This window comes from Dryobates pubescens, chromosome 3 (genome assembly GCF_014839835.1).
Source record: "Dryobates pubescens isolate bDryPub1 chromosome 3, bDryPub1.pri, whole genome shotgun sequence".
Lineage (NCBI taxonomy): Eukaryota > Metazoa > Chordata > Aves > Piciformes > Picidae > Dryobates > Dryobates pubescens.
This window is the reverse complement of record NC_071614.1, coordinates 19,578,201-19,719,411: the sequence shown is the minus strand read 5'-3', so window position 1 is coordinate 19,719,411 and position 141,211 is coordinate 19,578,201. Positions and strand designations below refer to the sequence as shown.

General features: G+C 50.6%; 4 protein-coding genes across 5 annotated transcripts; 2 read left to right on the top strand and 2 right to left on the bottom strand.

The window, feature by feature from the left end:
- Positions 1-2,657: 2,657 nt before the first annotated feature.
- Positions 2,658-4,336, top strand: LOC104303053 (gallinacin-1-like). The gene is made up of 3 exons (XM_009903628.2): positions 2,658-2,732; positions 3,098-3,224; positions 4,324-4,336. Exons 1-3 carry the CDS (start codon positions 2,675-2,677, stop codon positions 4,334-4,336), a joined length of 198 nt encoding a protein of 65 aa, XP_009901930.2. The 5' UTR covers positions 2,658-2,674.
- A 44,577-nt stretch (positions 4,337-48,913) lies between these two features.
- TRAM2 (translocation associated membrane protein 2) lies at positions 48,914-73,861 on the top strand. 2 transcript variants are annotated; one of them, XM_054179725.1, is made up of 11 exons: positions 48,914-49,137; positions 58,879-58,942; positions 63,435-63,544; positions 63,775-63,891; positions 67,405-67,463; positions 68,523-68,607; positions 68,745-68,815; positions 69,709-69,813; positions 69,936-70,094; positions 71,195-71,297; positions 72,073-73,861. In XM_054179725.1, exons 1-11 carry the CDS (start codon positions 49,018-49,020, stop codon positions 72,094-72,096), a joined length of 1,017 nt encoding a protein of 338 aa, XP_054035700.1. In that variant the 5' UTR covers positions 48,914-49,017; the 3' UTR covers positions 72,097-73,861. The 2 variants fall into 2 exon arrangements, with proteins under 2 accessions (XP_054035700.1, XP_009901933.2); XM_009903631.2 differs by having other exon boundaries at positions 71,128-71,297.
- An 8,518-nt stretch (positions 73,862-82,379) lies between these two features.
- EFHC1 (EF-hand domain containing 1) lies at positions 82,380-105,869 on the bottom strand. The gene is given in 12 exon segments (XM_009903625.2): positions 82,380-82,421; positions 82,423-82,488; positions 85,274-85,490; positions 86,281-86,428; positions 88,119-88,332; positions 90,943-91,083; positions 92,516-92,736; positions 93,595-93,787; positions 95,125-95,274; positions 98,660-98,947; positions 100,239-100,460; positions 105,786-105,869. Coding segments are annotated over 12 exon segments (1,965 nt in total). The 5' UTR covers positions 105,849-105,869.
- An 8,582-nt stretch (positions 105,870-114,451) lies between these two features.
- PAQR8 (progestin and adipoQ receptor family member 8) lies at positions 114,452-117,100 on the bottom strand. The gene has a single exon (XM_009903626.2). It carries the CDS (start codon positions 117,049-117,051, stop codon positions 115,993-115,995), a length of 1,059 nt encoding a protein of 352 aa, XP_009901928.2. The 5' UTR covers positions 117,052-117,100; the 3' UTR covers positions 114,452-115,992.
- Between the last annotated feature and the right edge of the window lie 24,111 nt (positions 117,101-141,211).

Genomic DNA, 141,211 nt, shown 5'->3' with positions numbered 1-141,211 from the left:
CTTTGGAGGTAACTCATGCTGGAGGTTACAGGGTCAGGTTTGTATCGCTCAATCTTTGTTGTCACTGGCCAGCATGGTCTCAGGAATTCCATAAATACCAGCCCAAAGAGCCAGTGCCTTGCCTTGCAATGGTCCAAACTCTGGGGGAAGTCAGAAGCCTTGCTTGGAATCTGAGCTGTGCTTCAGTTTCCCCAGACACACTGCAAGACCCCTACTGTAAGGGCTGTAAAGCCCAGGAGCAGGCAGACATGTCCATGGGCAGACAGATGTGTCTTGCCAGGCTGAGAGACGAAGCCCAGGAGGAGCTGAGAGTCCCTGGGACAGTTTTGCTTTATTGGAGGAAGCAAGAAGCACTGCTGCAAAGGTTGCAGCTGAAGAAGCTCTCCAAAGAGGCAAAGCTCCAAAGCCGACAAGCCCTGTAAGCCCTGGCAGCCAGCTCTGTGCTACAAAGCTTTCAGTTACAAAGCCTTTGGAGGTGAATAGAGGAATGGAATGGAATGGAATGGAATGGAATGGAATGGAATGGAATGGAATGGAATGGAATGGAATGGAATGGAATGGAATGGGATGGGATGGGATGGGATGGGATGGAATGGAATGGAATGGAATGGAATGGAATGGAATGGAATGGAATAGAATAGAATAGAATAGAATAGAATAGAATAGAATAGAATAGAATAGAATAGAATAGAATAGAATTAACTTGATTGCAAAAGACCTTTGTGATCATCAAGTCCAACCTATCACCCAACACCATCTCATCAACTACTCCATGGCACCAGGTGTCCCATCCTGCCTCTCCTTAACACTTCCAGTGTTGGTGACTCCACCACCTCCCTGGGCAGCACATTCCAATGGCCAATCTCTCTTTCTCTGAAGAACTTCGTCCTAACATACAACCTTTATCTCCCCTGGCACAGCCTGAGACTGTGTCCTCTTGTTCTGGTGCTGGTTCCTTGGGAGAAGAGACCAACCCCCACCTGGCTACAACCTCCCTTCAGGGAGCTGGAGAGAGCAAGAAGGTCTCCCCTGAGCCTCCTCTTCTTGAGGAGAAACAACCCCAGCACCCTGAGCCTCTCCTCACAGGGCTCTGCTCCAAACCCCTCCCCAGCTTTGTTGCCCTTCTCTGGACACCTTCCAGCAACTCAACATCTTTCCTAAACTGAGGATCCCTGAGCTGGACACAGGACTCAAGGTGTAGCCTAACCAGTGCTGAGTACAGGGCAGAATGACCTCCCTGCTCCTGCTGGCCACACTATTCCTGATGCAGGCCAGGATGCCATTGGCCTTCTTGGCCACCTGGGCACACTGGTTGGTCATGTTCAACACATCACACTCAAGGTGATTATGAGAGAGGAAGAGACAAAGAAGGACTCCCTTTTTTGCCTCTGACTGGGCTGGGGCTGTTGCCTGCCCCAGGCAGCTGCTTTCTCCATCCCAAAGCTGTTTCAGCCATCCAGCACTGCTCCTGGCCCTGCTGTGCAGCTGGGTGTCACAAGAGCTGTTGCATGAGGATGATAACGGTGCAGATTGCAACAGCCCCCAGGACCCTCCTCAGCCTCTCCTGTTGCCTCAGAGAGGAGCAAGATGCAAGTCCTCCAGCTCCATGCAGATGGAGCACTTTCTCATTGGCCAAGGAGCTATAGGGCTGGTGGGAGTAAGTGCATGTCCCACCCACAGGAAACCTTGTAAAACCAGGGGGCTTTGGGCAAAGGGACCCTCAGGCTTCTGGCTGCAGCTGATTCCTGCCTGGATTGCTACAGCCTGCTGCTGCCTTGCTGCACTCTGAGCCAAGGCTGGGAAAGTGCAGAAGTAAGTTCTCTTGCCTTCTAATCTGAATGTCACTGGGTGGTGTTCTGAGCAAAAGAGCAGTAAGTAGAGAGGAATCCTCCAGTCTGGGTTGTAAGGAAACTATCTGGATGAGCTGAGAAGAAGGCAAAGATTCTTCTGAGTCAGCAAGACTTAGTCAGGCTGGAGAGCTGGGCAGGGGGAACTTCATGAAGTTCAACAAGGGCAAGGGTAGAGTCTTGCACCTGGGAAAGAACAACCCCAGGGAAGAGCACAGGTTGAGGTCTGACCTGTTGGAGAGCAGTGAAGGGGAGAAGGCCCTAGGGGAACATGAGGGAAAAGTTTTGCATTGTGAGGATGATGGAACAGTGGAACAGGCTGCCCAGGGTGGGATTGTGGAGTCTCTCTCTCTGGAGATACTCAAGACCTGTCTGGATGCATTCCTGTGTGGTCTGGCACAGGCGATCCTGCACTAGCAGGAGGTTGGACTGGATCATTAGGTCTCCAGAGAAACCTAATAGCTGCCTTCCAGTGCTTGAAGAAGGCTTACAAGAAGGATGGAAAGAGGCTGTTTACAAGGGCCTGAGGTGATAGGACAAGGGGCAATGGCTTCACACTAGAGCAGAGCAGATTTAGATTGGCTGTTAGGAACAAGTTCTTCACCCTAAGGGTAGTGGACCCCTGGAACAGGTTGCACAGGGAGGTTGCTGGGGCCCCGTTCCTGGAGATAGTGAAGGTGAGGCTTTACAGGGCTCTGGGCAACCTGATTTAGTTGAGGATGTCCTTGTGCTTGGTTTTGGCTCATCACCAATGCCCAGCTTTGTCCATGTCCTTTCTTGATTGTCTTGATGTGATCTCTCTGCAGCCCTTGGGACAGGCACCAGCCATGAGGATCCTGTACCTGCTCTTCCCCCTCCTGCTTCTGTTGGTGCAGGGTGCTGCAGGTAAGAGAAGAGGGCGGAAGGGATGAAGTGTGAACCCATAAGTGGGGTTTCCCTTCCCTTAGGAAGTGAGGAGATTTTTCAGGCTATGTAATATTTGTGAGGAACTGGCTGGGATGGCTCTGGGCAGTTGAGCAGCCACCATGGCATGTCCTGGACCTCACACTGATCTTTGCCCCCAGGAGCAGGCACTGCCACAGGCAATCAGACTTTTGACTGTGGAACTAAGGATGCTGGATTTAATGATGAGTCCATGGTGGAGGCTGAGATCCAGGAGCAGCACCAGCCCCTCTAGAACCACTCACATTTTGCATAGTTATTTCATGCTCACTGGTTTGGTGTTTTTGATGACCTCCTTCTCTGTGCAGGTTCCTTGCGGGGTCCGAAGAATGAGCGACAATGTAAGCGAGCAAACGGCTTCTGTGCGCTTCTGAGTTGCCCTTCTGGCTCCACCATCACTGGGAAATGTTCAACGCTTTACTTTTGTTGCAAAATGTAAGTTTGGGAAGTAGAGACGTCACTGTGCTGGCAGAAGGAATTGCTGCTGTGTTGAAAACTCCCCACTAGCTAATGGCTCACATCTATACACGCCTGAAGGCAGAGGCCAGAAGATGCTTGGACCTGCTCTGAGTGGGGCTGAAGAAGCCCAAGGTCAGGCAGTGCCTCCTCATTCTCCTTCAGTCCCATAAGGCTCCTTCAGGCTTTGCAGAGGGCTCTTCTAAGCTAGGCTGTTTCAGTGAACAATATAGAACCATAGAAGGTTCACAGAATCACAGGATCACACAATGTCAGGGGTTGGAATGGACCCAAAAAGATCATTGAGTCCAATCCCTTGACAGAACAGGACCATACAATCTAGCTCAGATCACACAGGAACACATCCAAATGGGTCTTGAAAGTCACCAGAGAAGGAGACTCCACATCCCCTCTGGGCAGCCTGCTCCAGTGCTCTGTGACACTTAGAGTAATGAAGTTCCCCCTGGTGTTGAGATGGAACCTCCTGTGCTGTAGCTTCCACCCATTGCTCCTTATCCTATCACAGGGAGCAAGTGAGCAGAGCCTGTCCCCTGCCTCCTGACCCCCAGCCCTCTGATATTCATAAACATTGATTAAATCCCCTCTCAGTTTTCTCTTTTCCAGACTAAAAAGCCCCAGGTCCCTCAGCCTCTCCTCAACAGGCAGTGCTCCAGTCCCCTAACCATCCTCATAGGCCTCTGCTGGACTGTCTCCAGCAGATCCAGAGGAGCACCTCTTGAGCTGGGGAGCCCAAAACTGAATGCACTCCTCAGGATGAGGTCTCACCAGGGCAGAGCAGAGGGGGAGGAGAACCTCCTTCCATCTGCTGGCCACACTCTGCTTCATACACTCTTCAGGATGTGATCCTCTTCTTGATGTATCTGGACAGATTTGGGGTCAGGGATGCCAACACTGAGACAACCTGAGTCCTAGCTGTCTGCATTCAGGGCAGGATCACCTCCAAGGAGCCAGACACTCTTGCACCATAGATTTGCTTGGGATAGCAGCAGGAGGAGAGTGAAGGGAAGGGCTTGGGAAGTTACAACAGGTGACATGTTTCTCTGCTTTCTTCACACAGCACTTGGGGTTGAGAGATTCAGCTATGTGAGCAGAACATCCCTTTTGCTTCTGGCTCCTGCAAGCTTCTCCTGATGTCCTCTACCATCCCTGCCTCTGCCATGGCCAGGTGGTGTGCCAGCTGGAGTAGAAGCTCTGCTGCTGCTGGGTGCTCCTGGGCTGGGGACATCCCATGCTGGGCCTGGTGTGGCTGGGGCAGAAGCTGCTCTTCCTGGCTTGAATAAAGACAAGCAGTTTGGCATTACTGCACGGGGGATGTGTGGCCATTTCTTTGGGACAGAGGATGTGTTGTTCTTGTGGCTCTGCAGGTGGGAGTCAGCTGGTGCTAGGAGAAGTGCTTGGGGATGCTGGGGGGTCACCTCTGTGGCTGACCTTGGGGATGCTCTTTCCCCCTGGCAGTGTGATGAGCACACCAAGCCTAACAGTCCCTGTAGGGCAAGGCTGTTTGCTGAGGGTGGGATGGAGCTTCTTTGGGGCTGCTTCCTCCTGCTTCTGTGGGTGGTGAGTGTCCCTTGTCCTCAGCAGCCGTGGCCTGTCCCCATGTGGTGGTGTGTCCCTTGTCAGCTCACCCCAGAGCATATTGCTGTGCCCACATCAGCCAGGATCTTTCCTCACACCATCAGCCCTTGTCTGCTTCCCAGGCCCTGTACCCAGAGCAGCAGTTTCCCAATGACTTCTCAGAACCTTTTTCTTCACATTCATTTTTATACCATTTAACTTCACATTTATTCATCATGAGCACCCTTTATCTCAGCAGAGTGAAGCTGTTTCACTGTCCCATGGCCCCTTTACTGTTCAATATCTTTATTGATGATCTGGATGAGAGGATCGAGTCAGTCATCAGTAAATTTGCAGATGACACCAAGTTGGGAGCAGAGGTTGATCAATTAGAGCAGAGGGACCTTGACAGGCTGGACAGATGGGCAGAATCCAATGGCATGAGATTGAACACATCCAAGTGCCAGGTGTGTACTTTGGCCACAACAACCCCATGCAGAGCTACAGGCTGGGGTCAGAGTGGCTGGAGAGCAGCCAGGCAGAAAGGGACCTGGGGGTACTGTTTGACAGCCAGCTAAGCATGAGCCAGCAGTGTGCCCAGGTGGCCAAGAAGGCCAATGGCATCCTGGCCTGCATCAAGAATAGTGTGGCCAGCAGGAGCAGGGAGGTCATACTGCCCTGTACTCTGCACTGGTTAGGCCACACCTTGAGTCCTGTGTCCAGTTCTGGGCCCTTTAATTTAAGAAGGTCGTTGAGACTTGAATGTGCCCAGAGAAGGGCAACAAAGTTGGGGAGGGGTTTGGAGCACAGCCCTGTGAGGAGAAGCTGAGGGAGCTGGGATTGCTTAGCCTGGAGAAGAGGAGGCTCAGGGGAGACCTTATTGCTGTCTGCAACTCCCTGAAGGGAGGTTGTAGCCAGGAGGAGGTTGGTCTCTTCTCCCAGGCAACCAGCACGAGAACAAGAGGACGCAGTCTCAAGCTGTGCCAGGGGAGGTATAGGCTGGAGGCGAGGAGAAAGTTCTTCACAGAGAGTTGTGGGCCATTGTAATGTGCTGCCCAGGGAGGTGGTGGAGTCACCATCACTGGAACTGTTCAAGAGGGGACTGGACATGGCACTTGGTGCCATGGTTCAGTAGTCATGAGGTGTTGGGTGATAGGTTGGACTTGATGATCTTTGAGGTTTTTTCCAACCTGATCTATTCCATTCCATTCCATTCCATTCCATTCCATTCCATTCCATTCCTCTATTCACCTCCAAAGTCTTTGTAACTGAAAGCTTTGTAGCACAGAGCTGGCTGCCAGGGCTTACAGGGCTTGTCGGCTTTGGAGCTTTGCCTCTTTGGAGAGCTTCTTCAGCTGCAACCTTTGCAGCAGTGCTTCTTGCTTCCTCCAATAAAGCAAAACTGTCCCAGGGACTCTCAGCTCCTCCTGGGCTTCATCTCTCAGCCTGGCAAGACACATCTGTCTGCCCATGGACATGTCTGCCTGCTCCTGGGCTTTACAGCCCTTACAGCAGGGGTCTTGCAGTGTGTCTGGGGAAACTGAAGCACAGCTCAGATTCCAAGCAAGGCTTCTGACTTCCCCCAGAGTTTGGACCATTGCAAGGCAAGGCACTGGCTCTTTGGGCTGGTATTTATGGATTTCCTGAGACCATGCTGGCCAGTGACAACAAAGATTGAGAGATACAAACCTGACCCTGTAACCTCCAGCATGAGTTACCTCCAAAGGTGGCCAAAGGCACACCCCCCTGGCCCACTTGGACCCCAGGCCATGTTCAGACAAGCCTGAGCAACCAGGGCACTTTCCTGAAAAGCAGTCCTGCTGGCTCCTGCCCCACTCTCTGCTTCAGAGCATTTTTGAGGCTTTTTGTGCCTTCAGGACACTGAGTGGGCAACTGTGCATGCCCACCCGAGGGACACAGCACCCCGCGGGGACAGGCTGCGGCTGCTGAGGACAAGGGACACTCACCACCCACAGAAGCAGGAGGAAGCAGCCCCAAAGAAGCTCCATGCCACCCTCAGCAAACAGCCTTGCCCTACAGGGACTGTCAGGCTTGGTGTCCTCATCACACTGCCAGGGGGAAAGAGCATCCCCAGGGTCAGCCACAGAGGTGACCCCCAGCATCCCCAAGCACTTCTCCTAGCACCAGCTGACTCCCACCTGCAGAGCCACAAGAACAACACATCCTCTGTCCCAAAGAAATGGCCACACATCCCCCGTGCAGTAATGCCAAACTGCTTGTCTTTATTCAAGCCAGGAAGAGCAGCTTCTGCCCCAGCCACACCAGGCCCAGCATGGGATGTCCCCAGCCCAGGAGCACCCAGCAGCAGCAGAGCTTCTACTCCAGCTGGCACACCACCTGGCCATGGCAGAGGCAAGGACGGTAGAGGACATCAGGAGAAGGTTGCAGGAGCCAGAAGCAAAAGGGATGTCCTGCTCACATGGTTCAAGCTCTCAACCCCAAATGCTGTGTGAAGAAAGCACAGAAACATGTCACCTTCTATGATTCTATGTTGTTCACTGAAACAACCTACCTTGGAAGAGCCCTCTGCAAATCCTGAAGCAGCCTTATGGGACTGAAGGAGAGTGAGGAGGCACTGCCTGGAACAGTGAGGAGGCACTGCCTTGGGCTTCTTCAGCCCCACTCAGAGCAGGTCCAAGCATCTTCTGGCCTCTGCCTTCAGGCGTGTATAGATGTGAGCCATTGGCTAGTGGGGAGTTTTCAACACAGCAGCAATTCCTTCTGCCAGCATACTGACATTTCTGCTTCCCAAACTTACCTTTTGCAACAAACAAAGAGTGCTGAACATTCCCCTTTGATGACATAGGGGAAAGAGCACTTCAGATAGCCACAGTAGCCTTTGGCTCGGAGACATTCCTTCTTATTTCTGGGAGACCGCAAGGAACCTGCACAGAGAAGGAGGTCATCAAAAACACCAAACCAGTGAGCATGAAAGAACTATGCAAAATGTGAGTGGTTCTAGAGGGGTTAGTGCTGCCCCTGGACCTCAGCCTCCATGGACCATCAGTCATGGACTCATCATTAAATCCAGCATCCTTAGTTCCACAGTCAAAAGTCTGATTGCCTGTGGCAGTGCCTGCTCCTGGGGGCAAAGATCAGTGTGAGGTCCAGGACATGCCATGGTGGCTGCTCAACTGCCCAGAGCCATCCCAGCCAGTTCCTCACAAATATTACATAGCCTCTTCTCTTACCTGCAGCACCCTGCACCAACAGAAGCAGGAGGGGGAAGAGCAGGTACAGGATCCTCATGGCTGGTGCCTGCAGAGAGATCACATCAAGACAATCAAGAAAGGACATGGACCAAGCTGGGCATTGGTGATGAGCCAAAACCAAGCACAAGGACATCCTCAACTAAATCAGGTTGCCCAGAGCCCTGTAAAGCCTCACCTTCACTATCTCCAGGAACGGGGCCCCAGCAACCTCCCTGTGCAACCTGTTCCAGGGTTCCACTACCCTTAGGGTGAAGAACTTGTTCCTAACAGCCAATCTAAATCTGCTCCTCTCTAGTGTGAAGCCATTGCCCCTTGTCCTATCACCTCAGGCCCTTGTAAACAGTCTCTCTCCATCCTTCTTGTAAGCCTCCTTCAAGTCTTGTTGACTCAGAAGACTCTTTGCCTTCTTCTCAGCTCATCCAGATAGTTTCCTTACAACCCAGACTGGAGGATTCCTCTCTACTTACTGCTCTTTTGCTCAGAACACCACCCAGTGACATTCAGATTAGAAGGCAAGAGAACTTACTTCTGCACTTTCCCAGCCTTGGCTCAGAGTGCAGCAAGGCAGCAGCAGGCTGTAGCAATCCAGGCAGGAATCAGCTGCAGCCAGAAGCCTGAGGGTCCCTTTGCCCAAAGCCCCCTGGTTTTACAAGGTTTCCTGTGGGTGGGACATGCACTTACTCCCACCAGCCCTATAGCTCCTTGGCCAATGAGAAAGTGCTCCATCTGCATGGAGCTGGAGGACTTGCATCTTGCTCCTCTCTGAGGCAACAGGAGAGGCTGAGGAGGGTCCTGGGGGCTGTTGCAATCTGCACCGTTATCATCCTCATGCAACAGCTCTTGTGACACCCAGCTGCACAGCAGGGCCAGGAGCAGTGCTGGATGGCTGAAACAGCTTTGGGATGGAGAAAGCAGCTGCCTGGGGCAGGCAACAGCCCCAGCCCAGTCAGAGGCAAAAAAGGGAGTCCTTCTTTGTCTCTTCCTCTCTCATAATCAGCCTGCGTGTGATGTGTTGAACATGACCAACCAGTGTGCCCAGGTGGCCAAGAAGGCCAATGGCATGCTGGCCTGCATCAGGAATAGTGTGGCCAGCAGGAGCAGGGAGGTCATTCTGCCCTGTACTCAGCACTGGCTAGGCCACACCTTGAGTCCTGTGTCCAGCTCTGGGATCCTCAGTTTAGGAAAGATGTTGAGTTGCTGGAAGGTGCCCAGAGAAGGGCAACAAAGCTGGGGAGGGGTTTGGAGCAGAGCCCTGTGAGGAGAGGCTGAGGGAGCTGGGGTTGCTTAGCCTGGAGCAGAGGAGGCTCAGGGGAGACCTTCTTGCTCTCTCCAACTTCCTTAAGGGAGATTGTAGCCAGGTAGGGGTTGTTCTCTTCTCCCAGGCAGCCAGCACCAGAACAAGAGAATTATAGAATCATAGAATCAACCGGGTTGGAGAAGACCTCAGAGATCATCAAGTCCAACCTATTCCCTTATATCTAACACCCCATGACAACTAAACCATGACTCCAAGTGCCACATCCAATTCTTTTTTAACACCTTCAGGGACAGGGACTTCACCACCTCCCTGGGCAGCACATTCCAGTGGCCAATTGCTCTTTCTGTGAAGAACTTTCTCCTCATCTCTAGCCTAAACCTCCCCTGGCACAACTTGAGACTGTGTCCTCTTGTTCTGGTGCTGGTTGCCTGGGAGAAGAGACCAACCCCCACGCAGCTACAACCTCCCTTCAGGGAGTTGCAGACAGCAAGAAGGTCTCCCCTGAGCCTCCTCTTCTGCAGGCTCAGCAACCCCAGCTCCCTCAGCCTCTCCTCATAGGGCTTGTGCTCCAGACCCCTCCCCAACATCATTGTCCCATCAGTGTTAAGCCTCTCACTCCAAGAAGGACAAGGAGGTGCTGAGGCACGTGTAAAGAAAAGGAATGAAGACGGTGAAGTGTGTGGGTCACAAGCCTTCTGAGGAGTGCCTGAGGGAACTGGAGTTATTTAGCCTTAAGAACAGGAGCCTGAAGGGAAACCTTTCTGCTCTTTGCAACTCCCTGAAAGGAGGTTGAAGGCAGGAGGAACTTGTTCTCTTCTCCCCACTGAAAATGTTGAGTTGTGGCAGGGAATGTTTTGGTTGGACATTAGGAAAATTGTCTTCACCAGGAGGGATGTTAAGCCCTGGAACAGGCTGCCCAGGGAAGTGATGGAGTCACCATACTTGGAGGAATATAAAAGACATGTAGGTGTGGTGCAGAGGGACATGGTTTAGTGGTGGACTCGGCATTGTTTGCTTAGTGGTTGGACCTGATGATCTGGAAGGTTTCTTGAAACCTAAGTAATTCTGTGGTTCTCTGACTCTCTATTTGTCTGAGTCAGAAGCACTGGGCACAGCAGCCCTGCTGGGGAGGAGGTGGTGGGAGGAAGGCAGATCTAGGTGTCGGTCCAGATGGCCTTTCAAGGTCCCTTCCAACCCAAAACATTCTCTGGTTACTCTGCTGCCCAATGTGGGAGCTGCTGCTGGTGGTACAGCAAGCCAGCTTTCTCCAGCACCTCCCACCAGCACTGCTGCCAGCCCAGCTGCCATCTGCAGTGCACAGGAAACCAGGACAAGCCTCCTGCTCCCCAGGACCAAGCAGAGCAGTTTCAACACACCCACAGCATGAACACCCTGGCCTAGCAGGGGCTGCCACCCTCAGTGTCCCTGTGAGCTGCCAGGCAAGATCATCCCCAGACACAGGCATGGTGGTGACCTCCAGCATCTCCAGACACCACTTCTGCCACAAAGCCATCACTCCCTTCCCCCAGGAGCAAACTGGCATGGCACACCCTCCAGCACAAGAGAACAGCCACACATCCCACATGCTGCAATGCCAAACTGCTTGTCTTTATTCAAGTTGGGAAAAGGAGCCCCTGCCCCAACCACACCAGGCCCATGATGGGGTGCCCCCAGCCCATGAGAACCTGGGTACCCAGCAGGAGCAGAGCTTCCACTCCTGGGGCTGGCAGAGGCAGGCAGGGGAGAGGAGATCAGGAGTTTTCCAGGAGCCAGAAGCGAGGGGATGTCCTGCTCACAGAGCTCAGGGTCTCAACCCCAGTTACTGTTTGAAGAAAGCACAAAAACATGGCACCTGCTGCAACACCCATAGTCCTTCCCACCCTCCTCCACCTCCCCACCTGTCACAAGGAAATCTGAGAACCTGGGTCAGTGGAGGTGGTTATGTCCTTATTGCAAAGTCTGGCTTTGTGTTGTCTTAGTCTTGGCATCCCTGACTCCAAATCTGTCCACAGGCAGCAAGAGCAGGATTGTGACCTCAGTGCTGGCCAAGGACAGTGAATGAATCACTCTCTGCTAGCTTGGGAGAGCCCTCTGCCAAGCCTGAATAAGCCTTATGGGACTCAAGGAGTGTGAAAAGGTGCTGTCTGACCTTGGGCTCCTTCAGACCCACAACAGGCAGGTCCAAACCCGCAAGGACTTCCTGCTTCCTTCTCAGGACTCTCCCACAAAGCAGCAGTGCAGGAGCTCATTCACCAGGTGTTAGCTGGAGACAAAGTTCTAACAGCTATTTCTGTGGGCAAAGGAGGAAACCCTTCCCTGAGCCAGGGATGCAGCTCTTACCTTCTGCAGCACTTGCGAAATATGGAACATCTTCCAATGGTTACTGCAGAGCTGGGACACCTCCTGAAAGCACAGAATCCTCCTCTCTGAGTGCACCCAAGAGAGCTTCCTGCTCCTACAAGCAGTGATGCAGGCAAAATAGTGTGGTCACTTCGTGGGACACAGGAAACCCCCGTGGTGGGTGTCCCACCTCACCCCATCTCCCTGCTTCCCTTCTTACCTGCAGCACCCTGAAACAAGAGGATGAGGAAGGGGAAGAGCAGGTACAGGATCTTCATGGCTGATGCCTTCCCAGGTCTGCACAAGGCTGAAAAGGGGGACACTAAGACTGTGAGGACGTGGAGGACACCGGGTGGTGCAGAAGCCTGGGCACTGTGTTGTGCCAAACTGCAGAGGGGCTGGCTACAACCCATGCTGGTGATGCTCCCTCTACCTTCTCTGCCTTTCCCTTAAGAACAATTCTTACATCTTAGGGAAATGCTTGCACCTGAGGATGCCATGCTAGATGAAGAGCTAGCCAGTGCTCTCCATCTCCTCAGCCAGTCCAAAAAGGAATGCCCAACACATCATCTCTGCTTCCCTAGCTTCGGGAAAGTCCTCTCAGCTCAGCCTAGGACTGCCCAGCCTCAACTCAAGACCACTCCCAGGCTTCCCAGCAAAGGGAATGGTCTGGAGTAGTAACCCAAGGAGGAGCAAGAGGGCAAGGAAGTTACTTGGTGGCCAGAAGTGGAAACTAAAATCCACCTCATGAGTTCACTGGAGGGCTGAAAGGATGGAGAAAATCTCTGCACTGCTGCGGGAGAAGGATCTCCATCCTTTGGTGAAGAAAGTTCCCATTCCCACAGAAGAATAAAACAGCAGAGCAGAGCAGAGCAGAATAGAATAGAATAGAATAGAATAGAATAGACCAGATCAGAAGAGATCACCTCAGAACCCTCCTTCAGCATCAAGACACAATTCCAGTGTCTCCTGGAAACCTTAGTTCCATCTTCCACATGTTCTGTGCTCTTAGACTCATAGGCAAGCTGATTCTCTTTCCCAGGAATTTCTGGTGTCCTAGCCATATCCATTTGTGTTTTGCCATTTAGATGGGACTTGAACAGAGAACCTGAATGGGCAGCTTTCCAGAAAGAGATATTGCAGTTTACCTACCTGATGAAGGTCTTGGTGTATAGGCAGCCACACCCCCAGCAGGAGCAGTTTGTGTTCAGATGCCCTTGGGTCCAAGGAGCACTGTTTTACCCAAAACACCCTGGTTTTATACCATTGCTAGTGGGTGGGCCAAGCCCATATTCCTCCTGACAGCCAATCAGAAAGAGCCCCATCTTCATGGGTGGGTGGGGAGGGTTTGTATCTTATTCCTCTCTGAGGCCAGGGAAAGGCTGAGGTACCTCCTGGGGGGGTGTTGAATTCTTCACCATTATCCTTATGTTTTACTGTGGGCACCCAGGCTGCTGTGGCTCGATGTGAGCTCGTGCTGGTTTGGCCCACCAGCATCAACAAAACTTAACATTAACTTTTAAAGGCATAGACTAAAACTGCCACAGAGCTGCCTGGGACAGACAAAGCAGGCTGCTTGGTGTGGACACCACTGGCAACCAGTCCTATCAAAGGATAAAAGCACCAATATAGGCTGGGCAGGGACTGGCTTGAGAGCAGCCCTGAAGATAAGGACTTGGGGGTGCTGGGGGATGAGAAGCTCAACAGGAGCCAGCAGTGTGCACTTGAGCCCAGAAATCCAATCACATCCTGGGCTGCAGCAAGAGAAGCTGCAAGGTCAAGAGAGGTGATTCTCCCCCTCTATTCCACTCTGGTGGGACCCCACCTGGAGTACTGCATCCAGTTCTGGAGCCTCTATTAAAGGAAGGATCTGGAGGTGCTGGAACATGTCCAGAGAAGGGTCATGAGGATGATCAGAGGGCTGGAGCACCTCTCCTATGAGGACAGACTGAGAGAACTGGGGCTATTCAGTCTGGAGAAGAAAAGGCTCCCAGGAGATCTAATTGTGGCCTTCCAGTATCTGAAGGGGGCTACAAGAAAGCTGGGGAGGGACTTTTTAGGGTGTCAGGGAGTGATAGGACAAGGGGGAATGGAACAAAACTAGAAATGGGTAGATACAGATTGGATGTCAGGAAGAAGGTCTTCCCCATGAGGGTGGTGAGAGACTGGCACAGGTTGCCCAGGGAGGTGGTGGAAGCCTCCTGCCTGGAGGTTTTTGCAGCCAGGCTGGATGTGGCTGTGAGCAACCTGCTGTAGTGTGAGGTGTCCCTGCCCATGGCAGGGGGATTGGAACTGGCTGATCCTTGAGGTCCCTTCCAACCCTAACAATTCTATGATTTGTCTCTTCCTTTCTTCTCAGTTTACTCAGCATGTGTCTCTTGTGTGGCATACAGGATTATGCACAATATTTGACTTTCTTCTTTTAATATCCTTGCCAAGGGGATTTGCATTTGACGTGCAAAGAAGAGACAAGTGCAAGGCCAGCTTCCTGGTGGCTGCTCAGATACAGAGACAATAAGCAGAGGAAAATTGATTAGATGAGATCACAGCTCACTTAATTCTGTCTTATTTTACTACATGAGAAGAAACTTCTTTCCTGTAGGGGTGATAGAATCCTGTATCAGGCTGCCCAGAGAGGTTGTAGAGTCTCCTTCTCTAGAGACTTTGAAAACCTGCCTGGATGTGTTTCATTGTGGCCTGCCCTAAGTGATCCAGGTTTGGCAGGGGGTTGGACTAGATGATCTCTAGAGGTCCATTCCAACCCATAATGCTTATGATTCTCTGATACTGCTCCTTAAATATTCATTCCTGGTACAAAACACACAAATGTGGTTCAGTAGAAGAAAGTCTTAGGCACAGCTTTGCAAGTTAAGCAAGCAAGCCTTCAAAGCAACCAGCACCAGAACAAGAGGACACAGTCTCAAACTGCACCAGGGGAAGTTTAGGCTGGAGGTAAGGAGAAAATTCTTCACAGAGAGAGTTATTTGCCATTGGAATGTGCTGCCCAGGGAGGTGGTGGAGTCACCATCACTGGGGGTGTTCCAAAAGGGATTGGATGTGGCACTTGGTGCCATGGTTTAGTAGCCATGACATGTTGGGTGACAGGTTGGACTTGATGATCTTTGAGGTCTTTTCCAACCTTATTGATTCTATGATTCTATGATTTTAAGCTGAAGTAATAGGTATGGGAGAAAGTACCAAGAGCTCTGCTCCAGTGCCCAAAAAGTCTAAAGCTGTGGGAGTTGGATCCTGGAGGGATTGAAGAGTCTTGAGGTTGGATACATCAAATACCAAGGGCCTGGTGTCATCTGTTAAAGAGATGCATGAGGGCCATCTCCCCCAGCTAAGGATTGTGTGTCCTTGTTGGTATCTTTGCAGGTGTAAGGGTCTTGTTAGAGTATCCTTACTCCTGGAAGTTTGGTACCAGGCTCAGGACTGGTTCAGGGACAGCCAAGGGCTTCTGATTTTGGTGTGGAGAGGACTTGTAGCCCACACTGCAATGAGTCCATGGATGGGGCAAACCCCTACACAGAGAAGTCACTTTGAGATGAAGACCCTGTGTTGGATCTTCACCAGAGATGCAGTTTGGCCCTCTTGATGCAGACCTGGTCCTTCACCCATGGTTGATGTCTCAGTCTGGCCTTTTCTCATGCCTCACGGAGGTGTCAAGGCCCCAGGCTGAGACTGGTCCCAGTGTCCCCATCCTGTCCTGTGTCCTGTCTGGGGGCAGTGGGTTGTGCCCTGTCCTGCCAGCCCCCATGGATCACCTTGAGCTGAGCATCATCAGTCTGTCCCAAGGCTTGTCCATATTGCTGACCCACAGCTTGGCCCTGGCCTCCTAACTGAGTCCCCTAGCCCAGCCCCAGGTCTTCAACTCCCTGCTGACAGTGCAACCTCCAACTGCTGCGTGGCCCTCTGTCACAGCCATCAGTCCCTGTTTCCTCAGGAGCTGGATGATTTCCACCACCCCCTCCAGTGACCTATGGACCCCACAATGCATGCCCTGGTGCCATGTACCCAGGTCCCACAGCTGGGGTTGGACCCATGGCCATCAGAATGGCATGTCCTGTGAGGTAGCCCCGCAGGACTCCTCACCTGCTTTAGGACTCAGTGGACAACCAGCAGGCACCCACTGAAGAGGTTCATAACAGCCTCCCCTCCCTGCCCCTGGATGTAGGTTGTGGGGATGCCCTGGCTGAAAGGACAGGCTGGTGTTGGGGTCCCTGTGGGTCCCACCTCACACCGAAGGGCTGCTGCTGTGGCTCAAGGCCAAGTGGAGATAGTTGAGGGTGGGGGTTGTGTACATTTGTGGGTTCATGCCTATCAGGAGTTCACTTTGTCTTCACTGCACTCCCTTCCACATGGAGAAGGGACATACACCTGTACACCGCTCCCTGGGGACAAACACACATCTCAGCAGCGGGAAAGCAAACCAACAACTTATATTTGGGACACTGGGGTAAGGGATTCCCATGGGATCACGATCCAGATGTCCAGGGCTGCCATCACTCCCGACAGTGCTTGCTGCCTCCACACAACATTGCCCTGACTTCACCGTAAGGACGTGGGCTGGTCTCAGACAGCTGCTCAGAGACTGGTAGTGGGGCCCAGGAGCACGTCAGGGATACCATCGGCTGCAGAAGGAAAGGTCTGTCAGTGCCTGACCCAGCAAAGGCAGCAGTGGGGGCTCAGGAATGTCCCCCATGCCTTTGGCTTGCGTATTCTCTGCTCTTTCTCCAACAGCCTGACCGGTAACCCCAGCAGGCAGCAAGCTCAGCCCTGAACCTACCTCCGACAGCAGAAGTCTTGCTCAGAGCAGAGGCCAATGCGGCCGATCCCGGGCGGGCAGGACTTGTGAGAGCAGAAGCCGCCCCGGCGCTCACAGTGCTGGGGCAATCCTGGAGCAAGGGACAGCCCTGCAGAGCACAGGAAGGGAGACCTTCAGTGTGGCCCTGCCAAGACGCTGAGCACAGCCTCTGGTCCCTGAGGGGCCAGCGTTAGCCCACCCCTGCCTGTCCCCTGCCACACATGCTCGAGTGTGCATGGGTCTGCACAGAAACCGAGGTGGTGTTTATGGCACATGGATGGGAGACGCTACCATTCCTCAGCAGCCTCTTGGAGAGGCTCTCCAACATGTCTTCTGGCTCCCTCCTGGCACAAGGGAGGGTGGAAGCAGGATCTGCCTGCTTCCCTTCTGCCTGGGTGCTTTGCCCACTGCTGCTGACTCAGAAAGGCAAGGACTAGGAGGTACAGAGAATGTAGTAAATCCTCATCCGTGGAGCACAAGAGCTTTGTTACCAAGGTCCTACCTCTCATGCTATCTGCAGAACCCGCAACAGGAACCTTTCCCTAAAGGGGGGGGGGGGGGAAGAGGGACCCCAAGGAGGATGCCACAAAACCCGGGAAAATCCTCCCTACAAAACACGGACAGAGGACAAATCCTCCCCGACCACATTTCTTACCTGCTGCTCCCTGAAGCATCAGGAGGAGAGCGCAGAGGAGAGGCAGGATCCGCATGGCTGGGACTCGCCAGCAGCTCTGGGGACAAGAGAAAGGAAGCAGAGATGGGTGGGAAGGTCCTTGCCTGCCGGACAGCACCTGCAGAGGACAGGACTGAGGAGCGGGGGAGGAGCTGTGAGCGCTCCGCAGCGCAGAGGACCTGCTCGGCAGCCCAGGGCTGGGAGCTTCCCGCAGCCTCAGCCCCCGCAGCAGCAGCAGCAGCAGCAGCTCGGTAGCAGCCAGCTGGTCCCTCCACGCGGCAATGTGTCTCTCGGGATGACTCACACCGCAAAACGCGCAGCACAAAAGCTACTTTCCCAGCTTCTTCCCCTGCCAGAGGAGAAAACAAAGAGAAAAAAGAAGACTCTCTTTCCTCTTCTGACACCTCTGAGACGGATTCCGAAGGCGTCCAGCCTGGCTCTTGTGTCAGCCTGCCTTGCGTAAGGGCCGTTCAGAGCTGCGGTTTGCTGGACACCTCTTGGGACACATCCCTTTTCCTTAGCCTCTGGCAAGCAATCTGCTTTTACAACACAAAGGAGCTCTGTGTTCCTCCCCCAAGCCGCCCCGAGCGCAGCGTGCTGGCTTTGCTTCGCTTCGCTGGGAAGGTGGCCACATGGGATGACAGCTCCATCCAACTGGCAGCTCCTAACTTGTGTGAAGGGTTTGCAGGGTGTAACCCTTTACTGGATCTCAACATATTGAGGGTGCCATCACCGTATACTTTGTCAGCCTTGTTGCATCATGCAAATGCCCCTGGACTCAGCAGTGGTTAGGCAACACCTTGAGTCCAGTTCTGGGATCCTCAGTTTAGGAAAGATGTTGAGTTGCTGGAAGGTGTCCAGAGAAGGGCAACAAAGCTGGGGAGGGGTTTGGAGCACAGCCCTGTGAGGAGAGACTGAGGGAGCTGGGGATTGCTTAGCCTGGAGAAGAGGAGGCTCAGGGGAGACCCTCTTGCTGTCTCCAACTACCCGAAGGGAGGTTGCAGCCAGGTGGGGATTGGTCTCTTCTCCCAGGCAACCACTAACAGAACAAGAGGACACAGTCTCAAGCTGCACCAGGGAAGGTTTAGGCTGGATATTAGAAAGAAGTTCGTTATGGAGAGAGAGATTGGCCACTGGAATGTGCTGCCCAGGGAGGTGGTGGAGTCACCATCACTGGAGGTTTTAGGAGGAGACTGGATGAGGCACTTGGTGCCATGGTTTAGTTGATGAGATGGTGTTGGGTGCTAGGTTGGACTTGATGATCTTTGAGGTAATTTCCAACCTCATTTCTTCTATTCTATTCTATTCTATTCTATTCTATTCTATTCTATTCTATTCTATTCTATTCTATTCTATTCTATTCTATTCTATTCTATTCTATTCTACTCTACTCTACTCTACTCTACTCTACTCTACTCTACTCTATTCTACCATAATGTATTCATGTGTGGATGTATAGTAAAAACATACTCCTGCAGATGAGTGGTTACATGAACATACCTTTGATCCTAATGCTTCACAGAATCACAGCATACATCCAGTTGGAACATCCACTGGAACAGGCTGCCCAGGGGGGTTGTGGAGTCTCCCTCTCTGGAGATATTCAAAACTCCTGTGTGATCTGGTGTAGGTGATCCTGGTCTGGCAGGGGGTTTGGACTGGATGATCTTTTGAGGTCCCTTCCAGCCTCTGAAACTCTGTGATTCTGTGATCCAGTTGGAAGAGACCTCCAGGATCACCCAGTCCAACCCTCGACCCAGCACTGAAGGGTCAACACCGAACCCTGTCCCTAAGCACCAGGTCCACACACTGCTTGAACACCCCAAGGAAAGGTGACTCCACCACTGCCCTGGGCAGACCATTCCAATGTTTGAGAACCCTTTCAGTGAAAAGTCTTTCCTTATATCCAGCCTGAGCCTCTCCTAATGCAGTTTGTAACCATTTCCTCCGGTCTTGTCACTCACCACCAAGGAGAAGAGGCTGGACCCCTTCCCAATCCAACCTCCCTTCAGATAGCTGTAGAGAGAGATGAGGTCTCCCCACAGCCCCCTCTTCTCCAGACTGAACAACCCTAGCTCCCTCAGAAGCTCCTTGTAGGCCATATGCTCCAGGCCCTTCACCATCTTTGTTGCCCTTCTCTGGACATGCTCCAGCACCTCAGTGTCCTTCTTGAACTGAAAGGCCTGGAGTTTAACCCAGTATTTGAGATGCAGCTTCACCAGTGCCAAGTGCAGGGCCACAATCACTTCCCCACTCCTGCTGGCCACAATTCCTAATACAGGCCAGGATGCTGTTGACTTTCTTGGCCACCTGAGCACTCTGCTGGCTCGTGTTCAGATGGTTGCTGGTCCTTTTCTGCTGAGCAGCTCTCCAGCCACTTTTCCCCATGCCTGTAGCCCATCATGGTGGTGTTGTGACCCAAGTACAGGACTCACCATTTGGCTTTGTCAAGCCTCATACAACTGAACTTGGCCCATTGATCCAGCCTGGCCAGATCCCTGTGCAGAGCCTTCCTACAATCACAGAATGCTATAGGTTGGAAGGAACCTCCAGAGACCATCAATGCCAACTGCCCTGCAAGGGGGCTTCCTAACTTTCAAGCAGTCCAGTACTCCCACCCAATTTGGGGTCATCTACAAACTGACTGAGGGTACACTCAATCCCCTCATCCAGATCCCTGACAAAGATATTAAACAAGACTGGTGCCAGTGCTGAGCCCTGGGGAACACCACTAGTGACTGGACACCAACTGGACTCATGGATGGCCTGGCCAGTCAGCCAGTTTTTAATCCAGCAAAGCATCCACCCATCCAAATGCTTTACTAACATCCAGCTTACTGCCCACAGACACTGCATCATCTCCAGGGCTGAACCCTCTCTGCGAAAGCCCTCAATCCTTGAGCAAAGCATCTTGTGCCACTCCAGTTTGTGAAAGAAACCCTCACCCACTGGGAATTGTGCAAAGCTCCTTAGGACATAAACTGTAAATTGCTGGTTTGGCTCCAACTGGCAACTTCCTCAGGTCTCCATGCAGGGGAGTCCTCCAGAGGTGACTGTTGGCCCAGTTTCCTGCCCTTCACAAGGCTGTGGTTTCGATGGTGGCAAAGTCATCCACAGGAACATCCTCCCTGAAAGCAGACCAGGTGCTCTGCAACAAGTGGGGAGCTCAGGGCAAGCTCTTTGTCTGTAGGCACTTGGCTCGGTTGCCTCCCTCAAAAAGTCAACCATTCCTGCTCTTACCTTTGCTGAACATCAGTGAGTGCAGGCCATGGGAGGGCTGAGCTTAGTTCCCATTATATTTCAGGGTGATCTTTCAGCTGGTTGTGACCAGCAGCACAGAGTCTGTTTGGAAGCCTGTAGCTGGGGGGTTCCCCAAGGGCTCCCCAGGGGTTAGGACTGGGTCCTGTCTTGTTCAACATGTTCATCAGCCACCTGGATGGAAGGACAGAGTGTACCCTCAGCAAGTCTGCTGAGGATTCAGTCCTGGAGGACTGGCTGACACACCAGAAGGCTGTGCTGCCAATCAGTGAGACCTGGACAGGCTGGAGAAGTGGGTGGAGAGGAACCTACAGAAGTTCCCCAAGGGCCAGTGTAGAGTTCTGCACCTAAGGAAGATAACCCCATGCACCAGTACAGGTTAGGGTTCAACCTGCTGGACAGCAGCTCTGCAGAGGAGGACATGGGAGTGCTGCTGGGAAAGTTCACCATGAGCCAGCAATGTGTCCTCATGGTCAAGAAGGCAAAAGGTCTCTTGGGGCAGACTGTGGCCAATAGGTTGAAGGAGGTTCTCCCACTCCTCTAGTCTGTCCTAGTGAGGTCACATCTGGAGTATTGTGCCCAGTTCTGGGCTTCCCACTTCAAGAAAGACAAAGAGCTACTGGAGAGAGTTCAACAGAAGGCTACAAAGATGATGAGAGGACTGGATCATCTCTCTTGTGAGGAAAGGCTGAGCAACCTGGGACTGTTTAGGCTAGAGAAGACTGACATGGGATCTTCTCAAAGCCTATTGATATCTAAAGGGTGAGTATCAAGAGGATGGGGCCAGACTCTTTTCAGTGGTGCCCAGGGACAGAAAAAGGGGCAACAGGCACAAACTGCAACACAAGAGGTTCCATTCTTTCCCATGAGAGTGACAGAGTCCTTAGACAGGCTGTTCCTTCTCTGGAGAGATTCAAGCCCTACCTGGATGCAATCCTGTCCAACCAGCTGTAGGTGAACCTACTTTAGCAGGTGGGTTGGACTAGATGATCTCCAGAGGTCCCTTCCAACCTGTACCATTCTGTGATTCTGAGATTGATTCTATATTCCCTTTATCACCTAAGCAGCACCCTCTATATTCCCTTTATCACCTAAGCAGCTAGCTCAGGTTATATTCCCTTTATCACCTAAGCAGCTAGCTCAGCCTAGCTGTATTTGCTATTAAATTCCCTCTGCCTGTAGGAAAGGCTGGCTACACCCAGACTGATGTTTCAGGAAGGTTCTCTGGGTTGCTCTGAACCCCAGGGTTGTTTTGACAGAGCGTTCACTGACCTGGGTTTAGTCTTTGGCAATAGCTGGGCAGGACTTAGGAGACAGTGTGAGCACAGAACAGCTGGGAACAGGCTGGGGTTGCCCTACTTCAGAGGCTGAGCTTGGCTGTACATGGATGAGCTCTGCCCTTCCAGGTAGTGTCAAGGCAGATAACTATTCACTGGCAGCAGTGACCAAGTGCTAGTCTGAAGATCCACAAAGATGCTCCTGGCCATGCAAGAGCAGAGACAGGAGCTCACTGAGCAACCTCTATTAGGGTTCAGGGTGGGACAGAACAAACCCCTCACAAGAGATGTCACTGAAGTAGCAGGATTGAAGTAGCCTTTTGTATATGGTCTCTGGTTCTCTCAAGGAGGTCTAACTCTGATCTCCTGACTTGCTGCTGCCCCTCATATGAATTTGGCAGGCTTACTCCAAATTTACACCAGGGACAATAACCAAAGGTAAAATCAGGCTTCAGATGAAGTCACCTGCCTCCTTTTGTTCTGTTCAGTGTGTCCTTCTTAGTTCCTATAATGAAGCAGAATGCTGTTCCCACATCTGAAAGCTCTGGAGCAGGAGGTGAGAGCCCAGTTTTCATCATAGAATCATAGAATGGTTTGGGTTGGGAGGGGCCTCTAAGGGTCATCTAGTCCAACCCCCCCCTGCAGTGAGCAGGGACACCCTCAACTAGATCAGGTTGCCCAGTGCCCCTTCAAACCTCAGCTTGAACATCTCCAGGGATGGAGCCTCAATCACGTGGGCAGCCTGTTCCAGTGCTCAGCCATCCTCATTGTAAAGAACTTTCTCCTAACATCCAATCTAAATTTGTACTTCTCTAATTTAAAACCGTTGCTAGGAATGGAGAAGGCTTTAGTGCTCCCTATGGAAATGCTGACTGACCACAGCTTTGGTCACGGCAGAGGATTCTTAGCAGGCATGGGTGGAGAACATGCCAGCAGTCCCAGAGAGGAAGATACTTGGGTAAGCCACACAGATCATGGAGGGTTTAACCTGATGTCAGGCTTCAAATTTTGAAATGAGAAGAACAGTTGCAGAGAAAGGAGTGACACCACCACAAACAGTAGCCACACAGCCTCCCCAGCTCTTGCTTTTATTGAAAGAAGAATGAAGAATCCCTGATGACCAGCAGTGCCCTGGTTCCTCGAATCCGATGGTGTAGAAAGCCATCATCCCCAGATCCCTGGAAGTCCTCTGCAGTTAGCCTCCCTACAGCCTACACAAAGGAAAGAACATTGCATGGCTTTCAGGCTTACACACATGGGGGAAATCTTGCCACACAGGACTTCCACTGAGAATCAGAGAATCATAGAATTGCCAGGGTTGGAAGGGACCTCAAGGATCAGCCAGTTCCACCCCCCCTGCCATGGGCAGGGACACCTCACACTACAGCAGGTTGCTCACAGCCACATCCAGCCTGGCTGCAAAAACCTCCAGGGATGAGGCTTCCACCACCTCCCTGGGCAACCTGTGCCAGTGTCTCACCACCCTCATGGGGAAGAACTTCTTACTCACATCCAATCTGAATCTACCCATTTCTAGTTTTGTTCCATTCCCCCCAGTCCTATCACTCCCTGACAGCCTAAAAAGTCCCTCCCCAGCTTTCTTGTAGCCCCCTTCAGATGCTGGAAGGCCACAATTAGGTCTCCTGGGAGCCTTTTCTTCTCCAGACTGAACAGCCCCAACTCCCACAGTCTGTCCTCATAGGAGAGGTGCTCCAGCCCTCTGATCTGGAAAGCCACCTTTGATAAAATGCTGAACTTACCACCTGCAGCAAGAATGCCCTGCACGACAAACCCCCAGGTAAGTGTTGCCACGAGGGCATCTTCCAGGGAAGCAGAAAGTCCCACGATAGCCACACCTCATGATAGCTCTGTGAGGTTTTGGAAAGTCTGTGACATAAAAACATAAAGCAAGAGGTAGCTATTTCTCTCAAAGTTGTGCATTTTGCTAAGCTCCTGTGATCTGACACCCTGTCAAAGCCAGGAGAGTCCTAATGCAACCCTCAGAGGAGGTCTGTGGGCAGAACAAGCAAGCAAAGGCTTGAACCCTTCTTCAGTTGTAAGAATTGTGTCTTCAAGGACTCCATTTGGAATGGAATGGAATGGAATGGAATGGAATGGAATGGAATGGAATAGAATAGAATAGAATAGAATAGAATAGAATAGAATAGAATAGAATAGAATAGGAGTAGAATAGAATAGACCAGGTTGGAAGAGACCTTCAAGATCATTGTGTCCAACCCATCATCCAACACCACCTATTCAACTAAACCAAGCAGCCTATCAAGTCTCCTCCTCAACACCTCCAATGATGGTTTTCATGATGGCAGTAGATTCTTTGCTGCAGGCAGCTTAGCCACATCCCAAAAGGGTCAGGAGACCTTTTCAAGACACCAAGATCTCCTTCCATACAGCTTCTCATCTTGATTTATGACTTACCTGCAGCTGTGTGAAATGCCACCAAGAGGAGAGCAAAGAGAAAGGGAAGGATTTTCATGGTGAAGGGTGGACTGGGAGCTCTGGTCACTGCAGAGGAAAGAGAGCAAGGCATTAAATAAGAGGAATCGTCCCTCCACAATCACAGGAGGCTGAGAAGTGACATACAGACATGTCCTTCAAGATCAAGCATTACTCAGAAGAGAGATTCCACACTTTGTTTATAAGAACACTCACAGTCCTAAGGGGGTCCCTGGAGCTTCCTTAAGGATCCTGGCACATTTGCCATGCAGAAAAGCACCCTTTTAGCTCCTCTTTTAATCAATGTGTTCATGAACCAGGTATTTATGCCAGATTCCTTGACACTTTGTAAAACATTGCAATGAATTCAATTTGCCTTATGGAAGCTAAAGCTGTTCATTGGGGGGGGGGGGGGAAGCAAGGAGAAAAGACACTTTATGCTATACTGATACAAAACAACCCCCTGATTCAAGCTTGATTTCAGCCTAATGCCTCAAGCTTTTGTAACAAAAAAAGCAAAGCATAAAACCTCCCTTTACAGTGCAGTTAAAGTGCAGTTTCTCCCTCTTCTGGCTCAGTGACTGTTGCTTCTCCTTCATTTCAAGAATTACATGATTTCCAGGATAAAATTCTGCATTTCCTCTCAGCTCCCTTCCTGCAGCAGGCAGAAACTCTTCTCTGATATTGCTATTTGAAAGCTCTTAGAGCTGACTTTCCACAGACTGGGATCAGAGCACAGTTAAGGATAGAACAGTGAAATGCAGCTAAACATAGACTCATAGAGTCAACAAGATTGATTCAAAGATCATCAAGTCCAACCTGTCACCCAAGACCTCATGGCTACTAGACCATGGAGAATATAAAGCCTCCAGCCCACTGAAGAAGCACAGAAGTTTGTAAGAGAGGCTGAACAAAGAGAAAATGTCAGTTGTTACCAGGCAGGACGAGGCTCTAGGTTGGAAAAGTCCTTGGATCAGTGCCAGTCACCCAGATGCATTAACACGAAGAAGCAGAGCTCAGCATATGCTGTTTCTGGAGGGTGGTGAAGGATGCTTGATCTTCACAGCCTCCTGCTTGCCACTTAGGCAATCCCATCAGTCTTGTGGAGCATTGAGGAGGTCCAATGAATCCTCTCTGTTGCCACTCTTCTATGAGGAACCAAGGCATCCCTTGCAAACATTGCACAAACTACATGCAAACTGCTCTGGGCCACCTCTGTTTGTGCAACATGTTTGGCCACAGCAGCTTGCTCAGGGCTCCTGTGCACTGAGGCTTAGTGGCATTTACTCTCCAGCACAATAAAAACAGAGAGAGAGGCTGCCATGCTCCTGGGTTATCATTTTGTACATCTCATTTAGAAGCTGATGCTGTATGAACACTGGAACAGGCTGCCCAGGGCAGCTGTGGAGTCTTCCTCCCTGGAGATATTTAAGACTTGCCTGGATGTGTTCCTGTGTGATCTGCTCTAGGTGATCCTGCTCTGGCAGCAGGGGTTGGACTGGGAGATCTCTTGAGGTTCCTTCCAGCCCCTAACATTCTGTGAACATTCAGTGATGATGGCATCCCTCAGGGGAGTGGTACAAAGTGAGGTCTGCCCAGCTGTATGAGGTTCAGTAAGGCTGAGTTCTGCACTTGGGTGAAAACAACCCCATGCAATGCTCCAGGCTTGGGGAAGAGTGGCTGGGAAGCTGGCCACGGGAAAAGGACCTGGAGGTGCTGGTTGACAGCTGGATGAACATAAGCCAGTAGTATGCTCAGGTGGCCAAGAAAGCCAACAGCATCCTGGCCTGGATCTGGAATAGTGTGGCCAGCAGGAGTAGGGCAGTGATCATCCCCCTGCACTTGTTACTACTGAGGCTGCACCTTGAATACTGGATTCAGTTCTGGGCCTCTCACTATAAGAAGGACTTCGAGGTGCTGCAGCATGTCTAAAAAAGAGCTAATGAAGAGTCTAGAGAACAAGTCTTCTGAGGAACAGCTGAGGGAACTGCTGTTGTTTAGCCTGGAGGAAAGGATGCTGGGGGGAGACGTTCTTGTTCTCTACTGCTCCCTGCAAAAGAGGTTGTAGAGAAGTGGGTCTCAGTCCCCCAAGTAACAGGTGTAAATGGCCTCAAGTTCAACATGGGAGGTTTAGCTTGAATGTTAGGAAATATTTCTTCCTGAAAGAGTTGTCAAGTCCTGGAACAGGCTGCCCAGGGCAGTGTTGGATTCGTTATCCCCAGAGGGATTTAAAAGACATGCAGACGGAGTGCTTAGGGACAAGGGTAAGCAGTTTTGCTTGGAAGAGACCTTTAAGATCATAGAATCATAGAATCAATAAGGTTGGAAGAGACCTCAAAGATCATCAAGTCCAGCCTGTCACCACAGACCTCATGACTACTAAACCATGGCACCAAGTGCCACGTCCAATCCCCTCTTGAACACCTCCAGGGATGGTGACTCCACCACCTCCCTGGGCAGCACATTCCAACAGCTAATAACTCTCTCTGGGAAGAACTTTCTCCTCACCTCCAGCCTAAACCTCCCCCTGGCACAACTTGAGACTGTGTCCTCTTGTTTTGGTGCTGGTTGCCTGGGAGAAGAGAGCAACCCCCTCCTGGCTACAACCTCCCTTCAGGTAGCTGTAGACAGCAAGAAGGTCAAGACCACCATCAAGTCCAACCATTAACCCCACACTAGCAGGTCACCACTAAAGCATCAAGTAGGCCAGACCATGGGCTCTTCCAAGGGCTGCACTCTTTGGCTCACAGCTCATAATGGAGTGTAAAAATGATTTACAAATTCAGGTTGCAAGGGCATCTTTGCTTTCCATTTTAAGCTCCTTTCCTGCTTGCAGCTGACCTGCCTCATCTTACAGCGATTGCCATTCTCTTCTGCCAGCTGTTTGCTCACCACTGAGCTCTGCCCTTAGAGAGCTTCCCTTGACTTGCCATACACACCCTGCAGGCAATCTTCTTAGATCTCTCTGTTTTCTTTCCCACTCAAAGCAAATATTTAACTGAGGTTTCCAGCAGAGACTTTTTAATGGCTTCCATGCTGCCTGCAGCCTTGTTGCTCCTCTGGAGGGCTCCTTTTGGTGCCTTTCTTTCCTCATTTTTGCCATTTGTTTATATATAGATTAAATAGTGCCCTGGTTTGAGCCAGAACAGAACTGATTCTGCTCAGTGATTTTACTTCTCAGCTGAGCCTCCTCTGAGTGATGGCACTTGCTGAAGCTGAGGGCATGTTTGCACAGGCAGTGGCTGCTGCTAGCAGTGCTGATGCTCCATGTTTAGAGTTACTGCCAAGGACTGGGGTGCAGAAACGCTCTGGATTATACTTACACCTGTGGAGACCAAGGTCAGTGCTAAAGCTTGTGTCCCATGTTGGGACACAGTAAGGATGAGAAGGCACCAGGGGAAAGGAGGGACAGGGCAGGTGACTCTAAAGTGACCAACAAGGGATTCCATGCTATATTCAGTTCAAAGCTGAGGGATCACAAGGGTTAAGCTCTGTTCTTCAATGGCCACCATCTGAGGAGGACTATGTCCATTCTTCCTTCAGTCCCAGTCTGTGCATTCCTGAATCCAGTACCCAAATCCAGCTCCTGAATCCAGTTCCTATCTGACTGAGCCCAGGCTGGATCCAGGGTGGGTGCCAGTTGTTCTAAGAATCACCCTTTTAACAGCAACAAAAACTTGATGCCTGAAACCTCTTGACATCATCCACAATGACTCTTCACATCTGCTCTCAAGCAGGGCAGTGAACTGCAGATGTGGTCACAGAATCACAGAACATTAGAGGTTGGAAGGGACCTCCAGAGATCATCAAGTTCAACCCCCCCTGCCAAAGCAGGATCACCCAGGGTAGTTCAAACAGGAATGCATCCAGGTGGATTTTGAAAGCCTCCAGAGAAGGAGACTCCACAACCTCTCTGGGCAGCCTGCTCCAGTGCTCTGTGACCCTTACAGGAAAGAAGTTCCCCCTTGTGTTGAGGTGGAACCTCCTGTGCTGCAGCTTCCATCCATTGCTCCTTGTCCCATCACAGGGAGCAAGTGAGCAGAGCCTGTCCCCTGCCTCCTGACCCCCAGCCGTCAGATATTTATCAGCATTGATTAAATCCCCTCTATGTCTTCTGTCACCTTCACTGCAAAGAAGTTTCTCCTTGTGTTGAGATGAAATCTTCTGTGTTCAAGCTTGAACCTGTTGTTCCTTGTCTTATTAGTGCACACCACCAAAAAGAGGTTGGCCCCCTCCTCTTCACACCCACCACTCAGATATTTACCCACCCTTCAGATATTTAATCCACTATCTGGATCCATCAGGGAGGGACTGTTGCTTAAACTCTTCCCTAAGTTGTTGTGGAACATTTGCAGCTAAGGTGTGGAGCAAAACATGGCTTGAAATAAATGCACAGAGGTGACTCAACATGTGAGGGCCAGCTGGGTCCATGTGATCCCATCTATAGGCAAGCCAAGACTTCTTTGCCTTCACTGCCTACTCCCCTACCCACAGGGGCAGGTGGTTTTCATGCTCCTGATTGTTCCTATCCACTGGCTGAATAAAGCACAGAACTACAGAATACTTCTGTTTGGAAAAGAACTTTAAGATCATCAATTCCAACCATTAACCCAACACCGCCAAGTTCATCTCTAAACCACATCCCTGAGTACCACAGCTGCAGGTCTTTTAAATCCCTTTCGGGGATGGTGACTCCACCACTTCCCTGGGCAGCCTGTTCCAGGGCTTGACAACCCTTTCCAAGAAGACATCTTTCCAAATGTCCAACCTAAGCCTCCCCTGGTGCAATCTGGGGTCATTTCCTCTTGTCTTATTGCCTGTTACTTAGGGAAGCAGACTGACTCCCACCTTGCCAGAACCTCCTTTCAGGTAGTTGTGGAGAGAGAGGAGGTAGAATGGAATGGAAAGGAATGGAAAGGAATGGAATGGAATGGAATGGAATGGAATAGAATAGAATAGAATAGAATAGAATAGAATAGAATAGAATAGAATAGAATTAACCAGGTTGGAAAAGACCTTTGAGATCATCGAGTCCAACCTATCACCCAACACCATCTAATCAACTAAACCATGGCACCAAGCACCCCATCCAGTCTCTTCCAAACACCTCCAGTGATGGTGACTCCACCACCTCCCTGGGCAACACATTCCAATGGCCAGTCTCTCTTTCTTCCTAACATCCAGCCTAAACCTCCCCTGGCACAGCTTGAGACTGTGTCCTCTTGTTCTGGTGCTGGTTGCCTGGGAGAAGAGACTAATCCCCATCTGGCTACTACCTCCCTTCAGGCAGTTATAGAGAGCAATAAGGTATCCCCTCATCCTCTTTTTCTCCAGGCTAAACAACTCCAGTTCCCTCAGCCTCTCCTCAGAAAATTTGTACTCTGGCCCCTTTATGGGTTATTGAGCTCCTCAATTAAGTTGAGCTTCAACAAAGGGCTGGAGCTCTTCTCCTATGAGGACAGACTGAGGGAGTTGGGGCTGTTCTGTCTGGAGAAGAGAAGGCTCCCAGGAGACCTAATTGTGGCCTTCCAGTATCTGAAGGGGGCTACAAGAAAGCTGGGGAAGGATTTTTTAGGCTGTCAGGGAGTGATAGGACTGGAGGGGATGGAGCAGAACTAGAAATGGGTAGATTCAGATTGGATGTTAGGAAGAAGTTCTTCCCCATGAGGGTAGTGAGACACTGGCACAGGTTGCCCAGGGAGGTGGTGGAAGCCTCATCCCTGGGGGGTTTTGCAGCCAGGCTGGGTGTGGATCTGTGCAACCTGATCTAATGTGAGGAGTCCCTGCCCATGGCAGGGGGATTGGAACTGGCTGATCCTCGAGGTGCCTTCCAACCCTGACAATTCTATGATTCTAGGATTCACAGAGTACAGTGAAGGTCTCCAAATCATGAAGGTCTGTGCAGCTCAGAAAAGCCCAACTCTTCCATTATCCATCTTGCACCCAGAGTGAATCTTCCTGAGCTCTGTGAAGGAATTTTTTTCCATGTCTGCCTCATGGCTGTTCTTCTTTCAGGGTGTAGAGGCCAGCAATCATGCTCCACATCAAAGGAACAGTTGTCTCCAGCTGTTGCTCACAGCTAAGAATGATTTTGCATGCTATTTTCTTAATGCCTGCATTTGTTTTCAAAGGAGGTAAAGGATCTAGGATGCCAAAGTACAGCTCCCAAGATCTTCCTCCTCCTCCTGGCCCTGGGTGCCCAGGAGGCAGTGACCTTGCTGACACTTCCTCATTCTGTGCCCCCAGTTTCTTCATCAGTGCAATGTGAGCAGCAGCTCTTGCAGAGCTTGCAAAGCTCTTGGTTTCCTAACTCCAACACTTATGCAACCACTGAGGAGTCTCATTTATTATTCCTGAAAGACATCCCTGTGACAGAGTCCCTGCAACCTTCTGGCACACCACCAAATAATCTGCTTATTGCTGTGATCATTTCTTATCCCTGAACTAAAAGAGTGAATCCTTAGACCTCAGGAGGAGGTTCTTTACAATCAGAGTGGTTCTGGGCCCCTCAGGTTAGAAAAGATGTTGAGTTGCTGGAAGGTGTCCAGAGAAAGGCAACAAAGCTGGGGTGGGGTTTGGAGCAGAGCCCTGTGAGGAGAGGCTGAGGGAGCTGGGGTTGCTTAGCCTGGAGAAGAGGAGGCTCAGGGGAGACCTTATTGCTGTCTACAACTACCTGAAGGGAGGCTGTAGACAGGCAGGGGTTGGTCTCTTCTCCCAGGCAACCACGAACAGAACAAGAGGACACAGGCTCAAGCTGCACCAGGGGAGGTTTAGGCTGGATGTTAGGAAGAAGTTCCTCACAGAAAGAGAGACTGGCCATTGGAATGTGCTGCCCAGGGAGGTGGTGGAGTCACCATCACTGGAGGTGTTTAGGAAGAGACTGGATGGGGTGCTTGGTGCCATGGTTTAATTGATCAGATGGTGTTGGGTGATAGGTTGGACTTGATGATCTCAAAGGTCTTTTCCAACCTGGTTAATTCTATTCTATTCTATTCTATTCTATTCTATTCTATTCTATTCTATTCTATTCTATTCTAGTCTAGTCTATTCTATTCTATTCTATTTCTATTCTATTTCTATTTCTATTCTACTCTACTCCACTCTATACTATTCTAAAATACTGGAACAGGCTGTCCAGGGATGTGGTTGAGGCACAGTTCTTGGAGACATGCAAGACCAGACTTGATGTGGCCCTGGGCAGCCCAATCTAGTTGGAGGTGCCCATGCTGAGTGCAGGGAGGTTGGACAAGATGACCTTTGAGGGTCCCTTCCAATCCAATGCAATCTGTGAATCCCAGGTGGAAGTCACTATAGCAGGCTCCCTCCCACAGGAGGTGCAAGCCTCAGTTCACAGGTACTAAGGGCTTTCAAACTGCAGATGGAAGGAGTGACTGAGGTCCAAATAGCACCTTTGGGCCTCCAGAGCTTGACTACTATTAATGATTCTTTCTCTGGCAATGGCAATGTGCTGTGTGATAATGTCAGCTGCAGTGCATTTGCAGGGCTAGATGTGCTTGGAGAAGATGCTACACCAAAAGCAGCACAGTTGGAGTGGGTCCAGAGGAGGTGACAAAAACAGAGGGCTGGAACACCTCTGATGTGACAACAGAATGAGACAGTTGGAGTGGTTCAGCCTGCAGAAGAAAAGGCTCTGAGTAGGCTTTACTGCAGTCTTTTGGTACCTAAAGGAGGCCTATAAGAAATCTGGGGACAGACTTTTTAGCAGGACCTGTTACGACAGGACAAGGGGCAACGATGTTAAGCTGAATGAGGGGAGGCTCAGAACAGATAGAGAGAAGAAATTCTTTATGCTGAGGGTGGTGAAACACTGGCACAGGTTGCCCAGAGAGGTGGTAGATGCCCCATCCCTGGAAACATCCCAGGCCTGGCTGGACTGAGCTATGAGCACCCTGTTCTAGTTGAAGATGCCCCTGCTCCCTGCAGGAGGCTTGGAGTAGATGACATTTTAATATCCCTTCCAACTCCACCCATTCCATGATCTTTCCATTCTCTGGCTGTGGTATTATGTCTGGTGATTGGTGATATTGGCAAGTGTAGAAGCAGCTGAGATCTTTAAAGGTCTCTTCCAACCCCAAACATTCTGTGGTTCAATGTCTGATGAGATTTTTGTAAGCCATCTTCCCAGGCTGAACAAATCTGAGCTCTCTGGTGGTGGAGACCTCCTCTTGATTTGCATTTGGGTAGGGCCTAGAAAACCTTTCTCATGTTTTGGAGCTGCCTGTTGATGAGATGGGACTGGAGAGAAGATCCACAAGATCTGGGACCTAGAGCTCTGAAACTGGAGGGACCAAAATGTTCCTCACCAATAAATTGTGTAAGGCACTTGGTGATGCTGCTCAGGTTTTATTAGATATTCACACAAACTCCTTTTGCAAGTGACAGCTTCTTTGGACACAGTGAATACAAGTTAGAGGAGAGCTGAAGAGCACAGGTTGCTTCAGCACTGGAAGGCTGAGATATTTTGCAGAGCTTGCAAGACAGCAGCAGAGCATCCATGCAGACTTCAATTTCCAGCCCTTGCTGTAACATGGTAGATATCAAATGGGAGTTGACCAGACCTCCCTTGCAGAGCAGGGTCTGAATCAGCCAGAATTCCTCTGAGGAGATGATGAAGCCACAACAGCATCTTCTGAAGATACAGGATGAGAAAGGTGAGAAAGGAAAGACCTTCTCTTAAGGTGATGATAAGGGGACAGGAAAATATATAGTCTTATGGAAGAAAAGGGCTCCTACAAGGGAGAAGATGGGACAGTTATAGTTCACCTTCATCCATCTGTTCAGGAATGACAGACATCCTGAAGAGAGGAGATAGGAAAGTTAACAGATAGTAACCAAATTGGCAGGAGCAAGGCAGTGCCCCAGGGCAGAGAAGAAGTCTGGCCAGAGGAGGTGGGACTCACCATGCAAGACTTGACTGGTAGGGATGAAGGCATAGAGACAAATCACAGGCAGGGATAAGGTGAGAGAGATGTGAGATGAGAAAGCAGTGGTGTCACTTCGGTGTGTGTTGGATGGAAAAGGTAATGCAAAAGTCCAAGAGCTGGAGAAGGTGCCAAGGGGCTGCACTGTAAGCTCTGAGCTTTGCCTAGCACCAGCCCTCCACACCTCATCCATCCCTAGGTTTGGCCAAGGTGAAGCATCAGGGCCATAACAGAGAGACCCTTCCCAACTGAATTTCTTCAGTGGTTGGCACTCAGCCTGGTGCCCTCATTTTGGAACACCAGGGTGTAACCAAGGCCATCAGGGCTCCATGAGTGCCTCCCACAGGAGAATATATGGGATGGGTGAGGTCTGCCACTGGAATGTGCTGCCCAGGGAGGTGGTGGAGTCACCATCACTGGAGGTGTTTAGGAAGAGACTGGATGGGGTGCTTGGTGCCATGGTTTAGTTGCTGAGATGGTGTTGGGTGATAGGTTGGACTCAATTATCTCAAAGGTCTCTTCCAACCTGGTTAATTCTATTCTATTCTATTCTATTCTATTCTATTCTATTCTATTCTATTCTATTCTATTCTATTCTATTCTATTCTATTCCATTCCATTCCATTCCATTCCATTCCATTCCACTCCATTCCACTCCATTCCACTCCATTCTATTCTATCTTACATGGCACAGCACTCTCCCCCAGCATGAAGAGGAAATCTGCCCAATTCCCACCACAAAACACCCTTGGCAGGGAGAGGAGAGGAGCTGCCCCATTTCAAGCTGCCACTTCAAGCCTGCCTTGATGACTGTGGTCCAGTGGCTGGGAAGGTGCATGAGTGAAGAGCAGACACATGGCTGCGTGCAAAGCATCCGCGAGCTCTGAGGAAAGACAGCACCAAAACCACCACATACCCATGTAAAGAAGGAAAATACCCTATTGCTGCCACTCTCATTAATGTCAGTGATGCTGCCAGCCCCTACAGAGAATGTGGAGGGTCACCACAAGGGCCTGCAGCACTTTGCCAGTCCGTTGTAGCAGGTACCGGTGGCTCTCTTAAACAAGGGACACAGTATGAACGCACACTCGCCCCTGGTCTTCCGGCACACCACAGTGTCTGCCTCTGGAATGGAGAAGGACTTGTGAGCACCTTGCATGCATGGAGAAAGCCTGCACCCCAGTTAGCAACAGCTCGACCTGCCAGCTAGCACAGTGATGAGTAGAATAGAATAGAATAGAATAGAATAGAATAGAATAGAATAGAATAGAACAGAATAGAATAGAATAGAATTAACCAGGTTGGAAAAGACCTTTGAGATCATTGAGTCCAACCTATCACTCAACAGCATCTCATCAGCTAAATCATGGTGCCAAGCACCCCATCCAGTCTCTTCCTAAACACCTCCAGGGATGGTGACTCCACCACCTCCCTGGGCAGCACATTCCAATGGCCAATCTCTCTTTCTATGAAGAACTTCTTCCTAATATCCAGCCTAAACCTCCCCTGGTGCAGCTTGAGACTGTGTCCTCTTGTTCTGGTGCTGGCTGCCTGGGAGAAGAGACCAACCCCCACCTACCTACAACCTCCCTTCAGGGAGTTATAGAGAGCAAGAAGGTCTCCCCTGAGCCTCCTCTTCTCCAGAGTAAGCAACCCCAGCTCCCTCAGCCTCTCCTCACAGGGCTGTGCTCCACACCCCTCCCCAGCTTTGTTGCCCTTCTCTGGACACCTTCCAGCAACTCAACATCTTCCCTAAACTGAGGGGCCCAGAACTGGACACAGGACTCAAGGTGTGGCCTAACCAGTGCTGAGTACAGGGCAGAATGACCACCCTGCTCCTGTTGGCCACACTGTTCCTGATCCAGGCCAGGATGCCATTGGCCTTCTTGGCCCCCTGGGCACATTGTTGGCTCATGTTCAGCCTACTATCAACCAGTACCCCCAAGGTCCCTTCCTACCTGGCTGCTCTCCAGCCACTCTGACCCCAGATCTCAGGAAGATCACCAATTTACTGTTGAGTTCTGCTGTGATGTCTGAAAGTGTCACTGAATTCTGCAAAGCTTTGATGCTCTGACATGGCACTGAAATGGCCCAGTGGAGTTTGGCCCCTCAGTGCTAGGCAGGCAGGTTCAATATCAAGTTATCACATCAGCTGTGCACGTGTCACAAGTTCATTCCTAGGATAGGATAGGATAGGATAGGATAGGATAGGATAGGATAGGATAGAATAGAATAGAATTAACCAGGTTGGACAAGACCGTTGAGATTATCAAGTCCAACCTATCATGCTCCCTCCCTGTTTCCCAAACCAAAGAACAAAACCACCTGTTGGTTGTATTCACATTTACCTGCAGCAGCCTGGGACACCATGGGGAGGAGAAGAAGAAGAAGGAAGAGTGTCTTTGTGGCTTTGGATGACATGGTGGAGCTTCACCACAAGCTGCTGAGCCACTGCAAGAGGAAAGAATTAACCTGTATTTATAAGGCTTGGATGTAGCAATCTCATTTTAATCCAAACACTAGATTTGAAGGGTGCACATTGTAACCTTTCATTACAAACTCTTATGTGGATGGATACCACAACAGGTCCACACCCTGAAAGGAATTCTTTTCATAACCCTGACACTGGCTGGCTCCCATCTGGCCCAAAGCATCATCTCCTCCATAGACAGTACAGACAGGCAGATGTTTCATGTAGCCAGAGCACTGGCCCCATGCTCAAGGCCCAGATCACTTCAAGCTATTTGCATGCTCAAAACTTCCTAAGATGCATTTTTGCCCCCAGGAAAACAGATTCTGCACAGAAAGGAACATTTATTCCCCACCACCACAGGAAGATTGGACTAGATGACTTTTAAAGGTCCCTTCCAAACCAAACCACTCATTGGTTCCATGATTCAGTCATTTTAGACCCAGAAAAAGATTGCCCAAAGTCACATAGAAGCTGAATCCTTGAGGTCTCTTCCAGCCTTGGTGATACTGTGATTCTGTGAATCCAGAATCAGCCCCACCACAGGATCACAGGGTGTTAGGGGGTGGAAGGGACCTCTGGAGATCATCAAGTCCAACCCCCACTGCCAGGGCAGGACCAGAGAATCTAGCACAGGTCACACAGGAACACATCCAGATGGGTCTTGAAAGTCATGGAATCATAGAATCAATAAGGTTGGAAAAGACCTCAAAGTCCAACCTGTCACCCAACACCTCAAGACTACTAAACCATGGCACCAAGTGCCACATCCAATCCCCTCTTGAACACCTCCAGGGATGGGGACTCCACCACCTCCCTGGGCAGCACATTCCAATGGCAGACAACTCTTTCTGGGAAGAACTTTCTCCTCCCTTCAAGCCTAAACCTCCCCTGGCACAGCTTGAGACTGTGTCCTCTTGTTCTGGTGCTGGTTGCCTGGGAGAAGAGACCAACCCTCTCCTGCCTACACTGATCAGATCCCCTTTCAGTCTTCTCTTCTGCAGACTAAAGAGCCCCAGGGCTCTCAGCCTCTCCTCACAGGGCAGTGCTTCAGTTCCTTCATCATCCTGGTAGCTCTCCATTGGACTCTCTCTAGCAGATCCCTGTCCCTCTTGAACTGGGGAGCCCCAAACTGGATGCAATATTCCAGGTGAGGTTTCACCAGGGCAGAGCAGAGGGGGAGGAGAAGCTCCCTGGATCTGCTGGATATGCTCCTCTTAATGCACCTCAGGATCCCGTTGGCCCTCGCGGCCACAAGGGCCAAGACTTTGCATCCCTCTGTGTGCAGTTCCAGCAGCACAGCTAACAGGTCCCTGCAACTATTTGTCCTCCCTCTATAGGAAGGGTTTAAAATATGAGGAGGTGCAGAAGAGAGCCCTAGAAAATCACTTCAATGTTGGAGAAGCAGTTTTGTGTGGAGGGGTTGGAGAAATAGCTTTGCGTGGAGGAGCTGGAGGACCTTAATTTGCTAAGCTCACTAAATAAATTACAGTGAGGTTGACTTCAGTAGCCTCTGGATGTAGCTTCATTGGAGAGCTGAGGGATTTTTTACCCAAGAGAGGCTCCTGGCCACTGATATCCAACAGAGAAAAGCACAGCCAAACCAGTAGCTGGATGGCAGCCAGAGTGACTGGGAGTTGGCAGTGAAACTGGGGAGGGTGGGTAGCTCTGGGAATACTTTCTGGAAGACTTTCTGGCTTTCATCTTCTCTGCTTAGCATTGTTTCAGGGTGGTAATGGCATGTCTCATGTGGCATGGGAATGTATTCCTGTCTTGGAACAAAGCCTTAGGGCAGGAGGAGGGATTGATTTGGTGAGCAGTCACTTGGAGACTGAGAAAAGAGAGATGAGGCACCTCAAGGTGGGAATTGTGATGTTGATGGGTAGGGGTAATGAGATGATGAGGTTCACATGTACTTCTGGGGGTGACAAGAAAGGTCACACCACACTGCACCTGCACATAGCCTTGCTAAGTCTTCCCTGCTGGATTTGCAGGCAAGCACTGGTCCTCAACAGGCCACTCTCAGCTTTGGAAGATGCTTTGGTGCCCATTAAAGGCTTGGTTGTGCTTTGCATGCCAAAAGTTGATGGCCATTTGGCAGCCAGTGTGGAGGAGAAGGCTGAGAGACAATCAAGAGTGAGCTTCACTTGGCTCCAGAGCCCTGTTTACACCCCTAACTGCATTAAAATGCTTCTCTGGAGCTGGGCCCAATGGTTAAACATTGTTAGTTAATGAAACACTTTGCTGAATGCAGACATGGCAGTGGCACAAGAGGAAAATTAGGCTCCCCCTTCCACCCATGGCTTTTTAACCCACTGCCCACCACATGCAAACACTGGGGCTGAGGCTGCAAAGATGCAAAGTTTTGACAGTGCTGGAGAATGAGCAGAGCCCCTGGTGATGCTGCCCTTGAGGAGGGACAATCAGGCCATGATGTCTCTGAGATGTGTGGCTTCCCAGGCAGCACCACTTACTAGAATCAAAGGATGGTTTGGGTTGCAGGGGAATTTTAAAGGTCATCTAGTCCAATGTCCCTGCTTACTGCAGGGACATCTCCATCTACATCAGGTTGCTCAGAGCACTGTCTAACAGGACCTGGAATATTTCCAGGGATGAGGCTCCTACATCCACAGCCCTGGTCACACACAGGATATTTAGTTCATTGCTGGCATGTAAATACCAAAGAGGGCTGTTAAAGACCATAGCAGGGACAGGCACAATGTACTGGGGACCTGTAGAGGACCCTGGAAGCTGAGCTTTCATATATCAGAAAGTCCCTGCTCTGGGATTCAGCTGAATGGGTGAGAATGCTGCTCCCATTCAGCAGCAGAGTTCAGGCTTCAGTCCCAGGGTTGCAAAGAAGCTCACTACTACTGCACAGCCCAGCAGTAAACAGGGTGAAAGGAAAGGAGAGGAAAGGCTGAGAGACCTGGGAGCTGTTTAATCTGGAGAAGACTTAGAGGGGATCTTCTCACTGCTTATCAGTATCTAAAGGCCAGGTGACAAAAGGATGGGGCCAGGCACTTTTCAGTGGTGCCCAGCAAAAGAACAAGGACAACAGGAGAGCAAAATGGAACACAGAAACATGTGAACATGAGGAGAAACTTCATTCCTGTGGGGGTGACAGAGCACTTGAAGAGAATGTCCAGAGAGGTTGTAGAGTCTCCTTCTCTGGAGAGAGCCCAGACCCACCTGGCCATGAGCCTGTGCAACCTGCTTTAGGTGACCCTCAATGGGTCCAGATGATCCCCAGAAGTGCATTCCAACCCAAACCAGTCTGTGAAAGACCCCAAAGAGAGGATGGGATGTGGCACTAGGTGCCATGGTTTAGTAGTCATGAGGTGCTGGACTTGATGATCTTTGAGGTCTTTTCCAACCTTATTCACAGAATAACAGAATCACCAAGGTTGGAAGAGACCTCAAGGATCATCAAGTCCAACCTGTCACCACAGACCTCATGACTACTAAGCCATGGCTTCAAGTGCCACATCCAATCCCCTCTTGAATGCCTCCAGAGGTGGTGACTCCACCACCTCCCTGGGCAGCACATTCCAATGGCTAACAACTCTCTCTGTGAAGAACTTTCTCCTCACCTCAAGCCTAAACTTCCCCTGGCACAGCTTGAGACTGTGTCCTCTTGTTCTGGTGCTGCTTGCCTGGGAGAAGAGACCAACCCCCTCCTGGCTACAACCTCCCTTCAGGTAGTTGTAGAGAGCAAGAAGGTCTCCCCTGAGCCTCCTCTTCTCCAGGCTAAGCAACCCCAGCTCCCTCAGCCTCTCCTCACAGGGCTGTGCTCCAGACCTCTCCCCAGCCTTGTTGCCTTTCTCTGGACATGTTCAAGTCTCTCAATGTCCTTCTCAAATTGAGGGGCCCAGAACTGGACACAGGACTCAAGGTGTGGCCTAACCAGTGCTGAGCACAGGGCAGAATGACTTCCCTGCTCCTCCTGGCCACACTATTCTTGATGCATGCCAGGATGCCATTGGCCTTCCTGGGCCCCTGGGTGCACTGCTGGCTCATATTCATTCTATTCTATGCGATATCTTGAGACCCCAGCTGCTGTACAAAGCCCAGGGAGCTTCCTGCAGGACTTCACCAAGACAATGACAAAACCTTAGATGATTTTTGTACCTAAATAAAAAAACCCTTCATGGCCTTCCCCACAGCAAATTGATGAGGATTTATTTTCCACGATGTGCTTCTCAGGGGATGGAGGCTGCAGGGCTGGAGAGCTGGGGGGGGAAGCAGGTGGGACATGCCTTTGCACACACGAGGGAACTTGCAGGCAGCAACAGCTGGGATCATGTCACAAAGGTTCCTTCTCTTGAGGGGAAACAGGTACAGACTGGAACACAGGAGGTTCCACCTCAATATGAGGAAAATCTTCTTTCCTGTGAGGGTGCCAGAGCACTGGAACAGGCTGCCCAGAGAGGTTGTGGAGTCTCCTTCTCCAAAGAGATCCAAAGCCTGTCTGGATGTGATCCTCTACCCGCTCTAAGCGACCCTGCTTTACCAGGGGGGTTGGACCAGGTGATCTCCAGAAGCCCTTTACAATCCTCACCATTCAGTGATGGTGTAAGAGCTTTGGATCTCTCAAACAAGACAGCATCACTGTCTTCTGAATCAGTATCTACAGCAGCACCATGCTCTTCAAGTGTTCAGCGACACTTAAGGGCTACATTATTCCACCTACTTCAGTGAGAGACTCAAAACTTGCTTGGACACAAACCTGTGCAACTATTTTAGCAGAGGGGTTGGACTGGATGATCTCCAGAGCTCCCTTCCAACCCTTCCCGTTCCTGTGATTCTGTGATGCCTTGGGTGGGGGTTCAAAAGCAGCTGAGTTAGTTGGCAGCTGCCGGTACACCGCGTCCCGGCTGCCACCTAGTGCCCATCCCTCATGGACCGCACCTGGTCCTCGCACAGGGGAAGACTTCCCTCAGCAGCAATGCTTCAAAACCCTTTCAGGGAAGAAATGTTTGGAGGTTATATTTCTGATGTCCAGCCTAAACCTCCCCTGGTACCACCGGAGGCTATTTTCTCTTACCCTATCACTTGTTGCTTGGGAGAAAAGACTGATCCTCACCTCACTGCCACCTCCTTTCAGGTAGTTGTAGAGAGTGAGAAGGTCCCTCCTGAGCCTCCTTTTCTCCAGGATACAGGACCTCAGTTCCCTCAAGCACTCCTTAGAAGACTCAAAGGTCTCATAACAGATCTACACACTGCCTGCCACCATGAAACCCCCACTGAAGGCAGGGTTTATTTATACTGGGAACCAAAAGCCTCAACACCATGGTCTAAGAAATAGTTAATACAGAATACAGAATTAACCAGGTTGGAAAAGATCTTCGAGATCATCAAGTCCAAACTATCACTCAACTTTGTGTCTCCATTGAGAGCCAGCACCTGTGTCAGGGCTCTGAAAGGAGGAAAGAGCTGCAGCAGCTTTTCCAGAGTCCTCTTCGCTGTGTGCATCACACAGAAGGCAGCAGAGCTGCTGGGACATTATGGAAAGTTTGATCTGGCTTGGGTTTGTGCTGCTGCTAATAAATAATGATGTCTCATGTTGGGGATGCACATCAGCGTGGAGAGGATCCTCTCTCAACCTTGCTGTAGGGGATGTTGGACCTTGCTCTCCTGCTGCTTTGCAGGCCAGCCACTGTGCAGCTTCCCGGCTGGATGTGACCTCAGATACCTTTGCAACTCCATTTTCCTGTTTTCTTCCATTTCCTACCCATGCTGGTTCTACCCACTCCCAGCCAGGTTGGTTGTTTAACCAAGCAGAGTTTTTCCCTTTCTCCAGTTGAGAATGTGCAAAGATAGGACACTGATACGAGCAGTCATTGGACTCCACACCTTCTTCTTCCTCTCTTCCCCATGCTTTTCTCCTGTAACCCAGAAAGAATTCCCTGTGTGTCCAGAGAAGGGCCACGAGGATGAGCAGAGGGCTGGAGCACCCCTGTTATGAGGAACAGACTGAGACAGTTGAGGCTGTTCAGTCTGGAAAAGAGAAGCCTCCAAGGAGACCTAATTGTGGCTTTGCAGTGTCTGAAGGGGGCTCCAAGAAAGCTGGGGAGGGACTTTTTAGGCTGACAGGGAGTGATAGGACTGGGGGGAATGGAACAAACCTAGAAATGGGTAGATTCAGATTGGATGTTAGGAAGAAGTTGTTCCCCATGAGGGTGGTGAGAGCCTGGCACAGGTTGCCCAGGGAGGTGGTGGAAGCCTCATCCCTGGAGGATTTTGCAGCCAGGCTGAATGTGGCTGTGAGCAACCTGCTGTAGTGTGAGGTGTCCCTGCCCATGGCAGGGGGGTTGGAACTGGCTGATCCTTGAGGTCCCTTCCAACCCTAACAATTCCATGATTCTATGATTCTGAAGAAGGATCTGCATCCAGCAGCTTTCTAACTCGGGCCACCTCAGTCTATAGGTACTGATGTGGCTTGCAGAGAGCAGAGGATTGTCCAGCTGCAAACCACAGCTCCAAACACCCGGCCCCACCCTTCTCATTTCTGAAGAAGTGACAGGGGATGAAGAGACTCAAGATTTCCCTGTGACTTGGTGCACATCCAGGTTTTCCCCAACCCTGCCAGCTCGAAGAAATCTTGCTGAGGTGTTCCTCCCCATAGCTCCTTGCTTCTCAGCCACCAGAGGGAGATGCTGCTCAAGGCCACAATAGCAGATTGCTTCTTCCAGATGCTGCGTGCCCGCCCTGTGCCCCGGTTATGGGACGAGAGGGATGTGGTCTTGCAGGTGGCAACTGGTGGGAGCAAGATGAGGGGCTCTAAGATACTATAGGTAGATGATATGATGCACAGCAAGCTCCTGGAGGAACATGACCACGGCCGTGGGAGTCTCCTCCCACTTCCTCAGGCATCACCAGGCCATTGCATCTTCCAGGCAACCAGCACCAGAACAAGAGGACACAGTCTCAAGCTGTGCCAGGGGAGGGTTAGGCTGGATGTTAGGAAGAAGTTCTTCACAGCAAGAGAGATTGGCCTTTGGAATGTGCTGCCCAGGGAGGTGGTAGAGTCACCATCACTGGAGGTGTTTAGGAAGAGACTGGATGAGGCACTTGGTGCCATGGTTTAGTTGATGAGATGGTGTTGGGTGATAGTCTGGACTCAATGATCTCGAAGGTCTTTTCCAACCTGCTTAATTCTATTCTATTCTATTCTGTTCTGTTCTGTTCTGTTCTACTCTATTCTATTCACTGGGGAAAGTTTGGAAGTCCCTGCTGGAGTTTCACCAAGGCAGTATTCAAGGATGGGAAGTGTGATATCCATCTGTAAATACCCTATGGTGACTCCAGGTTCCAAGGTGTGTGTGTGAAAGGCAAGCTGCCACCAGCTACTTTGGATGTGGCATTGGAAACTGCTGGTTTGGTCTCCAGCTGTTGCCACCATGGTGGTGAGTCCTGATATTTGGCAGCATGCCTATGGAGTGGTGCAGGTGAGCCTGGGTGAGTTGGCCTCATGGTCACTCCCTGCTCTGATCTGTCTTCACGTCAACCCACCGAGCACAGAGGTCCCACAAAGCCCAGGTCCATGCTCTCTGTGGAGCAATGTGGTCTTGGGGCAGCCCAAACCTGGAGAGTGAAGCTGCATGAGAAATTGCAGCTGGGGAAATGCATGACAGAGGGGAGATCATGCAAGTGCTTTGGAGAACCAGCTGATGTTTCCTTCAAGTATCCCACTTGAGGACATTCACTCAGACTCTCTGCAACTTCTTCAACAGTTCCTATGAAGCTTTTTCCAGCTAAGTCATCCTGTCCTGAGATAGACCAAAGGATCTACAAAGCCCAGGGATGCTCATCACCAGCATTTGGGCCTCAGGTACCCACAGAAAGTCTGGAGTGGGGGATAGCACACTTGGCCAGGTCATCCTGTGTTTTCATCTGCCTTGGAATGGAATATTCCTGCTCATTGGTCTCTGATGAGCCCTGTTTGCTTGCTTTGTTTTTTTTAAGGAACCCCTCTGCAGTGCTTCAAGGAGAGAGGTTTGTCCCCCCAGCCCAGGAGAGCTCAGTGCTACTGATACAGAGAGAGATCTCTCGAGGGCTGCAAAAGGGCAGCAAGGGAATGGAAAGCACAATTGATGGTAAGTGTTGACAATGCAGGGAGTGACCATGGGCTCCCAAGGAGAACTGGCTGTGCTTCTCACTGGTGATCTGGAAAAAGGTGTGAACAGGCAGGAACAAAGGCTACAGCCTTAACAAACCAAACAATGCCTGGGCAAACACCTGGGCTTGGGGACATGGCTGTCCCCTGACACCATCAACTTGGCTTTGTTGGTTTTAATCCCAGTATCACAAGGGCAGGGGTTGGAAGGATCCTCTGAGAATCATCTAGTCCAATCCCCCTCCTGAAGCAGGGCTTTCTAGAGCAGGTTGAACAGGATTGCTTTCAAGCAGATTTTGCATCTCTCCAGAGAAGGAGACTCTCTGGGCAGCCTGAGGGTTCACAGGGAAGACATTTTGCTCTACATTTAGGTGAAACTTCCTGTGTTCTACATCGTGCCCATCATCCCTAGTTCTGTCACTGGGCACCACTGAAAAGAGTCTGGCCTTATCCTCTTGACATCCATCCTTTAGGTATTGAAAAGCATTGAGAAGATTCCCCTCTCAGTCTTCTTTAGGTTAAACAGTCCCAGGTCTCTCAGTCTTTCCTCACAAGAGAGATTTTCCAGTCCCTTCATCCTCCGTGTAGCCTCTGCTGGACTCTCCCCAGTAGTTCCATGTCTCTCTTGAACTGGGAAAGCCAGAACTGAGCACAATACTCCAGATGTGGCCTCACTAGGACAGACTAGAGGGGGAGGAGTACCTCCCTCAACCTCCTGCCCACTCTTTTTAATATACTCCAGGACACCATTGGTCTTCTTGGCCATGGGGGCACATTGCTGGCTCATGGGGAACTTGTCCACCAACACTCCCGGGTCTCTCTCTGCAGAGCTGCTTTCCAAAGGGTCAGCTCCTAACCTGTACTGGTGCAGGGGTTTACTCCTCCCTAGGCGCAGTACTACACTTGCCTTTGAACTTCATGTTAAGTTCCCCTCCTATTCTCCAGTCTGCTGAGTGGCACCACAGTCTTCCACTGTGCCAGCCAGGCCACCCAGTTCTCAACCATCAGCAAACTGGCTAAGTGTACACTCTGTCCCTTCATCCAGATCACTGATAGAATCATAGAATCAATAAGGTTGGAAAAGACCTCAAGGATCATCAAGTCCAACCTGTCACCCAACACCTCATGACCACTAAACCATGGCACCAAGTGCCACGTCCAGTTCCCTCTTGAACACCTCCAGGGATGGTGACTCCACCACCTCCCTGGGCAGCACATTCCAATGGCTAACAACTCTCTCTGGGAAGAACTTTCTCCTCACCTCCAGCCTAAACTTCCCTTGGTGCAGTTTGAGACTGTGTCCTCTTGTTCTGGTGCTGCTTGCCTGGGAGAAGAGACCAACCCCCTCCTGGCTACAACCTCCCTTCAGGTAGTTGTAGACAGCAAGAAGGTCTGCCCTGAGCCTCCTCTTCTCCAGGCTAAACAACAAATAGTGAACAAATAGTGAAAAATACGTTGAAGAGAAGGTGAAACAAAAGGCAGTGGGTTGGAAAGGTACCAACAGAGCACAAGGGCTGGCAGCAGCCCTGCCCCAGCCCTGCTGAGACCTTACACTACCAGCAGCACCATTTTCCACCTCCCCCTTCCAGCCTGACTTCTGAGTGCTGCCCACGAGTGCCGGAATTTGGGGTCAGTGTTGCTCGACACACAGTGGAAAGCATTGCCTCGAGCGCTGAGGAGATGTGACCCCTCTGAACTAACCCAGGAAAGATTTACCCAGAAAAAAAACAGCTTTTCACTTCCAAAAAAAAAAAAGAATGAAAGACAACATTGCAGAAAATAGAAATATTTGCCCTGGAGTTGTTGTTATTTGCTTGATTTTTTCCCAAGCTGAAACTTTGAACATTCCCCCCCCCTCACCCCCCTCAATTAAACAGTTTTGACTTGTCTCAAATCCCTTTTTTTGGTGTCCTTACTCTTCTGCCAGTGGCTCGGCACAGGCTGCATCTCTGTGCCCATCGCTCTGAGGCTAAACAATAACACGGAGAAGGGGTTGTGGAGGGTAACCACGGCTAATCAGGACTTGCCTAACACGAGCCAGTGCTTAATGAGAACCCAGGGACTGTGCTTCCTGTGCTGGATTTGGCTGGAGGAAAAGGCTTTGTGCTCTCAACACCAGGTTTGAGACGGCTCAGTTCCCTCGAACGCACTGGAGCAGCATTTCCTCCCTGCTGTGAAGCCCTTCCCTGTGGACATGGGATGGCATCCATGGCTTTGAGGGATCTGTGGATGTTGGAGGAGCCAGGGCAAACACTGCAGGACAAAGGATTCAGTGCTTGTTTTGTTGAAAGGGAGACCTTTTCGAGGGAGGGGGATTCTGCCCCTCTGCTCTGCTCTGGTGAGACTTTGCCTGCAGTGCTGTGTCCAGCTCTGGAGACCTCAGCACAGGAAAGACATGGACCTGTTGGAGCAGGTCCAGTGGAGGTCACAAAAACAACCAGAGGGCTAGAAACCCTCTGCTATGAGAATGGCTGAGTGGGCTGGGGTTGTTCAGCATGGAGAAGAGAAGGCTCCAGGGAGACCTTTCGGTACTTAAAGGGGGTCTATAAGCAAGATGAAGACTGACTTTTCAGCAGAGGCTGCTGTGATAAGACAAAGGATGATGGTTTTAAACTGGAAAAAAAAAAGGGGGGGGGAGATTCAGACAGGATATAAGGAATTAATTGTTCACAGTGAAGGTGATGAGACACCCTCACAGGTTGCCCAGAGAGACGGTAGAAGCTACATCCCTGGAAATGTTCCAGGTCAGGTTGGATGAGGCTCTGAGCAGCCTGATCCAGTTGAGGATGTTCCTGCTGAGTGCAGCAGGGCCTAGATGACTATTAAAGGTGCCTTGCAACCCCAGTCATTCTAAGAGTCTATCACTCATCTTTAAAAAGAAACCAAACCTGTTCATGCCTTGTTTTTTCCTAAGCAAAGCCATTATAGGGCCCTGTCTGCTCCCTTAATATCCTTCAGGCTTATTGGGTAGCTTGGAGGGGTATTTTTCAAGGGCTGGCTTTAGTAAATAACAGCAAATCACAGCATCACAGAATCACCAAGGTTGGAAGAGACCTCAAGGATCATCAAGTCTAACCTGTCACCACAGACATCATGACTAAACCATGGCACCAAGTGCCACATCCAGTCCCCTCCTCAACACCTCCAGGGATGGTGACTCCACCACCTCCCTGGGCAGCACATTCCAATGGCTAAAGACTTTCTCCTCACCCCGAGCCTAAACCTCCCCTGGCACAGCTTGAGACTGTGTCCTCCTGTTCTGGTGCTGGTTGCCTGGGAGAAGAGACCAACCCCATCCTGGCTACAACCACCTTTCAGGTAACTGTAGAGAGCAATAAGGTCTTCCCTGAACCTCCTCTTCTCCAGGCTAAGCAATCCCAGCTCCCTCAGCCTCTCCTCACAGGGCTGTGCTCGAGGCCTCTCCCCAGCCTTGCTGCCCTTCTCTGGACACGTTCAAGTGTCTCAATGTCCTTCTTAAACTGAGGGGCCTAGAACTGGACACAGTTCCACTTCTCTGGACCACTTCTCTGCCCCAGAGACTTGTCTTAAGGGTATATAAGCTCTATGGAGTGACCTGGACAGCCTGGATTGATTGGCCAAGGCTGTTTGTTCCACAAAGCCAAGTGCTGAGTCCTACCCTTGGGTCACAAGAACCCCAAGCAACCCTACAGGCTTGGAGAAGAGTGTCTGGAATGCCGCCTGGTAGAAAAGTGCCTGGGGCTGTTGGTCAACAGTGGCTCAATATGAGCCATCAGTGTGCCCAGGAGGCCAAAAAGGCCAACAGCATCTTGGCTTGTGTGAGAAATAGTGTGACACAGTGGGGCCAGGGAAGTGATTGTGCCTCTGTACTCAGTAGGGGTGAGGCCACACATTGATTACCGGGTTCAATCTCGGACCTTTCACAACAAGAAGGACACTGAGGTGCTGGAGCTTGTCCAAAGAAGGGCAACAAAGCTGGTGAAGCTGAGGGAACAGAGGTTGTTTAGTCTGGTGATAAGGAGGCTGAGGGGATTACAAGATCACAGGATGTTAGGGGTTGGAAGGGACCTCCGGAGATCATCGCGTCCAACCCCCTCCCCCTGCCAGAGCGACTCCCTGAAATGAGTTGTAGAGTCTTTCCTGCCAAGGAACAAGCAATAGGAGAAGAGAAAATAACCTCAAGTTGCACCAAAGGAGGTTTAGATTGGATATTGGGGGGGAAAAAAATCTTCCTCAAAAGTTTTGTCAAGACTGCCCAGGGAAGTAGCTGGAATCACCATCTCCAGAGGGAGTTAAAAGTCATGCAGATGGGGTGCAGAGGGATATGGTTTAGAAGTGGACTTGGTAGTGTTATATTAATGGTTGGATTTGATCTCAAAGTATTCTCAAGGAAATAAATAAACCAATTCTGTGATTCTATGTCTCTCTGCCCACACTGCAAAGCATCTGGTAGCTGCTTCTCCCCACTTCCACCCAGGACATGTGAAGGCGACAAGATGTGGAGGGTGCCCCACACCTCTGGCTTCTCCCTGTTCACAGGGAATGAGATCTAGGGTTTAGCACTGGGGTTGTGGGTTTGGGGGAGAGGGTGTAGAGGCAGGTCAAGATATGCTCAAGGAGGTGGGTGCTAGGCCACAGATGTGTGATGGGTGCAGCATGCACAGAGAGGTGGGTGGATGTGTGAGTGGGTATCCAGATATGCACCTTAGATAGACATGGGCATGAGTGGGCACCCAGATGTGCAAGAGTAGGTAGGCAGAGGTGTGTGTGGGGGTGTCTGGACGTGCAAGGCATGTGGGTGCAGATGCAGGTGGGCATTCAGCAGGTTAAGTGTAGTCAGACACAGATGGGAGTCAGCACATGCAGCATAAGGTGGTTGTAGGTGCGGGTGGGCATCCAGACGTGCACGGAAGGTGGGTGCAGATGCGGGTGGGAGTCTGGACATGCATGGTAGGTGGGGTGCAGCCGTAGGTGGGTGTCCAGACATGCCGGGATCCGGGTGCAGATGCGAGCGGGCGCCCAGCCATCCACGGCGATCGGGCTCAGACGCGGCTGTGTGCAGGTGGCAGGAGGGTGCCGGGCCCGGTGGGTGCCTCCTCCACCTCCCGACACAGCCAGGCGTGCGTGCAGCAGCGGCTGCGGCCCGGACCCCGGTAACAGCGGCAGCAGCGGCAGCGCCTCGGGAGGCGGGGGCCGGAGCCGGGGCCGGGGCGGGCGGCGGGGAGGGGTCAGGCGGCGGCGCGGGCGGCGCCTGCGCGGGGCTGTGTCGGAGCTCCGCGAAGTTGCGCGGGGCCCCGGGGAAGTTTTGCGGCGCTGAGCGGCGGCGGGGGGCGGCGGCTCGTTCCGCTGCCGTTCCGCTCCCGCTCCGCACCCCTCCCGGTGCGGCCATGGCCTTCCGCCGGCGGGCCAAGAGCCACCCGCTCTTCAGCCAGGAGTTCCTCATCCACAACCATGCCGACATCGGCTTCTGCCTGGTGCTCAGCGTCCTCATCGCCCTCATGTTCGAGGTGAGGCACCCCGCGATCCTCCGACGTCCCTCCGGGGAGGGGGTGGGGGGACAGTCGCACGGGGAGACCCCACCCACCACCACCACCCCGTCGGCGTCGATCCCGTCGGGACCGGCTCTGTGTGTCTCCCCACCCGTGTGCACCCCCATTGTGGACGGGACATCCCGGATCCCCCTACCCCTTGACTTCACGGATAGCTTCTCCCTCCCCCCCGGCACTGCCTTTGCTCGGGGTGTTCGAGGTGCCGCATCCCAGCGAGATGACCCCATCCTACTTGGAGTGCAGGACCCCTCGGTCTAGGGATGCCGAGTGCTGCCTTACTCATTCTCCATCTCGATCCCACCAGCAGAGGGGTGTCCTCCCCACAGACCACCGCACGGACCCAACTTGGTGCTGGGCTTTTTTTTTGAGCTGGCACATCCTTCTGCCACCTCCAGCCCTGCCCAGGGTCCCCAGCTGCAGAAGGGGGAGCCCAGACAGAGGGTGGCAAACCTCCTTCTGCAGACCCACCACCGCTGCTGGGGATGGTCCCTGCCCTGCACCATGTCTCATCAAGCAGGGAGCGGGATACATCGGCCGCCCAGACACATGCAGGGAGAAGCAAAGCCCTCACTGCTATTTCCCGCTGTTGGAAAAGTGAGGAGTGGATTTCCCCACTTTGGACTTTAACGTTAGCCCTTTTCCAGATGTTTTCTCCACAGCCGGCTGACCCCGCTCCGTGGGATGAGCTTCTGGGCCTCGCTGTGCAGATGCCAACATCTATCTCCCTGGCCTTTCCCCGTCCTGGCTATCCCACTCTGCCACGGGCCATTAGAAGGCATCCCGCAGCTCCTCCGTGGGAAACTTTGTCCCAGCTGGGGTGACTGGAACCCCCCCCAAGAAGGCCCTTTGCCCCACCACCGCCCCAGCGCCATGCGGAGCCATGCTGGGAATGCCGCTCGCATTCTCCCCCCTGTTCCGTCTCCTTCCCTCCCAGCCTGCTTTTTCCTCTCCTCTTTCGGGGAGGAGACAGCGGAGGGCTGGAGGCCACCACCGTGCAGCTTTGCTCGGCCCCGGACACCCTACGCAGAGGCACCTCGGGTGGTTGCGAGCCGTGGTCGAGCAGCTCGGCTGGCTCGGACCCGGACCCCCCCTCTCCTCCTCCTCCTCCCGCTTCCCCCGCACGAACCCTCCCCTTAAGCGCAGTGCCACGTTTCAAAGCAAATCCGGACGGGAAAGGGGTGGCCGGGGGGCCTGGCGAAGGAGGAAAGCCTCCTTCTGTAGCAAATCGCAGGAGGAGGAAGTCCGTTTCCTTAATACCCTCCTGGTGGCAGCCCCCGCTTCTTTTTCCTGCCTTTCCCACCACCACTCCTCCCTTTATTTCCCCCCGCCCTCCCCCCGCAAATGCCTTGAATGAGCAGATCGTTTTTAGTGCACAGCCCCCTTTTGAATCATTTGTTCATAGATCTGTATGTTTATTTATTTAAGGATCGGGAAGGGTTCAAAACTAACCCGAGAGGACCAGCTGTATTCCAAAACCACATGCAAATGCTGCAAAGTTGGCCTGCGAGTTTCATAGTTGTACTTCTGAAGGGGGGAGGGGTGGGGGGGAGGTGGAAAGTCACTGAGGTTGTGTCTCTCTCAGGGTTTCTCCCCACAGATGGTTTTTTTGGGGTGCTAGTGCCTGTGGTTGCATGCCAGCAGCTCCATCCCAGGGGAGGTGGTACCCAGGCTCGGTGCTGTAAGGGCTTTTGGTTGACTTGATGCTCCCAGGGCAATTTTGAAGTGCAATGTGACGATACCCCCTGTGGAGGTGGAGGCAGGGAAAAGTTTTGTGCTGTTTCTGGTGTTTTTAATATCTTTGAATTAAAGCTCCCCTGGTTGCTGAGAGGCAGGAGGTTCCTCACGGTGCTACCACTCTCCTGGCAGACCTCGGGGGAGATGGTGCTCACCATGCCCAGGAGGCTTTCAGCGGTCCTCCTCCCTCTGCACCACCTGGTTGCCTCCTAGCTGGGTGACATCTGCCCTCATCTTCCCCTCAGCACCGGGTTTGTCACATCTCTTTTGGTCCTTGTGATTCTTTTCATTTTGCTTTATTTTCTGCCTTCTTTTCTCCTGGAGGAGAAATCAGACTCTGCTGTTCCCTAGCCCTCCAAACCATCCCTGCCCATTTACACCGATTTTATAGTGACTTTTGCTGGCAGCTTGAGTGTTTCTGCCTTTCAACACCTTTGCAGCACCACCTGTGTGATGGTGAGGAGGACATGTCACGGTCCCTCCTCCTTGCCACCCAGCTTCCCACCCCGCTGCTGGGCTTCCACCTACCCCAATGCTGGTGGCCAAGCTGAGCGGAAATGGCTGAATCCTGCTCACAATGGGCTGCTTCCTGCAGGGGAGGTTTCTTTGGGGAGGCACAGAAGGGATATTTAACCTTTTCCCAGGCAGCCCAAGAGATGAGTGCTTGCTTTCTCCAGCATCAGCTCGTGGTGGTGCTTGAAGGCTGCCACAGGTCTCCAAGCAAGGTACACCTTGAGCACACTTTGGGGAACCTCTTTGCCATTCAAACAGATCAGTGGGCACCACCAGCCCGGAATGTGTCTGCAGCAGGGAGCAGGTACCAGTTGTGATGGAGATACCATTCACATCTCAACTTCTTTGAGGGCTATATCCAAGTACTGAGTTTGGTTTTGGACCCCTCACTAGAAGAAGGATGCTGAGGTGCTGGAGCATGTCCAAGGAAAGTAATCACAGTATCACTAAGGTTGGAAGAGACCTCGAGGATCATCGAGTCCAACCTGTCACCACAGACCTCATGACTAGACCATGGCACCAAGTGCCACGTCCAATCTCCTCTTGAACACCTAATGCAGCTGGTGAAGCGTCTAGAGCACAAGTCTGATGAGGAGCAGTTGAGGGAATTGGGGTTGTTTAGCCTGGAGAAAAGGGGGCTGAGAATGACTTCTTTGTTCTCTACAGCTCCCTAAAGGGAGGTTGTAACGAGGTGGGGGTCAATCTCTTCTTCCAACTAACAAGCAATAAGACAAGAGGAAACAACCTCAAGTTTCACCAGGGGAAGTTTAGTTTAGAATTAGGAAAAATTTTTTCCCCACAAGGGTTGTCAAGCCTGGGAACAGGGACATAGTTTAGCAGTGACTTGATGATGCTGGGTTAGGGCTTGGTCTTAATCTGAAAGGTCTCTTCCGTCCAAAGAGGTTCTCTGATCCTGTGATACCCAGCTTTGGTAGAGGTTGCACTGCTAGCACCAGCTCCAAGGAGGAGATTGGAAGGTGCAGAGCTTGGCACTGTGCTGCTCACCAGCTCTACAGGTGTTTTGGACTTGATTATTTGAGCATTGTGTGTGTTTTAGGTGATGGTAGCATTGCTCAGGACTGGGAGCCTAGGGCTTGGAAGGGGTTCCCCTCAAAAAGAGCTGCCCTGAGCTGGGTGCTGTGGGATTTTTTTTGCCTTCCTGGCTAGGCCTAAGCCTTCAGGATGTGAAAGCACACCCAGTGCACTCTGCATAGTGCTGGGGTGGGATTTTGTTGTGTGTTTGGCTACCCCGTCCACAGGCGAGCTGGAGCCTGTAAAGAAAAATCTCCCTTGTTTTTGTGTGTCTTCAAAAACCATTTTATGTGATAGCTTAAGCATGAGACAGGACCTCACATCAAAATCACTTTGCATATCTTTTTCCACCCTGCTTTGCAGTAAAATGAAGCCAAGGCCAGGCTGGATCTAACCTGCAGCTGCTTGGTGATGTGTGTCCCATCTGGGACAGCTCCTGTGTGCAGCATTGGATCGATCAGCCTCCAGTGGATTGAGTTTGGGGGAGAACTCACTGGTTTTGGGATGTTTCTGTAGCAGATGGGCAGCTGATGTAATGTTATAGAATCATAGGATGTCTCAGGTTTGAAGGCATCATAGAGATCTACTCCAACCTCCCTGACACAGTCAGGGATACCTCCCAAGTACACTTGGTTGCTCATGGGCTCATCCAACCTGGCCTTGAACACCTCCAGAGAGTGGGCATCTACAGCCTCTCTGAGCAGACTATTCCAGAGTCTCACCACTGAGGAACTTCTTCCTAAGATCCAGTCTAAACCTCCTCTACCTTAGCTTAAAACCATCCCCTCCTTGTCCTGTTGCTGGACACCCTTATGGAAAGTACCTCTCCAGCTTTCCTGTAGGATCCTTTCAGGTATTGGAAGTCAGCTATAAGGTTCCCACAGAGTCTTCTCCAGGCTGAACACCCCCAGCTCCCTCAGCCTATCCTCAGAGCAGAGATGTTGCAGCCCTTGGATCATCTGTGGCCTTCCTCTGGACTTACTCCAACAGTTTTATGTCCTCCTTATGTTGGGGACACCAGAACTGAGCAGAGTACTTGAGGTGGGGGGCTCGCACGACCAGAGTAAAGGGCCAGGATTGCCTCTCTTGACCTGCTGGCCTGTAAGACGGAGCAAGTGGAGCTCAATCTTATTTATGCCCAGAACTGGCTGCTACAATCACAGAGGCAGAGCTCCTAATGCTTAGGCAGGGGATGACAGTGATAATAAAGTTATCAAGCGTTGGATTATCAGAGATGCTGTGCCCTCGCTGGGCTTTCCCCTGCGTGCAGAGCCACAACAGTGAGTCATGGTCTCCCAAACACTGGGTTGTGACACTGTAAAATGAAGGCAGCTGACGAATGAGATGCTATTTCCAGGCTTCCTGCTAAATATACTTTCCCCTCCCTGGTCCCTCTCTGTAGTACTCTGCAAAAAAATGAAGGCTTTAGCAAGAGAAAACAAAACTTTGTGTTTCTGCCTCCCGCGGGCTTCTCCACATGTGGGAGCTGAGGCACGTGGGTAGCTTAAGGACTGAGTGCTGGAGGTGGGGGGAGCAAAAAAGAGGGGAGGGGGGAAAAAGGCAGAATTAAAGCCTTTTAAAAAGGGAATCATGATAATCATGTGGGGCTGGGGGGGGGTGAGCTGGGGAGCAGAGGGGCTGCACTGCCCTCGGGGAGAGATGTTTTCTTGTTGCCGAAGCCAACTGTTTGCTTTAAAAGGGCTTTGGTCCAAAGTTTGGTCTGTAGTTTACATATAGAGCCTGTGTCAATCCATACTGTGGAGCAACAAGTTTTTCTCTCAAGAAACATTCTGGCTGGTGGGGGAGAGAGGGAAAAAAAAAAAAAAACCAGCCCAAAGTTGTAAGAAAAGCCTTTGGACAGCATTTTTGTCTTTAATTAGGCTGAGTTGTTTTTCAAGCCCTGGAAATATTTCCCCAGCTCAGGCTCAGGCTGCAGAAACTCCTCCAGCCACCCCCACCAGAGGTTTGGAGCTGCTTCCTTTCTCCAAAGCAGTTTTAACCCAGGCAGGACCATGGGGATGGAGTGAAGACAGCAGACTCTGCAAACCCTGCTGGGGTGAGGCCTGTGGGAAGGGAACCAAGATTCAGAGAATCACAGAATTGGTTTGTTTGGAAGAGACCTTTAAGGTCACTGAGTCCAACCATTAACCCAGCACTGCCAGCTCACCCCTAAACCATGTCCCTCAGCACCACATCTAAATCCCTCCATGTGTGGTGACCTCACCACTTCCCTGGGCAGCCTGTTGCAGGGCTTGACAACCCTTTTGGGGAAAGAAATGTTTCCAAACATTCAACCTAAACCTCTTGTGGTGCAACTTGGGGCCATTTCCTCTTGTTCTTTGGGAGAAGAGACTGGTCCCCATCTCGCTACAGCCTCCTTTCAGGTAGCTGTTGAGAGAGAGAAGGTCTCTGCCTTCATCCTTCTTTTCTCCAGGCTAAACAACCCCAGTTCCCTCAAGCCACTCCTCACAGGACTTGTGCTCTAGACCTTACCCCAGCTTCATTGCCCTTCTCTGGCTCTGCTCCAATGTCTCAATGTCCTTCTTGGAGTGAGGGGCCCAAAACTGAACCCAGGATTCAAGGTGTGGCCTCACCAGTGCTGAGTACAGGGGGACAATCTCTTCTCTAGTCCCATAGTTTGATGGAGTGACCTGGTACCTCTGTGTGAGGTCTGCTCAGAAACTGTCCCTCTCTGCTGTAAATGCTGGGGTTTGAGAGTTGAGGAGGACAGGTTTCGGGAGAGGTGCTAAGCTGCCTGGCTGCCTGTGTTTAGATGCCAATAGAATAGAATAGAATAGAATAGAATAGAGTAGAATAAAATAGAATTGAATTGAATTGAATTGAATTGAATTGAATTGAATTGAATTGAATTGAATTGAATTGAATTAAACAGGTTGGAAAAGACCTTCAAGACCATCGAGTCCAACCTATCATCCAACACCATCTAATCAACCAAACCATGGCACCAAGCAACCCATCCAGTCTCTTCCTAAACACCTCCAGTGATGGGGACTCCACCACCTCCCTGGGCAGCACATTCCAATGGCCAATCACTCTTGCTGTGAAGAACTTCTTCCTAACATCCAGCCTAAACCTCCCCTGGCACAGCTTGAGACTGTGTCCTCCCCATGACAGCTGCTTCTGAAATGTAGCTGTTTCAGGCACATCCTTCATGCAGGGCAGGATGAGGAACATCTCCCTCACTCTCTTGGGCAGTGGTAGGTTACATAGAGGTGCCCTTAATGCAGGGCAGGTAGCAACTGGAATATACAGCTTTTCCTGTATCATCCCTGCCCAGCTTGTCCCATGCAGACAAATCATAGAATCAACAAGGCTGGAAAAGACCTCAAAGATCATCAAGTCCAACCTGTCACCCAACACCTCATGACTAAGCCATGGCACCAAGTGCCACGTCCAGTCCCCTCTTGAACATCTCCAGGGACAGTGACTCCACCAGCTCCCTGGGCAGCACATTCCAATGGCTAACAACTCTCTCTGTGAAGAACTTTCTCCTCACCTCAAGCCTAACCCTATAAAAATCCCTGCCTGACTCTTAGAGTCATATAATTGTTTTGGCCAATAGAGACCTTTAAGATGATCAAACCCAACTGTCATAGTGATGCTTTGTAAGATTTGGACTTCTGGCTGCCTTGAGAAAAGGCTGGAGATGAGAGGGGAAACCCAAAGAAGCAGGTTGAGGAGGTGGCCTCACAGCATAGCAAAAAAAACACCCCAAAACACCTGGAGTGGCCCAATGCTGCCTCTGCTTGCAGCAGTTTTGTGGCAAGTCTGGCTCTGCTCACTGCCCTGCAAGGCAGGAGCATGCTTGGTGCTTCATTTCCCATGCCAACATCTTGTTTGAGAGCAAACAACAGCGAGTGTCTTGTGGCTCTGAATAATCCTCACTTTGCTCTTCCTATTACAAACTTCTCCTTTCTCTGGCTGCTTGTGAAAGACTTGCTGTGAACTCTGAAGCTTTGTCATCCTCTGTGCCCATCTCTCCTTCCTGAGCCTTGCAGGGGAGTTGGAGCTGGTGTTGAACCACATAGAATCCCAGCATGGTAGGGGTTGGAAGGGACCTCTGGAGATCATCTGGTCCAACCCTCCTGCTAAAGCAGGTGCACCCAGAGCAGTCTGCACGGGGTTGTGTCCAGGCAGGTTTGGAATCTCTCCAGAGAAGGAGCTTCCACAGCCTCTCTGGGCAGCCTGGTCCAGTGCTCTGTCAACCTCACAGGAAAGAAATGTTTCCTCATGTTCAGGTGGAACTTCTGCTGTACCAATTTGTGCCAATTTCCCTTTGTCCAGTCTCTGGGCACCATTGAAAAGAACCTGGTCCCACCTTCTTAACCTTCACCCTTTAGATAGAATCATAGAATTGTTAGGGTTGGAAGAGACCTCAAGGATCATCTAGCTCCAACCTCCCTGCCATGGACAGGGACACCTCACACTACAGCAGATTGCTCACAGCCACATCCAGCCTGGCCTTGAAAACTTCCAGGGATGAGGCTTCCACCACCTCCCTGGGCAACCTGTGCCAGTGTCTCACCACCCTCAGTTGATACTGAGAAGCATTGATGAGCTTTGAGAAGATCCCTTCTCAGTCTTTCTCTCCTCCAGGCTGAACAGCCCCAGGTCTCTCAGCCTTTCCTTCCAAGGGAGATGCTCTGGTCCCTTCAGCATCTCTGTAGCCTCTGCTGGACTCGCGCCCGCAGCTCCTTGTCTCTCTTGAACTGGGAGACCCAGCTCGGATGTAAAGTCTAGATCTGGGTTGTGTGGTACTGTTCCAGGATGAAGCAACTTGGCTTTCCTAAGCCAAGAAGGTTTGCAAGCCAGAGGTGTCTCCTGGAGGCAGCTTGAGGCCAGGCGATGCGCTTTTTCCATTACCCCCCCCACACACACACTCTGCCCATGGTTTCCATCTTCCTTGGCAGAATGCTGCTCACAGCTACTCCTCCCCAAGCAGAGCACAGCATGTGGGATTTTTCTTTTCTTTTTTTTAAAGGGGGAAACAAATAAATAATCCCCTAACACCATGAAAACAGGCTGTGGAGTTTGGTATCCCCCAGCCAGGGCTGCAAGAAGATGGGCAGCACTCGTGCTGGTGGAGCGGAGCCACTGGCTGGTTGCTTAATGCTCGCAGGGGTGGGACAAGAACACTTGGCAAAGCCTCTGTGCCCCCCCCTGCAGCTATGCCCTGCAAGATGTGAAGCAATACTTCCAGCTGGGTTTTTAATAGCTTGCAGCTCTGAAAGGGTGGCAGCTCCATCTGTGTGAAATGCAGCTCACCTCCCCTTGCTGCTCAGCGGGCTAAAGGACTTCCTGGGAGTGGTTGTGTTTGAGGCTGGGTGCTCCTGAGGCATGGAAGAAATCATAGAATCATGGAATCAACCAGGTTGGAAAAGACCTCAGAGATCATCAAGTCCAACCTATTACCTAATACCTAACAGCTAAACCATGGCTCCAAGAGCCACATCCAACCCTTTTTTGAACATCTCCAGGGGTGGTGACTCCACCACCTCCCTGGGCAGCACATTCCAATGGCCAGTAACTCTTTCTGGGAAGAACTTTCTCCTCACCTCAAGCCTAAACCTCCCCTCGTGCAGCTTGAGACTGTGTCCTCTTGTTCTGGTGCTGGTTGCCTGGGAGAAGAGACCAAACCCCACCTGGCTACAACCTCCCTTCAGGAAGTCATAGACAGCAATAAGGTCTCCCCTGAGCCTCCTCTTCTCCAGGCTAAACAACCCCAGCTCCCTCAGCCTCTCCTCACAGGGCTGTGCTCCAGAGCCTCATTGCCCTTCTCTGGACATATTCAGGAGTCTCAATATCCCTCTTAAATTGAGGGGCCCAGAACTGGACACAGTACCTAGATGGGCCTGACCTCCCTGGTCCTGTGACTGTTACTGCTAGAGCAGCTTCCCCAAAGGTGTGAGGGCTAAATCCATGCATAGCCCGTGGGGCTTGCCAGCCTTGAGCTTGCTTGGGTGCTGGGTGCTGCCATACCCTCACCAGGCCAGGCTCCTGTTGTGGCTGCCTGGAGCAGATGGAAATCAGTGATGGTTTTAATGAATGCAGATGGCCTGCAGGGTCGTGCTGTTGTCCCCTGAGCAACAGGGCTGTGTTATTGGAGGGGGGCTTGGCTGTGAGGGGAAGTGAGGAGCTTCCCCCATTCTGGCTGGCTGGGGGCTTTTACAGCTGCATTGCTTTTTCTCCCTCTCTTATACATCCCTTTATCCTTCCTAGGTGCCTGTTGCAAAACCTCATCCCTAGCAATTTCCTTGCTGGAAGGTGTTTCTGTGAGTGAAGCCAGAGCCTGGGTGATTTGTCTTTTCCCAGCACAGGAGGAAGGGGGTGTAAATGGTGGCAGAGGAATGGATTCAACAGCTGATTTGCTTATTTTTCCCCTCTCTGTGTCTCTGACAGGTTACAGCCAAGACTGCCTTCCTGTTTATCTTACCTCAGTACAATGTTAGTGTGCCTACAGCAGGTAAGAGATGCTTCTGCTGCACATACCCCAAGGGGAAGGTTGAGTTGTGGTCTGCCCCAAACCCTCATTACCAGCTGGCCTGGGCTCACCCTTTGCTCATGCACAGTGCTTAGGCCTCTGTCTGATACTAAAGGAGTCTTTAAAAACAAGATATGTGGGGGAAGAGCAAAGTCTGAGTGGCTCAGAATACTCCAATGCTGCCTGTCAGCCCTGATGCTGCCAGAGATGGAAAGAAATGTTTTCCTGGGTGTTTAGGGCTTCCTTGCTGCCTGTTTCTGCCATGGTCAGGCTGCTCTGTGTGCTCTGCAGGGTGAGGATCCTCCTCCAAGCCTGGTCAGGAAAATCAGAATTGCATGGCTGGAGTAGCTCTGTGCCCTGCCAAGGAGCAGGAGGGATGTAGCTCTTTGCTAAGTGGTGGGTGCTGCACAGGTAATTCCTGTCTTGCTTTGGTCATTGGGAATAGCATGAGGTGAGGGTGTGGAAATGCATGTGGAGCAATAGCATCCCTGCTCCAGGCAGCTAATCAGACAATCATAGAATGGTTTGAGTTGGAAGGGCTCATCAAAGGTCAGCAGGGACATCTTCAATTAGATCAGATTGCTCAGAGCCCCATCCAACTTGACCTGGAATGCTTCCAGGAATGGAGCATCTGGCACCTCTCTGGGCAGCCTGTGTCAGCACAAAAAGTGTCTTCCTTGTGTGTACTCTGGATCTCCCCTTCTTCAGTTCAAAACTATCACCTCTTGGCCTGTAGAAGCAGGCCCCACTGAAAAAGGCTGCTGTCATCTCTCTGATAGAACCCCTTTAAGGGGCTCCCTGGAGCCTTCTCTTGTCCAGACTGAACAGCTCCCAACTTTCTCAGCCTGTCCTCCTAGCAGAGATGTTCCAGCCCTCTGATCATTCCTGTGGGCTCCGCTGGACCTGCTCCAACAGGTCTATCTCTTTCCTGTGCTGAGGACTCCAGAGTTGGACCCAGCAATGCAGGTAATTAAGGCACATGGAGGGTAATTAAAGCAGGCTCTGAGCTGGCACAGGTCTGAGCCTGATGGACCCTAAGATGTGCCCCAGTTTCCAGCCAGGAGACAGCTGGAGGTTCTGTCCTTGTTTGTATTTTGGCTGCTAGTAGCTCCCTTCCTAGCTGGGAGCCCTTGAGGGCCTGGCAGTGATCTGGGAACCAATGTTAGAGCAGCAGGGGGTGGTTTGGGTGAAGCTCTGGGCTCAGGATGGGCCAAGTTCCAGAGGCAGAACCTGGCTTGGGGGCAGAAAACAGCAGGTAATTAGAAGTGAGTAATCATCCTAGGGAAGAGAAGAGCGGGGTTGTTGGGATGAGTGAAACTAGGATGAGGCAGACAGGTGGAAGATAAAAGGTCTGCCCTTAAAATCTTTGGACATCATGGCTGATGCAATTGCCCAGCTTCCAAATCAAATTGCAGTCTGTGCTCCTGTGGCACAGTCCAGACAGCTTCCGGCCTTCCTGCTCGGTGACTGAGTCTGCCCTGCTACCAGGGGACACACAACCATCTCACCAGGAGCAGGTACTGGGGCATGAGCTGGCTGAGGCTGTGGGGAGAGAGCTCTTGGTGCAGCCAGCTTGCCCAGAAGAAGAATGATTGCTCAGTTGGGTTCTTCCAGGGCTGCTTCACGCTCTGCACGAGCTGGATGCTGCTGCCTGTCAGCTGGCAGATCTTGTTCTCATCTCCTGTGCTCAGCACACAGCTCCTGCTAGAGCAGCTCCTGAAATGCCCTAGAGAGAGGAGGCAGAGCAGTTGCACGTGTGCATAACCTTATTTTCTCCAGACTTGCAGTTCTGGCTTTTGTCTTACACTGGGGTTATGAGCTCTGTGGTACAGGCAGTGTTTTTACCTCAGGGTTTGCACAGCACCCACCCCAGGGACTCTTAAGGACCAGGTGTTTTCATATCCTTACACCAGGTGGTTTCATAAATCACAGAATGGCTTAGGTTGGAAGGGGCCTTAGAGAGCATAGAATCGTAGAATTGTTAGGGTTGGAAGAGACCTCAAGGATCAGCCAGTTCCAACCCCCCTGCCATGGGCAGGGACACCTCACACTACAGCAGGTTGCTCACAGCCACATCCAGCCTGGCCTTCAAAACCTTCAGGGATGAGGCTTCCACCACCTCCCTGGGCAACCTGTGCCAGTGTCTCACCACCCTCATGGGGAAGAACTTCTTCCTAACATCCAATCTGAATCTACCCATTTCTAGTTTTGTTCTATCCCTCCCAGCCCTATCACTCTCTGACTCCCTGAAAAGTCCCTCCCCAGCTTTCTTGTAGCCCACTTCAGATACTGGAAGGCCACAAGAAGATCTCCTCAGAGCCTTCTCTTCTCCAGACTGAACAGCCCCAACTCCCTCAGTCTGTCCTCATAGCAGAGGAGCTCCATCCCTCTGCTCATCCTCATGGCCCTTCTCTTCCAGCACCTTCCAGCACCTCCAGATCCTTCCTGTAATAGAGGCTCCAGAAGTGGACACAGGGCTCCAGGTGTGGTTTCACCAGAGTGGAGTAGAGTGGGACAATCATCTATTCCAACCTCCCTGCCATGGGCAGGGGTGCCTCTGAACTAGACTTGGCTGCTGAAGGTCTCATCCAACCTGGCCTTGAACACCTCCAGGGAGGGAACATCCACAGCCACTCTGGGCAACCTGTTCCAGAGTCTCACCACTCTTGTACTGAAGAACTTCTTCCTAAGATCCAGTCTGAATCTACTCTCCCTCAGCTTCAAACCATTCCCCCTTGTCCTGTTGCTAGACACAGAATCACCAAGGTTGGAAGAGACCTCAAAGTTCATCAAGTCCAACGTGTCACTACAGACCTCATGACTAAACCATGGCACCGAGTGCCACGTCCAATCCCCTCTTGAACACCTCCAGGGCTGGTGACTCCACCCTTATGCAAAGTCCCTCTCCATCTCTGAATCATCTTTGAATGGTTTGGGTTGGAAGGGACCTTTAAAGGTCATCTAGTCCACCCCCTCTGCAAGGATCAAGGACATCTTCATCTACCAAGGTTGCTCAGAGTCCCATCCAATCTGACCTGGAATGTTTCCCACCTATCACCTTTCTGGGCAACCTGTTACTCAAATATTAGTCATGTACCTTAAGCCTTAGAAATCTGCACTGAAGCTTTGTTGGAGGGGAAACAGGGCTGGTGACAGACTGGTCAATTCCCAATAGGAGAGGATGGTCAGAGTGAGGGAAAGCAGCAGTTTGCTGTGGGCTGAGCTTTCTGCAGTGTGCCACAAGGAAAGCAGCTTTGCCCACTCTGCTTCCTCCCTATAAGCTGCAGGGCTGCAAATAGTTGCCTAAATGCAGATGTCTGGGCTATTCTGGGTGCTGCTGGGGCTCCTGTTGCTCCAGAAGAGCAGGGCCTCCTATGGATCCTGTTGCCCATCTGCAGCCCTGTGCCTCTGTCTCAGATCTCTTAATAGCATAAGGCACCTGCACTTAAGTCAGCTGAATCCTGCTCCAGCAGCTTTCAGGGCTGAGTGTTGGACTAGGTGTTGGATGACACCTGAGGAGGTGGAAATCCCATCCCAAGCCCTGAAGCTCCTAGCAGGGTGTCCCAGATGGCAACAGCAACCTCTACCTGCCCACCACCTGCTTCAGAGCTGCCTCTGTGGCTTCATCCCTCCAGGCTGATAAATATCCTGTTTCCACAGCCAGGGTGGCCTCAACCTTTCACCTCTGTCAGGAGAATGGAATGGAATGGAATGGAATGGAATGGAATGGAATGGAATGGAATAGAATAGAATAGAATAGAATAGAATAGAATAGAATAGAATAGAATAGAATAGAATAGAATAGAATAGAATAGAATAGAATAGAATAGAATAGAATAGAATAGAATAGAATAAACCAGGTTGGAAAAGACCTTTGAGATCATGGAGTCCAACCTATCACCCAACACCATCTAATCAACTAAACCATGGCACCAAGCACCCCATCCAGTCTCTTCCTAAACACCTCCAGTGATGGGGACTCCACCACCTCCCTGGGCAGCACATTCCAATGGCCAATCTCTCTTGCTGTGAAAAACTTCTTCCTAACATCCAGCCTAAACCTCCCCTGGCACAGCTTGAGACTGTGTCCTCTTGTTCTGGTGCTGGTTGCCTGAGAGAAGAGACCAACCCCCTCCTGGCTACAACCTCCCTTCAGGTAGTTGTGGAGAGCAATAAGGTCTCCCCTGAGCCTCCTCTTCTCCATACCAGCTTGAAGTGTCCTGAGTGTCACCTCCTTTGAGGTATCTAACTACTAGAAGAGAAACCATCCACCCTCTGCTGATCAACTGACTCAGTCTGGAAGTCTTTTTTGCCAGCCCTGCAGCCCCTGGCACAGTCATGGCCTCTGCCTGCCTCCAGCTCTCTGGTGGCCTCATTCAAGCTGTGTGTTGGGAACAGCACCCCTGCCCACTAACCCTTGCCTGGAAATCATTTGTGTGTTGGGGATGTGACCCAGCATTTGGTCTCTTTGCAGATGGGGAGCTGGTCCAGTATCACTATGGGCTGAAGGATCTGGTCACTATCCTCTTCTACATCTTCATCGCCATCATCCTGCACGCGGTGGTGCAGGAGTATGCCCTGGATGTGAGTGTTGTCCTGAGCCCCCACATAGCTCAAGTATCATGAGGGGACGTGGTCCTGCTGCAGTTAAATGCTGGTCTGGGGGTGGTCTGGGGGTTGAGGTGGTGGTGAGTGGGCTTTCATCTCTGGGGGCTGCTTGGAGTGGTGGTGAGGAGAAGGAGGGGAGGGTTGTTGATGTGGTGGCTCTGGCTCATGCTTTCTTGTTGCTTTCCTCTCCCTCTGCTCCTCCCCAGAAAATCAACAGGCGTCTGCATCTCTCCAAAGTCAAACACAGCAAATTCAATGAATCAGGACAGCTGCTTGCCTTCCACCTCACTTCTGTGATTTGGTGCTTGTACGTCGTGGTGACGGTGAGACACAGGGATGGATGAGCTTTGGGTTCCCTGGCTGAGCTTTGGGTTCCCTGGCTGGGCTTTGGGTTCCCTGGCTGGGCTTTGGGTTCTCTGACTGGGATTTGGGTTCCCTGGCAGGGCTTTGGGTTCCCTGGCTGGGCTTTGGGTTCCCTGGCTGAGCTTTGGGTTCCCTGGCTGAGCTTTGGGTTCCCTGGCTGAGCTTTGGGTTCCCTGGCAGGGCTTTGGGTTCTCTGACTGGGATTTGGGTTCCCTGGCAGGGCTTTGGGTTCCCTGGCTGGGCTTTGGGTTCCCTGGCTGAGCTTTGGGTACCCTGGCTGGGCTTTGGGTTCCCTGGCTGGGCTTTGGGTTCCCTGGCTGAGCTTTGGGTACCCTGGCTGGGCTTTGGGTTCCCTGACTGGGATTTGGGTTCCCTGGCAGGGCTTTGGGTTCCCTGGCTGGGCTTTGGGGCTTCTGGAGCGCCAGTGGCAGTGGAGAGTCCCCAGCAAGTCTCTGGGCTGAGATGTGCACATTTCACCAGGTCTAGTTTGAGGTGGGGTAGGTCTTGCCAGCCACTGTCTCAGGGCTGTTTGGGGAGATCCTTCTGCTTTGTGCACATGGGCCTGGAAAATATGTTTGGGGAAATCCTGCCTGTCCCTGCCATCTCCTTCTGCTGCTGGGGGAGTCCAAGGGCATGAGATTGAACACATCCAAGTGCCAGGTTCTACACACTGGCCACAACAACCCCAGGCAGTGCTACAGGCTGGGGTCAGAGTGGCTGGAGAGCAGCCAGGCAGAAAGTGACCTGTGGGTGCTGGTTGGTAGTAGGCTGAACATGAGCCAGCAGTGTGCCCAGGTGGCCAAGAAGGCCAATGGCATCCTGGCCTGCATCAGGAACAGTGTGGCCAGCAGCGGCAGGGAGGTTATTGTGCCCTGTACTCAGCACTGGTTAGGCCACACCTTGAGTCCTGTGTCCAGTTCTGGGCCCCTCAGTTTAGGAAAGATGTTGAGCTGCTGGAAGGTGTCCAGAGAAGGGCAACAAAGCTGGGGAGGGGTTTGGAGCACAGCCCTGTGAGGAGAGGCTGAGGGAGCTGGGGTTGCTTAGCCTGGAGAAGAGGAGGCTCAGGGGAGACCTTCTTGCTGTCTACAATTCCCTGAAGGGAGGCTGTAGCCAGGTGGGGGTTGGTCTCTTCTCCCAGGCAACCAGCACCAGAACAAGAGGACACAGTCTGAAGCTGTGCCAGGGGAGGTTTAGGCTGGATGTTAGGAAGAAGTTCTTCCCAGAAAGAGAGATTGGCCATTGGAATGTGCTGCCCAGGGAGGTGGTGGAGTCACCATCACTGGAGGTGTTTAGGAAGAGCCTGGATGAGGCACTTGGTGCCATGGCTTAGTTGATGAGATGGTGTTGGGTGATAGGTTGGTCTTGATGATCTCAAAGGTCTTTTCCAGCCTGGTTAATTTCTGTTCTATTCTATTCTATCCTATCCTATCCTATCCTATCCTATCCTATCCTATCCTATCCTATCCTATCCTATCCTATCCTATCCTATCCTATCCTATCCTATCCTACTCTTTTCTAACCAAAGAAAGGGCTTAGGGCAGAGAGGACATGGCCAGCAGTGACAGGTAGGTGCTGGGCAGGATCAGTTTCCCAGGCCAGCATCAGTTAGCAAAGCCTGATGCAGCAGGGCAGGATCTGTGCAGGGGAGGAATGGGGAGAGAGTCCCCATCCTGTCATCTGCCCTGCAAGGAAGAGGCTGCAGGCAGCTGCAGGCAGGTGGAAAATGGAACTGTGCAATGCAGCTGAAATCAGTCTTGTAGGTGTTTTCCATTCCCCTTTCTCTTCAGAAGTGCTTCTTCCTGCTTGGGTGACACTCAGCTTGAAAATGCCAGTGGGGAAGAAGCACCCCTGGGCCATGCTTATGGATGTGCTACCAACACCTTACCCTACACCTCCAGAACGTCCCTCTTGCTTTGCCCAAACCCCAGCACCTCCTATCCTGAACCTAAGGGCCTCTGCAACTGAGCAAGCAGCCTGAGAACAGGCCCTGTGTGAACCTCAGGAGGCTCAGCAAGGCCAAGTGCATGGTCCTGCACATGAGTCAGGGAAATCCCTGGTATCAGAACAGGCTGGGGGTGAAGGGATTGAGAGCAGCCCTGTGGAGAAGAACTTGAGGGTACTGATGGGTGAAAAGCTGGACATGAGCTGGCAGTGTGCACTCACAGCCTGGAAGCCAGCTGTATCCTGGGCTGCTTCCTAAGCAGTGTGGCCAGCAGGTTGAGGGAGAGGATCCTACCCTCTGCTCTGCTTTGGTGAGACCCCCACCTGCAGTGCTGTGACCAGCTCTGGGGTCCTCAGCACAAGACAGACATGGACCTGTTGGAGTGGTCCAGAGGATGCCACAAAAATGATCAGAGGGCTGGAACACCTCTGCTGTGAGGACAGGCTGAGAGGGTTGGGTTGTTCAGCCTGGACAAGAGAAGGCTCTGGATAGACTTTCTTGTGGCCTTTCAGTACTTAAAGGGGACCTATCAAAAAGATGAGGACAGACCTTTTGCACCAGGACAAGGGGTGGTTGTTTTAAACTAAAAGAGGGGAAATTCAGGCTGGAGAGGAAGAAGACATTTGTTACAGTGAGGATGATGAGACACTGGCACAGGTTGCCCAGAGAGGTGGTAGAAGCCTCATCCCTGCAAACCTTCCAGCTCAGGTTGGATGGGGCTCTGAGCAACCTGACCCAGCTGCAAATGTCCCTGCTGACTGCATGGGGGTTGGACTAGATGAGCTGATGACCTTTGATGGTCCCTTCCAGCCCAAATGTTACATGAGATGATCTCTGAGGTCACAGAATCACCAAGGCTGGAAGAGACCTCAAAGATCATCAAGTCCAACCTGTCCACACACCTCATGACTAACCCATGGCACCAAGTGCCACATCCAGTCCCCTCTTGAACACCTCCAGGGATGGTGACTCCACCACCTCCCTGGGCAGCACATTCCAATGGCTGAAGACTCTCTCTGTGAAGAACTTTCTCCTCACCTTGAGCTTAAACCTCCCCTGGTGCAGCTTGAGACTGTGTTCTCTTGTTCTGGTGCTGCTTGCCTGGGAGAAGAGACCAACCCCCTCCTGGCTACAACCTCCCTTCAGGTAGTTGTAGAGAGCAAGAAGGTCTCCCCTGAGCCTCCTCTTCTCCAGGCTAAGCAACCCCAGCTCCCTCAGCCTCTCCTCGGACTTGTGCTTGAGGCCTCTCCCCAGCCTCATGGCCCTTTTCTGGTTATTGATGCTATGATTCAATGATCCAACCTCCAAACACAGGGACCTTGTGAAACTGGAGCAAAGTGCCAGAGCCCTCTGAGTGTGGCCGAGCTGTGGGGAGCTGAGCCTGGCCTTGTGCCGAGGAGACATTATTCACTGCAGGCTGAAGGGGCTTGAGTGTCATCCCCAGTTCCACTGTGACATTAGCCCTGCCCCCCTCCCAGCCCTGTGCTGCCTGTTCCTCTTGCTGAAGGCTGCTGTCTCTGCTCTTTTCCAGGAAGGATACATATCAAACCCCCGGAGCCTGTGGGAGAACTACCCCCATGTTTATCTGCCGTAAGCACGCGCAAGGGCATTTTGTTCTTGGCCTGACCACTTCCTTCCTCTGCACGCCTTTGGGTCACCCTTTGCATGCACAGTTCTGCAGAGACACCACAGTGAGATCCTGGGGGAGGAGGGATGTCACTTTGTGGCCCCAGGGAGGGTGTTCACAGAGGGTTTCCTCCGTGAGGAATGTCCTCTGTGCTTGGTTACTCATCTTGGGTGCTTCCTGCTTGGTACACTGGGAGGGTGTGCTGCTGCTATTCAGCAAGATCTGCACAGGCTGGAAAGCTGGGGGAGAGGAACCTAATGAAGTTCAGCTAGGGCAAGTGGATGTTGAGTTGCTGGAACCTGTCCAGAGAAGGGCAACAAAGCTGGTAAGGGGTTTGGTGCACAGCCCTGTGAGGAGAGGCTGAGGGAGCTGGGGTTGCTTAGCCTGGAGAAGAGGGGGCTCAGAGGAGGCCTTATTGCTCTCTACAACTACCTGAAGGGAGGTTGTAGCCCCGTGGGTGTTGGTCTCTTCTCCCAGGCAACCAGCACCAGAACAAGAGGACACAGTCTCAAGCTGCACCAGGGGAGGTTTAGGGAGGTTCAGGCTGGATGTTAGGAAGAAGTTCTTCACAGAGAGAGAGATGGGTCATTGGAATGTGCTGCCCAGGGAGGTGGTGGAGTCACAATCTCTGGAGGTGTTTAGGAAGAGACTGGATGAGGCACTTGGTGCCATGGTTTATTTGATTGGATGGTGTTGGATGATAGGTTGGACTCAATGATCTCAAAGGTCTTTTCCAACCTTATTAATTCTATTCTAATCACCTGGTTGAACGCCCCTGCTAAAGCAGTTGCACAGGATTGTGTCCAGGCAAGTTTGGCCTCTCTCCAGAGAAGGAGACCCCACAACCTCTCTGGGCATCCTGTTCCAGGACTCTATCACTGTCAAAGGAGAGAACATTTTTCCATGACTTGTCTCAGTTAAAGATGTCCCTGCACACTGCAGGGGGGGGATTGGACTGGGTGACCTTTAAAGGTGTCTTTCACCTCAGACCATCCTGTGATTCTTTGATCCCTGTGCTCCAGGTTCCAGGTGAAGTTTTTCTACCTGTGCCAGCTCGCCTACTGGCTGCACGCCCTGCCAGAGCTCTACTTCCAAAAAGTCCGCAAGGTGAGAGCCAGGCAGGTGCTCCCACGCGCCCTGGGGGTCCCTGAGGTGGTTTGCCCACCAGCTTTGGGGAAGGTGACCTTTGGGAGAGGGTGGGTGAAGAGGAGCAAGAGATTAACAGGGCTTTCTGCCCCTCCCAGGAGGAGATTCCCCGGCAGCTGCGGTGCATCGCGCTCTACCTGGTGCACATCGCCGGCGCGTATCTCCTCAAGTGAGTTGGCTGCTTCAGCGTCCCACCCTGTGCCAGGGATGGGGCTGAGTGGGGCCTTCTGCGGTGCAAGGCAGCCAGGAAGCCTCAGCAAGGCTTGAAGGTTCAGCAGTGGGCCAGCAACGTGCACTCACAGCCCAGGAGCCAACTGTATCCTGGGCTGCATCCAAAGCGGTGTGGCCAGCAGGTTGAGGGAGGGGATTCTGCCCCTCAGCTCTGCTCTGGTGAGATCCACCTGCAGTGCTGTGTCCAGCTCTGGAGTCCTTAGCTCAGGAAGGACATGGACCTGCTAGAGTGGGTCCAAAGGACCCCACAAACATGATCCAAGGGATGGAACATCTCTGCTGTAAGGACAGGCTGAGAGAGTTGTGGTTGTTCAGCCTGGACAAGAGAAGGCTCTGGAGAGACCTTACTGCAGCCTTCCAGTACTTACAGGGGAGCTGATAAGAAAGATGGGGACAGTGTTTTTAGTATGGCCTATAGGGACAGGATGAGAGGTGATGCTTTTAGACTCAAAGAGGGAGTGAGACATTTTCTGCACTAAGGGAAATGAGACACACAGTGGTAGAAGCCGCATCTCTGGAAATTCAAGGTGAAGTTGGATGGGGTTCTGCAGAATCTGATCCAGTTGAAAATGGCCCTGGTCAGTGCAGAGGGTTTGGATTACATGCCCATTAAAGGTCTCTTCCAACCCCAAACTACTCTCTGAGTCTCTGTTCTGAGGACAGGGACTTTCCCCACTGCAGTCCTACCCCAGCTGCTGCTGTGGGAAGGTTCAGCTTTGGACTGGTGCTCTGCTGCAACTCAGGGGTGGCAAGGGAGGTGCTGGTGCTGGATCTGAAGGACTGATGTTGGCCAGCCCCACTGATGAGTGTTTTGTTTCTCTTCCCTGCTAGCTTAACCCGCCTGGGGCTGATCCTCTTGCTGTTGCAGTACTTGGCTGAGTTCTTCTTCCACATGGCCCGGCTGGTCTGCTTCACCGACGAGAACAACGAGAAGCTGTAAGCAGGCTTCCATCCTCCGGTGCCCAGGAGAGCCAGCAGAGTGGCAAGGGGCTCACTCTCACCTTCCAGCTCGGTGCTGGAGGGGCTCCTGCCGACCCCCTCTGCTTGCCCTCCCGCAGGTTTAACGTCTGGGCTGTGGTGTTCGTGGTCACCAGGCTCTTCACCCTCACCTTGTACATCTTGGTCATCGGCTTCGGGCTGCCGCGGGTGGAGAACCAGGTCCTCAACCCTGAGAAAGGGAACTTCTTCAGCTTTCTCTTCAACAATATCCTCTTCAGGTAAGAATGTCCCTCACCACATCTCCTGCCTCTTTTTGGTAATGCATCCTTTCACCTGAAGGCTGAAGTGTGGAAACCTCTCCCCCGTGGTCCTCGGTTGCATTGTCCCAGGCTGGGGTTTTGCTGAGTTTGGAAATAGAATAGGAATAGAAATAGAAATAGAAATAGAAATAGGAATAGGAATAGGAATAGAATAGAATAGAATAGAATAGAATTGAATTGAATTGAATTGAATTGAATTGATTTGATTTGAATTGAATTGAATTGACCAGGTTGGAAAAGACCTTCAAGATCATTGAGTCCACCCTATCACCCAACACCATCTCAGCAACTAAACCATGGCACCAAGCACCCCATCCAGTCTCTTCCTAAACACCTCCAGGGATGGTGACTCCACCACCTCCCTGGGCAGCACGTTCCAATGGCCAATCCCTCTTGCTGTGAAGATCTTCCTCCTAATATCCAGCTTAAACCTCCCCTGGTGCAGCTTGAGACTGTGTCCTCTTGTTCTGGTGCTGCTTGCCTGGGAGAAGAGACCAGCCCCCACTGTGCTACAGCCTCTCTTCAGGTAGTTGTAGACAGCAATAAAGTCTCCCCTGAGCTTCCTCTTCTCCAGGCTAAGCAACCCCAGCTCCCTCAGCCTCTGCTCATAGGGCTGTGCTCCAAACCCCTCCCCAGCTTTGTTGCCCTTCTCTGGACACCTTCCAGCAACTCAACATCTTTCCTAAACTGAGGGGCCCAGAACTGGACACAGGACTCAAGGTGTCCAGTTTAAGAAAAGCCTGGATGAGGCACTTAGTGCCATGGTCTAGTTGGTTAGTTAGGGTTGGGTGATGGGTTGGACTTGATGATCTTGGAGGTCTCTTCCAACCTGGTTGATTCTGTGCTTCTGAGGGACGGTGCCTGTCTCCAGGCAGCTTGGCGCAGCCACCTGAGGGGACCTCAGCTGCTAGCCTCTGGTGTGGGTGGAAGGCTGGGCTGGTGGTGGCCTCACTGCTCTGTTCTCAGCCTGCCTCTTCTCCACCCCTGCCAGAATGAGTGTGCTGCTGTTGGTGTGCCTCTTCCAGGCCTCGGTGATGTGGCGCTTTATCCACTTCCAGCTGCGGCGCTGGCGCGAGTACTGGAACCAGCAGAGCAGCCGGAAGAGAGCCGCCCCCGCCGCCGGCACCAAGCAGCAGCCCAAGCCGCTCAAGAGGGACTCAGGTGAGTGCTGGGGATGGGGTGCTACAGAGTGCTGGCACCACGGGCATAGAATCACCATCACTCATAGAATCATAGAGTAATTGATAGGGTTGGAAGGGACCTCCAAGATCATCTGTGTTCCAGCCCCCCTGGCCGTGGGCAGGGACACCTCACACTACAGCAGGTTACTCACAGCCACATCCAGCCTGGCCTTAGAAACCTCCAGAGATGAGGCTTCCACCACCTCCCTGGGCAACCTGCGCCAGTGTTTCACCACCCTCATGGGGAAGAACTTCTTCCTAACATCCAACCTGAATCTACCCATTTCTAGTTTTGTTCCATTCCCCTCAGTCCTATCACTCCCTGACAGCCTAAAAAGTCCCTCCCCAGCTTTCTGGTAGCCCTCTTCTGATACTGGAAGGCCACAAGAAGATCTCCTCAGAGCCTTCTCTTCTCCAGACTGAATAGCCCCAACCCTCTCAGTCTGCCCTCATAGGAGAGGTGCTCCAGCCCTCTGCTTATTCTTGTGGCCCTTCTCTGGACACATTCCAGCACATCCAGATCCTACTTGTAATAGGGGCTCCAGAACTGGTTGCAGTGCTCCAGGTGGGCTCTCACCAGAGTGGAGTGGAGGGGGAGAATCACCTCTCTTGACCTCTCGCGGGCAGTGCTGCAGAGCTCAGGGCATCACCAGCAGCATCCTGGTGGAGGCTTTCCCCATGTCTATCAGCCGGCCCCGAGAGGGTTAAGGTTTCGACCTGTGCAAGGGACAAAGTGTTTCTCTCTCCATCCCCAGGTTACCATGAAAATGGAGTGGTGAAAGCAGAGAATGGCACCTCGCCACGAACCAAGAAGCTGAAATCACCCTAGAGCAGAGGCTGGTCTCCTGGGGAGGAGGGTGAGATACCAGGACTAAGAAGCAGCCCCTCCTCCTGGTCCTCACAAGCATCGTCTCGAACGGCTTGGAAACCTGTCATCTTCCCAAGGTGTCTCTCACTCTCCTCCTTTCCTTTCTTGCTCTCTTGAACCATTTGCAATAAAACCAAAAAAGTCCCTTTTCCATGCTCCCTTCCCCTCATAGGAGCTTTTTCCAGCCCTCCTGGTTTTGCCTTCCTCTGTTTCCTCCTACATCAGTGTGCAATTTGGTTTTTGGGTTTTGTTCTCTTTTCTATTTTAGTGTTTGGTTATTTTGGATTCTTGTTACAAATGCATCATAGATAGTTCCAAACAATCCTTATTTTACCCTGCATCATGTTCCTCCCCTCTCTCTGTGGTGCTTTCCAGAGCCCCAGGGTCAGGACCGTGGCAACTTGAAGGCACCATGTGTCTGTCATGGGAACAGGCTCGTGAGGGAATGCTCTGGGGCTTTGTGACCGTGAGGCTCAGGGGTACTCTTGGGCAAGGGTTGCCTCACTGGGCATGTCTGGCCATAGACATGGCAAGTGCCACAGGTTGGTGATGCTGCAAATAGAGACTGTGGTCTGAAGGAGGAACCCCAACCATGCCTTGTCTCATGGTGGACTTCTGTTTTCCTCCAGCCCCTGGCTTTCAGCTAATTCTGGAGAGCTGGGGAGCAGAGAAGGGAGACAAGTTCCCTCTTCCTATAGGACCCACTTTCCAGCCTTTGCTTGCCCCAGCTCTTCTGGTACAGCTGGGTCCCTCTTAACCCTCTTGGCTGCAAGAGGTGAGCTGCTCCTTAGTTGTTCTGGACCTCCCAGTTCCAAGAGCTGAACTCGGGGCTCTGCAGCACTCAGTGCCTTGTCATGGGGCAGCAGCATCCTCAGGTCCACATAAAACCTTGAGTCCCACTCTGAGCACTGGCCTGGCTCTTCTCGGCCCAGGCCCTTTGCCAGCTTGTGTGTGCCCCATGGACCTGGTGCTCTCATGCCTTGTGACCATGTCCAGATGAGCAAACTGGCTGCTGCAAAGAGTTTTGCATCAGTGGGACTGTGCCCTTCATGTGCTTGCCTTAGCCTTCCTCATCCTCGCCGTACCGGTCCAGCCGTGCTGGCGGCAGCCACCAGCTTCACTCTTTCTTTCCAAAGGATACAGGCTTGTATCCACCCAAGGTGCTATCAAATGCAGGGTTTCTTCCAAACAGCCTGGCCCCTTCATCACTTTCTGAGCTGTGAATGAGATGACAGGGAAGGAGCAGCCTGCATATAGGAGAAGCCTGACCTGTGATGCATGATGGCAGATGGAGTTGTCTCAAATCTACCTCAGAGGCCATCTGTTGCTGCAGACCACTTTCTCCTCTTGCTCCTGCCCTCTGCCAGTTGTATCTGCTGGCAGGAGGTTTGTGGGAACTCCAGATCCCACCAGCTCAGTCTCCTGCTGCCTCATTGCTGAGGAGCAGCATCTGCTGCCCAGGGTTTCATGGATCAGTGCCAGCTTACCAAGCTTCTTTAGGGTGCCGTGCACCAGCCTGGATTCGGTAGGCATGCAGTAGATGGGCACCTTTGCCCCCACAGCTCTCTTCTGGGGCAGTATCTGTAGCTGGGCTTTGCTGTTGGTGCCTCTTGTGCAGCAAAGCCAGCTGTAGCTTTAGTTCTTCACCGCAGCAGGAATGGGTGAGTAGTGGGCAAGAAGTGGGGGCACCGAGTTGCAGGGAGCTGGGGTGCACTGACAAGCAGGCCAGGGTTCAGATCCACCTTCCTTGAGGGAGAGGGAGGCACAAGGTCCTTCACAGGCCTCTTGCTCAACCCTTTGGGCAGCTGATCTGTGGCTCTCTCCAAGTGCAATCCTAGCTCAAAACTGGCACAGTTGTCCTCATTTTCTCCCCCTCTTTGAGATGGGTCAGGGCTTTTTTCCTTCTTCTGTAGGTGTCTTTTCTTCCTTCTCTCTCTCCTTATGCTGGGCACCAGAGGGAGAAAATGCACAGGGACACGAGGACAGTTGGTCAGATTCCACTTGTTTCTCCATCTCCAAAACCTCTGACTGTCACAGGAGAGATACTGACAGGAGAGGGATTTCCCCTTTGTCAGGGGAACCCAGGAAGGAGACTCTGGATCAGAGCCCTCATGAGTGCTCCTTGTAGCCTTTGCTACAGATAGTAGCTAACCCATAGTCTGGCTCAGAGGCAGCAATGGTACCTGCAGTGCAATGTGACAAGAGACGGGGAAAAAAAGCTTTTTTAGGATGTGGAAAAGGCCTAGTGAGAGAAGTTTTTCCTTTCTCCTGTTTCTCATCCCCAGCCATCCACTGCCACATGCCCTCTGAGAGCAGCCTCTGGCCGGCATCTCTCCAGAGCCTCAGGCTGGCCTTTGTGCCTCACCACAGCTGAGGTATCGACTCTGTCAGCAGGTGACACATACCAGCCCTCAAAAAATCTGTCTGCTGAAGGATTCCTCCTGCCTGCCTGCCTGCCTCTGCTGGCAGGCAGCTTTCCCACTTGCACAATCTTGCATCCTCCTGTGGTAGCTAACGATGCTTGGCCTCCCAAGTGCCTTACATTGCCATGAAGGCTTGGTTTGTGTGCTGTGTCAGGAGCTGATCTTGCTCTCTCTCCACAACCTACCTGCAACATGGGCTTCATCTTGTGAGGATTTTGCTTTCTGCTTGGTAGAGCTACCAGTAAAAGGGACAGTTTGTTTTGGAAGCTTTTCCAGGTCTGCTTCTTTATCACTTTTTTGTTTTCTTTGTTTGGTTTTAAAACCTGTAGATGATGCGGGGGGGGGTGGGGGGCTGGGATTGCTTTGGGGGTTTTTTGCCCACCCCTGTATTTAGTCCTCAGAAATCCCCATCCTTCTGTTACACCAAATGTGGCAGGATCCCTGGAGTTGGTATTTTTTTGGAGCTGAGCCTCTGCTGTAAGGCAATCTGTGCTGTCACCCCAGAGGTGTGCAATCCACCCCCCATCCGAGGCCGCCGGGGGCTGCTTCGGCCTCTTTCCTCGTGCAAGCAACATCCCTCAGCTGGGAGCCTGCAGGAACTGCTTCTCTGTCCATGTCATCTCTTAGCAGGTCCAGCCTGCTCTTCAGCCCAAAGAGCTTTTCCTTTTCCACACAGGAGTACTTTTCACTGCAAGCCCTTAGCAGTCCCAGTCTTCCCTTGACCACTCTGCGTACAAAGATGCCACAAGCTCACCTCCCTTCAGTGGCTGCTCTTCTCAGGCCTCCTCTTCTCCAAGCCCTGTGTCTTCTGCAGAGGAGATCCAACCCCAGACAAGAACTCTTGTCCAGCACAGTGCAGAAAGTGTTAGAGACCAGAGCAAGTCTTTGCTTCCAGCATGACACTGCTGCTTGCACCCTTCCTTGTGGGTCTGAGGCCATTTCTGTAGTCTGTGTCCATTGTCCAGCCTGAGAAGGCTGGGGATGAGTAGTCTGGGATTTGGGGTGTGAAGCATAGTGTTTTCCATGCTTGTCACAGCCCAGAAGTAGTTCTTCTTCTGGCCTTAGTTAGCTTGGGAATGGGCTTGGGAAGAGAAAGGGGCAGAGGAAGAACAGATGTAGCATTTCACATAGACTTTTGGAGTGACTCTTAAGGGGCATTACAGTTGCATATTTTCTGTTGTTGTTTGTTTGTTTAGGATCATTTCTTTCCCACTGATCATGGTTGAGTTAGTCGTAAAGAAGTCAAGTTCCAGTTCCCCTGTAGGTCTCCTTACCCTTCATTCACCATTTAGAAACATCTTTTTGGTAGGCTTCATGGTCAGAGGGAAAAAGGACTACTCTAGGATACCTCCAAATGACTCCTGAAGCCAGTAGCCACCCTGCCTTTGCTGCAGCGTGTGGGGATTTACAGCAGCCTCATCTCTTGCCTTAGGTGAAGTCTTGGTAGGTGGACCTCGACTCGTGTCAGCAGTAGATGGAGTTTGTGGGGTTTGATTTCCAGCCTTCTGGCAAACTTCATGAGCATGTAACAGATGGTTTGGCAGGCTTTGTACTCAAGGGGTGAAGTTTGTTTCCTCACCCCAGGGCTGTGGGGGGTTCTTGTTGTCATAGCCAGGCAGGGGCAAGCAGTTTGCCTTTGAACCTGTTGAACTCAACAGACCAAACTTCAGCAAAGGAACTCGAGGAATAATGTCTGGTTTTTCATATTTATGCTTTAGTACAACTTTCCTGATTTTGGAAGGGGGAATGAGGGGGGTGGGAGGAGGGGGGTTTGGGAAGTAACAGCCTCTGCTCTTTTATCCTGTTGGATTGATCCTTCCTGTCACTGCGGGTTTTGTACGGATGGTGTTTGTCGTCGTTTGTCGTTCAATGACTTTTGTGATACACTCAACAGAAGTATTTTTTCTGAAATAAAGAAATAAAAGGCATAGATTCTTCCACTGCTGCTCTCCACTGGTGCTCTGTCACGCTGCTGAGCTGTGTCTGCTCCCAAAGCAAGCTGCGAGGTGCTGCGCTTGTCTCTCCCCTGCCGTCCCAGGCCAGGCTGGTCCTTTTGGTGCAGCATTTTATGTCCTCCAGTTCCTCACAGCTGGGCTTCAGCTTCTCTGCTAGAATCTCTTTTCAGCCATGAGGTCTCCACTGAGCCTCCTTTTCTCTGGGCTAAACAGCCCCAGTTCCCTCAGCCACTCAGAACCTTTTCCTCTAGACCCTTCACCAGCTTTGTTGCTCTTCTGTGAACACACTCCAGCACCTCAAATGTCTTTCTTCTAATGATGAGCCCAAAACTGAAGCCAATATTTGAGCTGTGGCCTCACCAGTGCCTAGTACAGGGGAAGGGAATGGAATAGAAATAGGAATGGAATGGAATGGAATGGAATGGAATGGAATGGAATGGAATACAAATAGGAATGGAATGGAATAGAATAGAAATAGGAATGGAATGGAATGGAAATTTAGAATAGAAAATAGAATATAATAGAATAGAATTAGAATAGAATAGAAATAGAATAGAATAGAATAGAATAGAGTAGAATAGAGTGGAATAGAATAGAAATGGAATAGAATAAATTGGAATTGGAATGGAATGGACTAGACTAGAATAGAACAGAACAGAACAAAATAGAATAGAACAGAATTGAATTGAATTGAATTGAATTGAATTGAATTGAATTGAATTGAATTGAATTGAATTGACCAGGTTGGAAAAGACCTTTGAGATCATTGAGTCCAACCTATCACCCAGCACTATGTAATGATCCCAGCGCTACTCCTGCTGGCCACACTGTTGCTGATACAAGCCAGGATGCTGCTGGCCTTCTTGCCCACCTGAACACACTGCTGGCTCATATGCACAAAGTACAGATCCAACCCTGGCTTATGTCCCCTCCAGCAGGTTAGGAGACTTCCTCTGGAGATGATGAAGTAAGGTACTCCACTGTAGCCTAAAATTGAGCCAGGGGAAGTTAAGGTTGGAGATTAGGGAAAAATTCTGTCCTGTAAGAGAGCTCAGGCACTGCAGCAGGTTGCCCAGGGAGGTGGTGGAGTCACCCTCCCTGGAGGTGTTCAAGGCACATAGAACACTGCAGCAGGTTGCCCAGGGAGGTGGTGGAGTCACCCTCCCTGGAGGTGTTCAAGGCACATAGAACACTGCAGCAGGTTGCCCAGGGAGGTGGTGGAGTCACCCTCCCTGGAGGTGTTCAAGGCACATAGAACACTGCAGCACATTGCCCAGGGAGGTCACTGAGGCCTCATCCCTGGAGATCTTCAGGGTCAGGCTGACCAAGGCTCTGAGTAACCTGCTATAGTGGAGGATGTCCCTGCTGACTGCAGCAGGGGTGGACTGGATGCCTGGATACCCAAACTGTTCTGTGATTCTATGATGTGGCACTTGGGGACATGGTTTAGTGGCCATGGTGGTGCTGGGTTGATGGTTGGACCTGATGATCTCAAAGGTCTTTTCCAACCCAATCAATTCTATGATTCTGTGCTGTCTTGTTCCCAGCTATTTACACTTCTGGTACCTGAGCAGGATGTAAAACCTACAGTGCCTGCTGCCTCCAGCACATCCATGACACAGCCTCCCATCCCTGCAGCATCATGGCCACTGCTGTGTCACAGAATCACCAAGGTTGGAAGAGACCTCAGAGATCATCAAGTCCAACCTGTCACCACAGACCTCATGACTAACCCATGGCACCAAGTGCCACGTCCAATCCCCTCTTGAACACCTCCAGGGACGGTGACTGCACCACCTCCCTGGGCAGCACATTCCAATGGCTAACAACTCTCCTCACCTCCAGCCTAAACTTCCTGTGGTGCAGCTTGAGACTCTGTCCTCTTGTTCTGGTGCTGGTTGCCTGGGAGAAGAGACCATCCCCCTCCTGGCTGCAACCTCCCTTCAGGTAGTTGCAGACAGCAAGAAGGTCTGCCCTGAGCCTCCTCTTCTCCAGGCTAAACAACCCCAGCTCCCTCAGCCTCTCCTCGTAGGGCTTGTGCTCGAGGCCTCTCCCCAGCCTCCATGCATTTATTTCATGCCCATGCATTTGATTTAATCCAAACCCTTCCAGCCAACCCAATTCTGTGGTTCTATGAAAGTCCCCTCACGTCCTCAGGCATGCCAGTAGTCCATGTCTTCAGAAAGCTGGGGAATGGGCCAGATGTGTCCTAGCAGCTTTGAACTGACTGTCCAGCTGCTGTGGGGGTGAGAAAGGCTCCCAGTCTTGATGGTTGGACTATTGAACCTCAAACATGCCAGAAACCTACAGCTCTTGAGTTTGCCATGCCTACAGCATGGGCAGCTGCTTCTGAGTTATCTGTGGCTGCCTGCATGGTTGGGAATGGAGCAGAAGGGTGTCTGTAGGGGATGATTTCTCTAATGTGGTTTGAGTGCATACTTTATGGTGAGCTGAATTGTGTGCTTTCTGCAGCTGGCCCTGGGCATGCTACACAATTTGGTTGAGTATTAGGTTACAGTTCCATGGCATGTGCAGAAAACAGCTTCTGGCTTCCACTCCTACGGCCTGCAGCACCAGTAATTTCATCTGGAAGCCCTTGGCCTCTGGAAAAGCTGATTAGGGTGGCCCACAGAAGTTGGCCTTTGTCAGATGTTGCTTGGAAGGCACACCAGGAAACACCAGATCATGCTTTGAAATCTGTCAGGTTTATTCTTCTAGCACTGGGCACCTTTAAAATAGCTGTATTTGAGAGTGTGTCCAGCAGATCCAGGGAGGTTCTCCTCCCCCTCTGCTCTGCCCTGGTGAGACCTCACCTGGACTATTGCATCCAGTTCTGTGCTCCTCAGTTCAAGAGGGACAGGGATCTGCTGGAGTCCAATGGAGAGCTACAAGGATGAAGAAGGGACTGGAGAGCTGCCTGTTGAAAGGCTGAGAGCCCTGGGGCTCTTTAGTCTGGAAAGGAGAAGACTGAGATGGGATCTGATCAATGTCTATCAATATCTGAGGGCTGGGGGTCAGGAAGGAAGGGACAGGGACAGCCTCTGTTCACTTGTGCCCTGGGATAGGACAAGGGGCAATGGATGGAAACTACAGCACAGGAGGGTCCACCTCAACATGAGGAAGAACTTCTTCACTATGAGGGTCACAGAGCACTGGAACAGGCTGACCAGAGAGGCTGTGGATTCTCCTTCTCTGGAGACTTTCAAGCCACATCTGGATGCATTCCTGTGTGACCTGTGTTGGATTCTTTGGTCCTGCTCTGGCAGGAGGTTGGACTTGATGATTTCCAGAGGTCTCTTCCAACCCCTAACATACTCTGATCCTGTGATCCAAAGCAGACTAGAAAGAGCAGTGGCCCAAAATGGGCCCAAAACAGAAAGCTGGTGACCTTTCAGAGCAAGGGGGAGAGGAGGGAGCTGCCCCATGGAGACTGCCTGAGGGAAAAGTGAGAAGCCACAGCACAAAAGCTGACTGAAAAAAAGCATTTTGTTCCTAAGAGTTCTGTTCTCTGGGGGGGGGGGGGGGGTGCATGACAGCTGCCTTTCATATGTACTCAATACCTGCCCAGTGCCATTTGGGGTGAGAAACTTCCTGCCATGCTTATCTTCAGGGAGAGAGGAGCAATGTGACCCTAAGCAGAGCACAAATGTCCTAACTCCATTGCTGTGCCAGCTGCTAAGTTTCCCTTTTCACTGGACCTTTCTGCTAAGATTCACAGATTGCACTGAGTTGGAAGGAACCCTCAAAGGTCATCTTGTCCAGCCCCCCCTGCAGCCAGCAGGGACACCTCCAACTAGATCACCTGCCCAGGACCACGTGAAGTCTCAACTTGAATGTGTGCAGAAATGGGACCTCAACCACATCTCTGGGCAACCTGTTCCAGTGTTTCACCACTCTCATTGTAAAGAACTTCCTCCTGATGTCCAGCCTGAATCTCCCCTGCTCAGTTTCAAACCCTCACCCTATCCCCACAGGCCCTTCTGAACAGTCCCTCCCCAGCCTGCCTCCAGGTCCCCTTCAGATACTGAAATGTAGCTCTAAGGTCTCCAGAGCCTTTTTCTTTCCAGGCTGAACAACCCAAATCCTTTCAGTCTGCCCCTGTAGCAGGGGTGTTCCAGCCCTCTGAGCATCTTTGTGGCCCACTCCACCAGGTCTATGTCCTTGCTGTGTTGGGGGCTCCAGGGCTGGATGCTGTACTCCAGGTGAGGTCTCACCAGAGCAGAGCAGAGTGGCAGAATCACCTCCCTCGACCTGCTGACCATGCTGTTTTAGATGCAGCCCAGGTTGCCATTGGCCTTCTGGAATGCCAAGTGCACACTGCTGGCTCATGTCCAACTTTTCATCCACCAGCACCCTCAAGTCCTTTTCTGCAGGGCTGCTCTCAGTGCCATCATCCCCCAGCTTGCATTGCTATCAAGGTTGCTTAAGATGTGTTTATATCTCAGTCCTAAAGCCCAATCTCTGTAGCAACCTGCTGTAAGCAAAATTGTGTAGAGCCCCTGCTAGCTCCACAGCTATGTGAGAGCTAAACTCTCCTCTCCAAGCAAACCCAGAATCACACTTTTGTGAGGTTTTTTTTTCCCCCCTCACTTTAACCCTCAGCTATTTCAGCCATTGGGGTCTTTTATTTACAGCAGCTTTATTAACAGATTTATACCAACCAGGCATGTACTGCTTACATTCAGACTAGCAAGTGCAACTTTATCCATGGCAGGGCTCTTGGACCTTCCTGAAATGCACATAACAGTATAGAATAGAATAGAATAGAATAGAATAGAATAGAATAGAATAGAATAGAATAGAATAGAATAGAATAGAATAGAATAGAATGGAATGGAATAGGATGGGATGGGATGGGATGGGATGGGATGGGATGGGATGGGATGGGATGGGATGGGATAATAGAATAGAATATTCTATTTAAACCCTCAGTCTTCACTGCCTGAAAGTGAGAGGCCCCTTTTGACTCCATGATAGGATAGGATAGGATAGGATAGGATAGGATAGGATAGGATAGGATAGGATGGAATGGAATGGAATGGAATGGAATGGAATGGAATGGAATGGAATGGAATGGAATGGAATGGGATAGAATAGGATGGGATAGAATAGAATAGGATGGGATAGGATAGAATAGAATAGAATAGAATAGATTAATAGAATAGAACATTCTATTTAAACCCTCAGTCTTCACTGCCTGAAAGTGAGAGGCCCCTTTTGACTCCATGATAGGATAGGATAGGATAGGATAGGATAGGATAGGATAGGATAGGATAGGATAGGATAGGATGGAATGGAATGGAATGGAATGGAATGGAATGGAATGGAATGGAATGGAATGGGATAGAATAGGATGGGATAGAATAGAATAGGATGGGATAGGATAGAATAGAATAGAATAGAATAGATTAATAGAATAGAACATTCTATTTAAACCCTCAGTCTTCACTGCCTGAAAGTGAGAGGCCCCTTTTGACCCCATAAGAGAAATCTGGAGTGGTTACCACACCAGGCTTTAGAGAGGTTTAGCTCTACTTTTTGAGACATCAACTGAAGAACCTGGATTTGGTTCTACAAAGTTTGTTTTCTCATGTGCATTTCATTTTGACATCCAGCAGGAGTGAGGTTGAGTTTGGAAGGAGCTAAAAGGGCAAGCAAGGAGAGGTTAGGAAGGGGGGGCGGGAAATGTTAGCAAAGTGAAGGTGAAATTAGTTGGCTCTAGTGAGAAGGGAAGGGGGAGAGTGAGTGAAGCAAAGGTGAAAGGCAGAGCATCCATTCTGAAATGTGTTGTCTTAAAGTCAGCTCAGCTAAAAATTTTATTGCTGGTCTTATTCTTCAGCTTCTGGGGGAAGATCACAAAGGGAAGGCTCTAAGGAAGTCTTGGTAGTTTATCTTGTCTTCTCCACAGGAGCACAGGTCAATCAGCTGGGGAAAAACAAACAAACAACAAACAAACAGAAAACAACACAAAGAGGTGAGAGATGCTGCAAACATTTTCAGAGAAGATTGCCCCCAGGTACTCCCTGTGTGACAGGGCAGAAGATCTTACTCCCCTGTGTAGAAGAGCCTGCCACCTCTTGCTCCTGAATCACAGGTAACCTTGAATGCTTATACAGAGAGAGGAGCTAATGTGTTTGAGTTTAATCCTGATTGCCTTCTGAGCATCACCATGGTGTCAGTCCATCCCTACAAAATGCAGTGTGGCCACAGACTGACAGAGGCCACGGCAAAGCAGTCAGAAAGCCCACAGAGGTCTTTGCCAAAAGTGGGATGGGGGCAGCATATCTGACCAGTTCCTGCTCGCTGGTGTGACTTTGGTGTCTGCACATGGGCATCCAGTGGGGACTGATAACTGAGCTCAGCCACAGCCCTGCTAGTGAGCCAGTTCTGGCATTGTGTTACAGAGCTACACAGCCCTCTTGTACTTAAGGGGAAGAAAGAGGACTGTGGTTTCTTTAACTGCATAACAAACCTTCTTCTGACTCCCTGGGAGGTGGAAAAGGCTTAATATCAGAGTTCCTTGAAAGGATTCTTGCCTTTGTCACCTGGAGACAGATTTATCAGGGTTGCTCTTGTGTGACTGACAGCTGTGGCCCTCTCCAATCCAGACAATAGCTGACTATCTGCCAGATGTTTTATTCATAGGCTGACACACTTCTGAGGGCTCTGGGCACGCTCTTATTAAGATTTCAAGAGAGAAGAGGGATGTTCTTTTAGCGTGTAGGCCCTAGATAGGGATTCAAACATGGGGGTTTAGCCTCTCCACGTGCTCTTGGGCATGTCAATTCATCTCCTGATGCAGTGGGAACAGGAAGGACTTTCACCACATTGTGCATTCCCCAGGGCAGAGTGGGCTCTGCTGAACTCCAGTAAAGCAAAGCCTTGGGTTCTGGTCAGAGGCCTTCACTCAGTGCCCATTCAGAGACATCTGAAGGTCTCTGCCCTGCCTGTGCACCTTTCTAGCCACGGCTGTGATGCTGAGAGTTGGCTGGTTTGGAAAATGGGGAAATACTCCCTTTGGTTTCTGGACTTCTTTAAACTCCAAGCCTGCCTTTATTGGCCACTACTTTGCTGCTTATGCTACGAATGTATCCTTGCCAGCCAGAGTCCTGAAAGGATCCCCCAACACCACTGCATGGTTTCCCTCACATCTTCTGCTCTGCAGACTGGGATTTCCACATGCTGTTGCTCATGGTGCCCAGCAAGGAGGTATTTCAGTTGCATTCATCAAGTGGTTAGGATTCTAATTGCCTCTCTTTTTAATTTTTTTGGGGGGGTCACAATACTTAGTTCCCAAGCCTCCAACTGAGTTGCTGCTAAATCCAGAACACATCTAAGCTGTCCTAAGGTTCCCTCCCTAAGCACTGCAGTGTCATCTCTACTCAAACCCAGATCTCCTTAAGTCATGGGCAATGAGGCTGATGAGAGGCCTGGAGCATAAGCCCTGTGAAGAGAGGCTGAGGGAGCTGGGGAGCTGGGGTTGCTTAGCCTGGAGAAGAGGAGGCTCAGGGGAGACCTTATTGCTCTCTGTCTACAACTACCTGAAGGGAGCTTGTAGCCAGGTGGCGGTTGGTCTCTTCTCCCAGGCAACCAGTGCCAGAACAAGAGGACACAGTCTCAAGCTGCACCAGGGGAGGTTTAGGCTTGAGGTGAGGAGAAAGTTCTTCCCAGAAAGAGTAAGTGGCCACTGGAATGAGCTGCCCAGGGAGGTGGTGGAGTCACCATCACTGGAGGTGTTTAGGAAGAGACTGGATGAGACACTTGGTACCATGGTTTAGTTGATGAGATGGTGTTGGGTGACAGGTTGGACTCAATGATCTCTGGAGTCTTTTCCGACCTTATTGATTCTATGACAGACTCTCAGTAGCTCTGCAATAGCCTGGGCCTGATCTCTACCATGATGCACAACCTCTTCTGCTGATCTCTGAGACCTGCACCCATCAGGCATTTCTAGGTTCACATAGCAGTGAGGCCAAACACTAAGCTGCTCATTCTGGGGCCAAAGTGGGTAACATTTCTTCCCTTTACTTAGAGGACAGCAATTATTTGTAGATTCATAGAATGGTTTAGGTCGGAAGGGACCTTAAAGATCATCTAGCTCCAAACCTCCCACTATGGTCAGGGACACATTCCACTAGACCAGGCTGCTCAAGGCCAGCCTTGAACAGCTCCAGGGAAGGGACATCCATGGCCTCCCTAGGCAATCTGTTCCAGTGTCTCGCCACCCTTACTGTCAAGAATTTCTTCCTAATCTCCAGTCTAAATCTGCCCTCCTCAAGCTTCAATCCATTTCCTCTCATCCAATCACTACAAGCTCTTGTCAGAGGCCTCTTGTCAGAGGCTTTCTTGTAGCCCAGTTCAGGTGCTGGAAAGCTGCTATAAGGTCTCCCCAAAGCCTTCTTTTCTCCAGGCTGAACAGTCCCAACTCTCTCAGCCTGTCCCCATAGGGGAGGTGCTCCACCCCTCTGATCATTTTGTGGCCCTCCTCTGGACTTGCTCCAGCACTTTATTTCCTGCTTTAAGTCATAGGCTCAGTCCAACAGCTCAGAGGCCTTTCTGAATCGGGATGCTCTTGCCCTTTTCTTTAAGCTGTTGCCCTTTGTAGAGCAGAGCAGCAGTTTCTCCCCCCTGGCTAGGGTTGGTTTGTGGAACTCTTTTGGAAGAGCTACAGGAGGGGAATTCAATATGCACAGCAGCCCTTCCTTCTGACCTTGTTAAGAAGAATGGAATTGGTTGGCACACTCAAGCTGTTGCAAAGGGCTAAAAATTTTGATTTGTCCAGGATGCCAGAGCCATTCTCATCACACTGAAGAAATGCCTCCTGAATGTTCTTGTTGTTCAAGTGCTCATGGAGCTTCAGCTCTTCCTGAACCTGCAGAATTAATGCATCCAGTTCCTGCTTGCTGGTCCCAAGCACGGGGATGTCACTGTAAAAGAGAGGAAGAACAGGACTTCATGGAGTCTTACTGTGACACTTGTGTGGTGGCTGCTCACCATGGCTGGCCAGACTATGTATCTGAATACACAACAGGCTTCTGAGGTGATGGTTTTTATAGCAAGCTCACCTCAGCTTCAACTTGGAAATGAAGCTCAGCCTTGATCTTGAAGCTTTAGGCAAATTATTTTGCCTTTGCAGGACATTTAGCCTGCAGGTGCTCTGCAACCAGGAGCATTTTCATGTGTGCTCCAGGAACTGTCTGCAGCCCTAGGCTGATCTGCCCCTGAACTACCATGATGCTAACTGACTCTAAAGTATGTTATGAGGCAATAGAGTTGTTACTGGGTCACCCAAGCAGCTAAAAAAGAGGATGTGGTCTAGGCTTTGATGGGCTGATAAGCACAGCCAAAGCAAGTGACAGAAAATAGCCTACCAAGCCTCCTCTGAGCCTGCAACTATCTAGTGGCTCAGGCAGACATTGTTAGCAGCATCTGTTACAGGCAACTGCTGTCTTTTGGGAAAAGGTAACTGTGTCCTTTTTAGCTCTGCTGCTGACCCAGAGCTGTCCTGCAAGCACTTTTGGGTCAGCAGCAGCCATGACATCATATTGTACACATCTGACTCCCGCTGTGTGCATCCAGACACAGGCTCTTGGAGCCGAATAATCAGACACAGAGCCCTTAGGCAGCAGGCTGGAGCCCACAGAGACTGCTGGAAATGCCCTTAACTGTCAACCCTGAGTCTTACTTACTGCCACAAAGCCATCCCTTGAAGCCTACCTGCTGGCAGCCTCCTTTACCACCTGCCGTGAGCGAAAATGATCCCTGAGAGACTGCAGTGTTGCCGCGGGGAAGCTCTCTGCGTGGCTCTCCAGGTAATTAAGCACATGCTCATCAGCATCAGTGATAACAAACCTGTGCCCAAACACTGGGGAAGAGGAGTTCAAGAAAGGAGTGTTACTTGTCTTTCAGCATGGGTAAGACACTTCATCACCCAGGACAGAGCATGGCTTCTCTCTTGTGCCTGGGCTCTGGTTTGAGCAAGCTCTGCCCTCTGTTTCAGGCCTTGAAGGGAGAATAATTTCACTGAGTCAAAGGGAGTTCTGCTGCAAGCAAAGCAGCTGCTGAGAGCAGAGGCCCCATGCTGGTGCCCACAACTCCCATGAGCACTGGTGTGTTTCTAATGTTTCAGTATTGCATTTCTTTTCCTTCCAGGAGAGGCTTTTGCTCCAGGAAGTCACCTGGAATAGCTTTAACTCTGTTAATCTTGGCCCAAACAGTAGTCTGAACACAGGCTGTGGAGAACATAGCTCTTCCCCTAATTATGTCAGAGGTCCAAACATTGACACTAACAGAGCTCTATCAACACACACCAGCTAGTGACCTGGAAACTTGAATGTGATGAAAGGCATTTTAGAGAATCATGGAGTTGTTTTGGTTGGAAAAGCTCTCTAAAATCATCAAGCCAAACCATTAACCCAGCTCTGCCAGGTCACCACTAAACTGTGTACCTCAGCACCACACCTACATGATTGCATCCAAGGATGGAGACTCCACCCCTCCTGTATCAGAAGGGTTGTGTCCAGCAGGAGCAGGGAGGTGATTGTCTCCTTGTATTCATCTCTGGTGAGACCATACTTCAATTGTTGTGTTCAGTTTGGGGCACCTCAATACAAGAGAGATGTGGAGGTGCTGGAGTCAGTGCAGAGGAGGGCAATGAAGCTGGGGGAGGGCCTGAAGAATAAATCTGACGAAGAGCAACTGAATGAGCTGGGGATGGTTAGTCTGAAAAAGAGGAGGCTGAGGGGAGACCTCATTGCTCTCTGCAACCGGAAAGGACCTTGTGGAGAGGCTGCTGCTGGTCTCTTCTCACAGGTAATTACTGATAGAACAAGAGGGAATGGCCTCAAGCTGTGACTGGGTAGGTTTAGACTGGACATTAGGAAAAAAACTTTTCCCAGCAAGAGTGGTCAGGAATTGGAATGTGCTGCCCAGGGAGGTGGTGGAGTCACCATCACTGGAGGTGTTTAGGAAGAGACTGGATGGGGTGCTTGGTGCCATGGTTTAGTTGATTAGATGGTGTTGGGTGATAGGTTGGACTCAATGATCTCAAAGGTCTTTTCCAACCTGGTTAATTCTATTCTATTCTATTCTATTCTATTCTGTTCTATTCTATTCTATTCCATTCCATTCCATTCCGTTCCATTCCGTTCTATTCCATTCCGTTCTATTCCATTCTGTTCTATTCCATTCTATTCTGTTCTATTCTAGTATTCTGTTCTATTCTATCCTATTCTATTCTATCCTATTCTAGTATTGTATTGTATTGTATTGTATTCTATTCTATTCTATCCTAGTATTCTATTCTATTCTATTCTATTCTATTCTATTCTATCCTATCCTATCCTATCCTATTCTAGTATTCTATTCTATTCTATTCTATTCTATTCTATGCAGTATATTGTAGTAGGGTTCTGGGTTGGACTTGGTGATCCTGAGGGCCTTTTCCAACCTGAATGTTTCTGTGATTCTTCAGGAGCCTTTCAAGTGAAGAACCGCCCCCATGCAATAAATGACATATCAGAGCAGGCAGTGAAAAGCGTTAGCATGGATTTTACCTTCAATTGTAGCACCAATGGTGAAGTCAGAGGGCTCATAGTATGTGGCATTCTCTGTAGTGGAACCAGGTTTGGCTACTCTGGTCTTTCCTAAGTACTTGCCCCCAATGATGCCAGAGTTACGGACGTGGGGCTCGTAGATGCTGATCATATCATTAGAGAGGAAGTAAGAGAGGATGAAGCGACGCTTTCTGTCCTCAGGGTTTGGGGATTCCTAAGAACAAAGGGGGAAAAAAAAGGTAGTGGCTTTGGAAAAGCAGATTTGAAGCATGTTGGTTTTCTTTCCTGGGGTGCCCAGGAGTACCTAGTCACAGACTTCTAAGCATCTGGAGTTCCTAGGTTTTTTTGAGAGCTGACTAAACAAAGCTGCAGATATGCTAATATAGCATAACAAAGGCCTGGGCAGCTCTAAGCATCTGAATTTCAAAGGGTACTTGCTCTAGTCATAGAATCATAGAATCAGTAAGGTTGGAAAAGGCCTCAGAGATCATCAAATCCAACCTGTTACCCAACACCTCATGACCACTAAACCATGGCACCAAGTGCCATGTCCAATCCCCTCTTGAACACCTCCAGGGATGGTGACTCCACCACCTCCCTGGGCAGCACATTCCAATGGCAAATCTCTCTTGCTGTGAAGAATTTCTTCCTAACATCCAGCCTAAACCTCCCCTGGCACAGCTTGAGACTGTGTCCTCTTGTTCTGGTGCTGATTGCCTGGGAGAAGAGACCAACCCCCTCCTAGCTACAACCTCCCTTCAGGTAGTTGTAGAGGGCAATGAGGTCTCCCCTGAACCTCCTCTTCTCCAGGCTAAACAACCCCAGCTCCCTCAGCCTCTCCTCGTAGGGCTTGTGCTCCAGGCCTCTCACCAGCCTCGTTGCCCTTCTCTGGATACATTCAAGAGTCAGCTAAGAGAAGCAGAATCCAGGTTGCATTGACCAAGTATAGTCAGTATTTCCACAGCTTGAGTAATGCAAGAGAAAGGAATATCCTATATGGAATGATTCATCACAGAGCTGGACTGGTGGTAAAGCTGAGTATTAAAGTTCTATTTTTCACCATAATGAGTTCCCGGGAGAGGCTGGTGCTGCTTCCAGCTCTTAGTCACAGGAAGGCACTCCTCTGACATGCCAGTAGGTTTACTTGCTTAGTTTAAATTTAAGTGGATCTGAACCTGTCAGCTGTGACCTTTAGGAACTCCTGCACTACAGGGAAGTCAGCCCCTATTCACCCTGAGTGTTTGGAGAAGGCAGGCAGCAGGTCGTGCAGGAAATGCCATTGCAGCTGCTGGATGTGCCAGAGGCTCCTTACATAAACCAGTTGGAAAGCTGACACAGAGGCCACGTTGTGAGTGGAAAGCACTGTCCCTGTAGACTCCCCAGCTTCTCTGCTGGCACTTGGCTGCTCTGCCAGCACAGCCCCTTGCTGGCTGCTACAACTAGGACTAGCCTGAAGAAGGACAGGTGCTGGGAGCCAGCAGGGAAACAGCAAGCTCAGGCCTGCAGCAGCAGTTGCAGGCTGGCAGAGGCACAGCCCTGTTGCAGTGCTGCTGTCTATGGAGTTACTCCACAAAAGGCTGTGGGTTTGTCCCATTGCTGGTTTACACTTTCTGGCCTTGTCTTTTCTACCTTTGTGTGCTACTACTTGTCAGAGCAAGTAAACAGTAACCCAGTGACATGCCCTAAGGGGAATCAGTGCTGGCTTGGGAAACTCTCTTTCCTCACCCATAAAGAGGAGAATTTATAGAATTACAGAAGCACAGAATATTTGGGTTGGAAGGGACCTTTAAACATGATCTAGTCAAAACCCCTTGCAGTCAGAAGGTACACCTTCAGCTTGATCAGGTTGCTTAGAACCCTGTCCAATCTGGAATGTTTCCAAGGATGAGGCATCTTCTATCTCCCTGGGCAACCTGTGCCAATGTCTCACCACCCACGCTGTCAAAAATGTCTTCCTTCTATCCAGTCTGAATCTCCCCTCTTTTGGTTTCAAGCTATCACCCCTTGCAACACAACAGACCTTGCTGTCCCCATCTTTCTTATTTGCCCCCTTTAGAATCATAGAATCAATAAGGTTGGAAAAGACCTCAGAGATCATCAAGTCCAACCTGCCACCCAACACCTCATGACTAAACCATGGCTTCAAGTGCCATGTCCAATCACCTCTTGAACACCTCCAGTGATGGTGACTCCACCACCTCCCTGGGCAGCCCATTCCAATGGCCAATCACTCTGTCTGTGAAGAACTTCTTCCTAACATCCAACCTAAACCTCCCCTGGCACAGCTTGAGACTGTGTCCTCTAAAAAGTACTCTACAAAGTTCACCCTTAAACCATAACCCCAAGCACCACATCCAAACCATCTTTAAACACATCCAGGCTTGGTGACTCCACCACCTCCCTGGGCAGCACATTCCAATCCCTGACCACTCTTGCTGGGAAAAAGTGTTTCCTAATGTCCAGTCTAAACCTACCCAGTCACAGCTTGAGGCCATTCCATCTTGTTCTATCAGTAATTACCTGTGAGAAGAGACCAGCAGCAGCCTCTCCACAAGGTCCTTTCAGATAGTTGTAAAGAGAAATGAGGTCTCCCCTCAGCACATTCCAATGGCCAATAACTCTTTCTGGGAAGAACTTTCTCCTCACCTCAAGCCTAAACTTCCCCTGGCACAGCTTAAGACTGTGTCCTCTTTAAGTACTGAAAGGCCACAATAAGGTCTCCCTGGACCTTATTTGCTTACAGCCTTGCCTGAGCAGGCTGCTCCTCACATCCTTCTGACTGTACCACAGAAGCTGGCCCTGTCCTGTCGAGGAAGGCACTCACCAGGGTCGCTTCGTATCGCAGCACCTTATGGTCATTCTCTAACATCTTAATGACATCTTTATAGGGAGGCTTTGGAAACAGAGAAAAGCAGTTCTGAAGAGAGTCTTCAAGGATGCCAAAACCATTGTAAGGAGGAATTACCTGCAATCAGAGAAGGTACCAAGAGTAAATTGCTGAAACTAAAACCAGGACCAAGTTTGCAAGACAGCTTGTAAGAGAACATCTGTTTTGAAACAAATCTTCTGTCATCAGGTAGCAATAGCTATGACATCTTGCCCAGCAGAGACCCTACCAGCCCAGCCACAGCTTGGACCCCTTGATTACATAAATATTTAAGAGAATTAAGAATATCTGAAAGACATAAATCTAGGTAGTTTCTCTGAATAAAGAGACTATGGCTATACTAATAACTAAACCTTCCCGTACACAGCATCTCAATCATCCATATGGTTGCACTCTTAACCTAGTTCCCCCTCATGTTGGTGGTCTAGGCCAGCTAGGATTCCAAATCACCCCTAGGCTACATTTGGGAGGTAACAAAGGCTGTGACCATTCCCAGTGGGCAGTTTGGACTTAGCAGCCTGAGGGAGACTTTAGTGTACAAGTGAAGCCAGACTGTGGCAGCTGGCATCCCAGCCAAAACCAAAACCAGATGCTGTTTAATTTTCTAGTACAGACACAGACAGAGTTCTATTAGCAAGTGCTTTGTCCTTTTCAGTATTAGAAATCAACAGGTTTAGAGTACTTTCATTTTCATACTGATTATGTTCATTCTTGCCTTGTCTTTTTCAAGTTATTTGGTCTTTCTTTAAGCTGAACTTGTTTAGAATCATAGAATCAATAAGGTTGCAAAAGACCTCAGACATCATCAAGTCCAACCTCACCCAACACCTCATGACTAACTAAACCATGGCACCAAATGCCATGTTCAATCCCCTCTTGAGCACCTCCAGGGATGGTGACTCCACCACCTCCCTGGGAAGCACATTCCAATGGCTAACAACTCTTTCTGTGAAGAACTTTCTCCTTACTTTGAGCCTAAACTTCCCCTGGTGCAGTTTGAGACTGTGTCCTCCTGTTCTGGTACTGGTTGCCTGGGAGAAGAGACCAACACCCTCCTGGCTACAACCTCCTTTCAAGTAGTTGTGGAGAGCAATAAGGTCTCCCCTGAGTCTCCTCTTCTCCAGGCTAAACAACCCCAGCTCCCTCAGCCTCTTCTCATAGGGCTTGTGCTCCAGACCCCTCCCCAGCCTTGCTGCCCTTCTCTGGACATGTTCAAGTGTCTCTATGTCCTTCTTAAACTGAGGGGCCCAGAACTGGACACAGAACTCAAAGTGTGGCCTAACCAGTGCTGAGTACAGGGCACAGTGAGTTCCCTGCTCCTGCTGGCCACACTGTTCCTGATACAGGCCAGGATGCCATTGGCCTTCTTGGGCCCCCGGGCACACTGCTGGCTCATGTTCAGCCAGCTGTCAATCAGTAGTTTCTGACTAAGCTGAATCTATACTTTATTGTAAGAGCTTATACCAATTGCTTCTTCCTTTCTATTCTTTTGAGAAACTGTTTGCAGTACCTGTGGAACTTTCTCAAGGGGCTTCTTTTCGATTTCCACTGGTTGGAAGTCGGCGATGCCAAATTTGTCGCGATAGAAGTTTCGCGTGAACTCGTCACAATCGTAGATGAAGAAGGTGCGTCCAAGGAAGGTGGTAGATTTGCCAACAGCAAAATCTTTAGCTGTGTACCACTCAAGTACCTCCTTATCAGAAATCTCCAGCACACAGCTTGGGAAAGTCTCTAAGGATAAGGGTGCAGGAGGAAAAGGAAATCAAGGAGGTAGATGGTAATATTTCCTAGAGAACATGGGACACAAAAGCAAGCTGTATAAATAGAATTACAGAATCACAGAATGGCCTGAGCTGGAAGGGACCTCCAAAGGTCATCTAGTCATAGAATCATAGAATCAATAAGGTTGGAAAAGACCTCAAAGATCACCAAGTCCAACCTGTCACCCAACATCTCATGACTACTAAACCACGGCACCAAGTGCCACGCACAATTCCTTTCTGAACACCCCCAGGGATGGTGACTCCACCACCTCCCTGGGCAGCACATTCCAATGGCTAACAACTCTTTCTGTGAAGACCTTTCTTCTCACCTCAAGCCTAGTCCAATCTCCTCTGAAGTAAGCAGGGGCATCCTCCATAAGATCAAGTTGCTCAGAGCCCAGTCCAGCCTTACCTTGAATATCTCCAGGGATGGGGCCTCAACCACCTCCCTGGGTGACCTGTTCCAGGGTTTCACTACCCTCATGGTAAAGAACTTGTTCCTAACATCCAGTCTAAATCTCCCCTTGTCTAATTTCAAACCATTGCTCCTCATCCTATCACTACAGGCCTTCATAATCAGTCTCTTTCCATCTTTCCTGTAGGCCCCATTCAGGTACTGGAAGGTTGTTATTACAACAGCTCCAGGGAGCTGCTCCTACTGCTGCCTTGCCACCATTTCCCAAAAGAGGAAGAATTTAGTGATCATTTAAAGACGCTTGGAGTGTTCTCAGCAAAAATTCTGCAGACTCTAACAGAGCCAGTAGAGAAGTATCCACCCACCACAGCACTTCAGAGCAGGCTGATGGGCTGGCCAATCTGAACTTACTTTTGCTGTCCACAAAGGTCTTGGGCAAGCGCTGGCGTCTTATCATTACCGGGAATGGATCTCTACCATCATTGGGCTTGTAGACTTCTCGAACCTCCACTGTGTCATCTGCCAAGTAGTAATGGATGATGCAGGATCTCTTCTCACCAAACATGCTCTTGCTGTCATCCCACGTGGCATAGAAGCGAAGGACCTGGGGTGGAGATAAAAACAGAGGAAGAGAAATCAAATGTAGATTAGGATTACTCATGCTTTGTCCAGATGAAGTGAGTTGAAATGGTTTGAGCGATCAAAGGCATCTCACTAATCTTCTCTGCCAGGTACAGGAGAAGCAAGCCTTTGTACTGTGGGCACTGGGATGAATGGGCTGCTAAGCAGTGGGCAGAGCAGCAGTGTGGCCTCCAGAGCTGACAGGCCTGGCTTATCTTGACAGCAGTAAGTGCAAAAGAACAGTTTATGCTAAGACAAGAAATTCAGTTCAGGAAGCATGAGTTAAAATGAGGAGGAAGTGATTAAAAAGCATCAGAAAATAATTGCCCAGGAGCAAGTAGGGAAGTAGTCAAGGGAAGTGATTTTAACACAGTAAGATAGAATCTTTGTTTTGACTCTTCAATCTCTCAGAGGTTTCATGGCCAATTCTTGACTGCTCTGGCACTGAGGAATGCAGAGGGGAATGCACTTGGCAGCACGAACAAGGCTGCTTTCACTGCAGACCCCATCTTATTTCTGCCTAGTCAAAATATCATCTTTTAATGCCACAGAAATGTTCAAGAGTTCCCCAAGGCACAGCTCCTGAGCAGGCACTCCAGCAGCCACTGCAGGCAGAGTTGGCCCAGTGCAGATTTGAGTCACCAAGGCTAAACTGGCAGTAGAATGGCAGGTGTGGCACACCACAAAATTCTCAACTGCCCTTAAAACAAGGTGACCACATGTGGCAACTGCACATGATCCTGGCTTGAGCTGGCACCTGCTTGGTAGGCAGGAACTGAGTGATTGATTGCTAGCCAGGGACAACATGCAGAACCCAGGCCATGTCCTGGCTCTGTTTTATTTTCTAGTGTAGATGTAGCCTACATCCAGAGGAGCAGGGAGAAGAATGTCAGTCAACTGTATGCAGAGGGTGAACCCAGTCAGAGCAAGTGGTGTTTCCACTTCAAATTGTCCACTGGCAGCTGGCATCACTGTTTTGGGGGAAGGAAGGAGTGGATGCAGCATGCTCAGTCATATTAGAACTGCATCTGCCCCTACCTGCTAACTTCCTGAAGCAGATGGCTTATCTCATCCCAACAGAAAACAGGAGAGAAATAGAAGATCTAAGGCATAGGCTCCACAACTCAAAGAGAAGCTGTTTACAGAGCACAGAGCCCAGCAAAAACATAAAGGGTTTTGGTTCTCACTAAAGCTAAGAAAGGAGCAAATCTGGAGTCTGCTCAGTGAGCTTCTTTTGGAATGAGTAAGGTTGCAGGTCCTCACAAGACTCAGGTTTCAGTAACACAAATAGTCTGTGATGTGGGGAACCAGCTCTCTCACCTGCTTGTCATATGTCAGGAACTGTTTGAGTTGGTCAAAGTCTGACGGTGTGAGGTAGCTGTGCTTAGGCATCCGACGTAGCTCTGTGTATGGATCAGAAAGCATTTTCTCTGGAGGGTTCAGTTCAATTCCTTGGCTCTCCAGGAACACCTAGGAAGGTCATCTGAGGGATTAATGATGTCAGGAGTTCTGAAGCCCAGAGATTACAGATGGGGTGAGATGAGTGCTGTTACAACACTGCAAGTTCATTCCTTCCAGACCACCAGACTGCAGGAGTGATACTTCTACTGCAATAGCAAATACAATAGAGGATCACAGAACCACAGACTCCCAGAAAGTTAGAAGTTGGAAGGGACCTCCAAAGATCATCCAGTCCAACCACTCTGCCAAGAGTAGGGCACACAGCAATGTATCTGGGGAGGTTTTGAATGTCTCCAGAGAAAGAGACTCCGCAACCTCTCTGGTGCTCTAGTGCTCTGTCACCCTCACGGTGAAAAAGTTTTTCCTTATGTTCACATGGAACCTTGCACCCATTGCCTCTTGTCCTATCACTGGACATCACTGAGCAGAGCCTGGCTCCATCCTCCTGACACTCACCCTTCACATACTTATAAACATTCATGAGATCACCCCTTAGTCTCCTCTCCTCCAAGCTAAAGAGCCCTCAGCTCCCTCAGTCTCTCCTTGTAAGGAAGATGTTCCACTCCCTTAATCATTTTTGTGGCTCTGTGCTGGACTCTTTCAAGCAGTTCTCTGAGGTCTTTCTTGAACTGAGAGGCCTAGAATTGGACGCAATATTCTAGATGCAGCCTCACCAGGGCAGAGTAGAGGGGGAGGAGAACATGTCTTGACCTACTAACTGTTCTCCTAATACACCTGAGGATGCCATTGGCTTTCTTGGCCACAAGGGCACATTGCTGGCTCATGATCATCCTTCTCCCAGGTCCATTTCCCCTACAGCATACTCAAACAGATCCATCCCCAACCTGTACTGGTACATGGGATTATTCTTTCCCAAGATGACCAAGATGCTTCTGTTTAAGATGCTTCTTGGCTTTGCTTGCTTTTAACTACTCAGGGTAGTGCTGTCCTCAACTTTGAGCAGTTTTTTCCTTGGCCTTAGGGCTCTAAATGGAGGAAGCTGACAGTTGGTGTCATTTATGTGAAAGAACTAAATTAGTGCATACTGATGGTGCAGTCAGTTGGAATTTGCAAGAGATCCAAGGCTCCCAAATGTGTCAGGCAGTGGAAGTTAGTGTTACCTGCACTAGGCCCACCAAGGCCCTTCAGACCAGAGGCTATGTGCCAGAGTGGCAGCTTCAATCCATCTTTCAGGAGTAGTACTTTTCCCACAGAGAGATTTTGCTTATCTTGGATGCATCAACAATCTCTAGGCTGCTGCTTGTGTACTCACATCAGTCACCCAAACCAAAACAAACTCTGAAGTCAATGGACTTGTTGCCTTTTAGGCCTTGGGAAGTGGCCCATGAAAACATTCAGCCCAGGAAACACCTATGCAAACACCTCCAACAAGCACATGAGATCACCCTGAAGACTCACAAAGCAGGTTCACACTTTCAGACTCACTGTTTTCTGGTCTGGAGGATGCCAGTTAATGATAAATAGATTAGTAGCCTTCAGCTGGAGACCCATGTAGCTCATTTCATGTTTGACCATCAAGCAACAAACCTTTACATGAGACCCAGCACTTTGTCTGGTGTGAACTGACTTTACAGCAGGGCTGAACCCACATGTTCCAAATAACCACATACATACTAATATATTACACATCTTTGGGACCATTCCTGGGCACTGAGGCCAACTGGAAAGTGACATCCTGCATCTGAACTCTCTCAGCCTCCACAACAGGTTGGCTGCATGTAAGTCACCTACTGGGAAAGATCCCAGGAACATTCTAACTCCTAGACTGCTTCTGGGAATTGCTTGGAAATAGAGTAGTTGTCCAGGGCTGAGATTTTACTAGGAACAATCTAACAGGGTACAGTATACTGGTATTTGTTCTAACTTGTTATTGGAGTGTTATTATCTCATTTACTGGTCAGAAATTGCCAGAAATAGAAAAGCAGGCAATGAGTAATCTCTCTTAGAAAAGCCAGCTCATACCACAGTTCTCAGCACACAGATCATGACCGTTCTGGCTTGGCTGCAGATGGGTGCAAAGCTCAGTAGCTTTGTTCCAACAGCAGAGCATTGAATCAAAAAAGAGTGAGGATCATGTATGCACAGTGTTTCCTCTGGGCTCTAAGCAGTTAAACTGGTGCCCAGATAGAACTGAGCTTACACCAGTTCTGTCCACACAGAAGTAAGATTAGAATCTGTACTGTAAAGAGCATTTCTGAGGACAAAGGATGGACTTCCAGCAGTTCTGGAGCAAAACCATGGAGCAATTAACACGCTGGAAGCAAATACTAGAATAGAATAGAATAGAATAGAATAGAATAGAATAGAATAGAATAGAATAGAATAGAATAGAATAGAATAGAATAGAATTAACCAGGTTGGAAAAGAGCTTCAAGATCATCAAGTCCAACCTATCACCCAACACCATCTCATTGACTAAACCATGGTACCAAGTACCCCATCCAGTCTCTTTCTAAACACCTCCAGGGATGGTGACTCCACCACCTCCCTGGGCAGCACATTCCAATGGCCAATCTCTCTTTCTGGGAAGAACTTCTTCCTAACATCCAGCCTAAACCTCCCCTGGCACAGCTTGAGACTGTGTCTTCTTGTTCTGGTGGTGGTTGCCTGGGAGGGGAGACCAACCCCAACCTGGCTACAACCTCCTTTCAAGTAGTTGTAGACAGCAATAAGGTCTCCCCTGAGCCTCTTCTTCTCCAGGCTAAGCAACCCCAGCTCCCTCAGCCTCTCCTCACAGGGCTGTGCTCCACACCCCTCCCCAGCTTTGTTGCCCTTCTCTGGACACCTTCCAGCAACTCAACATCTTTCCTAAACTGAAGGGCCCAGAACTGGACACAGGACTCAAGGTGTGGCCTAACCAGTGCTGAGCACAGGGCAGAATGACCTCCCTGCTCCTGCTGGCCACACTGTTCCTGATGCAGGCCAGGATGCCATTGGCCTTCTTGGCTGCTTGGGCACACTGTTGATTCATGCTCAGCCTACTACCAACCAGTACCCCCAGGTCCCTTTCTGCCTGGCCTCTCTCCAGCCACTCTGACCCCAGCCTGTAGCACTGCATGGGGTTGTTGTGGCCAATGTGTAGAACCCAGCACTTAGATGTGTTCAATCTCATGCCCTTGAACTCTGCCCATCTGTCCAGCCTGTCAAGGTCCCTCTGCAGAGCTCTCCCCAGCTTTGTTGCCCTTCTCTGGACAATATACCTCAACCTTCTCCCTGAGCTGATGAAAAGACTTCTCCACCAAAAGCAAAAGGAAGGATTTCAGATAACCTTCTTGTGAAAGCTACAGACTGCAGCCTCTTGGGTTGTAAGAGGCCTGGCCACACGTGCCAGTGCTGTCCATGTGTGGCAGTGCTGCCTGTAGAGGGAGCACACCTGGGTGAAGGGGTCACAGTCGACTATGCGGTAGGTCCTGCCGTACATGGTGATGTCCATGCCTCGATTCAGATCCTTCCAGTGGTAAGGATCCCCACGGTCGTTCTTGGGCACTCGGTGCCGTCTGATGTGTTTCCCTTGAGGGATGCCAGAGTTCTTCACAACAGGCTCTATGACATACATGCTGTCATCTTCCAAGTAGTAAAAGATAACCACTTGGCGGATCCGGTAACGCTCCTCTGTGGAGAGGGGAACGTCCTCCTGGAAATAGGCATAGAACCTCAAAATCTGCCAAAGGGGCAACGAAACAAAGGGAGAGAGAAAGAAACAATGTGAACACCACAATTACTCTGTTAAGACCATTCATTTGTTTGCAGTTTCCTTTAGCAGTTACTGGGTGGTGATCAGAGAAGGTGGCCTATGAGGACACCAGAACAAGAGGACACAGTCTTAAGCTGCACCAGGGGAAGTTTAGGCTCAAGGTGAGGAGAAAGTTCTTCATAGAAAGAGTAATTGGCCATTGGAATGTGCTGCCCAGGGAGGTGGTGGAGTCACCATCCCTGGGGGTGTTCAAGAGGGAACTGGATGTGGCACTTGGAGCCATGGTTTAGTTGATGAGATGGTGTTGGATGATAGGTAGAACTCGATGATCTCAGAGAGATGCTCCAGTCCCCTCATCATCTTTGTAGCCTCCACTGGACTGTCTCCAGTAGTTCCTTGTCTCTCTTGAAGAAGCAGAACTAGACACAATACCCCAGGCATGGCCTGACTAAGGCAGAGTAGAGGGGGAGGAGAACCTCTCTTGACAGGAAGATCTATGTTACTCTGAAGGAATAACCTCAGCAACTAACCCAGCACATCTGTTCCCCAGGCTGTCTCACAGATGGGCTGAGGCTTGGCTGCAGACTTCCTTTGCAGGCTTGTCTGGCAGCGTGCAAACCCCTGCATGCTCTCAGGTCTGCTGAGCCTCACAAACTCTGCAGCAACCTGTCTGTGTCTATGGCTGCACTTGCCAGGTTTCCACTGGCACATTTGGAATCAAGGGTCAGCTCAGGACTGCTCCAGGCAGACGCAGAGCCACCTCCTAGTCTGATACGATCACCAAGATGTAAGGCAGGAAGTACTAATGGACCGGTACAGGCTGTAACAAGCTGTGGTGACACACACCAGCATAAATAGATAGACCAGAGTTACACAGCCTAACAGGTTCCCTCTGCAGACTGCCTTTTGCAGTCTGAGCTCAGTTACAGTTTCAGTACAGTTTTGGAAACAGAGAATGCCAGGCTGTGGTTTGCAGAGCCATGCTTATAAAGTGAAGCATTTCAGAACTCATCAAACTTCTTTCCCAACGCCCGCTGGAAACGCTCCGGCGTAACTTGTGGGGAATGTCTTACAGCTCCACGTATTACAATCCTCCTCCTGTAGCAAAGAAAGCCTCTTTCAGTCTGGGGTTCAGCTGTCTCTGACTAAGGGCTGTGGCATCTGAAAACTGCTGTACACTGTCCCATGAACCCTGGAGCTAACTGTTTACGTCTCCGAGCTCGGTCAGCGATATTCCTGGAATAAGCTTTCTTTATACCTTTTTGTCGAAAGCCACGTGTGCTGGAACGAAGCCTGAAGGTGGGGCCCACTTGGCTGGCCCATAGGTCAGGGCAGGTCTTTGGTTGGACAATTCCTCTAGCTCAGCCTGGGAGAGCTGGTTCACGTAGAGCCGCTCCCTGCCGATCCCCACCGTTGGCAGCCGAGAGAAGGCAAACCCATTTTTGTAGCCCAGCGTCTGGGAGCGATGAAAGGCTGTTTTCTGGGGAAGGAAATCCAGCTGTTAAAACACTGCATGCACTTAGGAGACACAGCTACTGAAAGCACAGCAGAACAGTAGAAGAGTGATACCCAGAACGCTCCTCAACGTTTGAATAGAACCTGCTGCAGCAGTTATGTACAACCAGATTTGACACTTCAATCAAGAAGGCTGTGGCTGGAGGAACAAAACACCAGTGTGACCTCAAATCCTAGCACTGGCAGACTCCTGCAGAGCCTAAGTCACGTATTGCCACCATGCTGAGTGCTTACAATGGGGTGACAGCACTTTATCTGCCCTAGTATTTCTCACAAACTCTTTGTTCCCTATTCTGTGGTACAGCAGGGAAGAGCACCATGGGAACTCACTCTGTTACTGCTCACAGTACTCCCCTGGTGCCTTTCACCTGTCTTTGTCATCCATCTCACACCAGCTACTGAGCCATTCTTCAAGAGACTGGGGGAGTGGAGGCTGCTTAGCCTGGAGAAGAGGAAACTCAGGGGTGACCTCATTGCTCTCTACAACTACCTGAAGGGAGGTTGTAGACAGGCTGAGGTTGGTCTCTTCTCCCAGGCAAACAGCACCAGAACAAGAGGACACAGTCTCAGGCTGCACCAGGGGAGGTTTATGCTGGAGGTCAGGAGGAAGTTTTACACAGAGAGAGTGATTGCCCATGGGAATGGGTTGCCTGAGGAGGTGGTGGAGTCACCATCACTGAAGGTGTTCAGGAGGAGACTTGATAGGGTGCTTGGTTGCATGGTTTAGTTGATTAGGTGGTGTTGGGTGATAGGTTGGACATGATGATCTTGAAGGTCTCATCCAACCTGGTCTATTCTATTCTATTCTATTCTATTCTATTCTATTCTATTCTATTCTATTCTATTCTATTCTACTCTATCCTGATGGCACAGGAAGGTCCCTGCTTTGCTTGAGGACACACAACAAGAAAATGTCAGACCTGTGAGTAGGATCTGACCTCTGTCAGCCCAGTCCTGTCCTTCACTACTCAAGATGAGGACTGAATTTGGGTTACACCAGGCTACTTGACTTGCTGTACAGTCCACAACACCTGTTACCTCACCTGCAGTCCTGAGAGCATTTGAAGTAATACATGCTGGTCCCACTGGGCTTACAGGCACTCAGTGCTTCAGAGAAAGCAGGAGAAATTGTGAGTCCCTGAGAATAAACCCCAGGATTCTACCTTATTTTTTGCCAAATAGAACTGTATACACTTCTAGTGGTGAAGGAACAAGCTTCAGCTCTTTTTCTAGACCCAGACTTGCAATCAATCCAACTTCAGGTATATGCACCACTTCTTTTCCACCCCCTCCCTCACTCCTCGTGGTTAAGCCTCTAATCTTATTTATACCTTCAAGGACCCACTTGAATTTCACACAGTTGCCTGCTTTCTCTTTAAACTGGTGCTACAGCTCTTGCAACACTGTGGAGAGAGCAGTTAGGAAAGCAGGTACAGGTGAAAGGAAGAGTTTACTGAAGACACGTTAACAGAATGTCTTAACAAAAATCTTGTGTTCCATGCCATGGAACTGCCACTTCTCTCTGTTAAATAAACACCAAGGGGGGGGGGGGGGGGGGGGGGGGGGGGAAATAATCAAGGAAATCCAGGAAGTTTGCCTTTGAATTGGCAATATCAGTGTTTGTCAAAGTGCACAGGCTTTTAAGGGCCCACAGCTGCATAAAGAGAACACCTCTTAAGTTCATAAGGCCGTCAGAACCCACAGACTCTCCCCAGCCAGCGTGGATGGCAGATAACACCTCCCCATATCAGCTGACTCATGCAAATTTAAAAGGGAAAACTCAGGATGTAAACTCCTAATCTCAGTTGCTCAGTCCACATTTGAAGAAATGCCACTGAATTTTCTTGCCAAGCCCTATAATGCTTCCCACAAAGGCTGTTCCCCCTTCCCAGTGTCCCTGTCACACCAATGCCATCTTATTTGAACACAGAGGTTTCCCTCAGTGTTTCTCAGCATCCACTTGGAAAACAAGAATGACAATGCCCATTTTACTGATCAGTATCTAAAGGATGGGAGTCAAGTCACCAGAGTCTTTGCAGTGGTGCTCAGTGGTAGGACAAGGAACAACAGACACAAACTAGAAGTTCCATCTGAACATGAGGAAAATCTTCTTTCCTTTGGAAAGCCTGGAGCAGGCTGCCCAGAGAGGTCATGGAGTCTTTGTCTCTGAAGGGATTCCAAACCTGCCTGGATGTGATTTCATGCAGCCTGCTCTAGGTGACCTGTACTAGGTTGCACTGGATGAAGCCTAGTCCAGAAGTCCCTTCCAACTCCTACCATTCTGTTCTTCTGTGAATACTGCCCCAAGATATGTCTCCCTTTTCTCAGAACAGCATGTCCATGACAAATGTTCCCACCCAAGTACATGAGGCTTCTTATCCTGGAATATCAGAGGATATTGGGGCCATGTTCTCCTGATGACAAAGCAACTTGGATGTATTTGGAAGGAAGAGGGGGATGAAGGGACCTCAGAGTATGGAGCCCTATCATGGAATCACAGAATGGCTTAGGGACCTTAGGGATCATGTACTCCAACCTTCCTGCCATGGGCCAGGGATGCCTCTCACCTAGACTTGGTTGATCAAGGCCTCACCCAAACTGACCTTGAATACCTCCAGGGACAACCCATTTTGGAGTCTTACCACCCTCATACTGAAAGACTTCTTCCTAAGTTCCAGTCTAAACCTGGGTTATCTGTTCCCTACAGCCTTCTGGGAGCATTGCTTCTAAGGGAAGCAGCCAGGATACTGGTTTCTTAAGCTGACATTGGCAGCATTGAGTATCAGTTGAGCAATGGTGTTACAGGATCACAGAATTCTCAGGGTTGGAAGGGCCCTCAAGGATCATCTAATTCCAACCCTCGTGCCATGGGCAGGGACACCTTCTACTAGATCAGGTTGCCCAGAGCCACATTAAGACTCAAGATGCTAGTCCCCCAGGGAGAAGAAACAGAAGAGCTGTCAGCTGCTCTGAAACAGTACTGGAAGGAACCCAGGGAGTATCAGTTCTCACCTGTGGTATTGCTTCCTCAAGAAGATACTGGATTTGGGTTTATCAGATCCTTAGTGTCTGGGCCACTGGGAATGGGGAAAAGGAGAGGTTGCTTCCTCATTCAGGTACCAATTCAAGTGCAGAGGATGAGGATGAAACTACTTCTTCCAAGGAAGCAGAGGAGAGAGACTCACTACCTTGTGATGAATCTGGTGGCTGTGGTAGTGTTAGATCTGTGGGGAGATACCAGTTCTTTGATGCTATCCAGTTCTCAGGATGCATACCATTACTTCCCTGTCAACTGGGATTCAGTTCTTCAGGCAATACTGGGAGAGCTTTCATGGAAGTATCAGGGATTTGGAGGAAGGGTTCTATCAAGAGGGTATTGATTGCCCAGGATATTGGAGACTTCAAGGTGTATCTGTCCCTCTAAGGGTGGTGGGTAGGTCCAGAATATAACTGTATTGGGATGGTGTGGGGGGATCCATTCTTTGTGGAGGACTGCTTGAAGTGTGGATGATGTTGGTTCTCCTGGGTATATCAGGACAATTGAGGGACTACCAGGTGAGTTTAGGGGTCCTGGTTTAGGGTAGTTTCAGAATGAGAAGCAGAATCAGAACACATCCCTTTGGGAAAACTGAATTTGGGAGGTACCAGGTCTCTTAGAGGAATTAGAAGGTGGTTTGAGTGAAAAGGATGTTCCCTCAGGGTGGGTTTAAGGGGTAATATGTCCTCTAGGGCAAAGGAAGTGATTCTGCCCCTCTGCTTGAATATCCTGAGACCACACCTGCAGTGCTGTGTCTAGCTCTGGAGACCACAGCACAAGAAGGATATGGACCTGTTGGAATGGGTCTGGATGAGGAACACAAAACTGATCAGAGGGCTGGAACACTTCTGCTATAAGGACAGGTTGAGGGAATTGTTCAGCCTGGGAAGAGAAGGCTCCAGAGAGGCCTTAATATGGTCTTTCAGTACTTAAAGGGGATCTGTAAGAAAGATGGGGACAATCTTTTGAACAGGGGTTGTCGCAATAAGACAAGGGGTAACAGCTTTCATCTCAAAGAGGAGATTCAGAATAGATGGAAAAGAAAAATAATTACAGTAAGGGTGGTGAGACATTGGCCCAAGTTGAGCAGAGAGGTGGTAGAAGCCCTATCCCTGGATATATTCCAGGTCAGGTTGAATGAGGTGCTGTGCCACCTGATCTAGCTGAAAATGTCTCTGCAGCCCTGAAGAATAGGACTTGGGGGTGCTGGTGGATGAGAAGCTCAACAGGAGCCAGCAGTGTGCACTTGCAGCCCAGAAAGCCAAACACATCCTGGGCTGCAGCAAGAGAAGCACAGAGGGAGGTGATTCTCCCACTCTGCTCCGCTCTGGTGAGAGCCCACCTGGAGTACTGCATCCACTTCTGAAGCCTCTATTACAGGAAGGATCTGGAGGTGCTGGAACATGTCCAGAGAAGGGCCATGAGGATGAGCAGCGGGCTGGAGCTCCTCTCCTATGAGGACAGACTGAGGGAGTTGGGGCTGTTCAGTCTGGAGAAGGCTCCCAGGAGACCTAATTGTGGCCTTCCAATACCTGAAGGGGTCTACAAGAAAGCTGGGGAGGGACTTTCCAGGGTGTCAGGGAGTGATAGAACTGGAGGGAATGGAACAAAACTAGAAATAGGTAGATTCAGATTGGATGTTAGGAAGAAGTTGTTCCCCATGAGGGTGGTGAGACACTGGAACAGGTTGCCCAGGAGGGTGGTGGAAGCCTCATCCCTGGAGGTTTTTAAGGCCAGGCTGGATGTGGCTGTGAGCAACCTGCTGTAGTGTGAGGTGTCCCTGCCCAAGGCAGGGGGGTTGGAACTGGATGATCCTTGAGGTCCCTTCCAACCCTAACAATCCTATGAGACTATGATTCTGTGTTTGGGGGTTGGACTAGATGACCTTCAAAGCCCCTTCCCACTCAAACCATTCTATGATTATCATAGAATGGCTTAGGTTGGAGGGACCTTAGAGATCATCTACTCCAACCTCACGTGAGTTAAGGGGTACCAGGTCTCCTGGGGTCTGATAGCATCCCAGCCTCCCAGGGGGTGTCTATAGGGGGTTTCAGGTCAGCCGGAACAGCAGCACAGGGTGCAGGTCACTGAGAAGCCCCATGAGCAAGTGGGAATGTAGGGGCCCCGTTCTCACAGAGGGGCTCTCAGAGGACACCTGCTAGGAGAAGCCAAGGGGGACGTGAGGGGGTGGTCCGGGCAACCGGAGGCGAGGGTTCCCCGTGAGGCCAGGCTACACCGGGCGGCTGCGCTCACCGTGGGGTCTCTGAAGGCGTACCCGGGGAGGAAGGGCAGTCCCGGCCCGGTCTCAGAGCTCATGGCGGCGACGGCGGCAGCGCTCCCTGCCCGGCCTCCGGCGACGCCGTGTCCATGGCAACCGCCGGCCAGCCCGGGGCGCGGGCCCGTCAGGGGGCGGGCCGCGCCTGCGCGGGGTTGCCGTGGCAACGGGAGCGCGCCCGGCGGGACCGGGGCTGGAGGGGCCGAGCCGACCGCGGCAGGCCGGGGAGGGGACCCCTTGGCCAGTGCGGTGTGTGGAAGCAGCAGCCCCTGGAGCCGTGCAGAGCACCGGTGCTGTTTCTTGCGGCGTTGAGGACTCCCCGGCCTGCTGCGGCGCGGGCCGCCGCCATGTTCTGCCCCCTCGCAGCCGGTCGGGGCCTTCCAGCCTAGAATTGTATGGGCTGGAAGGGGCCTTTAAAGGTCATCTTCAACAGGATCAGGTTACGCAGAACCTCATTCAACCTTACGTGGAATGTTTTCAGGGAGGAGGCTTCTGCCACCTCTCTGGGCGATCTGGGGCCGGTGTCTCACCACCCTCGTTGTAACACTTCCCCCTTCGCCGCCACCTTCTTTCTAGTCTGAATCTCCTCTCATTTAAAACCACCAGCCCTAGCCTTGTTGCAGCAAGCCCTGCTAAAAAGACTGTCCACATCTGCATCTTTCTTACGGACCCTTTCAAGTGCTGAAAGCCACATCAAGTGCTCCCCAGAGCCATCCCCAGGCTGAACAACCGCAACTCTCTCATCCTGTCCCCACAGCAGAGGGATTCCACCCCTTGCATCACTGTTGTGGCATCCTCTGGACCCACTCTTAGCAAGTCCTTGTCTTTCCTGTGCTGAGGACTGTAGACATGACCTTCTGGGACATAGTTGAGAGGGCATTGTTGCATTGGGTTGACAGAGGTCTTGTCCCATCTTAATGATTCTGTGACTCCAGAGCTGGGCACAGCACTGCAGGTGTAATCTCGTCAGACCAGAGCAGAGGGGCAGAATCCTCTCCCTCAACCTGCTGGCTGCTCTGCTTTGGATAGAACAGAATAGAATTAGAACAGAATAGAATAAGCATAGAATTAGAATTAGAATTAGAATTAGAATTAGAATAGAATAGAATAGAATAGAATAGAATAGAATAGAATAGAATAGAATAGAATAGAATTAACCAGGTTGGAAAAGACCTTTAAGATCATCAAGTCCAACCTATCACCAAACACCATCTAATCAACTAAACCATGGCACCAAGTGCCTCATTCAGTCTCTTCTTAAACACTTCCAGTGATGGTGACTCCACCACCTCCCTGGACAGCCCATTCTTGCTGTGAAGAACTTCTTCCTAACATCCAGCCTAAACCTCCCCTGGCACAGCTTGAGACTGCGTCCTCTTGTTCTGGTGCTGGTTGCAGCCTGCTGTTGGCTTTCTGGGCTGTGAGTGTACACTGCTGGCTCATACCCAGCTTTTAATCCACCAGGAGGCCCAAGTCCTTCTGACACAGCTGGGCTATGTCCATGCTAGTAAAGTCCCTTGGTTCCTGGTTGTCCTTGCTGTGCCCAGGGAGAGAAGTAAGTAGCTACGGAGGGTGAAATCCATACCTAGAGTGCTCAAAATGATTTAACCGGAGTCGTGATTGTGCTGGTTTATTATGTATGTAGTATGTATAAGAGCTGTGAAACAGTGGGTTCCATAATGTGTTCCTCTCTTTTTAACACAGTGTTTATCTCTTTCTAAAGGAAGCAGCAAAAAGACGCATCTGGGAAAAGATGGTTGTGCAAAAGTCACTCCCAAATGTAAACAATAAAGGAGAGCCAAGTCAATCACTACAGGGAAAAGAGTTTTGTGTATGTCTCTGCCTTGGTCACTTTATCAACAGTACCCAAGACAGGCCAGGCTGTGATTCAAGGGCAGGCAGCAGGATCTGAAAGTTTTGTAAGCAGAGGGAAATGCAGCCAGACTGTCTGTCTAAGTATGGTGTGGGAGAGAGGAGAAAGCCAGCCACTGGGAGATAAAAGAATGAATCTGATGAGCTTAGAAAGGAAAATAATAGACTGAAGGCCAAGCAGGGCTTAAAAAGCTGGATCTAACAGACAGCAAGCTGCTAATGTGACTGCTGACTCAGATGCAGGTGCTGAGACTGAAGCTCTCTGATCTCTTCTGCTGTGATATTCAGGCACCATTTAGCAGGATATAGAATAGAATAGAATAGAATAGAATAGAATAGAATAGAATAGAATAGAATAGAATAGAACAGAACAGAATAGAATAGAATAGAATAGAATAGAATAGAATAGAATAGAATAGAATAGAATAGAATAGAATAGAATAGAATTAACCAGGTTGGAAAAGACCTTCAAGATCATTGAGTCCAACCTATCATCCAACACCATCTTATCAACTAAACCATGGCACCAAGTACCCCATCCAGTCTCTTCCTAAACACCTCCAGAGATTGTGACTCCACCACCTCCCTGGGCAGCACATTCCAATGGCCAATCTCTCTTTCTAGGAAGAACTTCTTCCTAACACCCAGCCTAAACTTCCCCTGGTGCAGCTTGAGACTGTGTCCTCTTGTTCTGGTGCTGGTTGCCTGGGAGAAGAGACCAACCCCCACCTGGCTACAACCTCCCTTCAGGTAGTTGGAGACAGCAATAAGGTCTCCCCTGAGCCTCCTCTTCTCCAGGCTAAGCAACCCCAGCTCCCTCAGCCTCTCCTCACAGGGCTGTGCTCCAAACCCCTCCCCAGCTTTGTTGCCTTTCTCTGGACATGTTCCAGCAACTCAACATCTTTCCTAAACTGAGGGGCTCAGAACTGGACACAGTGCTCAGTGCTTAATTTCTTCCTCCTATCTTGTCTGAGTCTGTCTAGACTAGACTAGAGAACTTTAGGCAGACTCAGACTAGACAGAAGGAAGAAATTTTGTACAGTGAGGGTGGGGAAACATCGGCACAGGTTGCTCAGAGAGGTATCAGAGGCCCCATCCCTGGAAATATTCCAGGTCAGGTTGAACTGGGCTCTGAGCAACCTGATCTAGTTGAAGACGTCCCTGCTGACAGCAGGGAGGTTGGACTAGGTGACCTTTAAAGGGCCCCTCCAACCCAAAACATTCTGTGATTCCGCTCTGCTTTTCTCTCTGAAGTCAATAGGAGCAGAAGGCAACACAGGGAAGTATTCTTCCCCTCACCTAGTCCCTGGGACTGTCTTCAACAGCTGCTTAATAGAACAAAGAAGGTGGCATTTCACTTTGAGCTGTTTGGGAATACTCTGTCTCTTAGCCAATGTAGCTGCAAGGGTAGGACTGCCACTGGGTAAAAGAACCTCTTCTGAGGCAACTCGCTGCTGCAGCATCTGCTGCTTGAGGGGAAAATTCTTACCTTCTCTCACATTCCCTCCTCTGTGGCTGGTGACACGTGGAAGGACCACAGCAAAAAGCTTCATTTGTCTGATTTGGAAGCATTTTTACTTTTTGCATTGGGCTTCATGTGGTTTGGATAGGCCATTGCCTTCTTGTGCTGGTAGCCATCTCTGGCTTTTCACACTTCAGGGCTGTGTGCGCAGCATTGGGCACTCACAGGCAGGTAGCAAAAGGATTCCCATTTCACCAAGCAATTTATTCCCAGCATGCCACAAGTCTTCGATTTTGTTTCTAGTTTTGAAAAGTTAACAGCCTTGGTTTCCTCTTTTGATATTATTCTCCCAGATTTTGCTTTGTGGAAACATAAAACTTTGGCCCCTAACTCATCTGGTGAAATCCCTGTCACTGGTGGAGAGCTTGAGACGTTAGCAAAGCACAGATGAGGACATCTCGCCCTCTGGTGGGTAAAAACACCACAGTACAGAAGCCTTGGGCTGCATATTAAGAAAGAACAATTAAAATTATTAGTGTGGTGGCAACAGAAGGAAAAAGAGCAGATTTTTTTTTAGAGGATTGAATTCACACCGAGTGTATACCCTTGGGGGGTGAGGTATGATCCTCCTGGAAAAGAGAGTTTAAACCAGTGATGATAGGGGAGAGAGTCACCAGCAGCCCTGTCATGGAGTGATGGAGCAGGCTGATGAGCAGAGGACCCAGAGAAAAGTGACAGAAAAGGATCACCAAATCAGTGCCATTTGTTTTGCCTGGAGAAGGCGCTGGGTGGATCCTATCAATGTATATAAATACCTGAAGGGAATGTGCCGAGAGGAGGGAGCCAGGCTCTTGCCAGGGGCCAGAGGCCATGGGCACGCGCTGAAATGAACACAGGAAATTCTCTCTGAACACCAGGAAACACTTTTCTATTGTGTGGGTGTCCCAGCACTGGAACAGGCTGCCCAAAGCAGCAGTGGAGTCTCCATCCTTGGAGATCTTCAATAGACAACTTGTCCTCAGGAACCAGCAATGAGTGGCTCTGCTTGAGGAAGGGGATTGGACCAGATGACTTCCAGAGGTCCCTTCCAACCACAACCATCCTGTGATTCTGCAGGATCTTTGGCTTCATGTTAAGCATGCACTGAAAAGCTTTGCTTGAACAGGCACCTGTATCCACAGCTTGGTCTCTGAGGCTGCACTGCCTCAGTGCCAGGACACCAAATCATTAGATCCCTTTAACAGAAGTTAAGGAAAACTGGACACCCAAGGACATTAAACCCTTCTGATCAGTGTCAGGGCAGCCACTCTACACCTCTCTTGTGAAGAGGAAGTGGAAATCATGTAGTTCCTGTGCAACAAGGAAAGTGCTTTGAGATGCACAGACAAACCCACACCCTCTTGGTCATTATTGTTATAATTATTAGCCACTCTAATGTAACAGACTGAGAGCTGTTCAGTCTGGAGAAGAGAAGGCTCCCAGAAGACCTTATTGTGGCCTTCCAATATCTGAAGGGGGCTACAAGAAAGCTGGGGAGGGACTTTCCAGGGTATCAGGGGGTGATAGGACTAGGGGGAATGGAAAAAACCTAGAAATGGGTAGATTCAGATTGGATGTTAGGAAGAAGTTCTTCCTCATGAGGGTGGTGAGACACTGGCACAGCTTGCCCAGGGAGGTGGTGGAAGCCTCATCCCTGGAGGTTTTTGCACCCAGGCTGGATGTGGCTGTGAGCAACCTGCTGCAGTGTGAGGTGTCCCTGCCCATGGCTGGGGGGTTGGAACTGGCTGATCCTTGAGGTCCCTTCCAACCCTAACAATTCTATGATTATCCACTTTTCTTCCTCATGACTCGACCCGATGTAGTTGTGCACTGGGGAATTTCACACCACACCAACTGTTTTGCTTTTACACTTTCTCTTTTTTTTTTTCTTCCTTTTTTTTTCTTTTTTTTTTTACTAAGGTTGTTAAAAATAAGGATCAGTACAGTACAAAGCTTAAAATATTGTCAGTGTTTCCAGCAGTACAAAGTCAGCAGATGGGAGTTGAGAAAGAGATAGTTAATACATAACAGTCACACCCTTCCCTGTTTCCCAAAGGTAAAACCAAAACAAAACACAACAAACAAACTCTTTTTGTATTGCTGTTTAGTAACAAACAGTGCTTAAAAGTAATCTTGTCAGTAAAGGTGTAAATTGCAAGGCACATGAGGAACCTGCCCTTGTTAAACAACTCACTAGGCATAAAGATGAGTTTAAGGCACCTTCCTCCATCTACCCCTTCTACTCTCAACACCAAACAAACCCTGTCAGTGGTTATCAGCTGTTAAGAGCAACCAAGGATCAGCAGAAAGCAAGGAGGCTCTTTTGAGCTTCAGGTTCCTTCAGGATCAATCCCAAAAAGGAACAGTGAAAGGCACACTGGACTGAATTCTCAGCAGTTGGCTTGTACGGATCCAGGTTCCAAGAGCTGCAAAAATGCTACCTCAGGACCAGAGATTCCTGGGGCAGAGGGTTAGGACTCTTGGTCCTGTTAGGATCTCAGATGTGCTCAACCTTTGGTGATCAGCTCTTCAAACTCTGCTGCTACTACAGCCCTCCCTGCTATGCCTCCATAGAGGAACACCAGGATGGAAGGAGGTGTGCTCCAAACTGTGAGCCCAAGGAGAAGAGGCTGAGGAGCTCTTAGACAAGCTAAGAACTTAACACAGTGGTACTTTTAGTCTATCTATACTCAGCTCTGGTCTCCCCTAGATCAACAGCAGGGCTTTCAGGAGAGCACAGGCAGCCACTTTCCAGTCCTGGCCTCGCTGAGGTGCAGCAGACTGCATGGCATGTGGAGTCTGCCCACAAAGGCAGACAGGTGCATAAGGCACTAGGATGAACTCTGGGGATGAGGGAAAGAAATGAGCTGGTTGGAGGAAGAGTAGGAGGATGGAGACAGGGATGAAGGAAGCTCCAGTGTTGGTCAGCCCCTTGTGACACAAGGGTGCATCCTCACAGCAGCAGCAATCTGTATTGAAATTCCCTGCTGCATCAACCTATCATAGTGACCAGGAGGTCAGCTCCAGGTCTGAGCGCAGGGTCACACCAGGACACGAGTGGCATCACTTAAGGGGTAATATGAGGACATGGTAAAACACCAGCACCATCACACAGTTCCTCCAGAAGGACAAGGTGCACTTCTGCTGGACCTGAAATGCCTCAGAAGAGCCACGTGGGCAACTTCTCTCCCTAACCCCAAGCTAGAGAGCATTACTGAACACATGCCCCTTTGACAAGGACAGGACGTATCTGTTTTCAAACCCTTAAGAAGGAAATGCTTGGGTGATGCCTTTGTTTGGTACCAGTATAACTCTAGGTAGCAGCAGAGCAGGGCTTGCTGTCAGCAGTAATGCCCACTCCCTCTCAGGTTTGGCCCAGAAAGGAGCTCTGGATAGTCTGCTTTACTCCACTCCCCTTCCTACACAGGAAGCCACTGATACCTGTAAGCCAGATTCGCACTCAGTAGCACATTGTGCTTTACCTACCATAAAAGCAAGGCAAACTAATCTGTAATGAAACCCACTGCTCCCACTCTAAGTCCTTCCCCAGACTGGGAGGAGAACTACAAACAAAACCACAGAGACTATGAAGGGAATGGTCCATAAGTGCAGCTAAGCTAGTTGAGCAACTAGCTGCTGTGCAAGGGGGAACTGCTGCTGGCCTCCACTCTGGCCCTTCCCTACAAGCAGTGGTGTTGTCCAAGTGAGCTGGCTGAAAGGTAAAACCAGCAGAAAATTACTGACACTTTCTCAGTAGGGTGGGTTTTTTGTTGGTCCATCTCCCAGCACAGGTCACTCCATGGTGAGATGAGCCTCTGTGCCCAGAAGGAGGTAGGATGAGGTGTAAGTGAGACCATCCTCACTTACCACTCCCCTGAAGCCAATTTGCTGTTAGGTCAGCATGGCTGTACCATCAAAATACACTGTAGGAAATGAAATAATTAATTTCTAAGCTGGACTGGATGCAAACCAGGAGGCCTAGAGTGATGAGAAAGGGTTGGACTACATGACCTCCTGAAGGTTTTCTTATGATTTCTTCTTCCCTACTCAAAACTTACTCCCTCCTGCTTTGTATTTAATTTCTTAATAGGGCCAGGAGTTTCAGCCTTGTCCACAAATCACAGGACACAGCAAAGCTCCTATTAATAGCTCTAGATTCAGAGACACTGTTGTCTGGTCCCCGCTTTGCTCCTCCAGCTGCACAGCACTGAAGGAAAACTTCAGGCTAATCTTCACTCAGATAGGAGGCTCTGCAGATACAAAAGCCTTTCTGGATAAGAAATCACATGTACACAAACACACACACACCCCTCAAGAGGCAAAACCAGGTCAAGTGCAGAAATCAGTGACAAACGTCACCCCAGCCCTACACTCAGAACCAGCAATCACCATCCAGCTGCTTGCCCTTGGATTTAGTGAGACAAATCTGTGGCTGGAATAGGTCCCACAGATTCCTTGCCTTCAGCTAAGATTTACACCTCTGAGCAATGTGCCAGATGTCAAGGCATTCAAGGCTGCAGGTCTTGCACAGTGTACAGCTGGGGGAAGCTGTGCCAGGGTTTATTATGGAAAGCAAGCAGTGGGTCAAACAGGAGGTGTCTAAGCTGCATGGGACAGTATCTCTGCATTGGCTCTGAGCATCCTGCCCTGCAAGTGCTACCAACTTCAATGTAACAGTGTGGCTCCATATCTGTTATTCCCCCACAGCAGGCACAGAAGAGACTCATCTAGAAGGGAACACAGTAAACTAACCCTTGCTAAACCTTGGACAGGACCCATAGACAGTTAAGTGTCCCTGACCACTATCTTTGCTACTCCACAGAGTGATTACCGAGGCCCAGAGACAAACTCATCCCAAGGTTGCATAGGATCCTAATACTGTCACCCTGCTCCTGCCTTTTGCTGTTCTTTCTTCATCAAGTGCTGATAAGTACCTGCAAGATTCACAGCCCCATTAGTCAGAGAAAAGCAACCCTTCAGCTTCAAGTTCAGCTTTCCCACAAGGACCACCAAGGACTGCTTGGTGTCCTGAAAAGCACCATGAAGAGGGGAAAAAAAGACTACGTCACTTTCATACCCTTTTGCCCATGATCACAGCAGAGCTGTTGGAGGCCCAGGGCCCAAACCCTTTCCTGTATCAGACAGGTCACACCCAAGTTACACTGCAGGGAAAGCGCTGGAGGTCAGTCAGACTCCTTAGACAGATGCAGGAATCCATGAAGCTGTCACACAGGCAGCTAAAAAGATGTACTCAGCTGCAAAACCATCTCCACTTCTGGGGCCAGTGCCTCAAATGCTGGTGGCCTCAAGGGTACTCAACCTCTGTCACTGCTACTGAGGAATGCTGAAAGCCATCTCTAACCTTGCCCAGTCCTAGCTCCTCAAAAACAACTGAGCACTTAAAAAGGAAGTGAGGAGCTTTTGAGGACCTGTCTTGTAGGCTACCAAAAAGCCATCAGCATTGCCACTATCTTAGGTCAAATGCAAATTGCTGAGAAAGATCTCATCTCTTGTTAGTAATCCCTGGGACAGCCTGACCCCGTGCTTTTCATTAACAGCTCCACTGCAGATGGTACAGCCATGAAAAGATGGAGCTGACTTAACATCTCCACCTCTGCTGGACCCACAGGAGTCACTGGCAGACACAGGACTAAGGTTCAGACTCAGTGCATCCTAGATGACCCCAGACATAGACTCATAAAATCATTTAGATTGAAAAAGACCTTTAGAATCATTGAGTCCAACCATTAACCCTACACTGCCAAGTCACCCCTAAAACATGTCCCTGTCTACATGTCTCTCAAATACCTCCAAGGATGGTGACTCCACCACTTCCCTGGGCAGCTTGTTCCATGGTTTGACAACCCTTTCAGGGAAGAAAATTTTCCTAATGTCCAACCTAAACCTCCCCCAGTACAACCTGAGGCCCTTTCCTCTGGTCCTGTCACTTGCTTCTTGGGAGACCAGACTGATCCCTGCCTCGCTCCAACCTCCTTTCAGGGAGTTGAGGACAGCAAGGTAGTCTCCCCTCAGCCTCCTTTCCTTCAGGCTAAACAAACCCAGTTCCTTCAGCTGCTCCTCATAAGACTTATTCTCTAGACCCTTCACCAGCTTCATTGCCTTTCTTTGGACATGCTCCACCACCTCAATGCCTTTCTTGTAGTGAGGGGCCCAGAACTGAACACATGCTTTGCTACAGCCACCTCAGCAACCTGGCATCAACTTACTTGACAAGGGGACCATTGAGAGAGACCTGGCTGAGCCCAGCTGGGGCAGGAAAAGGACTGTACCAGCCACCATGCCACACACATCCTTGCAGATGAACCCTAGAAGTGTAGACTCCTCCTGAAACCTTTGATAGCCAACAGGTCTCCCCCAGATAACAGAGATGGCAAACCCGAGAGGCCATCACACCTAGTTACGGTCCTCACGGTGCCTTCTCCACTGGGTTGTGAACACTGGCAGACCCTTCTACAGTCTCAAAGCCTTCAGGCTGCCCTCCCTGACATTCAGCAAGATCTCACATGCAGGTTTACCAGGACAAACAAGAAACCTCTGCCTATTCCAGCATCCTTGGTTAAATGTCTTGTTCTGCCTTCAAAAACTCCATGATGCCCTGGATGGCAAAAGGAAGCCCCTGCTGCGAGAAATGCATCCAGCATGATGTCTCCAACCCTCCACCCGAGTCCAGGGTCCTGGTTAGTCACAGCAAATAAGTTAGGCAAATAAGACAGTTATGTCTCTAATACGTTACACTCCTCTTCTTGATTTCCACCACCCCAGTGACATCATGCCCATCACGTTCATGACTCTCAGGAGTCCTTCTTAGCCAGGCTGGCCTTGATCCTGCATCGCAGGATGTAAGCTGTGATGGCACTACAAGCCCCCAGGCCAAAGAAAGAGATGCAGGAGAGATAAACCGAGAAAGGCCCGTGTCTCTTCAGGAAAATCTCCTGCCTCTTCTTGTAATCCAAGAGAATGGCCTCCAGCTGGGATAAGGTGCAGATGGCCAAGAAGGTGTGGAAGATCTGGTGGGCGTGGCCAACAATATCACAGGAGCCAGGGAAGTACTTCTCCGGGACCGGGCAGGAGAAGAAATAAGCACTGATAAGGAAAAACAGTATCTGGTATGTATGGTACCAAGCAGCATCTTCCTCACAGCCCTCCAGGTGACACACAACCACCCGGTGAGCGACGGGGCTGATATCCAAGACGAAGGCCAGCCCGGCCGGGATCACCTGGCACATCTTCCTCATGATGGGGTAAGGCCGGCGGTACCGGTATTTGGCGTAGCAGCAGCCGGCACAGGACAGCCAGCCGCAGAAAGCAGCTGCTGGCAGGAAGAAAAGCCAGAACTTGTCGTACCAGGCTTGGTCAGAGCTGTAGTAGAAATGAGCCAGGGCACTACCGTACTGGTAGACGCTGACCCCGACGTAGTCCACGAAGTAGAAGGTGTAGTGGTACAGCTCTGATTTGGACTGCAGCAGGTGGGCCAAGAGGCTGCAGGTCAGGTAGGTGACAGAGGAGAGGACAAAGATGAGCAAAGGCAAGGACCACGCGTCCATGGCTAACTGCTCGGCCTCCACAAACGTCTTGAATCGCAGCAGCACGGCCAGGGCTGCCAGGAGATGAGTCCACACGTTAACCACCTCGTTGTGCTTCTGGAAGAGGCTGAGGAAGTAGTAGCGCCAGTCCTGGCCGGTGGGGCGGTAGCCGGCGTGGATGTAGGGCTCCCGGAAGAGCTGCGGCACCTCACACTCTTTGACCGTGCAAGGCATCTTGGGCAAGCCATCCTCCAGCAGCCTGGGCAGGCGGCTGAGGTGCTGCCCGCTGAGGGACAGCGTGCTGAGCCGCTCCAGGATGGCTGTCATCTCGCGGTGCCTGCTGCCCGTCGGCCTGCCTCCGGGGAACGTCAGCTCTGTGCCCTGCCAGGGGGACAGAACGGAGAAACATTAGGGAGAAGGCTGTGTGCTGCCATTCCTGGGTGGGGGGTGCTGCTGGAAGGGGAAAGGGACTATTCTTGACTTCACAGAATCACACAATTTCAGGGACTGGAAGGGGCCTCAAGAGATCATCCAGTCCAACCCCCTTGCCAGAGCAGGATCACCTACACCAGATTACACAGGAACGCATCCAGGTGAGTTTTGAACATCTCCAGAGAGCGAGACTCCACAACCCCCCTGGGCAGCCTGTTCCAGGGCTCTGTCACCCTCACAGGGAAACATTTTTTCCTCATATTTATGTGAAACTTCCACCCATTGCCCCTCGTGCTGGCATTGGGCACCACTGAGCAGAGCCTGGCTCCATCCTCTTGGGACTCACCTTTTATGTATTTATAAACATTGATGAGGTCACCTCTCAGGCTCCTCCTCTCCAAGCTAAACAGCCCCAGCTCCCTCAGTCTCTCCTCGTAAGGAAGGGGCTACGAGGAGAGGCTGAGGGAGCTGGGATTGTTTAGCCTGGAGAAGGGGAGGCTCAGGAGAGATCTTATTGCTATCTACAACTACCTGAAGGGAGGTTGTAGCCGGGAGGAGGTTGGTCCCAGGCAACCAGCACCAGAACAAGAGGACACAGTCTCAAGCTGCACCAGGGGAGGTTTAGGCTGGAGGTGAGGAGAATGTTCTTCACAAAGAGAGTTGTTGCCCAGGGAGGTGGTAGAGTCACTGTCCCTGGAGGTGTTCAAGAGGGGATTGGATGTGGCACTTGGTGCAATGGTATAATAATCATGAGGTGTTGGGTGACAGGTTGGACTTGATGATCCTTGAGGTCGTTTCCAACCTTACTGATTCTGTGATTCTAAGATGTTTCATTTCCCTCATCATCCTTGTGACTCTGTGCTGGACTCTTTCAAGTAGCTCACTTGATTTGGCAGACTTGTATCAGCAATGGTGTGGCCAGCAGGACTAGGGCAGGGATTGGTCCCCCTGTACCCAGCACCTCAAATACTGGGTTCAGGTTTGGGCCCCTCACTATAAGAAGGACACTGAGGTTGTGGAGCATGTCCAAAGAAGTGCAAAGGAAGCTGGTGAGTGGTCTAGAGAACAAGTCTTCTGAGGAGTGGCTGAGGGAGCTGGAGTTGTTCAGCCTGGAGGAGAGAAGGCTCAGAGGAGACCTTCTTGCTCTCTACAACTCCCTGAAAGGAGACTGGAGCAAGGTGGGGGTCAGTCTCTTCTCCCAAGGAACAAGCAATTGGACCAGAGAAAATGGCCTCAAGTTGTGCCAGGGGAGGTTTAGTTCAGGCATTAGGAAAAAATTCTTCACCAAAAGGGTTGTCCAGGCCTGGAACCCAGGGAAGTGGTGGAGTCATCATCCCTGAAGGGATTTAAAAACCACGTAGATGTGGTTCTAAGGGATGTAGCTGAGGGGTGGAATTATCCGTGCTAAGTCAACAGTTGCACTCTATGATCCTAAAGGTCTTTTCCAACCTAAATGATTCCATGAGATGTCCCTGGATGCTCAGTGCAGAGGAAGCCCAGTGCTGGGCAATCCTCTGCCTGTTTGCTCTGCTCTGCTCCCTGGCAACCTCCAGTGGCTAAGCTCTGCCTGGAAAGAGTCAGACTGAGGGCACAGCAGGATCCTAACATCTGAAGCCTCACAGCACTGAGCGAATTCCCAGTACACTCTGTTTCCCTTCTACCCTAGGTATTTCTCTTCCTTGCCAGTGTTTATGCCACACAAGGTAAAAGAGATCTTATCACATTGAAACTGATGTGGCCCCAGCAGACTCTGCAGGGCTGTGGTTATTCTTGTGCAGCCAGCACAGAGATGTCTGCAGGAGTGGGGCCTGACTACTAAGCTCATATGCATCCAACCAGAGCTGCAGTGGATGGAGCTGGCTGAAAATAAGTAAATGCAAATAAATATTTTGCCTCCATTTCCCATCTTTGGCTGCCAGAAATCACAGAATCATGGAGTGGTTTGGGTTGGAAGGGACCTTTAAAGGGCATCTAGTCCAACCCTCTGAAGTCAACATGGACATCTATAACTAGGTCAGGCTGCTCAGAGCCCCGTCCAACCTGACCTGGAAGGTTTCCAGGGATGGGGCTTCTACCACCTCTCTGGGCAACCTGTGCCAGTGTTTCACCACCCTCAAGCAAACAGTTTCTTCCTTCTATCTAGTCTGAATCTCTCCTCTTTTAGTTTAAAGCCATCACCCCTTGTCCTGTCACAACAGACCCTGCTAAACCATTGCCCCAGTCTTTCTGAAAGGCCCCCTTCAAGTACTGAAAGGCTACAAGAAGGTCTCCCTGGAGCTTTCTCCAGGCTGCACAACCCCAACTCTCTCAGCCTGTCCTCCTAGCAGGTGTTCCAGCCCTCTGATCACTTTTGTGGCCTCCTCTGGACCTGCTCCAACAGGTTCATGTCTTGTGCTGAAGTGAGACAGAGGAGTAGTCTGTGTGGGCACATGACAGCAAACCCATGCTAGGTGGGAGGTAAAGAGGACAGAACAGTGTTACAACACCAAGAGAGAGTGAAAACAGACAGATGGGAGCTGTCAAACAGTCTCAGGAGAAGCCAGCACAAAGAACAAAGTGAGAGCAAACGCTGAACCAGGTGGCAAATCTCACTTCTTCTCACTACCCAAAATATCTGGTAAGAAACAAAGTACTTTCACGTTGCTTCCATGTTCCAGCAGATGAGAGTTGAGGGGATGGTGTTGGATGATGGGTTAGACATGATGATCTCAAAGGTCTCCTCCAACCTGGTCTATTCTATTCTATTCTATTCTATTCTATTCTATTCTATTCTATTCTATTCTATTCTATTCTATTCTAATTAAGTTACTTTCCCTAACTAATTTTCTCTCTCCCTGAGCCTTCCAGGCTTTCTCCCTTGGCACCTCTCAGGGCTGAGGGTTTTTTCCCCCCCTCTTGTTTGCCACAGGGGAATCTGGCTGCTGAGTTTGATGGAAGTGCCTTTGCTACAGAAGGCCAAAGGGTGTCTACAAACATTTTAGTTTGACAAATGCATAACACTGAAGAATCCCTGCTGGGGGATTTACTGTTGTGGGTGTTCACAAAGACTTAATTTCTCTCCTAAGCATCTGTGGAGCCCAGATCTCTGGTGGGGATACACAGCTCTTTCAGCAGCTTGTGTATTCCTATGGAGACATGCCAAAATTTAGGGAGGCAAGGCACATTTTGACTACAAGCCAAGAAGGCAAATGGCATCTTGGGGTGAATTAAGAAGAGTATAGCCAGCAGGTCAAGGGGGTGGCAGAGGTGGGGTTCTTCTCCTCTACTCTGCCCTAGTGAGGGCATATCTGGAGTATTGTGACCAGCTCTGGGCTCTCCAAGAGAGACAAGGAACTACTGAAGAGAGTCCAACAGAGGCTACAAAGATGCTGAGAGGACTGAAGCATCCCTCTGATGAGAAAAGGCTGAGAGACCTGGAACTGTTTAGCCTGCAGAGGACTGAAAGGGGAACTTCTCAATGCTTATCAATGAGTGTGGGTCACAAGAGGACGGGGCAACACTTTGCAGTGGTGTCCCACAACAGGACGAGGGGCAAGGGGCACAAACTGGAACACAGGAAGTTCCCCCTGAACATAAGGAAAAACTTCTTTCTTGTGAGGGTGACAGACCCTGGAAGAGGATGCCCAGAGAAGTTGTGGAGTCTCCTTCTCTGAAGAGATTCAAAAACCTGCCTGGACACAATCCCATGCAAGCTGCACTAGATGACCCTGCTTTAGAAGAGTTGTTTAGAACAAGAGGACACAGTCTCAAGCTGCACCAGGGGAGGTTTAGGCTGGATGTTAGGAAGAAGTTCTTCATAGAGATTGACCATTGGAATGTGCTGCCCAGAGAGGTGGTAGAGTCACCATCACTGGAGGTGTTTAGGAAGAGACTGGATGGGGTGGTTGATGCCATGGTTTAGTTGATGAGATGATGTTGGGTGATAGGTTGGACTCGATGATCTCAGAGGTCTTGTCCAACCTGCTTTATTCTATCCTATCCTATCCTATCCTATCCTATCCTATCCTATCCTATCCTATCCTATCCTATCCTATCCTATCCCCAAAGGTCCCTTCCAACATCTACCACTCTGGAATCTGTGAAAAGTAATTCTGAAGCTCCCCACCTCCTGGTGAGCACAGACTAATGCTAACATAGACCCCAGGACATCAGGAACTGAAAAACAGCTCAGATACAACACAGACTGGGTAGGTAAGCTGCACAGGAGCAGGGTCAGAGCACTCATCTCTGGCAGAGAGGCAGCCATAAACTGAGCTCCACAAAGATGATCAGAGGGCTGAAGCACCTATCCTATGAAGACAGGCTGAAAGAATTGGGCCTGTTCAGCCTGCAGGAGAGAAGGCTCCAAGGAGACCTTATAGCTACATTTCAATATCTGAAGTGGACCTAGAGGCTGTTTAGAAGGGCCTTTGGAGACAGCATAAGGGTTTGAAACTGGAGCAGGGTAGATTTAGGTTGGACATCAGGAGGATGTCCAACCTTTTACAAGAGAGTGGTGAAACACTGGAACAGGCTGCCCAGGGATGTGGTTGAGGTCCCATCCCTGGAGACATTCAAGATCAGAATAGACAAGGCCCTGGGCAGCCTAATCTAGTTGGAAGTGTCCCTGCTGACTGCAGTGGGGTTGGACACAATGACCTTCGAGGGTCCCTTCTAACCCAATGAAGTCTGAATCTGTGAACCCTGCCTGTAAAGAGCTAAGCCAAGGAGAACGCCCACGGCAAGACAACAATCATAGAATCACAGAATGATAGGGGCTGGAAGGGACCTCATCTAGTCCAGCCCCAATCCATCAATGAAGCCTGGGCTTACAGATGCATGCCAATGTGAGGGGCACATTGCCCCCTCCACCGTCTGTGGCACTCCTGCTTTGCATGCTGAGAAGCAAGGGAGGGAGACGGGCAGCTTCTGTACCCAGCACAGCCTGGCTCCGGCTTGTACGGTAAGCGCCAGCTCCAGGGCTTGGCCAGGAGCTCTCTCTCACCCCCAGAGCTCAGCGCTCTGCAGCGCCCCTGAGCGCAGCCCGGGAGAGGGGAGATGCTGCAGATCCCCCTGGCAGCAGCAGGCAGGACAGATTCTGCCAGGCAGGCTTTTCTAGCTGGAAAATGCTAGGGTTTAACCAACCGAGGAAGGGTCAGAGATTGTCCAAATAATGCTCTGAAATCACAAGCAGCTCATCTGACACTCGAATAAACTGCGTTAAAACGGGGACCTGCTCGGTTCAAACCAGACTTGTGCCATTAAGGGGTGAGAGCAAGTTGGCAGTTCCCAGCGATCATGTGATGGACGAAGCACCCAGCAATTAACGTTAGAAAAGGGAGAGAAAGGGGAGAAAAAGAAAAAACCGCAGCAAAACAACAACAAAAACACACACACACACACAAAAAAACCCCAACCAACCAACCCAGAAACCCAAGGTCAGCACTGGCTGTTTCACTTTCACAGAGCCCTTATTCTTTTCCCTTCACGGGGGCGTAGGAGCGGCTGAAAGCCACATTCATCAGCAGGGCGTCTCGGGGAGGCTCTGTCCTCACCCTCCATCTCCGGGGGATTCAGTTATTTTGGCTGCTCCCAATTAACGGCAACCAAGTCTCGTTTGTTCGGGGAGGGAGCTGCAAGGCGAGAAGGACGGAGTGGATGCTGGCCAGGCTGTATCGTTACAGCCACAATAAGAACCGCAGGCGCAGGAGGAGAACGATCCCGTTCCAATTTTTCCTCTCCCTTTTGAAGAGGGTAATTGGAAACCCGAGCTTTTCTCAGCTCTTTTGCTTTTTTGGTCACAGTCTGATGGAGGAGTTTGAATGAGAAAATTTCCTACGGAGCAGGGCTGCTTTTCCCACCGGGTCTGGCCTCAGCGTTTTAACTGTCTGGGACTGAGGCTGTACCAACGGCAAGGTATTAGCTTGCAGGCTAGCATTTGAGCATCGCAGGCTTCCAGAAGGGCAGTAATTCCTGGTTAACAAAGCAGAGAGGACTTGGGAACTCAGCTGTGGGGAAGTCTTTAATAAATGCATTGCATTTAAAACAGACAAAAAAAGAAAAGTGGCTGTGGTCAGCATGCAAATAACAGCAGTGAGCAACAGACTGATTCTGAAAACTTGCGAGGGATTAATTCCTGAATTCCTCTCTTCTGGAAGTTGTACAAAAGTCCCTGGAGGGATTCCAGGTCATTTTGAAGCCTGGAGTTCTATTCTGATCCCATTTTACAGGGGTTTAACTTTGGTGTCGCAGCACCAGGACGGCAGAGAGCAGCTCAGCTCAGCTCTGCAGGGCTGGGAGAAGCTGCACCAAGGCTGTAGCCAGCTCAGATGCAATGGCTGAGTCCCATCCCAAAGCCTGCTGCCTGTAGGCTCGTCCTCACCGAGCCCACACATCTACAACTAAAAAACCTGCAGAGGGTCCAGGGCAAACTCTGTTTGACAGCTCCCTGGTCCCATTCTGCCTGGTGTGTGGTGATGGCTTTAAGTCAGCCAGAGATGAGAACCTAAGAGATCACAGACCAGCTCCAGCAGCAGTTCCTGTGTACTCTTGATATTGTCTTCTTCCTTCCGGCCTAAGTTCAGGTGACAGTCTTCCTCCTCATAACTGTGACAGATGCACACAGCATGCAGATCTCCTCCTCAGGGAGTTACTGGGGTTTGCAGGAGTGCTGCAGAAGCCAGAAACTGAAGAGGTAGCATTTGATGGTTTGTGCAAGAGATGAGCTCTGCCCAAGCAGACAGCAGGTTATGAAAGGTTAACATACAACTCCAGCACTGAAGGAGTGGATAACCCCACAGTGAGAGAGGGCCAATGTGCTGTGGGACTTTCTGGGCCCCCTAGTTCATATTGGACAACAAACTAGTGGAAAGAGTCCAGCAGAAGGCTATGAGGTTGATGAGAGGACTGGAGCATCTCTCTGACAAGGAAAGGCTAAGAGGCCTGGGGCTGTTTAGCCTGGAGAAGACTGAGAGGGGATCTTATCAATATCTAAAGGGTGAGTGTCAAAAGGATGGGATCAGACTCTTTTCAGTGGTGCCCAGCAACAGGACAAGGGTCAATGGGCACAAACTGGAAGACAGGAGAAAAAGCTTATTTCTTATGAGGGTAACAGAACACTGGAACAGGCTGCCTAGAGAGACTGTGGAGTTTCCTCTGGAGAGATTCCAAACCTCCACAGGCACCATCCTATGCAACCTGCTTTAGATGAACCTGCTTTAGCAGGGAGTTGGACTAGACGATCTCCAGAGGTCACTTCCATCCCCACCATTCTGTGATTCTGTGACCCTGTGACTTCTGTAAGTTGGGCTTACACCTCCTCATCTATTCAATGGGGATACCCATCTTCACCAGCCCAATGAGAACAAGATATTGTGGTCTTGGTGCACCACTGTAATGCAACAGGCAGTGCTGAGATTACTTAACAGCACACTGCATGGAGTGTTTTATTTCCCTAGACACACTGATGTACTCGGCTACATCTCCATCAGAGTGCATCACGAGCAGTCATCCAAGAGGGACCTGCACAGGTGAGGATGCTCTGAAAGGTGAAAGGTGATGTGATGCCATTTACTGGAGACACTGAAGGGAAAGTTAAGATAACCTTATCTGCTAAGGAAAAGGGCCAAAGTAACCTTGTGGAATATTTCAAGTAAAAGAAAAAGGCTTCAGTTCTACCTTTCTGTATACAGACACAGAGCATGCAGCTGAAGCTGGGCTTGTCCAAGCATGCATTAATCAGCAAATGGACACCTCGTGGTGCTGGGAGATGAGCCACTAAAGCCAGTGGGTGATGGCAGGATCCCCCATGGATGCAGCTCCCCTGCGAGTTCTGGCCTGGAAGCAAGCTGGGCTGGCAGCCAGCTCAGCCGTGCTGTGCTGCAAGTGCCTCTTGACATGGCTTCAGCGTTGCCTGCACGTTGGGATGGCTCCAGGGGATGAGAACAGCACAGCCGGCACGATGAACGCTGTGCCCGGCGGGGACAGGGCAAAACAAAGCTGCTGGCAAACGCTGGACTGGGGGGTGGGGGGTCCACAGCATCTCCTCCCCTCTGAGGTCCTGCAGTGGTTGGAGGAGCAAAGTAGGGCAGTGGAAATCTAAAGTTAAGGAACAGGACTTGAGGCTGCTGGCTTTACTGCAAGAGTCCAAACCTTGAGCTAGACATTACGGAGTCCCTGGTTCTTGGATGCTTCCAGGCTGCAGCACCCTGAAAATAGGTGGCCACATGTCAACTGCCTGCCTGGGACAACTCCTGGGCTGTGCTAACTCCCAGACTGTGCTGGGGGATGGTGTGGGTCACCATTGTGATAAACATAGCTGCAGTTTCTTTATGCCTAACCATCATTAAACCTTGGTGATGATCCAGTTAAAGATGTCCCTGCTCACTACACTGGGGTTGGACTAGATGACCTTTAAAAGTCCCTTCCAACCCAAAACATTCTATGATTCTATGATGCTACTAGTAACACAGCCAATACACTGGATGTGTGAAATAAAGAAACCCACCTACAACACTAGGCAGATACAAAATTTTTAACATCCCTCATTTCTACCCACAGACCCTGGCTGAGAAGTATCTCCTTTAGCAAATCCATCCCTGCCCTGCCAAAAGCTCTGCAAGACTGAAGTAACATTTCACAGCTTTTCTTCCTGATCTCACTAAACTTTTGCTGCTGGCTCATTCCACACACAACTAACACAGAAACACAGAATGGTTTGGGGTTGGAAGATCATCTAGTTCCCACCACCCCACCCCCTCCACCAGGCATGGACATCTTTCATCAGATCTGGTTGCTCAGAGCCCCATCCAACCTGGCCTTGAACACTTCCAGAGATGGGACATCTCTAACTTCTCTGGGCAATCTGTTTCAGTGTCTCCCCACCATCACTGTCAAACATTTCTTCCTGATGTCCAATCCAACCTGACTCTCATTTGGATTATAACTGAATGCTGTCCCTTGTCCTGTCATTACAAACCTTGGTAAAAAGCCTCTCTCCATCCCTCTTACAAGCCTCCTTTATATATTGAAAAGACACACTAAGCCCTCCCCTGAGCCTTCTCTTCTCCAGGGATTGCACCAAGCAAAATGCAGGACCTTGCCCCTGACCTTATTGACCTTCATGAAGTTTAGAGGAGCCCACTCCTCCAGCCAACACAGCCCCCAACAGTTTGGGCCTCGATTTCTGTTGGCTGCAAGATCCTCCAGTAGAGCACCCACAGGCTTTGAGTACACCAGTGATCATACAAGACCAGGACATGGTCCCAATCAATGACCTGCTACCATCAGGTTGGTGAAGTGTTAGCATACTTCCAGCTACACCTTTGGTGCAGCCACCCACACCAGTCCCTGCCTGCTATATTCAGTGACATTAAGGACCACCAATGGAGTGGGACAACTGGCTGGTTTCAGGTGCCAAAGCTAAAACTGTGCCAGTGAAGTGCCTGCTATTTGTTTCCTCCCCACTGACTGATAAAGGAGTCTGGATTTGTTGCAGCTGCATCCAAGTTTCACCTCCTAAGTTTCTTCCTGCAAGGTCCATGGAATGAGGTATCCTTCCCTTCCATCCCCAAGCAGCTCCATTCACACCCTGTGAATGCAGCACTTCTACACCCACTTTGGTTACCCAAGAGATCACTGCTATGAGCCTTTCCCATTGATGGGACAAATCTTTCTGCACAGACCTGCTGCAGAGAGGATCTCCAGCTAGCAGGGGAAACCTCAACAAGCCAGCAAATCATTCCCTGCTCAGACCTATCTGCTGATGGGATCCCAGGAACCATCTGCCTGCAGGCAGAGCAACCAAACTAAACGGGCCGTGCACTGTTTGATGATCCAGACTGTTGCCAAAAGATCTCTCCCAGGGGCCAGGGGCTGAGGCTGCCTTATCTGATGCTGTCCACAAAAGCCTCTTGCACAAAACCCTTTTTTTTAAGGTTGTGGGTTTGCAAGCTTTGGTCACCCGAGAAAAATGTCCATCAATCATGCACAGCACGGCTGCTGCTGTGGGCAGAGAGCAGGCTGCTGGGGAGAGACTGCAACTCTGTGCCAACCCCCTGGGGCTGCCAGCTCGCCTCTTCCCTGCACTAAAAAATCTTTGTCCCCATCCCAGACCTCCTCCTGTTTAACCCCACGGCCTCTCTCAGTGAGGTTCCAGTTTGCAGGGACAGCGGTGCCGCCCTTCCAGGGGGCCATGGAGCTCCAAGCAAGGGCCAGCAAGGACCAGGCAGCAGGTTCCCTCCCCAAACAAGGCAGGGCTGTGCTGCAGCCACTTCCTTGCATCCTTACTTGATCCCAAGAATCCCTATGGAAATAAAAAAGCAACTAGGAGGAGGCTTCCACTTTATACTGCCTGCGCTTGACAGCTGCAGGATGTAAGGTATGGCCACATACGTACAGCTGCAGCCTCCAAGGAGCCTTCCTGGGAGTTTATTCCTCTGGAGGACTTTCTTCAGCAAAAATGGATACTGGAATGCATAAATGGATACTGGAATTAAAAGGCTGCTGGCCTGATCCCATAAGCAGGGGTAATCATGTACACTGGCAGCTAAAAATTAAGCCGGTGCATGACTCAAGATGCACAAGTAACTGCAAGTGCACACATGTGACCAAGTGAAGGCAGCTCCCCTGTCCTCCACCAGCCAACCCTCCCTGAATCTGCAGGGACATAACCCTCATCTCAGCCAGAGGCTCCAGCTGTGGCTTCAGTGTGAATAAATAAAACCAGCCACGTCCAAAGCCCAGAAAGTCCTGCAGCGAGCGTGGCTGTTACCCCACACCTCTCCTGGCTGCATGGGAGGAAATGTCTAACAGCTTGTGGTTTGGCACAATGGGCCCCAGGGCTTCTAGGAACTGCTGCAACACACCTATCACCCTGCTGCACCCTGACTCCAAGGCAGGAGCATGCTCTGCTGGTCTAATTCACCACTGCCTGTCCTCTGGTGATAGGACAAGGGGCTCTTGTGACAGCACAAGGGGTTATGGTTTCAAACTAAAACAGGGGAAGATTCAGACTAGATAGAAGGAAGAAATTGTTTACATGAGGGTGGTGAAACATTGGCACGGGTTGCCTAGCGATGTGGGACATGCCCCAGCCCTGGAAACAGGGCCTGGTTGTACAGGGCTCTGAGCAACCTGTTTTGGTTGAAGATGTCCCTGCTCACTCCAAGGTGGTTGGAGCAGATGCCCTTTGAAGGTCTCTTCAAACCCAATCTCTTCCATGACTCAAAACCAGACTTCAGACCCTCTGGATTTCACTCCAGCAGAACACTGCATCCATGCTTCATGCTTTTTCATCACCCTTCCATGACTTCACTCTTTCTCATCAACTGCTGCCAGGGCAGCATCACACACATCCTCATGCTCACCCTGGCTCAGCACCCCCCATGGCTGCCAAGACCCCAACTATCCAAACCCAAAGCCTGCCAGGGCATTTCCCAGATCTGTAGCAACAATCCCACCAACCAACACACACCTTCATCCTGTGGCACAGGAAAAAGCCATGGGATCCAGGCAGAGCTGGACCTGCAGAGCCATTAAACCAGCATCACGTGGGACCACCAGTCCTGTGTACTTAGCACCAGTTACCTGTGGCACTTCTGACCCCAGCCCAGCTACTGGGAGGATCCATATGCAACCCCATTCATGCCAAAGATGACACTGAGCAAATGGCTTTTAGATGTTTAGCCAAACTTCTAAATATACATATATGGAACAGGCTGTCCAGCAGGGTTGTGGATGACCCCTCCCTGGAAGTGTTCAAGGTCAGGTTGAACGAGACTCTGAGCATCTGGGTCTAGTTGTAGATGTCTCTGCTCAGTGCAGAGGGTTGGAAATAGATGATCTTTAAGGTCTCTTCCAACACAAAAGTTTGCTCGTTGATGAAAACCAGAACTGTTCAAGACCATCTGCAGTTTTTCTTTTCCCTCAAACAAGTGAGATGCTTGAGGAAAAAATCCAGATGGGATATAGGGGGAACATAACCAACGACCCGTGGCGTGTCCTGGAGAAGGTAAGCAGGGAACAACCCTTTGTCAACCTCTCTGAGACACGAGCTGGGGTGCGTCAAGGGAAAGGAGCAGGTAGAACTCCAAAGCAAACAGCAAGAGCTGGCTCTTCACCCAGCTCGTGGCTAAACTATGCTGGTCTCCTTGCCGTGGCCTCCAGAATGCTCCAGGGGTCAAAGTCATGCAAGGGAGATCCACCCGTGGCTATTAAAAACAAACAGGGAGGAAAAACAATGCCCACCTCTCTCCTTCATGAAGCCCTTGAGATACAGGTCACAAGGGTTTAGGGCGAATTTATGTCACAAGTCAACTTAGCTTCGCCTTTTACCCACTTTTTACCCACCTTCCCTATGCACCGCCCGTGTTTCACTCGTGTTTTACCCGGGTTTCCCGTGCACCGCCCGTGTTTTACCCTTGTTGCCCACGCACCGGCCGCGGCGTGACCTAGACCCCCGGGAAAGATGCTCCAGCCCCTGCGGGGGATGGATGCGGCGCTGCGGGCGCGGCGCAGGGAGCTGCGGTACCCAGGCGGAGACGCCGGAGCTCCCCGACAGCTCCCCGCGGGCATCGGAAGACCCGCGGCCGGATCCCGCAGGGGACCCTCGGCGAAGCGTCCCCACGGGGAGAGAAGCTGCCCGCGGCCAGGGGACCGGCACTCACCGCCCGCGCTCTCCCCGCTGCTGCCACCGCCGCCGCCACCGAGTCCCGCGGCCGCCGCCTCCGGCAGCGCCGCCGCCACCACCGGGCGCCCCCGCGCATGCGCGCCCCGCCCCGGGGTGGCCCCGAGGCCCGAGCCGAGCTGAGCCCAACCCGGCCCGGCCCAGGCAGTCCGAGTTGGAGAGGGCACGGTCCAAAGCGGTGGGAGCGCCCACGGCCGGACACCCCCAGCAGAGCTGGGGAGAGGGAGCTCAAGGGGAGACACCGAGGGAAGGGCAGAGCCACTGAATCACAGAATGGGTTGGGTTGAAAAGGACCTTTAAAGGGCATCCAGTCCAACGCCCCTGAAGTCAGCAGGGACATCTTCTACTAGAGCAGGTTGCGCAGAGCCTCGTCCAACCCGATATGGAATGGTTTGAGTGATGCAGCTCCTGCCACTTCTCTGGGCAACCTGTGCCAGTGTCTCACCATCCTCAGTGTGAAACATTGCTTCCTTAATAACTAGCCTAAAATTACCTTCTTTCACTTTAAAGCCATCACCCCATGTCCTGTCACTACATGCCCCTGCTTTCTTACAGCCCCTTTTGGATACTGAAAGACTGCAATAAGTTCTCCCTGGACCCTTCTCAAGAATGAACAACCACAACACTTATCAGCCTGCCCTCGCAGCAGAGGTGTTACCAGCCTTCTTTCATGGCCTCCTCTGGACCTAATCCAACAGATCCATGCTTGTCCTGTGCTGAGGACTCCAGAGCTAGACCCAGCACTGCAGGTGGGGTCTCATGAGACACAAATAGAGGTGCAGAACCCCCTCCCTGAAACCGTTGGCCACACAGCTTTGGATGCAGCCCGGGATGTGGTTGGTGTTCTGAGCTGTGAGCACACATTGTCAGCTCATGTCCAGCTTTTCATGCACCAATACCTCCATTGTCCTTCAGCACAGAAAGTGACCATAGGGTGACTGGGATGAGAAGAGACCTCCAGAGATGACCTGAGCCAGCCTCCCTACTCAAGCAGGGCCACCCAAAGCCAGTTGCCCAGGAACCATGTTCAGATGAGTTTTGAAGATCTCCAAAGATAAAGATCCTGCCTTCACAGTAAAAGGACAGGATCAGAGGCCTTGGGGACACACTGAAACATGGGAGGTTCCATCACAAAACACTTTATTTCCTGTGAGGGTGTCTGAGTGCTGGCAGAGGTTGCTCAGGGAAGTGTTAAGAGTCTCCATCATTGGTGACCTTCCAAACACAGTCCTGGGTAACGAGCTCTAGGTGGCCTTGCTTGAATAGGGAGTTGGACCAGATGACCTCAAGAGGTGCCTTCCCACCCCAACCATTCTGAGCAGCACAGAGGCAAGAGAGGGCTCTAGCAATAAAGCTGGTGAGGGGTTTGGAGCACAAACCCTGTGAAGAGAGGCTGAGGGAGCTGGGGTTGCTTAGCCTGGAGAAGAGGAGGCTCAGGGGAGACCTTCTTGCTCTCTACAACTTTGTGAAAGGAGATTGTAGCCGGGTGAGGTTTGGTCTCTTCTCCCAGGCAACCAGCACCAGAACAAGAGGACACAGTCTCAAGCTGTGCCAGGGGAGGTTTAGGCTGGATGTTAGGAAGAAGTTCTTCCCAGAAAGAGAGATTGGCCATTGGAATGTGCTGCCCAGTGAGGTGGTGGAGTCACCATGACTGGAGGTGTTTAAGAAGAGTCTGGATGAGGCACTTGGTGCCATAGTTTAGTTGCTTAGATGGTGTTGGGTGATAGGTTGGATTGATGATTGCAAAGATCTTTTCCAGCCTGGTTAATTCTATTCTATTCTATTCTACTCTATTCTATTCTATTCTACTCTGCACAGCTGTGGATGATGGTTGCTGGAGCTCACAGCTTCCATCTGTGACTGTTGTTTGGTGTCAAATAAAAACCTTCCTAGTCCTAGGAGCTGTTTTCATGTTGTCTCCAAGATGACCCTAGTGGAAGGAAAAATGAGGGAAACAGAAGGAGGGAAAAAAAAGTGCTGCTGCTGACTGCCCAGGTCTTGGGGTCCTGTATGGGACAAAACCCCTGACTGTGGTGCTGTGCACAGGCAAAGGTGGAGGAGAGGATGATTTTCCCCATGATTGGCAACAAATAGCAAACAACTATCAGGGCAGCAAGGTTTATGCTATAAAAACAGCATCAAAAGAAAAGAGGCATTTGTACCCAAAAGGCCTTTCTGCCCTTGAAACTATGCCTGGGAAATGTGTGGGAGAGGCTTATGCAGCCTGGACCACAACCATGACGATCAACCCAACTGCAAAGCCACCACGATCCCATGTGCGGGTTAATTTTTGAGTACAGAGTATCTGTTTCCCCTCTTCCAGCTCCATGACAGCTTGTTTATGTGGGTTTTTGCTTCTTCAGCCTGTCAGGACTGTTATTTTCTGGTAGTTTTACAAGGGGAACAGAAGGATTGCTTGTCCTGCAGGCAAGAGGATTGCAGCAGAGGCAGCCCAGGAACAGGACTTTCCAGCTCTGATAAGATCACTCCAGCTTGGGTGAAACTTGGGCACATCCTGGCACTCATCTGCCAGCACTTGGGGGCACAGTGCTCCCAGACTGAGGAATGGAAACCTGTAGGATGAAGAAACCTCTGGGGTGAAGAAAGTGGGCAGAGCACCTCCATTTTCCCGATTATTTGCCACAGGGATGTAGATAGAATACACCTAGAAGCTCCTAATCTCCTCAGTGACATCTTGCACTCATCTTCCACCCTTCTAAGACATCTCCCCATGTAAAACCCTTGCTTTCTTGCCTTCCTCTGTACCTTAAATTAAGAGGTGATTCTCCCCCTCTACTCCACTTCCATGAGGTTACATCTGCAGTACTGTGTTCACCCCTCGGGCCCCCACTCTAAGAAAGACATGGACCTGTGGGAGCAGGTCCAGAAGGGGGGCACCACAAAAATGATCAGAGGGCTGGAAAACCTCTGCTGTGAGGACAGGCTGAGACAGTTGGGGTTGTTCAGCCTGGAGAAGAGAAGGCTCTGGGAGCACCTTGCAGCCTTTCAGTACTTCAAGAAAAAGAAGGAGGGAGTCCTCATTAGAGCATGGTGTGCTAGGACAATGGGTAGCTCTCTTCTCTATGTAGGAATGACTTCTCTGCTGGGTGGGTGCACACCAAACTTGGTGGATGCTGCACAGTGTGACCACTAACCCCATGACCAGCTCCCAGATGATCTGGTCAAGCTGTGCTCTGTAGTTCACCTTTAGTTACAGTCTCCCTGTCTTTGATGTTGTAACACCCTGAAATGAATCACCCAGTTCATTGCAAGGCAAAGCCCAGGTGTGGTTGTGTTTGCCCAGGAGATTGCTCCCAACAATCAGTTAGAACTAGGTTGTACCAGGCTGGGCTTTCCCTGCCTTTCACAGTCATCTGGTACAATTCAAGCAGACTTTGTGCTCTCAAAGGTATCTTGTGTAACTTAATTCCCCACCCAAATATACATCATGGATTCATAGAATGGGTAGGGTTGGGAGAGACCTTTAAAGGTCAGCTAGTCAAACACCCCAGCACTCAGCAGGGGCATCCTCAACTAGATCAGGCTGCTTGGAGCCCCATCCAACCTGACCTGGAAGGTTTTCAGGGATGGGGCTTCTACCACCTCTCTGGGCAACCTATGCCAGTGTTTCACCACCCTGAATGTAAAGAATTTCTTTCTTCTCTCTAGTCTAAAATCTCATCTCTTTTAATTTAAAACATCACCCCTTGTGCTGTCACAACAGACCCTGCTAAAAACAGTCTCCATTTTTCATACAGCCCCCCCTTTAGGTATTGAAAGGTCACAGTAAGGTCTCCCTGGAGCCCTCTCTTCTCCAGGCTGAACAATCCCAACTCTCTCAGCCTGTCCCCATACCACAGGGGTCCCAACCCTCCAATCATTTTTGTGGCCTCCTCTGGACCCACTCCCAACAGGTCCATGTGTTTCATGTCCTGTGGACTCCAAAGCTGGACACAGCACTGAAGGTGGGGTCTCACCAGACTGAAGCAGAGGGCTGTCCCTCAACCTGTTGGCCATGTGTCCTCTCCTTCTCAGGCAACACAAACTCTTTTCTTGCAGGCTGCAAACCTATTGTCACATTATTTTGGGAGCTGGAATTATCACCCAAAAGTGGAGCTTGTTTTGGGGCCTGGGGTCATTCTTCACCAAGATGCACCCAAGCATACCGTGTCCACACTGTGCTGCTCAGGAGAAACATAGCAGCTTTGCCCCAAAGACAGTGGGGATATTGAAAACACTGAATGGGCTGCAGAAAGTAGAACATAGAATCATAGAATCAATGAGGTTGGAAAAGACCTCAGAGATCATCAAGTCCAACCTGTCACCCGACACCTCATGACTACTAAACCATGGCTCCAAATGCCATGTCCAATCCCCTTTTGAACACCTCCAGGGACGCTGACTCCACCACCTCCCTGGGCAGCACATTCCAATGGCCAATTACTCTTTCTGTGAAGAGCTTTCTCCTCACCTCCAGCCTAAACTTCCCCTGGCACAGCTTGAGACTGTGTCCTCTTGTTCTGGTGCTGGTTGCCTGGGAGAAGAGACTAACCCCCACGCGGCTACAACCTCCCTTCAGGTAGCTGTAGAGGGCAATAAGGTCTCCCCTGAGCCTCCTCTTCTCCAGGCTAAACAGCTCACATTTCCCTGTGTTTGCTTGCAAGAAAGAGTCTTGAGCTCTTGTTATGCTGAGTAAAAGAGGCCTTGTCTGCACCATGCATTGCTATCTGCTCAACTCCTTTCCACAAGTGTGGATGCTCACAGGATGGCAGGACAAGACTGGTCAGAGATATAATACTAAGGATGGAAAAGAAATGACATTTTTAAAGAGGTTTTAAACCTTCTTGCTTCAGAACAGAATTTCCAACTAACAAGGCTAAGGAAGGAAATTTTGATCCACAACTCTTACATCAGGATTTCATAGAATCATAGAATGGTCTGGGTTGGAAGGGATCTCTGAAGGTCATCCAGTCCAACCCCCTCTGAAGTCAGCAGGACCATTCTCAACTAGATCAGGTTTCCTAGAGCCCTGTTGTGTCTCAGCTTGAATATCTCCAGGGATGGGGCCCCGACCATCTCCCTGGGCAACCTGTTTTAGTTCATTTATCCTCCTCTGTAGTAACACATGCCAGTGAGGTTTTGGGTGGTGGATTACATCTTTGCAGTAGTTTTGAATCCTGCTTAAATGCAGCCCTAAAAACCCTGCCTTACCAAGTTCAGCCCCTGCAATCAGAGAGGAGCACTTGGCTTTGCCACCTTCATCTGCTCCCCTCATGTTGCACAAGGGGAATGTGGCAATTTGGGGTCAGGACTTCCCTGCCTCTGTGTGGTTTACATGGAGCAGGAAGCCCATTGTGACAGTCAGATGCTGATTGCTACTGTGGCTTACAAGAATTGCTGCAGCTTCCCATCTTCCAAAGCTGGATGTCACTTGAGGAAGCTACTCAGTGGATCTTCCCTCATGACTGAAAGCAGAACTTGGAGATCCTGATAAAGCTTTGCATACAGATGGGTGATTTCCAGGCTCAGGGGTGGAGAAAATGGGGGGGGGGTGGGGGGTGGGAGGACACAACACACAACAAAAGGAACCAGCTGTCACTGTCTTTAGTAATATCCAGAACTCATGAGAGCAGATGAGCAGACTGAAATAGCAACACTAAACCTCAGGCAATCTATATCTGGGCCTTTGGACTTCCCTGGAAATGTGGTTGGGTTGCCATAGGACACAGCCACGCTCCTGCTCTCCAGAGGAGCTTTGTTGACTCAGCCACTCCTCCAGTTTCGTTTGCTGGGGGAATTAATTTTTCATTGTGCCTCTGTGGGTTTGGTTTGGGGTTTTATTAATAGCTGTGTTTTCCTTCTGCACAGCAGGAGAACGGATTACCTGCAGGCTCTGGGGTTGCTGTGCATCAAATGCAGGACCACAACAAGATTTTATGTTCCCATCACTATGCTAAGATGGTGCTAGTGGCATCTGGTAGGAAGAGCAAGGAGGGAAGCCAGAAGGTGGTTACAATCCATCTGAACATGCTGCAGGTCAGAGTCTTAACTTATTACCCACTTCACTGTGCTCTCCTGGTGAGCCACCAGCAGCTCCCCATGCTGTTAAGAAATTCCATTCATACTCAGTGATAGTTTAATGTGTTTTCCTTCTCTACAACTAGGAAAACCCCCAGATCTTGATCAGTGTAATGATTTACCAGAGTGTGTGGGATTAACAAATACTTCAGAAATGCCTGAGCCGGGTGCAGATGGAATTCTCCAGCCTGTTTTAGGGGAAAGGTCAGATTAGAGGATTGAGAAGGGTTCCTTCAGCATTAAATTATCTATTTTCCAGATGTAGTCCTGAAGTAGTGAGAGAATAACTGTCCTCTTGCAAGAGCAAATTCTCTGGTTGGGGTTCAGCTCCTGCAACTGCAGCTGCTGGAGACACCAGCAAGGCCAAACCCCTTTTAGTCCCTTGGAAAAGTTAAACTTTACTCCAGTGAAATAATCTTGAAGGTGGTTTTGCTTTCCCACATTTATTAAAAGTAGTATTTTTTTTTCACTCACACTATTATGTTATTATATTCCATTTCATAGTATCATAGTCAGGGTTGGAAGGGACCACAAGGATCATCTAGTTCCAACCCCCCTGCCATGGGCAGGGACACCCCACACTAGATCAGGCTGGCCAGAGCCTCATCCAGCCTGGTCTTAAACACCTCCACGGAAGGGGCCTCAACCACCTCCCTGGACAACCCATTCCAGGGCTTCACCACTCTCATGGGGAAGAACTTCCTCCTCACCTCCAGCTTCATTCCATTCCCCCTAGTCCTATCACTACCTGAGATCCTGAGAAGTCCCTTCCCAGCCTTCTTGTAGGCCCCCCTCAGATACTGGAATGCCACAATTAGGTCATCTCGGAGCCTTCTCTTCTCCAGACTGAACAGCCCCAACTCCCTCAGTCTGTCCTCACAGGAGAGGTGCTCCAGCCCTCTGATCATCCTTGTGGCCCTTCTCTGGACACCTTCCAGCACCTCCAGATCCCTCTTGTAATAGGGACTCCAGAACTGGAGGCAATACTACAGGTGGGGTCTCCCCAGAGCTGAGCAGAGGGGGAGAATCACCTCCTGCTGACCTGCTGGCCACAATTCTCTTGCTGCAGCCCAGGATCTGATTGGCTTTCCGGGCTGCAAGTCTGCACTGAGAACTCCTGTTGAGCTTCTCCTCCACCAGCACCCCCAAGTCTCTCTCCTCAGGGCTGCTTTCCAGCCAGTCCCTGCCCAGCCTGGATTTGTGCCTGGGATTGCCTCCACCCAGCTGCAGGACCCTGCACTTGGTCTTGCTGAACCTCATGAGGTTGGCTTGTGCCCACCTCTCCAGCCTATCATTATAAATATACTTGAAACCTCAACTCCTGTGTGTTGCTTGATGAGGTGACACTCCACTGAATTTGGGGTGCTCTCCCCCCATTTTTTTGGATCTATGAACAAGCCATAAGCCTCTCCTCTGCCCTCCATGGGGGAGAAAGAGGTTGCTCAGCATGCAGGAAAGCTGATAGGTGGCAGCTTGAAAACTGAATTGTGGTTTGAAAACTGACTTTGGTTGAACTCAAGGGAAAAAAAAACCCTCACAGGAGGCTGGGAGGGATCAGTGTACCCACAGAGTGATCTCAGAAAACCAAGTGCACATGTGGACACACAGACATAGAGCCCTGAAACAGGCTGCCAGAGAGGTTGTGGAGTTCCCTTCTCTGAAGGGATTCCAAACCTGTCTGGATGCAATCCCACACAACCTGCTCCAAGTAACTCTATTTCAGCAGCGGGGTTGGACTAGATGATCTCCAGAGGTCCCTTCCCTACCATGCTGTGATTCTGTGAGAGCTAGGGGAGGGAGGAGGAAGTGTGCCCTGGTGTTCTGGCCAGCACCTTTCAGCTGCAGAAATTACTCCTGCACCCACTCGTGATTGTTCTATTCTCCTGTGAGCTCTGCAGCCTCAGCCCTCTGTGAATGTAGGTCCTTAATTCCTGGGAGTTTTTAGGTGAGCCTGTGCTGCATTCTCCACCCCTGATGGGATGCAGCAGGGAGGTGAATCCTTTGCACATCCTCCTAGGGAGCCTCCCTCCCCCCCACCCCCCCAAAAAAAAAAGGTGTCTGTTTTCTCAGTGTTCTCCATCCCTTTGTTCTCCCTTCCCTGACCTGCTCCAATGAATTATTCAGGCAAGAGCCAGAGCACAGCAGCAGTTGCTATCAGGCACTGTCATGAATAACAACGGGCGACTATTTTTATCCCGAACTCTGGTTACCGTGTGGTCAGGAGTGATGGGTTCCCGCCAGCTCTCCTCACACCAAGCTTGCTCTCTTTGGCAGGAGTAGCAGCACAGTGATTTACAATGTTCTTTTATGAGCTGAGATTCATTTTGATCACCTAAATGTAGGTGAGATCAATGTGCAATGTAGATCTATGTGTCTGACTACCACCCTGGTACCACTCCATGCCCTGCCAGCTGTTCTCGTGGGTTGCTTTGCATTCCTTTGGGGTTTTTTTAACCATCTCTATTTTCTCCACAGTAAAGCACACAGACCACAGTCGTTGCTGGATTTAGTAGTTTCAGAGGTGAGAGCTTATGTTGGGTTCTGCTAATTCACACTGACACAGACTGACTCCTCCAGGCAGTTTGTATCCTCACAGCTGCCCACTTAAATATCTTGCTGTGACCCAGTGAGTGTGGCAGGGGCACACCAAAGTCTTCCTCTCCTCACTCCTCCTTGTGCTGCCCCAGGTCATGCCAGCTGCACAGATTTCCAGAAAATGAGGGGAAGGGCTGGATTTGAGGAGAGTGTGAAGGTAACTGGTGAGTGTGCAAAGGCAGGGAGGGTACTCTGGCTGCAGAAAACAGAGCAAAACAACAACAGAAAAGAGGGAAAAGAAAAGAAGGAAAAGGCAAGAAAGAAGACAGCAACAGAGCACAAGATTCATTATTTCTGCCAACCTGCCAAATTTAACAGTCCATCATCAGTAAATTTGCAGATGACACCAAGCTGAGAGCAGGTGTTGATCTGTTAGAGGGTAGGAGAGCCCTGCAGAGGGACCTTGACAGGCTGGACAGATAGGCAGAGTCCAAGGGCATGAGATTGAACACATTCAAGTGCCAGGTTCTGCACATAGGCCACAACAACCCCAGGCAGTGCTACAGGCTGGGATCAGAGTGGCTGGAGAGCAGCCAGGCAGAAAGTGACCTGGGGGTGCTGGTTGATGGTAGGCTGAACATGAGCCAGCAGTATGCCCAGATGGCCAAGAAGGCCAATGGCATCCTGGCCTGCATCAGGAACAGTGTGGCCAGCAGGAGCAGGGAGGTCATTCTGCCCTGTACTCAGCACTGGTCAAGCCACACCTTGAGTCCTGTGTCCAGTTCTGGGCTCCTCAGTTTAGGAAAGATGTTGAGTTGCTGGAAGGTGTCCAGAGAAGGGCAACAAAGCTGGGGAGAGGTTTGGAACACAAGCCCTATGAGGAGAGGCTGAGGGAGCTGGGGTTGCTTAGCCTGGAGAAGAGGAGGCTCAGGGGAGACCTTCTTGCTGTCTACAACTCCAACAAGGGAGATTTTAGCCATGAGGGGGTTGGTCTCTTCTCCCAGGCAGCCAGCACCAGAACAAGAGGACACAGTCTGAAGCTGTGCCAGGGGAGGTTTAGGCTGGAGGTGAGGAGAAAGTTCTTCACAGAAAGAGAGAGTGGCCATTGGAATGTGCTGCCCAGGGAGGTGGTGGAGTCACCATCACTGGAGGTGTTTAGGAAGAGACTGGATGGGGTGCTTGGTGCCATGGTTTAGTTGATGAGACGGTGTTGGATGATAGGTTGGACTTGATGATCTCAAAGGTCTTTTCCAACCTGGTTTATTGTATTGTATTGTATTGTATTGTATTGTATTGTATTGTATTGTATTGTATTGTATTGTATCGTAGTCTATTCTATTCTGTTCTATTCTATTCCTGGGGAGGTGGTGGAGTCACCAACATTGGAGGTTTTCTGGAAGACTTGATGGGGTGCTTGGTGCCGTGGGTTAGTTGTTTGGGTGGTGTTGGATTGGTTGATGGGTTGGACACGATGATCTTGAGGGTCTCTTCCAACCTGGTTTATTCTGTCTATTCTATTCTATTCTATTCTATTCTATTCTATTCTATTCTATTCTATTCTATTCTATTCTATTCTATTCTATTCTATTCTATTCTATTCTATTCCAGAGGAGGGCCCATACACCTGAGAAGGAAAAACTGAACTTTCTCTTTGATGCAGAACAATGTGAGAAAAACTGCAGGGAGTGAGAAAAATACCCAAGACTTGGGTCACCCATCCCCTACACAGGCCACATGTCCAGTGATTTTAGAGGTGTCTGATCCAGGTACATAAATAGAGAAGGGGAAGCAGCAGCAGGGGCTGTTTCCTGCTCCTCTTCCGGAACACAAGGGGAGGCTGCTCCCCTGGGATGGGGCAGTGAGCACTTGTGCCCTGCTTTTGCACAGCCACACAGACCTTTACTACCCACCCCGAAAAAAACACCCTGCCTTTAGCTCTAATACCATCCAGGGGACACAGTTAAGCTAGGATCCACACTGACCAAACCAGCTCTGCTTGGCTCATTGTGCTTTTATCTGTTTTAAAAGGAGAGTTTAGATACAGATTTTTATTTGAAGGGCTACTGAAAATATTTTTGTAAGAGGTGGTGGCCTGCTTCCCTGGGGTGGCTGCCTGAATCCCTCTCAAGCAGACCCATCCAGAATCATCCTTGCATTGCATTGATCTTGCTGGCATTTGGCACCGGTTGCTTCCTGGCTCTCCAGCAGCACACTCCCAGCCTCGCACCAGGCCAGGTGACAGGGAAGCAAGCAACACCCAGCCTGCGATTTTGGGAGCGAAAGCAGCTGGAAACAGAGCTCCCCGAAGCCAAACACGGAAATAAAAAGTGTATTTTTTTTGTTTGTTTGTATCCGTATGTTTATGTTTTTTTCTTCTTTAAATAAAATTGGCTTTTCAGCTGGGAACTTGCAAGCGCCAGAACTGGGAGTCAGGCTGGGACCCCGGGGCCGATGCCTGGATCCCCTGACCCTCTGGACCCTGAGGCGCATGGATCCTCGGCCCTTCGAACCCCCCCTGTGCGGCTCCTCAACCCCCTGAGGGCCTTCAGCTCCCTGGGACGATCCCCAGGCCCCGCAGGCCGCCCCAAGGCCGCTGCTCCGCCCGCAGGCGCAGAACACCGCGGATCCCCCGTCCCCCCCCGCCCCCTGCACCCGCTACTTCCCGCCCCTCTGGCACGCTGATAGGTAGAAGCTCTTGCCCATCATTCCCGCGAACGCTTTCGCGGCCCATTGGCTGGCGCCGCGCGATGCCGACCAATGAGAAACTCCGACGGGCGG

What these genes read in the sequence shown, in the direction of transcription:
- TRAM2 (XM_009903631.2), top strand. Translation starts at nt 49,018, where the DNA reads ATGGCCTTCCGCCGGCGGGCCAAGAGCCACCCGCTCTTCAGCCAGGAG. An exon ending in TGTTAGTGTGCCTACAGCAG is followed by an intron (nt 58,943 to 63,434) that starts GTAAGAGATGCT and finishes GTCTCTTTGCAG; the next exon opens with ATGGGGAGCTGGTCCAGTAT. An exon ending in ACTTCCAAAAAGTCCGCAAG is followed by an intron (nt 68,608 to 68,744) that starts GTGAGAGCCAGG and finishes TGCCCCTCCCAG; the next exon opens with GAGGAGATTCCCCGGCAGCT.
- LOC104303053 (XM_009903628.2), top strand. Translation starts at nt 2,675, where the DNA reads ATGAGGATCCTGTACCTGCTCTTCCCCCTCCTGCTTCTGTTGGTGCAG. An exon ending in GTTGGTGCAGGGTGCTGCAG is followed by an intron (nt 2,733 to 3,097) that starts GTAAGAGAAGAG and finishes TTCTCTGTGCAG; the next exon opens with GTTCCTTGCGGGGTCCGAAG.
- PAQR8 (XM_009903626.2), bottom strand. Translation starts at nt 117,051, where the DNA reads ATGACAGCCATCCTGGAGCGGCTCAGCACGCTGTCCCTCAGCGGGCAG.